Source organism: Pezoporus flaviventris, unplaced genomic scaffold (assembly GCF_033815535.1).
Source record: "Pezoporus flaviventris isolate CSIRO_AGI_PZ_B2104156 unplaced genomic scaffold, CSIRO_AGI_Pfla_v1 ptg000036l, whole genome shotgun sequence".
NCBI classification, from domain to species: domain Eukaryota; kingdom Metazoa; phylum Chordata; class Aves; order Psittaciformes; family Psittacidae; genus Pezoporus; species Pezoporus flaviventris.
Genome location: NW_026892584.1, coordinates 36,589,322 through 36,733,500, shown reverse-complemented (window position 1 = coordinate 36,733,500; position 144,179 = coordinate 36,589,322). Strand labels below are relative to the sequence as shown.

At 38.1% G+C, this 144,179-nt stretch overlaps 2 protein-coding genes across 12 annotated transcripts; both read right to left on the bottom strand.

Moving 5' to 3' along the window:
* Window positions 1-68,707: 68,707 nt before the first annotated feature.
* On the bottom strand, window positions 68,708-112,291 carry PAPOLA (poly(A) polymerase alpha). 7 transcript variants are annotated; one of them, XR_009745183.1, is made up of 23 exons: window positions 111,943-112,289; window positions 100,691-100,861; window positions 99,979-100,045; window positions 98,523-98,604; window positions 97,939-98,048; window positions 95,976-96,029; window positions 93,774-93,885; window positions 93,270-93,359; window positions 93,036-93,174; window positions 91,459-91,531; window positions 89,852-89,972; window positions 88,892-88,976; window positions 84,369-84,422; window positions 83,478-83,597; window positions 81,904-82,013; window positions 79,088-79,209; window positions 77,316-77,458; window positions 76,453-76,553; window positions 74,617-74,837; window positions 74,153-74,218; window positions 73,039-73,113; window positions 72,769-72,870; window positions 68,708-70,874 (listed from the first exon to the last, which is right to left on the bottom strand). XR_009745183.1 is itself a non-coding variant. In XM_061463944.1 (22 exons), exons 1-22 carry the CDS (start codon window positions 111,948-111,950, stop codon window positions 70,779-70,781), a joined length of 2,214 nt encoding a protein of 737 aa, XP_061319928.1. In that variant the 5' UTR covers window positions 111,951-112,291; the 3' UTR covers window positions 68,708-70,778. The 7 variants fall into 7 exon arrangements, 6 of the variants coding, with proteins under 6 accessions (XP_061319928.1, XP_061319926.1, XP_061319925.1 ...); XM_061463944.1 differs by lacking the exon at window positions 72,769-72,870 and having other exon boundaries at window positions 74,153-74,215; window positions 76,453-76,550; window positions 111,943-112,291; XM_061463942.1 differs by lacking the exon at window positions 72,769-72,870 and having other exon boundaries at window positions 74,153-74,215; window positions 111,943-112,290.
* A 1,925-nt stretch (window positions 112,292-114,216) lies between these two features.
* AK7 (adenylate kinase 7) lies at window positions 114,217-143,859 on the bottom strand. 5 transcript variants are annotated; one of them, XM_061463949.1, is made up of 18 exons: window positions 143,667-143,859; window positions 142,942-143,121; window positions 141,725-141,833; window positions 140,664-140,758; window positions 139,611-139,721; window positions 131,794-131,877; window positions 131,107-131,195; window positions 130,531-130,621; window positions 129,076-129,153; window positions 128,232-128,381; window positions 126,844-126,972; window positions 126,392-126,542; window positions 124,735-124,867; window positions 123,643-123,701; window positions 122,658-122,855; window positions 118,516-118,736; window positions 115,482-115,640; window positions 114,217-114,319 (listed from the first exon to the last, which is right to left on the bottom strand). In XM_061463949.1, exons 1-18 carry the CDS (start codon window positions 143,742-143,744, stop codon window positions 114,284-114,286), a joined length of 2,151 nt encoding a protein of 716 aa, XP_061319933.1. In that variant the 5' UTR covers window positions 143,745-143,859; the 3' UTR covers window positions 114,217-114,283. The 5 variants fall into 5 exon arrangements, with proteins under 5 accessions (XP_061319933.1, XP_061319932.1, XP_061319934.1 ...); XM_061463948.1 differs by having other exon boundaries at window positions 123,643-123,708; window positions 124,739-124,867; window positions 143,667-143,813; XM_061463950.1 differs by lacking the exon at window positions 143,667-143,859 and adding an exon at window positions 143,418-143,641 and having other exon boundaries at window positions 123,643-123,708; window positions 124,739-124,867.
* Window positions 143,860-144,179: the final 320 nt, after the last annotated feature.

Here is a 144,179-nt window from a genome sequence, read left to right as displayed (position 1 = left end):
TCTGGGGCTTTAAAAGCACACATGCAGTGATTAAATAGAGCCATGCTGTGAGTGGCTGGCATTGTAAATACGGAATTTATGGCCTTCCTAGCTATGATTTTTCTATCAAGCCTTGAGAATGATAATGGTTACTCATTCTTTCTTTGCATCTTTCAGTCTGAATTTATCTCAATGGCTGAAAAAGGCTGGGGAAAATTAAAAACTGGGACACTGCTAGACAGCCTTTTGGAAGCCCCCAGTTTGGAAAGCAAGGTGTAAAGGCAGTGGGTGGAAACATTTGCTGTGTGAGAGTAGAGCTGGATAAAGCAGCTCAGGATGACAGAGATGGGGATGTGTCTTCTGCCATGAGTGACAATTCTCCTAATAGCAAAAACTGTGGCAGAGCTATAAACAAGAGTGCTACTGATCTGTTTCCTTGCCTTGTCCTTTGTTTAGGCAGATAGAAAAAAAAAATTTTGCAGCTATATTTGATGTTGAATCTGCTTATCTATATAGATCTGTTCAGGCAGGAGCCCTGACAGTCATTAGCAAGAAGAATCCCTTTGGTTCAAAGGGGCAGCAAGTGCTGACTAGCCCAACACCAAGGGCTGTTGAGGTTGACACGTGCCACTCTGCCAAGCATACGGGTGTCCCCTCTGCCTCTGCACCTCCTGGGGAGCTGCAGGCTGATGTCTGCAACAGGCATGGCTCTGTGTCACTGCACGCCATCCTGCTGCAAGCTGGGGGCTTGGAGATCCCCACCAGACCTTTTCATCATCTTTTGCCTGTTTCACTGTGTACAGTGCAACAGTATCCACCCACCATGTGGCACCTTCAGCTTCATCCCAGTATCCTAAATATCTGCCCAAAACTCAGCGCTTGTTAAATTCTCTGCTTTCCCAGCCCTTTCCACTCTACCTTCTCCATCCTTGATGCCCTAAGTCTTCCCTCTTTTCTTGCTTTTGACCATCACCAATTTTGCTCCTATTTCTCTCATATTTGTGTAGGAAAGGGAGGGAAGGGCAGAAAGGAGGAGCTTCCAAATGTTCTTATTGCAAAGGACCCTGCATCAGTGGAAGTTCTGCACTTCTTCAGATGCTGCTCCTGGGAGGTAGAGATGCTGGCCAGGTATGCTCAGCACTACTGCTCTGTCACTCTTACCTGGCCAGGCTCCAGCCACAGTGGGTGTGTGAGAAACTGGAGAAATAGTAGAGCATAGCAAGGCCTCTGAAAACCTATTTTGGCTTCCAGCCCCCAAAACAGTACCATTGGCATTGTCCTCTTATGTCAATGGAATTACAAACAAGGTAAGCATTAACAAATACTGCTTTCAAAACCCTGTAAGGTCCTCGGCACCCACTTGATTACCTTCAGTGGGTGTTTGGGCACCGAAGACTGCAAAACATTGCCCCAGTCATTCATGGCATCTAGTCAGACAAGAAAGAATTCTGAGCTCCTCACTCAAATATTACAGTGATTGATGTTGCAGAAATGGCAGTAAAAACAAAACATCAAAATATGTATTGCATGTACATTCCAATTATTGCTCAGCACTAGATCAATGTAAATGTATTTTTCTCCTATTAAACTTACTGGGACAAATTCGTCCTTTAAATGGAGCTATGATGATTTACACCAGCTGATGTTCTGTCACTTTATGCTTGTCTTATCTTATTTTCAGAACAGCAGGGAAAATTTCACTAGTATAAAAAAAACCCACAGATGCTGTTATTAATTTTCTGTAAGTTTTGGAGGCTAGCAGTTGTGTTTGCTTTTCTTTTGCTCTCTCACTCTTTCTCTCAAGAACAATCAGAATAATAGAAAAATATACAATGTTGTTATGATTACATCTTTTTTCATGGTTTGGTCTAATTTTTTCTGACACTTTTGTTTATATCCTTCTGGAAGAAGGAATTCTTCTTTGAGCAAGAATCCTTAAAAGGAGGAATTATAGCCATACACCTAATGCATCACTGAAGAAAGAGGATTTATTATCCTTCAAGTATCTTTTCACGAAGAATTTATCCCAGCAGGTGGACTCAATCTATGTGGGGTAGGTAAGCGTAAAATTTGATCCACAGATTTTAGAGCTACTGTAAAATAGCCATTTATGTTGGTACCTTTACTAATAAGTGTTTCGATTTATACTGAAAGAGATTAAATTGAAGATCCTCTACTTCTTGATGAATACTTCGGCAAATGAGGGTTCAAACTATTCTGTGTCTGGAAAGGCTTATTTCTGTACACAAAACTGTAATAAAAAATGTTTGTCCTTTTTGTGTTCCCCTTTCTTCTTCCCTCTTCATCTTTCCTTTCCTTCCTCTTAAATTCTCCCCTGCCCTAGTATGAACACACACTATTAGTTTCACATTTTTAAAGATTACTATGAGCAGAAATAGCTTAAATCTTTGTGGTACTGGTCAAGGATAACATTCATACTCTTGACAAAACAATCTCTCAGTCTCATCTACTTCAATTCTAATTGCTGAATTATTAAAACCAGAGAGCCTCTTATGCTCTGTCAGTACCTACCTTGCTGCTGAAATACCACCAGTGATGGTGGAGCTGCTGCTGGCTTTGAGCTTGCACCATGCCTGCCTTGGAATTGCTTGGGAAGGATCATCAATTTCAGATGAGCATGAAGAGACTCCCTTTGCATGTTTGAACTGGTTAGAGGAAAGATGTCTTCCAAACAGCATGTCCACCAAGAAGAGACAGTGCTTGCAAAATATTGAGTGCTCTTCAGCTACCAAAAAAAAACCCAAAACAAAACAGAAATTCATATAAGGAAGTTGAGCTACCAACTTACGTGAGCTCTTAAATAGCCTCCACATTGATTTGAAAGTGCCTGGCAATAAACATGACCACTTGAGGATAGTTACTGACTTTCTCATGTCCAAGCCATACTCAGGTGGGCCCAGAACTGCAGCATCTGGGACTGAGTCAAACTTGTTCTTGTAACCAGAAGAACTGTTCATCACTCTGCTTTTGCACATACACTGGGGTAAAGCACAACCAGAAAGGAAGCCAAAGGACTGAGATGGGTCAATGCCCACATATGCCACATTTGGCTACCTGCTTATAAAGGCCATTTAAAAATCTCAGACTGTACAGCATTTCTGGGCTGCTTTATCTTCATAGTTTGCAACTGATGTAAAACAAGAGACCAAACAGTGTAGTTTGTTTGCCTGATGCCCAACTCCCAGCCCCTTTTGGAGCCATTCATGGTTGCTAGAACAGCAGTGAAAGCAGTGATATCACATTAACTGTGGGCATGGAAATGAGCTTGTGCCATTGTGCTATATGGAAAGAACATTCACACCATCCTGCTGACCTTCTCAAGTGGTCAAAACCAAAGTTACCTTATTCTTATCAAAGCAAATGTTGTGATTGCAGACTATTTTGATCTGATTTTTTATATATTTGTTTGCTTTTGACTAAAAAAATTAATATAAAATAAAACATTTCTGATGCCCTTAGCATAAGAAAACACTTCTTTTTCATTGAACCTATAATTTGAGTCTAATTTGACCTGACAGAGTCAACTGACCATGCAGTTACTTGGCACCTGCTGAATGCCTCTCCATTAAGCCAAATTTACACTAATAAGCAGCAGTCATTAGTATTCACTGTCATTAGATTAAATCAGTTACCTGAGACACCTCCCAGTAAACATAAATCTTGATAAGATGCATTCCAGTTAAGAGCCAAATTATTCTTTCTCATCCCTTTTCCCTGTTCATGTCTTTAAGGCCCAGACACCCACCAGGCACACTGCACGTGTGTCTGTTGAATGCTCACGTGCTACCTCTCTTGTTGTGGATCCCTGGGACAAGGAATATAGCTGTTTGCTTCTGACATATGCTAACTGTGATGGCTTTTTGGCAACTCTATTTGTGCTGTCCTGCATATTGGGGAGCAGACCTCAAGCTTTATTTTTCCCATCCCTGCCATGTGTAGGAGAAAAATGGGATCGGTTGCAGATCAGTTTGATGCCCTCATTTTCCATTTCCTGTGGTTTTAATTTGTTTTTATTTTGTAAGGAGGTATTTTGAGCATATTTATGTTTCAAAAAATTCTGAAATGTACCTTCTTAGACTATTGTAATATTTTATTTTATGCCAGAACTAGAAACACACAATATGATTTATACAGTTCAAAGCTGTGTTATGCTGTATTCTGTCATGACATGAGGCAATTGTTAAAACAGTAACATAATTTATTTTATGGTTTATTAGTTTTAGCTTACTGTAAAAATAATTAAGTCTAACCACTACACAGTACAATTTGAAATACTGTCTTTTCCAGATGAATATGTGCCTTCATTGGATGGCAGTGACATTGCCTGACAATCTGCTTATATTTTGTTTTGAATGTGTCTCCTGTTTGCATTGAAATGAAATGGGTTGGCACTTTCAGCAAGGGAATAAGTTAATGTAAAACTTTTATTTCAACACAAAGTGGTGTTATTTTGATATAGAAAACAAATATTTGACTATGTATTATATACCAGCTGCCTTAAATGATTTAAAAATAAAATAGAGCAAAACATAGTATAAAATAAAGGAACAGAATGTTTCAGCTATCATTAAGTTAATGTATCAGAATTAGCAAGGAATCACCCTATCACAAAGTGACAACGTTTCAATTTTTTTTTTTTTCCCGACAACACTAAGGCCTATGAGAAGAAAAAATAACTGAAAACATTAGTTTAGGTGCAAAGCTTCATCAAAAGTGACACCATGTACTAAAAACCCCTCTAAGTTTTCTGAAACACTTTTTCATCCAATTAAAGATTTCTAGGGACCTCCAAAAAAAGTTTCCCCTGTACCCTGATCTGGATAGCTCACACAGAGATGGAAGGAGGCTTTTTACTCTTTACTGTTATTCTTCCATGTCAGTTCAGACATCTAATGGTACAGATCCACAGCTCTTTTTTTCCTGGGTGGCAGTGTTAGTTTGCCCCATCTTTCACCTTCAGCTACTCAATGAACTGATTTGAGTTGAAAACACTTAATTTTTCACTCAGATACAGCTGAGGAGATGGTTCACTGGGGTGGGAGCAAGCAGCTGGAGTGAAACACACATAAATTGGTCATTCTAGCACAGGAAGGGTTTTGCTTAGTCACAGACACATTATGACAGGCATGTGGGCTCTGTTTCCAGGGGGAATTTTATAGAGTCTTAGAATAGCCTGGGTTGGAAGGGACCTAGAAGTAGCTCTTCCCTTGACTGCTGATGCAGTCACTCCATTCCTATACAAGGCAGGGAAAGAAAGAACTCCAGAGCACTCCAAATTCTTCATCTTTGTGAATATTTGGATTTGCAGAGATTTGGGAGAGTTTTTAATTTTTTGTTCATAGTGTGTCCATAGCTCAGATACGCTATGTTTGAGGAATTCTTTTCCATTTATGCAAAAATTCCATGGGCTGGCCAGAGGTATACTTGTCAGTCATGCACTAAAGAAGTAAACCATTTCTCAGAAACGTTGAACTTAATGATGTGGCATAAGCACTTTTTTGCTCCTGAGAAATCTTTGATGTAAAGATGGAGGCCTTATCACATGCATGATTCTAGAAAGAGTCATCATGTTTTTCCAGGTAATCAAGCAGTTCAAATGACAGACCAAGCCTCTTACCCTGTGACCCAATTAACACACAGTACCACAGTAATCCTACAACTAAATACAGACACCACTTGTAGACACGAGTTTTAATCCTTTTAAATTTAGCAACAAGAACACCTGGCTCTAAGACAGCACATTTCATCAGATCTCTGAGAGCTTTACAAAGGAACTGTATCCATCTCACATAAAGCTTTATGGATGGTGAAACAGAGACACCACGGGGCAAGCTAACCTACCCCAGTTCACCCTCAAGGCCAGCCACAGAGCTGGGAACAACAATTCAAGTCTTCCTGGTGTTAAATTTCCCACCTTCTCAAATAAACCAAATGACCTCATTGTCATTTGTGATGAATAACCCATTTATTGTAAACAATGAATGGAGCATTACAACAACACAAATCTATTATCTTCATCTGTAGTGGATTCTTCTTATGCTGTCATGAAGTGTCCCTAAAAAATAACCTTTTTTAACCCAAATGTGTACCCAGGGTTAAAATTCTTTCTATGCAGATCTTTAATTTTAGATACCATCTCTATTGGCTGTTAGTGAATGCTTAACTTTCACAGAGGGTCAGAAAAGGTCATCACTATAGAAAAGCTTTGTATAAACTGACAATTCTGCCTTCGTCTCTTATTTAAAAGGAATAATATATTGTGTGAAAAAAAAAACAACAACTAAAAAAAAACCCAAAAGTGTTCTATTGCAAAAATGACAAATCTATTTTTATTCCAGCCTGCAGCATACCATAAATTTTTATTTTTTTTAATATGCTGAATGACGTGCACCCATAGAATTATCAGATAATTGACACAGGATGTAATGGGAGTGATAACGATCTTACATCCTCAGTAAAAAAAAATCTTTGTTAAAGCAAAGTTAAGCTCATGCATATATCACAATTAAACTAAAAAAACCACTCCAGTTCTAAAAAGAAAACATTGGCATGCATGGAAATTCTCTGTTAATGCTGAATTCAAATTTTTAAAATATGAAGGTCAGGAAGTTCATTTTTTTACGTTCTGCAATCAATGACAATCCCTTCCTACCTGTCATCAATCTCCACCAGCCATTTAGCTTACCACAGACAAAAACTGTAACATGGCTTTACAAATCTGGGGTATCACAATCATGCATGAACTTGATTCCTAGTAACTGCCTGCTTTTTTTGTGTTATCTGATACTCCTAGAATCCCACCAAGAGGATGTCTTGAAGTCCTGATGGCATGGAAAGCCATTTTATTATCATATCCTCTCCCAACACGTTTGGAGAAAGACTTTCCAACTATCTTTAGCAAAGAAGTGAAAATGCCATTTGTGAATCAAACTCATTTAGGACCCATAGGTGCTGGGTGTCTTCTAGAAAGGGACCCTTCAGGATCCTGAAATGACCTGGAGCCTCTTACTCTCTTCACTTCTTCTATATCTACATGTAGATGTTTCTAGACAGTTTTGGACTCTGAGTCCAAAGGCTTCTGTTAAATTTCCAAATTACCTGCTCAACTATCTGTGCTCACTGTGGCTTTGTTGACTGATATTCTGAAGGGTAAAAGGTGAAGTATTAGTAGCAGCTGCTGTCAATAGAGCAACTATCATATGAACACACTTTTGTGGCCCTCAAGTGATGTGAAGCACGAGAGGATCTGGTCCTGTGATCTGAATAATGATTTGGAGTAAGTAGAAAAAAAATCTTGCAGGATCGGGATTAAGCAATTCCAGGACTTCAGAGTCTTTATATTTGAAGTTTTAATACTCTTTTCTTGTTCAGTGCATTGGTTTTGAAGAGGCTTGAATGATAAGCAAGTTCAGGTTATGAGACATTTTTCTGAGCAGCACTTAGCTGTCTTGGAAGGGGCAGGGACAAAGGCACTAAAAGTCAAACCAAGGAGAGTATTTGGTATAGGGTGTCATCCGCATGAGAGTTACTTGGATAAAAGGAACTTCTGGAATTACATCCAGTCCTATTCTAGTCTCTCAGATTACCCACTCAAAAGTGTTTTGTATGCTGCAGCTGTCTGCTTTCCAGAGTAATCAGACGATTTAGGACATGGTTGCACCAAATCATTTTCTATGTTTTCTGTTTCTGTACTAGAGTGCATGAAATGTGTATAACTTAGAAGAAAATGTGTTGTTCAAAGTTCCCTTTAAAAGAGGGGTGGGGAAGAGAAAAACAAACCTTGTCAGAGCTGAGTTTTTTAAAATGTTTAGATTTAATTGTCAAAGAAAAGAAAAAGGAACTTCTTTTTAAATATTGCCTTTTGTGAAATCTCTAGTTTTCCTTCAAGCTGTGTCAAGTGGTATAATAAAGTTGCCACAGACATGAGAGGTGGTAGCAATTTCCACCAGCTTTTCTTTTCCTTTGTATAGCAGCCCCGTGCGCTGTTAGTTGTGCTCATTCTGTAGCAAAGCTCCTTGCAGTGGGAGGGAAATGGTGGGAGAGCACTTGTGGAACGAGAAAATTAGAATAACAATGGAGTCGTGTTGTGAGGTGCAACCTTCTACCACTGACTCAGCATGTTCGGGTACATGTGGGCGATGGTCTTGGGCTGACCTAGTTGACTCAATCAAAGGATCTGAAATAAAATGATACTACCAACTTTAGAACTTCAAGGGGTATTAAAAGTCTCTACAAAGATCAGCACATTGGGCTAGAAAAAAAAAAAAAGAAGTAAATGTAGAAGCAGGAGTGAAAGAAGGATTTGTGAAATAATCAGGAATGCTGGTTAGTATTTCTAATTTCATAAATGGACATGTTTGTCCTAGATAGAACTGGTTGGAACTCACAATATTAGCATGGCTTAATGTATGAGTTTTTTCACCAAGGAGTAAGTTCTTCAGTTGCCTTAAACTTTAGCAGAAAATATGGGGCAATTGATACCTCTTCTCCAGACTAATTAGCAGCAGAAAAAAGTTATGGGCATCTGGGATGCTGGGTCAGTCAAGAGGGGACAAGGCGTTAACTAAAGACAATGAGATGAGCATATAGGATAGAAAAATCCTCTGATAGCTTGAAAACATGTTGAAGGAAAGCAGCAGGAGGCTAGGGCTTTTGGGGATAGTCTTCATTTTCTGCCTCCCTTAGCATTCTGGCTTTGTCTCTTACAGATCCTATTTCACTCCTCTATGCCTCTTTTTGCTCTTCCTCCATCAAAGTGTTATGTTGGTCTGACCTTAGGAGGAGGCACAGAGAGAGGAGAGGAAGAGAGTTTGTCCTGTTCTCTGAAACCAGACATCCATCCGATCCATCTGTCCACTATAGCCTAGGGAAACCCACAGTTCAATTCACTGCAAGAAACCTAATCTGGGTTAAAAAAAAGATGGAAATAACACTGTCCCAAAATAAGTCTGGGTTAGCATGGTCATGCCTCAAAGTGCTGAAGGGATGGTGCTCACCCACTTTTCCAGGTGTTTATTTGAAGTTGTGGAAAGAGGGAAGAAGGCAGGAAGGGTCAAAGCAGTAGCCACAAGACTTCCATCAACTTTTCCTCCTATGCAGCCATACCTGCGGTAGATAGGAAGGCTGGGGCATAGCTAGAGGCATGCAGATAACTAGGCATTTCAGCTCTGACAAGTGTTGCCACACTGAGACCTGTCATTGAGACCTTCACATGCTTTTGTTAGCAGCCTCCTTCCCTTCCTCACCCCCATGAGCAATTGTCCAGCCAAGTCCTGGGTGAGGACTGAAATTGTGAAGCATTGCATGGGACAATGTTCTCTTGCTAAAACCTCCTGGCTTACCTTGAGAAAATTGTCTGTAGAAGCATGCACCTGACCAGAAGTACACACCTGACTCTCTCCTTATTCAGAAAGGACATGTAATGGAAGATGTGGGCTGTGTGGGAAAGGGGGAAGAAAAGAAAAACATCAATATGACTTTATCAGCATGAGTTTAAAGGGAACAAATTTGGATTAAATGCATAAGGGACTGCAATGGATAGGAGCCTAGCTGAGAGTTGATTCCCTCTCCTGGCCAAGAGACATAACAGAATATGTTTTTGTCAAAGTGTATTCGGTAGAGTATATATGTTTATGTTCGTTGTGACTGTTTGTCAGAAAGAAGCAGGAAAGCATAGGTGTGCAGCTGTTCTCTGACCTTCATACTTGGTTGCACCGGGGCATCTGGCCAGCACTCTTGGAGTGGATGGCAGTGAGATCATGAGAAACTGCATGGCCCCACGATTAAATAATCACAGAGCTGGCTTAAAACCCATCGTTTTTTCTAAGGGTATAAAAGCAGGACCCTCTTGTTGCCAGATCCAAAGCCTCACCCATGGGTGGACACACCGTGTAGGAATTTTCCCAGTTACCTGAAACTCCTGGCATTGGCTGCAAAGGGGCTTCCCAGCTTGAACTGTGAGCCTGGATGATGATTTGGTGGTATTTGGTGATGTATTTGTTCTTGATCTCTGTTCTCTCTATGCTGTAATTTGATGCATTGCTAATTTTCTGCTGTAGTCTATATATATAAGCTCAGATTTGCTTCATTTACTTATTTACTGTATATATAGAGATATATACGCAATTCACTTTAGTGTGCTTGTTTAATAAACTGTGAATATTATGTGTGGTCATTTTGTAGCATACCCAGTGATTCAGTTCTGAGCTTTGGCTTAGACCCTTTAAAGCATAGAGAGGTAAGTTTGTGCTGAGTTAAATTTGTAAGGTTTTTATTGCAGCTACCACAATTAGATGTTTTTTTTCGTTTGGGGTTGGGTATTTTTTAAGGAAGAGAAACATTGTGGAAATTACTTCTAAGAAAGTGCAGATACAATTATCAGCAGATTGCGTGCTTTGATTTGCTCTGAATAAGTTAGGTGCATGAAAAAAAACAAAAAGCAAACATTGTGATTTACAGATTTCTCCACAGTTTGCCGGTTTTATAAGGTTCACTCATGCACAGCAGATTAGATCAGTCTGGAAAAATCACCCCAGAAAGAACATGTTACATCTTTAAACTGTCTCCCTTTCAAGGAACACTGTACAATATACAAGTTGGAACTGAACTAACTGTTCATTCTGAGTATGTCTTGATTAAATGTATCCTTTAGTTCTGTTGATGAGTGACCCAAAAAAGGCCATTTCTTTTTATACTAATTACTGTAAGCTTCCCTTTTTGCAAGTATATTTCAGTCTTGATTTTGCTTCACTGAGATGAATGCTGTGAAGAACTATTTCATATCTACATCTCTAAATTGGGCCATCAGGGCCTAAAGCTATTGTTTTTGTTCTATAAATGTAAAACAACACATTTAAAGCTGACCTAGTATTCTGTAACATTCATATCCTTTCCTCTTCTACTTCCCCATATAAAATTGATTCCTAGTACATACATGTAACTTCAGTCTTTTATACATCTTGGGATCCTTGCAGCCTTTTCCATGGCTCACCTCCCATGCTCACCTAGATTCTTCCCCCCTGTGTTGGGTGGCCAAACAATTGCTTGCATTTTCCAATTTTTCAATGGCTGACTCCTGGACAGACATCCCAGAGACTATGAAAAGGGGCTTCCAGGACTAAATGAACTGGCTTAGCATACGGCTGAGAGCTCAAACCTTGCCAGTTATATCCCCTACAGATTTCAGCAAGCCTTTCAAGTCATCAGTGAGTTCCATTCTCTCTCATCCCACTTTTAATATTGTCATTCTTAGAGATGTCTTTGTTGGCTCTGAATACACATGTGGTCTGATTCTATTAACAGAAACCCCTTGCTACAAGAGAGACACTGGGGTTCTGGAGAGTGTCCAAAGAAGGTCAGCAAAACTAGTGATGGGTCTGGAGCACAAGTCTTATGAGGAGCAGCTGAGGGAACTGGGGTTGTTTAGTCTGGAGAAAAGGAGGCTCAGGGGAGATCTTATCCCTCTCTGCAGCTAGATGAAAGGAGGTTGTAGTGAGGGTGGAGGTCGGTCTCTTCTCTCAAGTAACAAGTGATAGGACAAGAGGAAGTGGCCTCAAGTTGTGCCAGGGAAGTTTTAGATTGGAGAATAGGAAAAATTCCTTCATTCAAAGGATGTCAAGCATTGGAACAGGCTGCCCAATGAAGTGGTTGTATAACCATCCCTGGAGGTATCTAAAAGACATGTAGATTTGGTGCTAAGGGACATATTTTAGTGGTGGACTTGGCACTGTTAGGTTAACGGTTGGACTTGATGATCTTAAAGGTCTTTTCCAACCTAAATGATTCTATGATTCTATTCTATTCTATGATTCTATGATATCCTGATTGTCACTTAAGTGAAAGAAACTGATTAGACATTTTTCTAAGACAAGTCTCATCCTTTGTGCCGGAATGTGAGAGCTGACCTCTGGATGCTAGAAACTTTGCCCACAGGTGACATTCATATTGTATTTGCCCATGAACAGGTTTTCCCTATTTGGAAAAAAATTTTTTATATCTCGGTATTTTCTGCATTTATAAAGTTCTTTTGTTAATGAAAAAGCTTCAGCGGGGGTTCACATACTCTTAAAGTAAACACTCAGTGCAGGTGAGGACCAGAGGTGTACGTTTCTATGAAGCTGCCCTCTTCAGTTTTCACTTTATCAAATAAATTAAAGGTGCTTCATCTATACTTATAAGTACATCATTACTTCTAAGTGCTATATTATTATTATCGAAGTGTTCTTACACTGTGACAGAAAGACCTTGACATGCTGTAAATAACTTTGCCTCTCGCTTTGATACTACATAGACTCCTGCAATTGTGTTTATTGCCTGCAGGCATTATGGATGCCTAATATGAAAGAACTGAAGAGCTCACACTCAGAATGAATGGATATACATTCTCTTTCAATTTAAGCTGATTCTTTACTTCAGGGAATATTTGATACACCATCTTGGGCTTTGGGACTGAAAAGGCTGAAAGGGAAAGGGAAAAAAACACCTGTACACTGACTCTCAGTGCTTATTTTTCTTCACCACCCTTCAGTAAATGAAGGAAAGATAAAGCATTATGGAGATAGCAGTGGCTGAACTTCAACAGCTTCTTGGGTACAGGGTGGATGCTTAATTATCAGCTCACATAAAACCTGATTAGCAATCTTGTACTGAACATTCATATGATTCCTGATAGCTGCTGTCTTGAGCTGGCCACGGAAGCCTGCAAAAAGAACTTGAAATATCACAGTAATTTAGTATTTCAATATCCAGTACCAGACGAAACAACAAATAAACAAAGATCATACCACATAAATGACCCAATAGTGAGTCAAACTGCCAAGATACATTAAAGACCAAATTTTAACCTGTGAATTGCATGTCTATAACTCAATAGCAAGATAAAGTCTGTGACAGCAGAAGACAGAATGCACATAAGCATGAGTATCTGGCTAGGGAACAAAACAAAGAATGGACAAATCCATTCAGAAGGGCTTGAAAATTTTACTTGGCCAAAGACCCTCTTCCTGGCATTGAAATTTTCATCTGTTCACAAACTTGCAGCCAGAGACTTGTCAGAGCCTGTAAGAGCCCTTATTGTATTGCATGTTGTTTGCAAATCACTCAGATATAGAGAGAACAATGACAATATAAACTCCCTAGAAAGAGAGTTTGTGTTATATCCAGCAACAAGAAATATTTTTACAAGACGTATCTACAAGGTGACACAAAATCCTTGCATCTGTTTCTTTCACCAACCTCCATATGTCTTCCTAGTAATGGCTGATTTTCTATAACCATCCCCATGTTTGTAGCTTCCATATAAACCTGGCATTGACAGAGAATAGACTGAAAGTATCAACATTAGATATAAGAGAAATATCTATTCTGGCTTTATATATAAAGCCATCTTCCTTGATACATCAAGAAAAGGCTAGATTTACAACTGGCAATGATTAAAAAAAAACCCCACGTGTATATATATAGTGCATATGAAAGAAATTACAGTGACTTGTAGCTATCAGCTCTAGAATAACTACAGTATAAGCATCATGGGCAAAACCTCCAGGCAATCAGTTTTCTAATGAAGCTTGATACATACACAAAAAGGATTATACAACTTCACTGCTTGTAACTGGAGGCCTGCTGATGACCTGCAGGGTCCCTTCCGGTGCTGTATCTTAATTTGCAATTAGGTTTGTTTCTGCTTAGATAGCAAAGCCAACCCAAGGCTCAAAAAGTTAGCTGGTTCAGATCTGCTTTTCTTTATCAAACAGTGGTTGCAGAATCTTTGTTATTGCTGAGATGTGAGCCAGAAAGAAATCACCTTAGGAAGAAAAAAAAAAAAAAAAAAGACCACTTTGCTTTCACTTCTGTTTTAATTACTGTCTCTGTGAGTAAAATCTATTCTTAGAATGCCTGCTATTGAAATGCATTGATTTATTAGATTATGTATTGGATTGAAATTTAATTAACAGTTTAATCCCTGTGTATCCAGCTTTACATGCTATGCCCATCACAAGGGTATCTTCACACTTTGGTAACTGAATTGCAATCTAGAAACCATCAAAAATGCTGACATTCAACAGGCACTCCAAAAGGTGCCAGCAGTTTACCAGGATGTTTGCCTGAGGAAAACCTGAGTGACATCATTAGAATTTGGTGGCTCTTCTAGTGATTAATGTAGAGAACAAAACTGTATTTTTATGTGAATAGAGGATCATTTGGTTTTGAAAGTAAATATGCCTAAGCTGCGCTGAAAGTAGTCAGAGTTTATGGTTACAACAGATAGAAAAAAAATTATGCTGCTCAGAAGTATATCAATCACACTAAATAAATATCTAAAATGTCACCCTATTCAGAGCCGAAAGTTTAATTCCATATGTTAATGAGGTACAAATCTGTATTCCAAAAGGCTGTAATAACTTCCTCTGTAATGCCCGCTAGGGTTGTGTTTTTTTCAGGGGCTGGAAAGGGGTAGAGTGCAACCCTCTTCATGGCCTTCATAGGTTTATGGAAAATAATTTTAAATTTCAATGGCAATGCACATTATATGATCACCACCACCTAGGCAATGACATTAGTTGCCATAGTAACCTCAGGTTCCATCATTAACAATTTTAAATGTTGACAGTTGGGAAGCATAGCTTGAAACACTGGGAGAAGAGCAGGAAAGAGACAGGCTTGAGAGAAGTGTGTAAAGCGATCAGAGGGCTGAGTGCTTTCTCTTGTGCCAAGACTGGCTGGGGGAACAATGGAGGAAACCGATGGCATGGATATATGAAGTGGCTTTTCTGTTTTCTCCCTGATCATTGAAACAGAGGGGGGAAAAACTGCTCTCCAGCTTTCTTATTCCTCCCTTTTTGTAGTCAGAAAGAAGGGCACCATACCCATTTGAAACTGATTACTGATGATCTCTTTTCACATTTTAGACAAGCTAGAAGTGCATGTGGCTAGCTGGGGAGCCACGTCTGGCTTCTCTGGAAATTGTGGTGTTTCTAGGAACTTGGTTATTCTGAATCTCAGTTTGTTTGCACTGGTGTTGCTCTGCTGATTCTGATTACTTCTGCATTATACTCTCTGTTAACCAGGATATTTACACCACCGCCTTTTGCCACAGCATGAGGTGGCCTTGTAAGTGTTGAGAATACCCAACTTTCATTTATAATATGACAGAACGAATGAGTACTTTCTATTCAGACATATTCCTCTTTGATCCCTTATTCTGTAACCCTTCTTTTCCCAGTGATTTGTGGTGAAAATAGTGGAATGTTGACATGACAGCCAGAGGAGGCTGAATGAAGTGCTCATGTAGCAGTGGTCAGACCCTTATGCCACCCAGTCCCTCCTGGCTTTTTTTGCCTTAAAACTCAGTAGCTGTTGCTAACAGACTGGCTTTGGAAAACAGTGCTAGAACCTGAGTATCTATCCAGGTTAATATTGAAAACCCTGAAGGAAGTCAAGTGTGGCAGGAAAGTTTTCATTCTTTAGTTATTTTACAAATGTGAATGCAATTATAGTTTAATTCTATAAACATGTAAAGGAAAATTTGAGTGCCAAACACAACTTCTGGAGGAAGCATGAACAACTCTCATGGGTTCCCAGGGCATGTCATGCAGAACCTACTTTCATCCTTCCTTTCTTCTTTTTTTGTGCTTCTTCATCTTTCTTTCTATCTATTTTCCAGATATCTGGCTATAGTGCATCCTGGTGAGTAGGAACTTCTTACCTAACCTACCTCTAAAATCTTCTATGTGACAAGGAAGGGACAGCAACAGGTTAAAAATCGTAGGCTCCACAACTGCACTGACTACAATGATATATCTAGTACTCAAAATATATCAATAAGAAGTTTCCTGGTGCACCCCTATCTTCTGTATCAGAGGATGAAGGGCCCTATGTTGAGAACAGCTGGTTTAGGTGCAGATGTCAGACTCTCATGCCCCCTTCCCAGCTCACAGTAGAAGCAAGGCTCCCTAAGTGCATCAGTGTCTGTGTGTCTTCAGGAAGGTTTCAATGCTATTCTAGCCTTGCTCAGAGCTAACTCTAGCCCATTAATTTAGAACTAGTGTTAAGCATGCTTTTGTCTTGGTTTGAGTTAAACAGTGCTCACAATCCTTTTACCAACCCCCATAAAAGATGGACACTTCTGCTAAGGGTTTATGGTGAAAGACAGACCCTCTCCCAAGATACCTGCACAAGTGTTTCCGGTGACCAGCATTACTAATTTCTAGTCCTACACAGCTGAAGTCACACTTTATTTTGATGCTTTAGGAATATAAGATACAAATTTCCACCCATGATTTATCACTAATTTGGGATATAAGAATCTAAATAGGACATTAGACAAGCATATTAGCTCAAAGCCTAGCTGCTATGAAATGGCTATTAGAGAGTAACTTTAAAAATATATTTTACAGCAGTTATGCTCATCTTGTTGAATAATCAATGGCTGCACCTCTGTGTTAAATTTATTAGCATATCTACAAGGTGCAAGTGCATTTTCATTGCAGAAATATATACTGGATGGATATTTTCAAATTAAGAATAATCACACGGTGAGATATATTAAGCAAAATGGAATTGATAGCAGCACTGATGTGTCACATACACTGCTATTGGGTTTTGCATTAGAAAGTATTTTTCTTTGTTGTTGTGTTTTCTTTAAATACACTAAAGTGACTCACAAGCATATGCATTTCTATGAGCCCTAATAGAAGAAAAAATCTCCCCAGTCAGAAGTAATTCTTGACTCTGGAGTGTTTGTAAGTAAACTATAACAACTGAATCAGAAAATCAGGAATTTCATGCTATTTTTTACCAGGCAAACATGTGTTGTGACTAACTCGACATATTCTACCATAGGTTCAAACATGCAAGTTTGCTTTAATGATTAAAGACTTAGATGAAATTGTTCAGATTAAAGGATAAAGAATAAAATAATCCTATCAATTGCTGCTTGTTAATAATGGTTAAATTTTACCATGGAAATGTAATATACAGAATGAATATGTGTTTCTCAGATTCTGCTTCAAAACTCTACCAGTCTGTGGCAGTAAAGTGGCTATGAGAACGGCCGCATCATCGTGTCTTGCAGCCGGCCCAGCAACCCCTTAGGCTACACACAGCATCTCTCTCTGAGATCTCCAAGTCTTTGATGTCCAGGAAATGGATAACACAACTCACATGCCAGGCACTCACATGTCCTAAGACATGGTTCACAACACCCATATCCAAAGACCAGTGTGAAAGTGGTCCTTCAGCCAGACATGCTGAGCCCACTGCACAGGCACATAGTTTATATCACTTCAAGTACCCCATTACAAAGCAGGTCTCTGGACCTAGATTCCATGGATTCACACATTTAGCAGCCTGGCTTTTTTGTCTAAACTGCCTTGGAGGCCAGGCAAGAACACATCCTTTCTGGTCATTTTGGGCAACTAGCCCAGGGAAGAGTCCTAGAAGGACTCCTAGGTACATTTTCACATGAATAGGCAGAAAGGTTCCCAATGGGCTTAGCAAGCAAGGTCTTGATGTGTGTCAGACCTGTGTCTAATATGAGATGCAAGTGGCCATTGAAGTTCTATACATCACTGCTTTCTCTTTTTTCAGCTTTGTGGTAAGTTTTTTTTAGGAAATATGGACTAGACTTCAGGGTTTGCTCCTTGACAACAGCCTCTCTATCTTGCTGTTTGCATCTGACAACAGAAAAGCAGCAACAAATTAGTGGGTTGTGGGGTAGTGGTTTTTTTTTTTTTGGGGGGGGGGAGGTGAAGGATTTATTACAACATGGAATTTAAGGGCTATTCATAAGAGCTCTAAGACACCTGAGGACACATTTCTCAAGGAACAGAGATGCTCAGATGATAGAACCTCATGTACACACATCTAACATGGCTGACATGAATGCTCAGATCATGGACAGTGACAAGTGAGAGTAAGAAGTTATGGTGACCCATGCAATTAGGCTGAAAGCCAGGAAGCACTTGTACAGGAATATCATGTGAAGCTGTGCCCCATCAGTGCTGTGGCAGAGCAGGCTATGGGTATGATGTTATCCTGAAGTCTGAGATGACATTTGGGGTAATGTGAATGATGTAGGAGAATGATGGCCTTCCAGATCTTCTTTGCCAAAGCCAAACTGGTAGTATGGAGGCAAGAGGAAATAATTGAGAGTGGTCTAACAGAGAAGTATAGAGATAGCAGTAGCAACCGAGTCCTCTAAATAGACCCGGTGTTGGGCCCTGACATGGGATCTGGAGAACTGATTCAGCACTCCATTGCAGAGGGTCAGAGAAAAAATGCAGCAGTGGAATAGACACCATTTGACATGTTTGGCTGACCCTCTTAGATACAGACATTCCTGAAACCATCTCAGGCAGTTCCAGGCAGGAGAGCTCTTGTACTTGGCTCATTCTGGGGAAGACAGTTCAGTTCTCACACAATCTTTTTTTTAGTCTGTTAATGAAAGTGCTTTCCTAGGGTGCAAGAAGTATAAGGCAACAGGACATAATAACATGTATTAGCAGTCTCTGATATTAATAAGTACAGATTGTCACATGATATGACAGTGATTAAAGTGGGCATGGGTAGAGGTCTCCCTTTTTTCTGGGAGGCACTGTTCCCCTTTGCAAATAGAAAATAAACACAGCGCTTCCAGAGCATAAATGCCAATAACAGTGAAATTTTGATTAAATAATAGATATGTGTTCAGAAGCACTTTTTATAGTATGTGATTAAGAAAGATAACTAGACATCCTTACAGCTATAATGATAATAATTACCACAACACATAAAGTGTAGAATATGACACTGGAAAGGCCACTATTAACCTTTCCAAGGGTTATTTTTTGGTGCATTTTTGACACTATGGACAGCAGTGTTCAGAGAACTAAATAAAACTATAGCTGTGACAGTTCTTTCCAGCCATTCTCTGGTATGTTAAAGAGGAGTTGCAGAGGGGAGTGAGATATCTTCTATTCAAAACAGATGTTTTTTTACTATCAAACATCTGAGTAGTCTTAGAAAGACTGTTTTGCTAAGATGCCTGCAACTCTTGGTAATTCAGAAAACTGACAACAGTTCAAAATTAAGCTATAAAGAATAGCTCCTTGCCCCAGACCAAAGGCTTTTTTACTCCTAGCAGCAAATTCCATGTCTCTAAAGTGTGATGCCATGTTGTTCAACAGATCATATACTTTATCATTTAATGCCGATCTGCGAATTCTATGTTATGACATCTCTGTTCCTTGCAACTCTAGTAGAGAATAACAGGCCATACATAATTGATCATAAAACCTGAATCACTATTTTAGGTCTTACCAAAATTACTTGGTGTGGAATGGCTGAGTAAACAAGTTGGGGAAGGCAAAAAAGATTGGCTGTGATGGCATCAGGTTTCCCAATGGCAAAAGCAAGAATGGGTAAATTCCAGGAGTCTAAACATGAGGCAATGCAGAATATAAGAACACAGTAAGTAGGTAATATTGGTACAAATCACCTTAAAGATTATCATGACTGAAAAAAGGGAGAGCCAGCTCTGGAGCTTTGTAATCCACCTGTAATAGAGGATGGCCTCTGTAAATCAGCCTAGCTTGCAAACATGCCACTGATGTTGAGTTCTGCTTTTTATATGATAAAAAATTCCCTATTAGTCAGAGTCTTCACAGCTCCAAAAATCATTTTGTATAAAGGCAGGAAGATGCCATTATTTTAAATGATGGCATTGCAATGTAATAGATGGTGTGAAAGAAGGCTGTAAATTCTGGGTCAGTCCTATCTGCAGTGTCCTGCAAATAACAAGTAATCCAGTAGTCCAAGCTGCTCAGGATAGTGGGCTTTAAACACATTAATTAAATCAAATTGAAGTAAGTTCAGCTAAGCCAAGATTTCTTCCACAATTTATTATTGAAAACACAATTAGCTGGAGGCATTTGGAGGAGTTTTGTGAAATCAAAGGCTGCACTGCAACTGAGAGTAAGTTTTCAAGCCGTCAACTCATTAATAGCAGAAAATGGATGTGATGCTGCAAGGCACCAAATCAGAAGTAAAAATATGGAACTTGTTACTGTGACTTCAAGAACAAATTCTAAACGTTAGAATATTTCCAAGCTGCTGTCACCAATGCTCTAACTTCATCTTAAAGTTGAAACTCAGATTCCTTATACCCAAATTGTTGGTCTTTGAGGCAGATTAAGCAGCTAAAGGGAATAGCTATTATGTTCAAATACATTTTGCCAACAGAGTTATCCTGACTTTTCAGGATCCTTTTTCTGACTCTCATTTCTCAATTTCACCATCATTTCCCAAGTTGCTCACTTCCTGCATTGAACTGGATGCATCAGAAATAACTGTTACTGAAATAGGGCATATTAGCCAAACTCAGGCCACAAAAAAGAAACCTGCTGCTCTCATCCATGCTGCCCTGGGAACCATGAACTCTGGCATCACAACTTCTCTGTGGAAGGAGCTGAGACTTCAGTCCGCAATAGCTGCTGAAAGGTCCAAATAACAGAGGCAGCAAAATGTTCTTTAACCAGCAGAGCAGGGCCTGACATTCTCTGCAGGAAAGAGTAGCTGTGTAGGCACAAAAGAAAAGCAGTTTTGCAGTAAATGTCTGTGGGTAGTGAGGATTGAAACCACCATTCCCATGTTAAGTCTGTAAGAAAGAATGACCCAAATATCCAAGGATTCTATAAAATTTTTGTATTAATAGGAAGAAAATTGAAACCGAACTGACCCATTAGTATCTGAACCTCACTGCTCAGAAACATAGCAAGAGTCCAACCCTGCCCACCACAGCATTCATATCAATGTACCTCATGAGTTTCACTAGATGTCAAAAGACATTTGAAGTGAATGCTGTCACAAGTTTGAACCTGGATGTTCAAAACAGTCTTAGGGGTAAAGAACTGTCTTTCTCCTGCTCATATACAGTCCCTATTGATGTGGGCTGTTTGCAAAGTGAAAGTAAAAATTTGCTTTGTCTTCTGTCTGCAGAAAAAGCTGGCTTTTCATTAAATTTTGGTTCACAGATCTGAGTTTTTACAAAAGGAGGACTTAGGATTCTATGATGCAGCTAGAGACATGTAGACAGACTAGACTTCATCCCAAGCTGCCAAATATAAGCCAAAGTCCACACTGACCACATAGTGTGAATGACACACCGTCCAGACTAGTAAGTTCACATGAACATTAGCTGAGAGGAACAGTGTATCTTTCACTTGAGCATGCTGACTTAACAAGAGAGTTATGTATTTTCTGAACCACAGGGTTTTTCATCCATACAGCTGGGAATGTAAAACAAAGCTCAAATGTGTAGACATGGATCCTACTACCTTTAAGGTTATGAACTGTCATCTGTGCTGCTTCCTCTCCTGAATTATATTGAAAGCAGAGGTAACAGAATTAAGGAATTGTGCCTTCCAACCCTCAGATTAATTAAAATTAATTAACCCAAAGGAGAAAATGTTCAGTACTTCATTATTAATTCCTACTGACTTTCATTTTTCTTTGCTTTCAGAATAGATTTTGAAATGCTAAAGTAATTCAAAGAAATCATATGACTGCCTCCAATGTCCTTGCATAGCAAGTACTAGAAATCTCAGGCAGGCCCTGACAAGGCTACATATATTTCCTGATTTTGTTGATGCACTAAGTTCTGTTATTAAACGCCAGCTTAACTCCAGCTCTGGGATCATGGTATTGCAAGTTTGCCAAAGAAATTAGAGTTATGATGTTCTCCAAATTTCTGTGTGTGCTCATTTCTCCTTGTAACATCAAAACTCAGTGGCCAGTTTCAAACAAAATTAACTAATAGACACTGTCAAATATACTAACTTCCAGTGAGTTTTGCAGAAAGAGTTGATGAGATGGAGTACTGAAACTCAGATTAGTGACCTACTACGGAAAAGAATACAAACTGATCTCACCAGCATCATTAGACACAAGCAAATCCAAATCAGTTAGAGATACTTCAAATGTAACTGGTGGAGAATTTGCAGTCAAAGCTTATATCTCATTAGCATGTGACAATCCAAGTTGAAAACACGGGGCCAGGACAGCAGCATTCAACTTCTGCTACTCTCCAAATTGTGTGGCATTTGTCAACCAGATGTTTCTAGGTTTCTTGAATTTATAGGGAATTTTTCAAAAGTATAAATAGTCACCAGAGCTGACTGGCAACTGGTGAGGTTTAACACTTATACAGGACACTTACTACAGTACAGTGCAGGAATCTGGCCACGCTCTGCCTGTAAACCTACACAGCCATACAAAGGAATTGTGTGAATTTTCTGGGTTTCCTTTTTCTTTTCCGCATTTAAGTTAAAGATGCATATGCCACAGACGACAGAAGGAAACCAAAGTAAAAATAGTATCTTGACTTAGCATGAGAACAGGGCTATCTACTACCTTTTAAAAAACTGAAACAAACTGAAAGCATAGAGAAAAAAAAGGAAAAAATAGCACAGGATTTGGCAACCAACTTCTGTGATGAAAAGTTAAGGAATTTGTCTTTGCTTAGAGAGTGGAAGGGAAATGGAAGAGCGGTTTCTAGACATGGGGAGAGATAGTGAAGAGACCATTAATCCATGAAGTCACAAAAAAAAAGAAGTACAATCAAATGATACCTTGCTTTGAGCACAGCATAGTCATACCCTGCACAAATCCCTTTGTGTCATGCTTCACTGACAACTCTGAAAACATTAAAACCAACAAAAACCCAGATGAAACCTCTGTCCCAGGCTTGGTTATCATTAATACGTCTTTGGCCTAGTCCCTTGCTCACTTGCCCAATGGTCACACTCCAGTCCCATATATATGCCAACATGACATAACAGGATACTTTACTCACCAGAGGACATATACTTGCTACTTCCATGTATGTATGGGTTCACCTTGCTGTTTGGATTACACCATGGTGCCATGTGGCTAACATGCTCAATACTCATGTTAGGTGAGATGATCTCATTAAAGCAGCCCCCTTCTACTGCCCAGGGCCTTAGATACTTCTCTGTAATTTATACATGGAATGATGATGAAGCAGGTAAAGATAGCAAAATCTGAAAATATAGAGATGACTATAGATTGGAAGTCATTTGGATGAGTGGATTAGCAAATCATTAAATTAATCCTATTGCAATGCAGGGGAGAAGACTATATTAACCTTTAAAGGTTCCACAGAAACAAGGGTGCTATAGAATGCATCATGGTTGAGGAAAATAATGAATTACACACTTTACCAAACATAAATACGTATCACTTCTTTTTCAAATATACAGTGGTGTTGATGATTATATTCTGTACTTATGAAATGCCCCTCAGCGAATCATCAATGCCTATTTGCAGAGGTGCTTCACAAATGGACACAGCTTTCAGAAAATACAAATTATGTTCAGGAGCCAACTGAAGTAAGCTGAAAACCTGGATATATAGCAAGGATCAGTTATGGAGCTTTTCTGAATTTCACTGCTCATGCACCCATGAGATGTCTGACAAAGCATTTTTTCATATTTGACAAAGAATACATCATATTTCACTGGCACCATAAGCACACAGAAGCTCTTCTGATCTCCAAGAGTAAAACATCTAATATGCAGTTAAGAAATTTCTAAGAGCACATATACAAACCTTAGGCAGCCCCATAAAGAGCAAAGCCAGAGCAATAAAGAGTAAAAATTAGCCTGGAATTATTTTCATGTTCTCACTGGTCTCAATTCTGACCCCCTGGAAGCTGCTAGAAATATTGTCACTACAAGTCTTAAAACATGAGAATACCTCAAGCTGCTCTTGAAATACTACTTCTGATTTCCTGATGTGAACTTCCTGACTTCATGGGCATGAATGGAATTTCTCCATGTGTGTTTAAACTGCTTTTTGAAATTTCTATATCTGAGAAAGACATTTGAAAAACAACACATATACATGTATATGAATGTATAAGTACATATCTCAATTAGTAGTGGGAAAATTCGTTTTTTTATTTAAAAGTTCAACATGGTGATACTTTTCTGTCTTCATCAAATGCTGAAATGCCCACATAAAATATGTCAGCATATGCAGGATGCAGCATTTCTAAGAAATTGTACAGATGTTTTCCCTGGGCAGAAAATGGGATGGAACAGCAGCTTTCCCTATTCATCCATGCCCCTCAGGTCAAATTTCAACCCTTGAAAGTATGTTGTACTGTCAGCATTATTGTGGGAAAGGCAGTTGTAACATTGGGTTTCCATGCTTGGTGGAAACCTTTTGTGTTGTCTAATTGCAAATGTTTAATACTTGCAGATCCGAATAAGCAGATAGGCACTATTATGTCTGAAGCATGTACCTGACATGTAAACGAATGTGGGCAATATTTTGTTGCTAGAAAAATGTTGTGGTTTAACTGCAGCTGTCAACTAAGCACCACACAACCGCTCACTCAGTCCCCCTCCAGCAGGATGAGTGAAGAGAATTGGAAGGATAAAAGTGAGAGAACTTTTGGGTTGAGATAAGAGCAGTTTAATAATTGAAATATAATTATAATAATTTGTATATTTTACAGTAAATTTTATTGAGAAGGAAAATAACAGAGTGAAATAAATCCCAAAAACACAAGTCGGGCAAATGAAAACAGTTGCTCACTACCAACCGACTGGTGCCTCGCCAGTCACCAGTCAGTGGCCTCTCGGCCAGCCTTCCCACTACTTTTGTTGTTGAGCATGGACCATATGGTATGGAATATCCCTTTGGTCAGTTTGGGTCAGTACTGGCTGTGCCCCCTCCTAATTTATTGTGCTCTCCCAGCCTGCTCACTGATGGGTTTGTGTGAGAAACAGAAAAGACCTTGACTCTGTGTAAACACAGTTCATACAGTAAGTAACTGCATGATCAACAGTTTCCAGCACAAACCCAAATCATAGCCCCATGCTAGCTAATATGAAGAAAATTAACCCTAACCCAGCCAAAACCAGCACAAAAAGCAAGCCCAACTTTCACAACTCTTTCTGTGAACTCCAACAAAATTAAAGAAAAAAAAATATATTGTGTAAAAATGAATATGTTTGTGATTGGTGAACTTACCAGTTTTCAGGCCTCCTGCTCAGCAGAAATCACAGCACCTCAAACTGCATAGCTATTCTGACTCCCATAACTTGCTTTCACACCCAACACACTCCTAACAGGACACCTTGAACATGGGTTCAGCAGTGAGATATTGTGATATTAAACAGTATATTGCTAATATACATAGAGGAAATATAACTGTTACTATGTAGAAGAGTATAAACACTCTCCCTTATGTTAATGATTTCTAATAACAGACAGTAAATACTGCCTGGGTTGACTGAGGTAGCTTTCTTACAAAGCTAGAGCTGAAAGCCTTCTGACCTAGGCCACAGTTTTGGAGAAACCCTGTGGTTCATCTGGGTACAGACAGACCTCAAAGGGGCTTGGGTATTTGCTAGGAACAGTCCTGGACACTTGAATACATGAGATTCCAAAACTAACACATCGCATCAAACTGACTTAAAATCCTTGTCTAAGATATTTGTAAGAAAACAACCTCAACAACAACAACAAAACCCTACCCCAAAAAAGTCTTGCAGGGATGACTAAGTTGTATCAGTTCTCCCAGAGGTGTAATGTATACAAATAAAATCAAAATATAAATCATTCCACCCTGTTGTGGGGTTTATGCACAGTTTCTTTTAATAAAATATGCAAATATTTTGCAGTAAATTGATTTCCCAGTTTTAGTTCTCTTATCTCCATATTTATTATTCATGATTCTTCTACTCCCCTACTTGAGAAGATGAAAAAAAAAAAAAAAGGAAAAAAGCTGTGTAGAGTTCACTTGCTTTTAGGAACTAGCTTTATTATTGTTATTATTAGAACAATTTTATACTCCTAGGAGTGAAAGATAAATGTAGATATTACTTCTAATCTCAACCAAAGCTAAGAGGCAATACAATGACACTCTCTTTAATGCAAATCACTGCAATAAACGACTACATAGCCCAAGTGCTCTACTGCATTACAAATTGTAATGAAAGTTTGAATTGCTGAGCAAAATGACTATTGTTTAACCTGTGACCAAGCTGGATGCTATCAGTACTATTGTTAAAGAAGTACACACTATGACTCTACAGGAAATAAACCCAAATATTTTAGATACCTAAAACTGTTGTTAAATACTGTTTCTGGTTTAAAAAAAAAAAAAAAAAAGAGAGAAAGAAAAAAAAGGGGGGGGGGGGGGCAGAAGAAAAAGATCTGATTTTCCTACAGGAAAACAAGCAGCTAAAATTGCTGAACAGTTTTACATTGCATTAGCCAAGTATGCAATTGCTGTTTTCCATCACTATGTTGTTAACAAGTTCTACAGCAGAAAATCAAGATGATTGATCAAACTTTGGTGCACTGTTTTGGATGCTATTGCTGGAGGTCTTAGCTGGAATAAAAGACAGGCAGATGAGGGAGCCACTGAGCATCAGGGCAGCAGAACAGACATAGCTCATCACATGCCAGGAGAAAGTCAAAGACAAATGCAAGAAAATAATTAAATGTTAGGTTTCAGTCCTATATAAAGAAAACCTTATCACACCATAGGTATTTTAAATATAACTTATTACAATCATATGCTTCAAGAAAGATCCATTTTTGGCAGCTTTATACAAATGGAGCTATTTTCAATTTAATTAGGCATAATGGTTTCTTCCCATTAAGAACCTCTGTGGATTATAGGTCTCATTTTTAAAAAACATGCCTCTGATTTAGCAGTCCAATTGCCTTTTGAAGGATTTAAAAGTTTTATTCCTTTATGAATAGAGAGCTAGGCCTGCAAATATTCCAATAGGAATTGTAGTTTGTAACAAACCCTAGAGAAAAAGAAAGATTTTAACAGATATTCTAGGTTTGTTGGACTGGCTCAAGGATTAAACTACATTTTTTTCTGATAGTGCTCTGCCTCACAGGAGTTTAGGTGACTGTAACCACAAATCTTGATCTCTGCAGAAACAACATTTTCATCTAAAAATTCTTCAGAAGAAAAATTCCCAAGAAGACCCTAAGGTGGGCTATCTGCGAGAAGAGGGCTCTTGCAAGGTTTGGCCCAAAGCACTGAAGATCAAATTTTCTCTCAAGTCAAAGAAATAGTATCAGCACAGAATCTGGCCTTAGGTATCAGTGGTGAAAAGAGACTGCATTGCAACTGCATTGGCATTGCAAATCAGATGGGGAAAGAAGGAAAACTTCACAAAAAGACCTTAGATTTCTTTTGTATCATACCATTTCTTCTCTGCCAAGAAACTGATAGGGCTTGTCTCTGCTCTTTCAGCATCAGCCTTCACCTGGAATAAATCTCCTGCTTTAAATGGAATGGCAACATTAAACTAAATTGATGACATAGAAAGTCACCCTCCTATCTCTGGAAAAAAGACTTGCAGGTTTATTCAAGGGTTAGAATAATCCTCTTTGTAGCCTGACAACAAGTTATTTACCGTAGGCAGGTTTTTTGTTGTTTACTTTTTTGACAGGCAAATAAGATGTTTTTACATCAGAGAACCTGACACATTACCAGAAATTATGACTGGCCAGCTGCTTTTCCCCTACAGTCTCACTCAGAGCTCCTAAGGTTTATCTTCTCTGCAGTGGTGCACACCAGGTCCTAAAGCAGAGGTCAGGCATCACGGTGGGTCAGGGAGGAACAGGCTCCAGACTGCAAGTTTCTTACTGCAGTCAGCTATTGCTCACTGCTGCTTGGTTATAACCAGTACAGAACTTTTTTTATTATTATTTTATTAAGATGTAAATGAAATTTAAAAAACTCTGCAAAAGAAAAGTCTGCTTGAAAAAGTTTGTTCATGTTGCAGAGTATTATCTGTAAGTCCTCCAGCTAGGCTAAAAGCCTATCCCACTGCTCCTTGGGATTTCTAGTGAATTAATAATGTCACTGATGAATATTCAAATGTAGGCAGCTATTGTGCCTCCAAGCACATAATTAATTATTCATTACACATTTTTATTCACTGAATTAAAATACACAGTGTGCTCTGGGAAATGAAGTGTAGTTCACTGCAGGGGCATGAAATTCTACACTGCCCCTTTAAGGATTATTACTCTGTATTTATAGTTGCCAGGGCAACATAAATGCTGGGCAATTAGATCATGGGTTGTCCCCGAAGACTGATGGGATAATAAGCAGTAGTCAAGTATTAAGTTGACCCAGTAAATGTCCCACATGAATAAACCTGGGCTAGGACCACAGCTGGCATCTTTCAAATAAAACTTTTACATTAATATAGTTTAAAAGGTGCATTTATCCAGGAATTGAGCATGCATCCACAGTGGGAAGGCTGCAGAAAGGGCTAATACCACTTCCCGGTGGTGATCTGCAGGCTTTGTTCCTCAAGCCGGGCTTTGTGCAAAGTTAGGAGCATATTGAGCCTCTCAAAAGCTCAGAAGAAGCGGGGGGAGCCCCACATTTACCTCCTCAAAGCCAATGTTCTGTGTTGGTGGAAGGGTTTTTTTTCCCCTAATTATTCTGCAAAACTCACCAGCAGGGGAGAAAATCAGTTTTGTTCCAAGCTTTAAAAAAACAAGTATTAAAACTTGCAGAAAAAGATAACTGCTTAACTGGGTGTGCTTTTGCCTTAGAAACAGTTTAACAGAAAAATAGCACCAAGAGAACCGCTGGAAATTATCACTTGTGAAAGAGTTCTGTTACCAAGAGCATTTTTTCTGGAATGAAAAGGACCAGAAAGATTCCCCTAAACTACATTTCCTTTCATTCAGTTTTGTTACAAATATCAAATTCAAATTGTTGCTGGCTACTGGCCATCCCTTTTTTTCCCTAAATTCCATGTAATTTCAGAAACCTATCTTTCTTCTCAAAATTATTTTCAAGTAAAAAAAAAAACAAAAAACAAACTGTGGAGACACACAAACACACATCCCCCATTATTCAATTTTTCCCCATTAATACTTGTTATATTATTATTTATTTAACTTAATGCTCTCCACTATCCCCACTGGTGACACAAGGTGATGGTTTTATTGAGCTTTTAGATCACTAATTTTGCAGAGGAAAATGGGAAACCATAGCTTATCTCTCTCTGCAGACACTTGGCTATGCTAGAGCATGAAATAGTTCTCAGTTAGAGATACAGTAACGCTTTCTATATTTTTGTAATACATGGGAAAAAAATACAATTCCAAGGAAGTATCCCTCAGTGTAAGAAAAAAGACACATTTTATCAGTGAGTGTGTGTGTGCATAGATTTATCCAAATATATAGATACAGATTGCATTGCTCCAGACAGTTGAATGCATTTGCTCATTCATTAAAATTATGGTTTTATATAATGAAATTACTAGCTTTGTAGTGAAAATATTTTAAGGAAGAAAGCAAGTGCTTAGACACAATTTTTCTATGATACTATTATTTGCCAAAATTTCCCTAGCTTTCAACAGATGACACTTTCAAGTATTTGGGTATAATTCTAGCTGGCAAACAGAGAGGTGTACCTTTCTCCAGAAGGAGAAAAGGAGGTGCACCTTCAACTGCTGAGAGGGCAATCATGTCCAGACCACATGGTCAGATGCTGGCAATATGGCTTTGAGAAAATAAGATTTATGTGCTTAGAGGTAAGCACGTGCTTAATTATTTTTATGTGATCCAATGCTGAGAGTTAAACAGCTTATCAGACTAAAGCCTAACTCTGGTTATGGGTACAGGTCACCCTTGTCATGTAGGATGGGGACCAGCATCCTCATGTACTCATGAATTTGTTCAGGAGATGGAGCAGAACCACCCCTTAGCACAGCCATTAAAAAAACCCCTGAGCTGCAATAGTCAAGGACATTCACCCTGTCAGGGCTCTCCTCCACCACACAATGACTCTGTGGGATAGCAAACCCTAGGATATCACCTCTGCTGCTTTTATTAGTTACTGTTGAGTCCTGTGCGTATTTCCCAATGACAAGTCAAGAGGTACATGGGACTGTTTCTAGGTACAAAATATATTCATTTTCATACTTATAAATATAGATGTGGTTATATTTTATATATGTGTATATAGACACTAAAATGGAAAATGTCTAGGGCAAATTAATTCAGTTGCATTTGTGGATTTGAAATATCAGCAAAATATCATTTCTAGCAATTATTTTTAGCTACAGGTAAATGATAGAGGACTGGCCTCATCAGCTTGTATCTATCTATTAATTATAAGGATGCAATAATCTGACAAAAAAACTTGAGATTTCTTTCATGGCATTATGAATCCCAGGAAATCCCCCTTCCTGTATTGATCAATTCTCCACTTGGACTCAAAAAACCTGACAAAAAATCAGCTGCAATGCATACATCTGCAGCATTCTGGCCTGGACTGTTGTTGCAGGAAAATGCAAAATAACAAGCTGATGGGAAATCTCTGTTTTGTTTAATAGTTAGAAAAATTAGGAACTGTCCCAGTCTGCAAGACCTAGCAAGAAAAACAGCATGATCAAATAGAGATGTTGATTTTGCTGGAAGGAGCACACTATCAAAAGTTCAAAGTAGGCTCATGTGGAGATAATCAATCACTATGCTAACAGTAACACTGAAGAGATGGGATTTCTAAGGCTGTAGCTTCAGCCAGTGAAATTACTTCCAGCAATTTCCCAAAGTTACACCTTAGACTTGTGACATGGCAGCTCTCACTCTGAAGTCCCAACAAGTTCAGCCCAAGACTAGTTCCAAGGGTTGGAACTAGGTGATCTTAAGGTCCTTTCCAACCCTAACTATTCTAGGATTCTAAGACAAGGAGCCATTTTCATCAGTATAACTAGGTCTCCTTGAAGAAAAGACAGGACTTGTGATAGCACTGTACTCCTGGACTGCATGCATGGGCACTGAGATCCCTTGGTAACATTCAGCTCAAGACAAGTAAGAGTCTACACAGCATTTGAAGAGACTTACAGTGAACTGGGAGTATCAGAATATTGATGTGTGGGAGAATAATGCTAACTAAAGGCTCACCCATATTGGTAGCTTCCCAGGCAATGTAACAATAAAATCTCATGCTATTATCCAAGATTTAAATTAAGAGAAAGACGCACACAGCCCTTGTGGTGACTTGAGCATGTACCTTACTAGGTCCATGGGAGTGAGACATTTCTTGTTTGGGTTATTTTATTTTTTTTCCTCGGTTTAACCATTACTGAACACCCAAAATAGAAGCCTTGCATTTGTAGGAACAGGAAGACCTCCAGTCTTCTGCAGGAGCTGAAGCAAGCGCCTTTAACAGGTGATTCCTACAGCTCAGACAAAAGAATTATCTTTGCAGGAAAATTCACCGAAAGAAAACATGAATGGTTTTGCTTCCATTAGAAATGTGGAAGTAGTCCCTACAACAGGAAGCTCTGCCACAAGACTACAAAGCACAGTGACAAAGACATTTGGACAACCACCTGTGTTGCTAAAATCTACTTTAAAATTCCTCATACGATTAATTGCACTGTATTCATCCCTCTATAAAAAAGGTGAAAGGTGAAAGTTGGTGGGAGTGCAAAGTGCACAGACTGCATATGAAGGAAATTTTCTGCTGCAGGATCATAAGTCATGGTATCAAGCATCCATGCATCCAGGATTCCACATCTCTTCGGCAAGTAATGGCAATGTGAGGCACCCTGCTTCCTGCACGCAGAGTCTAGCCAAAGAGTTGTTTAAATACATATCAAACTAACTATTTTTCTAGGGTCCATTTCAGTCTTTATTTTTAATTGCTTGGAACCAGAAAAGCCTCCATATTGCAAGCTGTCACTGCCTGGACATGACTGCGGTGACTGTCAGCAGCAGCTACACAGAAGCACTGCTGCCACCTTTATCCAGCCCATTTCTTCAACTTCTCCCATTCATGCCCATTCCTTGACATTCACATTATCTGCATCAGAAAGAAAATCTCCTTTCAAGGCTGATATATGCTGTCTGCTTTCCTCTTCCCCCAGCAATGCACCTGTATTTATGACAGAGTAAATGTTAGTAATCCTAAAAATGTGACAATCTCATTGAGGGAACAAGAAGCCTCCTTTAAGTCCCTGGCTTGGCTGGTGTTTTGTCACTAAGTGTTCGCAGCTGTAGAACACATAGAGCAAAAGCTCCTTAGGATAGCCAGGTTGTCTTTGGTCTCTAGGAAGTGCTGGACACACATGAAGAGGTCTGTATCAGGGCTAAAAGGACAGTAATAACACTATCAAACACAGTATTCCAATTTCTAGCACTCATCTTTTTTCCTAGAAGAGGAAAATTATTTATATATATATATATATATATATTTATATATGTCCTGAAAGTCCAAAGTCCACACTAAGTGGAAGTGTCTGTGTACTGAGGCCTCAGGTCTTAAAATCAACAGAAGTCACTGGATTTTTAGCCACTAACAGCATACAGAAACCAATGGTACATTTACAGTGAAAGTGTTAACACTGTAGACATGCCTACACCATGCTTGTGACTCATGCTTGCTCAGAAGCTCCCCCATCAATGGCACCAGTACCTGATCTAATTAGTTCTCAGTGGCACAGTTCTAATAGAGGGAGAACTTCTGAAAGGTACTGTATTTAAAAATGTGGGTACAGATGCATGCCTGGAGATAGCAGCATCATGTGCCATTGCACAGCATTGACATGACTGAAAAGATTAATCCAAGGTCATGGGGGAAATAAGTGACAAAGCAAGAGTGGCAGACACAGATTTCCTAAGTTCTCATCCTGTGTCTATCCTACCTATTCCTCTGTCCCTCCAAGGAGTTCAAGAGTTTAACCAGACAGGTTAATGTGGGGTTACGCGCATGCAGATTTGCTCCATTGAAGGGATTCTTGACTTAAAAAGAAGGAGGTAACACTGAGAAGATCGTATCCCACAGTCACAGTGTTATATAGGTTAAAGGAAAAGAGCTTTTAGAGAAGCACGTTTGCCTTCTAGGTCACCCACAGTGTAGCAGCAGGGAGGAGAGGATGGAAAGAACAGGAGAAAGACTGAAGTTAAAAAAGAGTAAATTGTGCTCTATTAAAACAGCATTACCAAAAATATCATGAAGGGGTATTGACATCCCAGGCAACCCAGGTCAGTCAACCTAATTCTTATAGTTGATGAGGAGAACTTGATGAAATTTTCTACTGAAGGAGTCTGTTACCTGACTTAACAGATGCAGTTCTGTAGACTCTTATGGCTAAATAGAGACATATGTGTGCATGTATCTTTATACTTATATTAGGAGAACAAGAAAAGACATTTTAAATCATCTGTTTCAAGCTATTCATCTATACCAGGTGCTAGCAAAATTGAAGGAGAGAGAGAAAAAGAATAGGAAAAGGAACTTGTCTCTGCTGCAACTCCCAAGCCTTAATTACAATACACAAATAAGGAGGCAGGCAGACAGGTAGGCAGAAGGGCACAGATAAAAGGGCATGTATGTTCAAAGGAAACATAATTACCTGCTATTCCCTTGCTCTATGGAAAAAAGTTCAGATTTTCAATACTGACAGAAGCTAAAAATTGATCCATAGAAAAATGTTCACTTCACTAGAGGCTGCAAAAGAGCCGCAGCAACAGACGCAGTGGAAAGTTGTTCTGAATTCCTTCAGGCAGGTTGGAAGGCAGGTCTGACTTGAATAACACAAGAGGCCTTTGAGGCATACAGATGCCCTCCTTTCTGAAAAGTTTTTCTTGGAAAGCAAACCTCCTCTCAGCTCATGCTTGGCAGAAAGGATTGGAGTCCAGGCTTGCTGTGCAAATTATTTCATTCCAGTATCAGTGGAGACAGCTCAACAAAAGTTAATAGCCTCTTTCCTTCTCACAGCTTTTTATATCAAACACGAGTAATCATCCAGTCTGTCCCTTCCCTGTTTCAGTTCATCTTAGTCTCTTTCCTGTCCATTCTAGCTAAATTCTCTTCTCCTCTGCCTTCAGACAAACTCAGCCTTGGAAAATTAAATATTTATTCCTTTCCAAGCTCTGTCCCCTTGTAACACATAGGTTTCAGACGCATCTGGAGGTGAATGGATTACAGACTTTCATCTCTACAGCGTAACATTGGTATTAATCCCTCTAACCCTCTCCCCCAAATCTCTCTATGGGGCAAGGAATAGTTCTTCCTCCATGTTTCAACAACAACCAGAAAGATGAAATCATGAGAGAGCCTTTGGTCATATGCATACTTAGCACTCATACTAATACAATTTTGAAAACTCCATTGGCTGGACTGCGGGATCTCAGATCCTCCACTCAGAGGGAGCATGCAGCCGGCAGGGCTCTGCTAGCCCTGCATATGCTCCTGCTGCTCCTCCTCTGCTCCAACTCAGCATCAAACTTCTCCTACTAGTTTTCTATGAACAAGGACAACTTCTATAAGGCAGTATTAAAGGTTCTTCTCTATCGTCATCTTCAGTCATGTCCATATTTTCTTTACAGCAATAATTAAAACAACATATTCACCAGCTGGGTTATTTTTTTCCCTAGATTTAATCAGTTCAGGCTCTGATTTACATATTAAAAGCACTAATTAGCCCCTCAGAGTGTCTGAGCACGGATAGTGCAATAACTGGTCATGTAGTCACTAGAGAACACTCCCTAGTGCTTTTGGTAAGATCTCATGTATACAGCCTCAGTCTCTGGATGGCAGGAATGGCCATGTGTAGAGGGTTGTCTGCTTTGTTTCATAGCATTGAGGGACTGTAGAGCTGGATTGCTTCATTCTTGCATTTTTTCTTTGATGTGTTGTGTTTGATCTGTCTGCTTGTCTGTCAGATTTTCCCCCTCCCCCATTCCCCATTGCGTCACATGCAAGAGCCTGTAAGAGGATGGACTGCCTTTGGCCAATGATGGTGCTGCAAATTCCAGTCCAATCAAAGTCACAATGGCCTTTTCTCTGAGCTTTGATGGAGAATTCAAGTAAACAAGAACTGTGCACTCAAAAAGAAACAAAAATTAATAACCCTCTGAGCCGTTCTTCTGGCTAAGGATATTAGAAGAAATTGTTTCATTTTCTTTGCATGTTTCGAAGTCACCTACAAAATGGCTCTTAGGTCAGGAAGCAATGTTGTGTAGCCCCAGGTGAGAAGCCTGAGTCTGAATCCCAATTGAGATTGTTTCCAAAGTTGCCAGAAGCTGCAAAGCCTCCAGGGTGGGAAGAAAGGGTCTCTGAACCCAACTAACAGGGTTTTGATACTCAGTTTCTTCCTGAAAATGTGTAAAAGCAAGACAAACACCCCTTCCCCATCAACCACTGTGAATACTCCCTAATTCTAGAAGATGGAGAAGGTCCCATTACTCTAGAAAATGTACAGGGCTTTTTACCTCATATGCAATGCTGCCATATGACCATGATGCTTTTTCTGTGGGCAACGGGAGCTGGTGTCACCACACAGCATTAAGCTGCATTGGCTCATGGCACCAGGCTCTGTTTGCTAGCTGGCTAAGGAAAACTAGCCTTAATGTTGTGATTAGCCCCTGAAATGGTTAAGTCTATGACTGAGACTCCTGGACACTAGAGTAATGCAAGTACTCAGCACAGCAGTATTACAAGCCTGGGAAATGTAGCATTTAGGCAGATAAAAACAAGCCTGGGTAGAAGAGAGAAGGAAAAAGTAGTACTTCTTGAAGCTGCTGTCCCAAGTGAAACTTAGCATTGTGGTTTGAAGAATGATTTTTGGTGCAGTTGTTTTTCTTTGCCTAAAGACCCCTAAAGCCTATGAGGAGTTGCAATACCATAGAGGAAAGAGGCAGATGGTATCTACATAAGCACCAGAGGGTTTGACCAATAACAAAGGGGAAATTGTCTTGGCTGTGCCACCATCATTCTTCATAACAACACTATACTTTTCCAAGGGTCCCATTTCAGAATAGGTCTCTTAAAAAGCTTGAATTCCAGTGTTACCAGGAGCCAAAGCTGCAAGAGAGCCCAAGAGATTGTAAAACTATAGTTTCTAACTGTTGATTTCTCTTCAAGTTAAAGAAACCATATAGTAGGATGGAGGACTGGTGACACAACTGTGTAAACCACCCTCTGCTTCCAACAGAGGGCAATACCTCTGACATATTTAAAGATGTTGTGCAAAGGAAATAAGTCAACAAAATATATTTGATTTAAGCTATAGACTCCCACAGGATATCAGAACAGACCCTCTGTCTGCTGAGGGAGCTGTTTGACTAATGCCAGCTCTTGTGAGATGCTCTCCAACCTTTAAATGTGTCGGGAATGCTCAGAAGACATACTATTCTGATTAGTAGCTTTGAAATCATAACTGAAGTTTGACATAAATGCCATCATCCACAGCATGTGTCTCTGATTTCAATTGAAAGTCTCAGTCACAGCTGGCCACATGCCACAAAGAGGAAGGGAATGATTTCCTAGGAACTCCTCCTTCAAGACATGGCACATCTTGTCTTGAATAGATGACAGCTGATGAAGGTTTTCCAAGAAAAACCTGCAGGTTTGCTGTCAAATCTTTGTAGAACAGTATCACAGAGACCTCCAGAGCAGAGAAGACCTTCAGTCCTCAAATAAAGAGCGTGATTTCTTATACAAATTTCCTTTTGGAGAGTGTGTTTCACAAGTTGTTTGTCAATGCCTCTGATAATCCAGGCAGCTAATTTACCCCAAGCTTCCCAATAACTGAAGCCATATGTTTTGCTTTGATACAGATTCTATCAAAATAAAAGATTTGGCAGGAAACATAACTGTAGGCAGTATTTACTGTTCACTAGAGAACAGCAAAAAAGTTAGAGGTTTTAGTACATGTATTCAGTTTGGGATGATCTGCTACAGAAGTAAGTATTGGTGAGCTCCATATAGCTCATGTTATTCCTGGCACAAAACCTCCAGGAAATAAAACACCTTTATGCTTCCCTGATGCACATGCCTTAGAAGCACTTGTTCTCGTGCTTCCTCCTTCCCTTCTTCCTCTTGTGCCTTTATCACCTTTGGCTCCCAAATAAGACAATTTTTTCATTCCTATCCCGCTCAAATAACTTCTCCATTTCTTTCCTGTTCTGTAAACTTTTCTGCTGTCACTACCAATGTCTTCTGTTCTTCCCTCAGATTTCAAGATAGACTATATAGACTTCCTCTTGTTCCTGTATTTCAAGTCTCTGCAATCTCAGTGCCATTTGCAGTATCCAGTCACCTTAGTAAGACTCAGTGGTTTATGCCCAGCCTTTTTTTGCGTCATCATAAAAGCTGAATTTTAGGAGACGATAGACTAACAGCTCAACAGAAAATTATGTTCTATCCCTCAATGCCAATGTATCACGGCAAGCTCTCCTTGCATGCTGGGGCACCAAGTCATCATTCTCAGAGTACTGTTACCTGTAAGCATATTTGGACTGTGCAACTTTGAGAGGGGTAGGGGATGGAGGTTCATTAAAAGCTTCTGTGATATCCAGAACAGAAGAAACAATCATCAAGCTTCGTTTCATAGCCATCCCTTCAGTCTCCCTATAATGGCATTGCAAAATTCAGTTGCCCCCAGTAAAGCCACAAAAATTCTTGCCTTAAAGCCACAAAATAAAGCAAATTCTCAGCTGACTCATGAACTGCATCAATCACACTGCAAAGTGTCTGTCTTGGTAGACCTGGCCTGACTGTGATCAGGTAAGATCAGTTTAGCAGCCTGTGATGTCATCTGTGCTGGGAATATTCATCCCAACAAATCATCCCTATGGTATCACACCCTGCTCTAGATCTCTGTAAATATTTCTCCCTGAAATTTTCTCTTTGCTATATGGATGCAAGTCCATGTGCATCCACAGCTGGGGTAACTAAGACCTTAACTCCCATCACCTGTTTGCATCCTCATCCTGAAGAATGCAAGGCTTTCCTTCAAATGCCTCCTACACTGTTGCACACAATAAGTTGTAATTATCTTAAAATACAGCTCAGGCTTAACCATTACCACTGCTAATTGGTGATTAAGACAAAGCCTTTTTCTGTCGACGAAGGCATCCTTTTCTCCATGCTTTGCAGGCTCATTTCTGCAGTCTGGATTGTGCTCATCAGTGGGCAAGCAGAGCAGCTCATACCAACCAGGCCAAAGTCCACAGTGCCACGTCTTGGTAACAGAAAGGTATTGCTGAAAATAATTGGGCCTGGCAGTACTCAATTGGTTTCCAAAACCAGCCCATTAGTTCCAAGGCTCACTGAGTGTTTGGTTGCTCTGTAAACCAGCCACATGCCTAGCTATTGTGCCCAATTAATCTGGAATGAGTTTGATTTAACAAAGTATATTTGCAACAAGCTGCTTCTGTTAAAAAAAAAAAAAATCCAATTTTTATCCCAGTTACACCTTTTTCCATTTTTTCCCCTTTTTCCCCTTTCTTTCATCAGCTGTATGGCTGCCAGTGCCCACAGGTATTCCTTAGGGATGTGGCAGGAGACAACAGAACAACTGGCTTCTTGACAAGGGAGAGGTGGCCTGCCAACTGCTACCCATTGAATGGAGTGTGTTCTTGGCTCTGGGAGGCAAGCACTGCTGCAATATGCTCTCCCTGGAGAAATCCCTCCTCAGGAATCATGACTACTGGTGAAATGTTCCCAGATCTCACTGCACTTCTGAAGCATAGAAGTTGAATATCAGGGGAACCAGTTAAAAATATGCGTTTAAATTGTGGAAAATAATAATGATGTGCATCCTCCCAACACTATTTCTGCCATTTTTTGAGTTGTTTTTCTCTGCATTGAACCCTCATCACCAGTAACCACACAGACAAGGGAGATCCATGCTTCAGATGAATGTTGTCTTCTGTCTGGGTTTAAGACATACTCTCTTTGGAGGAGTAAAGATTCTTCATTCAAACAAATTTGCAGACATGCAGAAATGTAACCATTTTACTGTTGCTTTGCTGGACATTTCCTTCCCATAAGTTCAGTCTTTAAAACCTATAAACCAATTCTGTTAACATTACAAATTAACACAAACTCATGATGCGCAGCAAGATGCATAATTTATAACTTGAAAAGCAGAATTTATATTGTTAGAGCTGTCTGATTTAGTCTAGTGACCACAGTCACTAGACTGCGTAAGACAGCCTGATGTAACTCCAGGCTCACTTCACTAAAAGCAGAGAAACCAGGCTAGTTACTAACCTAACTTTCTCTAAAAGCAGCTTATGGTTACAATGATCCCTAATAGCCTCCAACATTGGAGAAAACAGAATTTACCTACACGAATGGGGTTGCAGAACGCCTGAACACAAATACTGGGAAGCATTTCTGCATCCCAAGTATGCTATGTTTCAGCAGCAGGGATGCTCAGGTTTTGCTGATAGCCTCTACGACCTTGAGAATAAAATAGAAGAAACTAGATTTAGTTCCTCACTCAGGGGGCCCCTATATTCAGTCTCCATTTTTCCCCAGCCTACTTCACTTTGCACTGTTAGATACAAGAATTGGTCAGAAAATGTGAAAATATCACATTAGTAAGAGCCTACAAGAATTAAATGGCTTAATGTGTTATGGCTCATGGGATGTCAGCAACTTTTTATCAGTATGTGAAATATGTCTTGGCACTAGCTAACTAGTTTGGGAGGAAAGAAGCTGAATTTAAATACAACTGTCCAAGTTCAGCCAGTCCAGCTTCAACTTCTGAGCAGTGTTATCAACCTTTTCCCATTCAATGCTCAAATAATTTCACTAGATTGTCTACTTCCAAATCCTACTTTGCTGACACTGAACAGCCCCCCATTTTCCTTCCTGCAGACAAAGTCTGGAGCAGGGACTTTGTTTCCATCTTTTGGCTTATACCATACTCAAAGGAGACAGGGCACATACAACCTCGGGGCACCAAAAGTCCCGTCTCTCTGCAACATGGGACTGGAGCAGGGTGGGTCTGGCTTTTGCATGATTTCAAGACCGAATTTTCCTTGTGAGGGAGGGAGATGCCAGTGATGGCACAGAGTTATCTTCTTGGAGCATTTTACCCTTTCACAAAGCCCTCCCCAAGCTGTGTGTGATCCAGCCCTCCAGGACAGCTCACATTTCTGACCAGATTGTGCACAAGGTTCCAGCAGCTGCCTGCAAAGTAACTCCAGCAATTAAGTGTTGGTAGTTTTTTTTTTTTTCACTATTTTTTTTAATCTGAAGGATATGGCCCACTGTGCGGGGTATTGCAGCCACCCTCCCTGTCAGGCCGTTTCACAGTAGTATTGTGGCGCCATGGAGAGGAGCTAATTGGATTTGTTGTCACCTCCCGAAGCTGCCAGGAGCTCACGTCTGCTCTGGTTACAGATGAAGACATCACAGTGACAGGCTTAGAGATGGCTCAGCTGGCATCCTAGGGCCACTAATAGAGCCATGTTGATTTAATGTCCGAGTGGAGAGGTGCAGACAAGCTGTTCAAGTTTTTTATTCCAAACAAAGCAGAGATCTGTTATCAGTTGTCTGTGGATCAGTAAATAAACTTCCATGTGGCTCTCACAGCACCTAACCATCTCTACAAAAGAATGACAAAGTATTTTAACATTGAGATGGTACTTTTAAATGAGAGCACTGTCTCTATGGTTTATGTTGCCCTCAGGGAAATCAGCTAATTCCTTCATACATAAATTTTACTTAACTATGTAATTATGGATGAATCCTATTAGTCTTTAAATTGCTCACTAGCTAAAAGGTGTGTGTGTGTGTTTTCTATGTCTTTTTTGTGGAATGTACAGATCATCTGCATTTATGAACATTAAAATCCTATTTGTGGATTTTTTTTGTTTGTTTTTTCTGCTTCTCTTTTAAGTGAAAGCATAGAATTTATTTGAAGATTAGAGCATGGGGGGTTTGCCTTTTCTACATAGTACTATCCACTCAGAGCACGAAACTGGGCTCAGGAAGCATTTCCTTTATCCTTAGTGCTCTCAAAATCTCTGTCAGCACTCACCCTGACCCCTGGCTGTGCTCACGTGGTATCACTCACCTATCCCTTGTGCTCCATGTTAAATGTTCACTCATACAAGCGTGAAGGGAGTGTGAGAGACAGCTCAGACAGGACAGTGTCCTTTCATACCCATTTTCACAGCTCTGAGCCAAGGCTGAAGTACAGCTCTAAGTCATGTTTTCAAGGTCTTGGCACCCAATGCCGCATTAGACTTTCTTTCAGCAGCGTTCAGGTCCCACTTACACGCTTCAGGCTTAGGTTTCTGAGAGCAGTGGGAGTCCTGCTCTTCCCACAGCCATGTTTGCAGCCAGAGTTTTAAAGGAGGTTAGCACCTCCCATCTTAGTACCAAAATGAGACCTTTCACTTGATAACTCAGGATCACTTTGAATAATCCAATCATGCCTAAATCTACAGGCATTTACAAAACAGGTCTGTGGCTGTTAATATCTTTGGTACTTCCACTGGCTCTTTAGGAAACCCCAAATTCTGTCACATCCTGAACCTCTGAAAGGCAAGAGCACAGTCTGGACAGCTTCCACAATGCCATCAAGGAAGAACACTGAGGCTCTGCCAGTTGCCACCACCATCATCTCCAGCCAAGGAAAGCAGTGACTCACCAGTTTGTATGGATAAGAGGGCAATTCAGGCCTACAGGGACCTCAGGAGGGCTCTAGCTCAATCCTGTGCTCAAAGCAAGGTCAGCCTTGAGCCCAGCCCAGGTTGTTCAGACCCAGGTTGGGTCTTGAAAACTTCCAGGGTAGTGCTATGTCTGTTCAACACCAGCATTGAGGAGAGCCCAGTGAGAGAGCAGCCTGATCCCTGAAGAGCTCAGGTAGTCCCAGTGATATGGCCTGGGTTGCACTAGCTGCAGGATGGAGCTGCTCCTCCTTGCCCAGGTTAGGGGTTGTTCCCTTTTCTGTCATCTTGCATGCTTGGTGACCTGGGAAGCCCTATGGAGAAAAAGCAAAGGGAGGGAAGGTGGCACCTATGGAGCAAAGATGCTGATACCAAAATGGCCTTTCTTCAGTCTGTCACTTACTGACACAGGTACCCAAGATCTCATGGTACCTGAACAGGCTGAGAGCATTATTTAGGAATCTGGCTAAAGGGGAACAATATCCTCTCTGCTCTATCAATACTCAATGTAAGCCTGAAGCAAAGCTGAAGACTGCCATTACACAACTAACCTGCAGCAAACCTGTGAACAGAAACAAATCAGGAGAGAAACAAGGACCCCTCCATTAATACCTGACTATAGCATTTCTCACCCATAGACTGCAGGATTTTGTAAATGACACTGTTGTTATCTCTGTTTTCCAGGCAGAATAGAAATATGTTGTGACTTGCTGGGACAAGTGCTTCATCAGCCCAGCAGCAAAGTCAGGAGACTGTGTATTGAAGCACCAGCCTCATGCCCAAACCACTGAAACCCACTTCCTCCTCCTTAAAGAGTTATTTCCTGGCTGTCCTTACCTGAGGTGTGGTCAAGGCCTGTGCGCTCCACACAGCACCTCAAAAAAAGCCTCAAAAAAGCAAACTAAACCAGAAAAATCAGAGACTCAACACGCCCTCTAAGGGCTCTGCTGGGCCTCTGCTGGACCTGGGGCAGCTGACCTTAAAGGGAAGCACACCTGACAGTCCTTCGTCACTCATCACTTTCAACAGCAGTTGTACCCAGCCATGTGTGGCCATCCAGAGGGGCATCAAGATGTGTCTCAACCAGCAAAGCTCCATGTTGACCTTGACTGCCCAGTGGTATGGCCAGGGGTGTAGCACCTGCAATGCTCCACACCCCCAAGGAGGACATCCCAGTCCCTGCTCAGGAGCGGGGCAAGCGGTGGGAGTAGGAGTGTCCACATACCCCCAGTAAGGACGAAAATGAAGCTGTTCAATTTGGAGCTGCTTGGATCACGCTCCACAGAGCCCAGGCAAATTACAGAGCCAGCATGTGGTGGAGGGACTGGGCTCTGAGAAGTAAACACTGGGAAGCTAAATGGTCACCAGAGGAGGGCAAACACCTCCTGGCAGTGAGGATTTGCCTCTTTGTAGAGACAGCTGGGCAATTTCATCTCTGATAGACGTGCAGAGATAATGGAGGGAGAGGCCTATTTGGAAGGCCATTTACAGCTGACCTTACAACATGATTGTCCCCTGCATTTTGTCCTCTGGGGTGTGGATCGAGCCTCCACAGAGTACAGAGAAATCAAAGAAAAGCCTTTGACAAACTGCCTGTGAGCCCAAAACAGAAGCCATTGCGAGAATGGTCCAAGGACACAAGCCACAGTGGATTTTGGCGGCTTCCAAATCAGCTATTGTCCCTTTCTCAGGAGTGCAGATTGGGATTTTCTTAGCTAATGCACAAACAGTTGAGTGATGAGGACAGGACAAGACTGGACTGAATCCTCCTCACCCACTGATGAGCCAGTGAAAAGTCACCCTCTTCTCCAAGCTGCCCTCTCACACCTCCAAGCTGCCTTTCTCTAGTGGCGTTACAGGCATTTTTTTTTTCTTGCCAGGCAGTAGATTTTCTTCCATAACACATCTTCATTTTTCCAGCACAGCAGGAACTGTACTTGGAGCAATGGTCCAAAGAAGGGACACCACTTCTCAACCCTTTTTTCTTACAGGATTTTATAAAGGTAATCCAGTTACCATTATCAGTAATCTCCACTGACAGTTACAGTCTGGAGAACTTGGACAGATTTTCCCTCTCTTCTCTCTAGGCTCCAGTTCTAACTCCTTTTGATAATCTTCCCCAAAGCTGTTAGAACAAATGATTCCAGCTTCATCTACATTCCCTCATATTAAATGAGCTAATTTGTGTGTTGTGGAGTCACTGAATAGATTAAATAAAGCCACCCAGCTGGAGATACTGTGCAGTACTCCAGATTTCTCAGGCCAAACATTTCTGAAAAATAATTCAAAAGGATTTGGACTGAGACCTGGATTAACTGAATTAAAATAATTCTGCCTCCCAAGAGCTGGCTGGGATATTTCCTTTTCTCTTCAATTATAGGAAAAGAGAGCGTTAGAAAACGTAAGAAAAACTGAGTTTAGATATATTACACAGAAGGGCAACAGACAGAGAATAGGTTCTACCTGCTCCTCTCTACTCCTTCTTTGGATTTAGCTAAGAGAACAGTTAACAGCATTAACCTCAGCTGAGTGGGTAGTACACTCAGCAATGCTCAGTAGGTAGCAGACTTCAAATTCCCACATTTCTAAAGGCCAGGAGCAGTGCGAAGAAAAGCACAATCAATCCTGAGGGATGCAGGTCTCCTGTTACACTAGTGTTCTCGCTGCAACCACTTTTTCCAGGGCTGCAGTATACATCCCAGGCTTGTTAGCTGTAGCTTTTTTGGGGGCTGACCCCATACTTCCAGTGTCACCTTACTACTTCACTTGGCTGTGTTCAACCAGTCTTTGCCTTGGCAAAATGACCAGCACAGTCCCTCACTACAGTACACTTTGTTTTCCTTTCGCTTGTTTCCACGAAGCCCCACATATATTAACAGGAGCAGTTAATACATAGATAGTAGCTGTTTGTATGTGTGTTTTGGCACAGACTGTCCTGGCTGTGTCTGGAATTTGGTTTAATGTCATGTAACCACAAGCCAACTTCATCAGTGAGAAGACAGAACATGAGGAACAGTATCTGAACAAAAATAATTGTCTAGTCTCTTTCCTTGAGCTACAGGATAGCGCTTACAAATAATGCTAAGGAAGTTGAACTCAGCTCATTTTCAGCTTCCAATCTTTCATTCTGTTAATAAAGTAGTGAAACAAAAGACCATGTGGCTTTTTTTCTCAGCTACACTGACTATTTCATGCTTTTCTAGAGGAATTTGTTTTAAAGTTTTAAAGTAATTCAATTGGTTCAATCTGGTTCCAGAGCTCTGCTATGTAACGCTGCACTCCTGGCTCTCTCTCTTACCTGGGGCTTTATTTCTTAGGGCTCCCCAGCCTAGATTCTTCTTTCTTACTACCACAAAGGACAGGCATTCTTCACCAAGACTAGAACAAATCTAAAAAGAAGCCACTTCTTTTTCACACAGGTAAGTGGGTTAAGATTTAATGACAGCAATAGACAAGTGTATTTTATGTATTTACTCCTGCAAGTTTACTCTAGAGCCAAAAGCAATAAAGAAGCTGCTTCTCATCAATAAAAGAGTTCACTTTCACTTCTCCAAAATGCTTTTTTTCCTCAGGTTTAGCAATTAATCCTGTATTCACTTGCATAAGGTCCCAGCTGATCCTGTAGCCACTGGCTCATCACTAGCAAGCTGCCTCTCCAGACTAGTCATATCTATCTGTAAATAGACATAGAAGTAGTAACCAAAAGCCTGCTCTAGTGGTCAGCATTCACAGTGTGCAAGAAGCAGGCTAGGGCAGCTGATCCGAATACATCACTAAGCATAAGTCTTGAATCCTGAAGTCTTGAATGACAACAACTAGTAATACAAGAATCATAGAAAAGAAATAGAAGGGTCTAAAAGCAGTGTCAGAGTGCAGCATTGCCTGCCCCATTATATTGTCCAAGTGTAGATTGGTAGGTTTATTTACAAGAACAGATGACATAAAAATTGCACCTTTAGTCAAGGATCCCAAACCATGGTCTGTACACTGATGTTTAATTTTAAATGATTCACCCATCACTGAAATGAGGTTGTTAATGCCATTGAAAATCTGCAACCTTCAAACAAAGCAAATGAATATGATACATATTCATTTCACAGAAGACAAGGAATGGCTTTGCCTGGAGAACAGAAGGCTGCATAGAGACCTCATAGCAGCCTTCCAGTATCTGAAGGGGTCCTATAAGGATGCTGGGGAGGGACTCTTCATTAGGGACTGTAGTGAAAGGACAAGGTGTAATGGGTTAAAACTTAAACAGGGGAAGTTTAGATCGGATATAAGGAGGAAATTCTTTACTGCAGGGGTGGTGAGGCACTGGAATAGGTTGCCCAGGGAAGCTGTGAATGCTCCATCCCCAGCGGTGTTCAAGGCCTGGTTGGGCAGAGCCTTGGGTGACATGGTTTAGTGTGAGGTGTCCCTGCCCATGGGATGATCTTAAGGTCCTTTCCAACCCTGACTATTCTATAATTCTATGAATACTACATGCAGTTAGGGAAGCAGGAGAAATTGGTGGCTAGCAGGAGGACACAGCAAATGCTTCCATTCTTACAAGAATACCAGAAGATGTCAGTGTTGAAGACACTGGCTATGCCTCTCACAGAAGCCAGCCAGAGTCCCTTCTGTGATGGGGGAGAATTAGCAGCTTATGGGTGGGAAGAATGCCCTGGTTAAGCACCAAAACCAGCACATATTTTCCCTGGGGGCCTCCTGCCTGGCTACAGGGATGTGACCAAGTCACAACCTGAAGCAGTGACACAGCACCAGCCAATTCCAGCTCAGATTTCCTGTACTGCAAATGCTTTGGCCTGGCATTCTTGATTATACTCTTTATATCATGCAGGAAACATGCATACATTCTTCATATTTGGAAGTACTAATTCTATAATGAGTCATCAAATAGCTTATGGGCAAAATGAAAATGTTCAGAGTCAGCTAACAAGAAAGTGTAAAAAAAAAAAAAAAAAATACCCCAACCCTATGCTATTCTTACTGTTACTTATTTTTAGAAACCACTTTTGAGCAAAGTTCATTCATTACATTTCATAGTCAAGACCTCTATGCCAGCATTCACACTCTCGCCTCCAAATCAAAAGGTCCTAGATTCATCTTGCATCAGATATCAGCTCACACCCCGCACTGACACTGCAAAGAAATATTAGAGAAGTGCTGCTAACCTTCACAGGGACAATCTGAGGACATCCTAAACTTCCTCCAAGCATCAGAAATACTGACTTTCCATCTGCAGAAAGGGACACTTAACTCCAAGTCCTGGTGTTCTGAGATCACAACGTACAGCATCTCCAGCTAAATTGATTTTTTCTTTCCTCATTGCTTAGTGAAAAAGAACGAAGCTGGGAAAGGCAAAGATAAGCCTGGTTTTCCCTCCCTGTTGACCAGGTGCGCACACAGAGACCAGTGAGTGAAGCCCAGCTACCGGTGCGGCTGAGCAGCACCTGAGGCCGATCATCTCTCAAGATTTGCGATAGCCAGCACAGACTTGCCCTAGGCCCTAGTGCATCCCACTCAGCCTGTGCTCTGCTGGGAGTAGCAGGACAGGTATTCACATGCCTCTGGCTCCATACAGATGTGCCTGCACAGACCTCGGCACACCTCATTCTCTCTCCACACTGGTGAAGCTTGCAGACACTTGAACGATATTGCAATTAAACTTTTTCCCTGTCAGAAAGGTGAAGTTCAGCTCGCTGCCTCACAACCTGTCCTCCACCCAATTATCCTGAACCCCCAGAACAGGTAGCTAACATCCGCTAATGCAAGTGAAGTTGAGTTGATAGGGATGCCCTAAGGAACTGCTCATCAGCCCTGGCCAGTCCGAGATGCTGTTAGTGACATGCAGGCCTCAACTCAAAATACTTTTACCTGATACATGCTCTAAGTTTCCGCTCAGACATGACTATAGCAGTGTTTTTTTCAGGAATGTCAGTGCCCTGAACCTTCTGGTGGTTATTTTGCAGACAGTGTTCTCTTAAACTTCTACTAATACGTGTGTGTGCATATTTGCATATATATCTAATATGTCCACTTTGTCCCAGTGTTAAACAGAGAAACTTTTGAAACACAGTTCTAATGACATGGCTGTATGAAACACAAAAAGCAGACCCTGAATTCATATGCTAACATTTGTAACTACAGACATTTAGAAGCAACAACCTGCCCACCCAGTACCATACTGGATTTTTATCTCAGTAAAGACTCCCAGTAACCTCATTTACCTTGACTTTTCTTTTACTATGTCTCTCAACCTTCCTTAGAATCCACATGTGACCTTGCATCACGAGTGCTATTCAGATGAACCCATTTACCTCTGTGATATTGCAGTGTCTACAGCAATCACTAGAAACATTTAAGTTGTTGCAAAACCAAAAAGGAATCCAATGCAAAAGCTGTCTTGTGCCTTTATTCTTCACTGGGTTTCCCCTAGCTCAAGAAAGTGAGTTTTCTTTCTGTAGTACATATATTCCTGGCAAAGCTCTGTTTTCTGTGCTTTACTGAACTCCTGAGCACAGATGTCCCATTTGTGTTTCATTAGTACATCAGTCTCTCTGAGGCTTTCGACCTCTACACTAGGCAATAATTACCTGGCGCAGACCCATTCCCTTGCCAGCTGGCCTGGGAACTGCTCTGCTCAGACCAGGGCTCTCTCTGCTGTCAGCCCTTTCCAGTCAACTGGACAGCTCAATCAGCAGAAAATATCAAATATGGCTGTTGTTTAAACTCCACCAGCATTATTTCTGCTTGATCTGACAATGCCTCTCCAAAGAAAGATTATGCTTCCCAAGGTCTAGACACAAGGCAGAAGAGTAAGATATCTGACAGGGTTTGTTGAGTTTAGAAGCTCCTTTGCAAGCTGTTTGGTCTGATTGTGTTCTTCCCTTACTGCAAGTAGTGTTGTAGGTACCTCCATCTCAGGCCCAATGACCATTTAGTGATTTGTACAAAGTGGAACAGCTCTAAGGAGAGTGAGAGAGGATGGCTGAGAATGACTGTAGTCCTGGGCTGAGGGCACTTGCCTTGGATGTAACTAGGCAGTGTGTCTCAGATTGTTCCGAACTTGTGTCCCCTCCCACATGTGCAAGCAGGGTGTCAGGCATGATTTTGCTTTTACAGATTTCAAGAGCAGTTCAGATTTGGCTTAATGCAGAAATCAAAATCTTGGAGTTACGCCTGAGCAATCCTTGCCTGCTGCACCAGAAACCACACACTGCAGTAAAGGTGCCCCTGTGCCCAAACCAGAGCATCTCGGCTTTCCTGCCATGTTTATAGCACTGCAGCCCTTGGTTTAGGTGTTCTGCTGTCTGTACTGAGGGAATTTGTAGGAGTTAAGGTTGAGGATAATTCTTTTATGTCATCATGCTTTCTGAAATAAGGTAGTGTAGATCAGAGACAGCAACAGATGAAAAGATAGGCTAGGTGACACAGAGTCCCAGGCAAATCTGCATTCCCGAGATATCTTTTCAGCATGTTTTAGAGAATAAGTGACTGAGCAGTATCTAAAGACAGAATATGAACCATGAATGAAAAGGGGAAAAGACAAACACACACAAAAAAAAACAGTGGTGTTGACAGCTCAAAGAGTACAGTCAGGCACATCTCCAGTTCAGCTGAAGAAATAACAAGGCATGGTACTTCTTACCTTCCATGGCAGCAGCTCTGAAAGAAGAGTTTGTGGATGAGCTGAGGGGCCTTGTTTCACTCAGCAGATCCACTCCAATCCATAGAGATGAGGGAAGGTTTTGTGGACTCAAAGATAACTGCTGAAAGAAGGCAAAAAATGTAGCTCATGATGATAGTCCAACAGGAGAGAGGTACTGGAAATCAGTTGGTTATGTGACTGAGTACAGACCTTCTGCTCAGGGTACAGTTTTCAGTGGGTAATGCAGCAGACTTTAAAAGAGATTTTGTTTCAAATAAAGGAGCAGGAACTATCATCATCTTGCTCAGAGTCCACTGTGGACTCTGATTTTTAGTATTAAAAGAAGATAGGGGCATTCTAAAGCAAAAGGTGAATCCTTTATTTACAGGAACATATGGTCATTATGTGTCTATTCTCAAAAGCAGAAAGGTAGAAATAAGCCAGAGGAACAAGAAGGTAGAGTGAGTGATGGATAATGTGATCTAGTGGGCCTAATTGAAAAATGGTAGATTTATAATTGAAATACTGATATTGATGAGTTCAATCTCTACAGGATAAGAACAACAATAATATTTAGCAATGATGCAGCACTTTTCATCTTTAGAGCTCATTAACTAATTAATCTTTACAACACCCCTGAGAGGCAGGTAAGGATTATTATTATTAGCCCATAAAAAAGATAAATTCATGATAGAAGAAGAGGAAGTTGGAATTAAGTGTCAGAACAGACTTTGTAATAGGGAGGAGGGTGGAAAATAACTTCCTTGTTCAGTCACAGCAAGGGGCAATTCCATTACCAGAGGAAGATGGCGTGGCAAAGGAAATATTCATACAGGAGGTCCATTCTTTTCCCACACTAGAGTAAAAGTCACAAGGTGAGATGGGAACTCAGTCAGTGGAGTAAAATTCATAAGAGGAAAACAAGGTGAGTCAAAAGGCAGCAGAATGAGTTAATGCAAGCTAAGAATGGCAAAGGGCAATAAGATGCTGAAACCTAATGCCAAAGCAGTGTTTTTTTAAGCTAGAACAGAACAGAATTGGACTGTATTTGAGTAGAGAAATAATAATATGACTGTATTTGTAGATGGTGAAGAATTAGAAAAGGCCTTGTTGATAAAGCTAGTGATAAAACACAGGAATTTGGCTATGCTGAATGGTAGACTGGCAGCAGGCTCAAATCACAGAAATGCCACATATTAATATGAGATAAATCTTGACATTTAATTCTCTTATTCTCTCCTTTTATGTGCAAGAGAAAACAGAAATATTGAAGGGAAAAAAATAGGAAGCAGGCATAACGGTAATCTTCCAAAGAAGGTAGGAGCTCATGTGGATCAAACTATTCGAGAGTTGTCATGACTTTGGTGTCTTGCACTGAAGGCCTTGCATTTTACAAGTCAGAGAGTGCACAGATTCAGTTGGAAATAACAAAACTGCAATGCACAGAAATTTTGTCTGAGATCAGTCTAATTTTGGCAGTTTAAGAAAAAAAATTGTTTGGCGAATTTGAAGAGATTGCCCATATTATTCTCTGTACTTCCTGCAAGTAAATGAGAGTTGCAAGTTTAACATGACTTTTAACTTTATGTGTAATTACAACATTATTGGATGCCTGCAAATTAACATGCATATTTTTTTAAAACACAGAGATTCTCAAACTTACAAGAGAGTGGTTAAAAAAAAAAAAACAAACCCAAAATAAAATGTTTTTTTTTTTCTTTCACAGAGAATATTTTCTGTGCATTTCATTGACATATACAAATTATTTCTCACCACTCTTCTTCCTGCACATGGGGCTGACCTGAGAATTTGGAAGAAAGCAAACTTTTCGCCGGGGTAGATCTGACAGCAAAAGGCCTGGTTTGGACCAAGGGCACATATAGCCTTCCAGCAACCGGCTGGCAAAGGCAAGCCCAACGTTTTTTTTCCTTTAGATCTTAGAATTTAGCTCTTGCACTCCTGTAGCTTTCCTGTCTTTTGTAAGGAAAAGTGAGAGACACTGTTCTGTTTTGAAATGGCACGTGAGGAACTCTCCTTCCTGCATCCCTGTACGTGAGAAGAGCCACAGCTAGGGCCTACATTTAGAGGCTTGCGTGAAAGCTGGAGTTTTTGTCACCTTAAATATGGGCTACCAAGATGCACACAGTGTTTTTTCTAATCCACATATTCTCATGGCCTTATCAGAGATGCTACAAACTTTGAGACATGCCTTAGGCAGCAATACCACAACTTCACACTGAGCCTGGTTGTCCAGGGTGAGAAGCAGCACTCCTGCCCTGGAAATGTGCTGTTTAAAAGTTTCATGAAGCACTTGCACTGTCTGGGACAGAGTTCTGCCCTTGTTTCTCTGCAAAAAGAAAAAAATAAGAACTTTTGTATTGTTCCTTGTAAGAGCTGAACTCAGGAAATTAATCCATCTTGAGAAGCACTTTGGCACCCTCACTGCTGGGCCGATCCCAGAACTGTGCATAGTTGCCTTTTTGGTCACATGCTGTACTGTGACACCTACATAGCATCTGGAACGGGTTACTGATACAGAAAATAGCCATGCAGAATATGTAAATTCCACAAACCAAATTTTTAAAGGGCAGGAAAGAGGCAAAATACACTATCTTATGTGCATTACGTATTGCCTTCAGTGGGGTATGGTTTGTTTCTTCCTATATCAAGGACAGGAAAAAAAAACCTTTCTGCCTTATTCTAGAATTACCGTTCTTCTCACTCATTATGAGAATGACTTTTGATTTAATAAGCTGTTTCCCCTCTGCAAAGAAATCACTCTCCTAAAGAAGAAGGAGTGGGGGGAGGCATTTTCTGTCCTTTTTATTGACTGAGCCACATGTGGGAAGATCTGAATAATCTTTGGGATGAAAAAAAAAGAAAAAAAAAAAAAAAGAGGACATGAATTTCAGAGCATGTGCTATTGTGTTATTCAATATGACTGATAGGAAAGGAAAAGGTTGAAGTTCAAGGCAAGTATGGATGTGTAATTTCTCTCTGCACAGTCACAAATAAAATGAGTCTCAGCTCTACAGGATTAAATTAATTAAAGATGAATCTTGTGCTTTATGCTAGTTTGATAGAACTAAGTTTGTAGTGGTTGTATCATGAACATAAGTGGATATCTCTAGTGGCTAGCTACTATTTTCTTTATACTCATGAGTGTTTTCTATGGCACACAAATGCTAACCGGTTTTATCACACAGTCATTATCATATCTTCTTCCCTTTCTCTGTACTACTCAGGTGTTGCTGCTACAGAATGATTTCATATCAATTAGGAATTCCATTTCCTTCAAGGGGCTACTGAAGGAGTAACTATCTGTAATGCAGACTGTTAAACTTCAGCTGCTCTGTGTCTTCACAAGATCAGTTTCTACAAAATCCATGTCCAAAATTGCAAGAATTACTTACAGAGTTTTCATACTAAAACCAACCAAACAACAACAACAACAACAAAAAAAAAAACAGAAGAAAAAACACACAAAAAAAAAAAACCACAAAAAAAAAAAAAAAAAGAAAAAGAGAGGGGAAAAAAGAAATTAAAAAAAAGAAAATAAAAGAAAATAAATATACACTCTACTCTGTGTGTCTGGAAAATTCAGTTCCTACGACACACAATATATATTGCAAGAAAAACCTTCTAAAGGTGACTTTAAAGATAAAAAGGAAAGTTGTAAATACATCAAATTTTTCATCCACTGTAAAAGTCAAACAATAGCAAACAAGTACTGGGAAGTTTCCGTGGTGCTGTTGAAAGCAAAACGATTTCATTCAGGTGACAGCTTCTTATCTAAGGGACAGTGATAAGAAACACAACCAAAACAAACACCTTTCAGTTATTTTTTTTTAGGGGGGTGGGGAGAGACCTCTAGTTTCTGTGTAATTTTATGGAAGAAAAGATTATTTTTTTTCTCTCACATACTGGAAATAACGGATTTGAGAACAGGAGTTCCAGTTGTACTTTCACACCGTTTTGTAAGTAACATTAAGGGGATCTGGCATTTGGAAGGTTAATTTTCTTATCAAAACTATACAAAATCCTAATTTTGCAGAGTAGCAATTTGGAAAAAAAAATCAGCAATGGGAAAATGTTGGTTATGCAGCACTAGACATTCAGTACTCAGGGGATCAATTATAAAAACACTCATTCAGCTATTTCTATTCAAATGAACACCTGAAGAGGAGGTCTCAATGGTTTTAAAAGTGTGTGGATATTAGTGGATAAATGTTAGTCCAATAAAAGAGATCATCATCTGCTATTTGTGTGCATTTAAGTTGACACTAAAAAGATCTTTGTGGAATATTGCTGCTTCTTTTTCTTTTTGTGTGTGTGCATCTTTTATCTCTTATTCCCTTAACACTTTGTGAACTGAAGAAAATAGACCAAATGAGCTGTTCTTTAAGATTAAAGGGGCAGCATTTAGTCGAACACACCTGAATGTGGAAGGAGTCTATTTTCTTCACACTTATGAATATGTAATGATGTGCTTGGAGGCACAGTCACGAACCCCTAATAAGAATTCACGAGTCTGTGTTTGAAAACAGGCATTTGCATTTGCCCTCTGGTCACAGTACATGGGTCATTCTTATTCAAAAATTTATTTGCTTTATTTTTCTATTCCCCCTCCCTTTCCTTCCCACCTCAAAATATTTTCTCATTTCTAGGTTTTGTTTTGAGAAAAATTAAAAAGGGAGGGCTAAATCCCTCCAGAACCTTCAGGATTCAATTAGAGTGAGATTATTCAGGGATATATACATTTATTTGTGCAAGTGAAAAATTCCATTGTCTGATTTGAGGAAAGAGTATTTTTCAGTCTCACAAACGCATTTGCTTTACCAAAAGCATTTGGCAGGATTTGAGAAGAAACAAAAAAATTCTACAGAGGTGCATAAAATAGCATTTTAAAAAGTGAAAATCAGGAATGAAGTGGTAGAAATAAAGTGATCTAGATTAGGGGTATACTTATAAGATTGAATAAACACTTAGGAATTGGTACCACCAAGAACAAAACAACAAAGCATCATAAACGTTAATACAGGGAGCTAATCAGTGTCATGTACCAGACTACCAGCTTTGAAGGCAGGGTATCCAGGTGGGGAGGAACAGGCTGTGGAGATTGCTACTTAATGAGAACATTGCATTTCTCTTTAAATTTCTTGTTTAAAAAGCTGTTCGGGAGCCACTCCAAAATACCTTCAGAATTGTGTTTTTTGTTCACTGTCTAAACAGAATGTTGTACTTTCAAATCAGGTGCAGGGGAAGATTGTGCTAAGATTTTTTAAATCCCCTTTTTTCAGTTCTTGCTCATTCTTTCATTTTCTCTAAAAAAGAGCAAGGGGGGGGGCGGGAAGGAGAGAAAAAGGTGAAAAAGAGAGTAAGTAAATTTGCAGCACTTTACTCGTTATCTGAATAACAATCCTGGAAGAATCAGTCCTGTCTACTGGGTTAAAAAAACAAAACAAACAAACAAAACAAAAAAACCACAACAAAATCAGAGACTGTTTAAAACAACCAAAATAAAACCAACCAAAAAAAAACCCAACCTACAAATAAATCCAAACAAATCCATTTGCAGAGAATGGAAGGAATTACTGAGCTACTGCAAGTTGCTGTAAACAATTTCAGGTGCCCGTTATCAAATCCCCATATTACTGCTTATACATTCTACAGCTATATTAAAGATTTCATCATTACTTTGCTGAGGCTCATTGGAACTTAAACACCCATCCTAAAGCATGGGAGGATTGCAGAATCTTCAGACTAAAACTTGTAAGTCTTATTCCTCGAGATGTTTGAGTTTATTGTAAAGATGCTGCGATAGCTCTTGGTGGGGTGTAAACATGCACAGATACACACCTAGCATATAGATACACCATCATGACCTGTACAAGCACACGTGTACACGCAGGCACACTCATACGGAGCTCGAATTGAGTACAGTTTGCTACACGTTTTCTAGATTTTACGTTACTATCACAAGTGTGACTTTGGTAAGGAAAAAAAGTCTATTGTGACAGCAGTAGTCGAAGAGCACACCGTTATTTTAGATCTAACAGTGACACCTGCAGTGAGCACTGCGCACTAACACGCAAACAACTCGTTTAGAAAAATGTGTCCGTATTTTTGAATCATACATATCTCCTGCTTAATTATCCTCGGGTACCTCAAATTTGCCTCTCCCATTGGCAGCACAATCAGCTTCTACACCAGCGTGAATCAGCTTTTCCTCTTACAAAGCAAACAGCCTGCCATAAAGTATAAAAATAGCCCAGAAAAGCTTCCTTGAGCTGCTCGGTGGGAATAGAGCTGCCCATGCATATACATACACACAGATCTCTCCTCCACAAGCAGGCATTTCAGAAGAACCACCTGCATGTCTGAAAGGCTCATCTCCACATTTCAAAGATTTAATCACTTTTCTGTTAATTGCAATATAAAGCATTACATTTGGTATGAAAAAAAAGATAACTCGAGGTTTTGATGAATCCCCTCCGTTTTCACTGCTCTCTCCTTGTTCTTGGTTACCAGCTGGTGAGTGTCAGTAATGTGGTCACTCTGTTCTCCTTCTCCCTCAGACAGTCCAGGAGTTTTCACTGTTTCTCCATTATATAAAGCACTTTGAGTTTTGGGTTGGGGGCTTTTTTTAACAAAACCGATGTTGTGCTTTGATTACTGCTCTGAAGGTAACTTTTAGAGGCCCGACTCTCCAATTCAGTCAAATAAGATGTGAAAGCCTACATACCATTTTTCTTTTTCACTATTATCCTAACTTACTGTTTATTCTAGCTTCCTCCTATATACTGGGAAACAAGCTCCTTGTTCTCTTTTAGAAGCAGAAACTGCAACTAAACCATAAATCTTACTTTGCTCTAAGATGATATTTTTATCACCAATTCTCTTAATTCACTTCAACTACAACAGTTTCTAACCAAGATAGGTACTCGTGTTTCATGTAAGTACACTATGAATCCAGATATCATTTACAGCTCTTGGAGCTACTCCTTTTGTCATGTGGACATATAGAATCTCACACATAAACGTGTTCACAGAACAAAAAGATTTCTTTAAAACTTTTGTCAATATTCTGCTGATTGCTATTTCAGTAGTGGATAGGCTCTGCTTAATGGTGCAGATACAAGCAGCATTCCCTAATCCCTAAATGAACTTCTTATCTCTAAATAGATACAGGATAAGTCATCTAAACTCAATTTGGCAACTATGCTATTAAATCTACCAGAACCAAACAGTGAACGGATGTGAAAGCCAAGCACCTGCTAGCAAAACCCAAAGAATCCTACTAAAACAAAACATGGCTAACCATAGATCAAAATAAATTACATATAGTTTTATACAGATTCATTTCTATTATCAGTGCATCTTGAACCCCCATATTGTCATTTCACAAGTGTACACAAGCAGCCTTAAACTCCTCTGGTTTTGTTGGCACCACCCTATGTCAGTCCTAATTCACTGCAGAGAAATGAGTTGTCATCAGATCAGACTTTCTGATTGCATATGAATGCAGCTGGATCCATTATGGGATTTAAGAGAAGTGCACAAAAAAAAAAAAAAAGAAGGTGGTATCATCTGCTGGCTGGATTACAGACCCTGAAAACTCAGCTGACGGCACAGAGGAGGTTCCTGCTGCATCACCAGCTCTCTCTGTGACCCTGGGATGCAGCTGGATACAGCACCCGAATATCTTCATATATGGAATAAGAGCATTTTCACCTTCATTCGCAGCCAGACTCGCAGGCCTGGCCCATCACCTCCTCATCAATGAACCCTCCCATTCCTGGACAATGCAGAGGAGAAGGCAGGGGATGTTTTGGGCAAATGGGAACATACTCTTCAGCTGTCCCTGGCACAGGTCCCTCCCTGCCAGAGGCTCAGCAGCAGGTCACTGCCTTCCCATTCACCTCCCAGGACTGGGGCCGCCTTTCAGGTGAATCCTCAGAGCCACATGCAAGTTAAAGCAGTCCTCACACTGTGGTTCCCACAGCATGGGCTGGGCAGCGGAGACCCAAATTTACTATACAAATAACCTCTTCCAACTTAATTTATAGGCAAACACCCTCTACCTAACAGGCCAAGGGACAAAATTTCCTTCCCTATAGTCTTCCCTTCACCTCTTTTTATTTGCATTGGAGCAGGGTAACACAGGACTACAGCAAGGAGAAGCCAGTTATAGTTTTCTTTGGAAAAAAAGTGCTGAAACCTGGTGCAAGGAATAGGTTGTAGCATCTCACAACCACACAGTACCTGTAACTACTGGGAAACAAACATCATCTGCACTGCAGCCACAAAATGCATTTTGCAGTTAATAATTACCTGACAAAAAAATCCCAAACACTGGACACATCTCTTATTTCCACGCAAGTGTTTCTTAAAATAGTTGACTATCTGCAAAGGCATAAAAGCAAGAAAGTATACAGGGATCAAGAAGGGACAACTTACACTCAGGCCCACAAAAAAGGTGACTCCTGATGTTACCTGCCTGGTGAATGTTGCCTGCTATGGTGGATAACTCCAGCATAGTCCAGAAGGTTCTCTTCCACTCCCTTTCTCCTCCCTTCAGCATGAAGATCCCCCAGTACTAGTTGTATACCAGAGACCCTAAAAAAACACTTTTTCAACCACTAGGTTGAAAAAAAAAGTAGCATTAAAGAACTTTTAGGTTTGTAGAGGTTGATTTAAAATATAACAAAATCCCAAGCAAAATTGTTGACTACCTTCTCAGAAAGAGTTGCATGTGTATCCCAGTTCAAAGAGGAGGGCTCCAGTATGAGACCAGAGAAAAGGATGAAAAGTTGCCACAGAGGTGCATTTTCAAGATGCATTTTGTGGCATCTCGTTATGCATTCCTCACATTGTGCTCCTGTTATTGTCTTATTAACTTGGGAGAAGTGTGAGAAAATAGAAAAGAAAAAGGAAAGGGAAAGAGGAGAGGAAAAAGGAAAAGGAAAAAAAAATAAGAGAAAAAGGAAAAGATTAAAAAAAAAGGAAAATATAATTTTAGAAGAAAAGGCTATGCATATGCAAACTTGATTCAAATGCTTTCAGATTGCACCATAGAAAAGCTGTGGCCTAGTTTTTGAAATACATATTTCACTTTATTTTGCACACAGCTGGGTTTATATTGGCACTCACACTAATATGCAAAATGCGGTATCTTATATTCATGAATGACTCTTTATAAAATGCCAGGAGGGCACCTGCTTTCTTTTCTTTAAGTCTATACCATGACAAAGAAGCAGCCTGTATTAATGGCCAACTTCCAGCTCTGACCACAGCCTGGAGGGATTTTGCCAGCTGTAACACAGGTTTGGAAGTAAACAACATGCCCTGGTCAAAAGGAGTTTCTTACACTCCACAGAAAGAGGCTGCTAATAAGATGCAACATACTGAAGGAAGGAGTGCACATCAATAGTGTGTACGGAGCTTTTACAGCAGTGTATGTGCTCCCAGCACATTGCACACATCCTGGTCCTATCCACTACATAAATTGTATCCATCATCCAGTCCTTGTAGCATTGCTGTAGTCACGCTAGCCAAATGTCTTCCTGTTCCTGGGGGTTCTCAGAGCTCAGGCTCAGTGACCGCCAGGGCACTAGGCAATCTAATTAAAGGCAACCTAGCCAGTTTTATGTGGTGAGATATCTTAATAAAGAAATTAATTAAATAAAATAATGATAGCTTTGTATCTCAGTGGTTTAAAAGGTAGGCTGTTGAAATGACTCATCTTAAAAAGCTGCTTTGTCTATCATGCAAATCTGACAGGATCTCTGTGTGTTGAACTTCAGATCATGCTGCAAAACATGATCTCTCAAGATTGCCCGAAAAAAAAAATCAGGATAACATACATGAAACAGCTTGATAGAAAAATACTTTAATTCAGAGTTGATTAAACATACTTAAGAAAAAAAATGAGATATGGGCAAGAATCATTAGATGAATTTCATAGTGCACATACTTAGAACTTCAAATGTGAATTTCTGAAGTTGGACTGATGTTATATTCATTATGGGGCCATGTTAAAAAAAAATAATAAATTGCAATCTTCCTACATTAAATTTATTTACCTTTTCTACACTCTGCAAGATTGTTCATGCAATGTGCTTTCTGGTGCTGATTTGGATTAATTCTTTCTCCTGACTAAACAAGGGCACCACAATCATCTTGCTGTGCACCTCTGAGGTAAGCAAAGTACTGCAAGGTCAAATCAGCCTGAGTCTGATCAGGATATTATTGAGCTGATAGCTTTCCATCATTACTGTGCTGCATTTCATGTACCATTTGATTGCCAGATGAGAAATGGCTGTATTTCACTGGGTATCAACCTACATATTTTGTCAAATGGGGAAAGAAACTGAAAAGTAATGAACATGATATAGACAGAACAAGCATGTATATAACATTACATCAAATCTCCTAACCAAACCTTCAAGAAATATATGAAGATAGAACTGTATTTGTGTTCAGTTCTTCAAAAAGTAATAATCCTTATTCCATTTCCCAGCTCCAGACTTAAACTATGTCCTTATTCCTGCATCAGGCATAGGACAAACCAAAACACAGCAGAATTAAGTGGAAAACACAGTAGTTAAACTGAGCTTCGTTCAGTCTTTTACTTTTGTCCTCCAGCTCTCTGCAGCAGCCTACAAAATGCTTGCCACTTTCATTAAGTATCAGAATGATTAGAGATGTTTATTCCTGAACCAATATACTGCATATAAATATGTCTTCCTACAGAAGTTAGCTCAAAACTTCTTGAAGATCTCACTCTGAAAAATGCAGTTTGCACTGCAAGAAGTGAGTTTAGCAACACAGCATCTGCAACAGTCTGCTCAGAAACACAGCATGATAGGAGAGATTGTTAACTAGGTGTTAGCCTAACAAAGGTATTTGATGTAGAATGCAAGACCTTGTCTATAATGAAGTTATCACTGAATTAACTAGCAGCATTAACTATTTTAACAGTAGCAAGAAGAATCAACACCAGAAGCAATGAGTTTGACACTGTCACACCCTCAAAGGACTCCAACCCAAACTATTCTATGAGTCTATGACTCCAAAATATTTCAAGCACTAAAAGTATTATGAGAAAAAATGTCCAACCAACGTCCTGCATAAAGGTGATGCTCTCACAGGATGCATTTTGAACACGCACTTTATATACTCAAACAGCAAGACAGGTTTCCCCATTTTTTAACCTAGCAGCAAAGGAGGTATGCGTCTTCTGTATGCAGATTACAAGGTAAATCCAGTACAGTTCTGATGAGAAACAAAATCCTATCAAAATACTAAGCTTAAGACCCTCTGAGATCTATCTCCATTTTTCTTTATTTCCTCATTCCTATTTCATATTGCTGGCTAATCCCATTCCCGATATAGAATATTTGTAAAGTATTGGATAGCCTCTTCTTAGATGCCAATAAGTAAATCATGTGGTTTATGTGTCTTGAGACATGAGGTAAAATCAGGGAATATTAAATATTAAATAAACAGAACTACAGTAGTAACAATTCAGAGTTGTAGAAAAGCTCTGGTCGTTGTCAGAAACAAACTGCAATCATTTGCTGTATCCATCTTTCCCAGTGTGAGTTTGGTTGCTACCTGCATTTATCTGTGAGAATCTGACTTAAACCTAGTGATCAGAGGGGCATCAGGCAGCTAGTTTTCTATTTCTTAGCTCCACTGCTGAATTACTAGGTGACCTTGGGCAAGACAACTACTCTGTATCTTCATTTACCTATCTAAACTGCACCTATTGTAGCTCACAGGGGCATCAAGAGGCTTAATTAATGTTTGTAAAAAGCTTTGAGATTGTCAGATGAAGGGTGCTTATGCAAGTCCAAAATATTATAGTCAATGAGGAAAAAAAATGGATAGGTGCCAAGAGAGTCAATCGGACAAACGGCTTCCCCTATCCACATTTCAGTTTCTATTTTATCAGAGGAAATACACGTAGCTGTTTAAATAAAGTCTCATGTATGTTCCATTGTGTACAGAACCAGTCGCCACAGTTTGTAGATCTGAAAACAGAAAGCTGTAGACGAACTCTTGGGAAGATGCATATTATGCTTTGATTCCCACACAAAAGAAGTCCTTTTTCCAGAGAGGTTCTACACTCTATAGAATAATTCCCAATGGCAATTGGCAGCACTTACATGAAGCTTGATTTAACATTTTTATACACTGTAGGTTTTTGGTAAGTGGACAGTGGGAAGCATCTTTCCTTGATTGTTTTACAAGGAAGAGCTTGAACTTAATATCTGCAGGAACATAACCAGTGTTAATAAGAAAATCCCCTCTCCTCAAGGATCCCAATGCTATAGCATTCAGGTCACTGCTATTAACTTCTTCCTTAAAGAATTAGTAATAACTTCAAGATCCCAAGTAAACTCTATTCCTTGGCTGATGAGAACCCCACCAGAAGACAGTTTTCATAATTGTCCTTCAAACCTGGTGACAAGCAGGCTTGCTTACAAAAGTGATCTAAGATACCGCAACACTATCCTGCGTCAGGCAGGACCAGGCCAACTGGAGGTGGGTCTGCTTGATACCATGGCATATCACTTTCTCACCCACCCCAAAGCCTAGCATGCTTTTTGTATTCATGGTTTTTAATTGCAACCTATGTCCCAGAAACAAAGGTTTTAAGTGGCCTTGTGTAGGAAGGGAAAGTGCTGTATTGAGCTGTCCAGCAAATATATATGTAAAGCAGCAGACACGAGGCCAAGCTTTAGATACTTTGAGGGGCCTTTGACAGAGACAGGCTCAAATAACAAAAGGTAAGAGATGTGGATAGCAATCAAAGCATGATTAGCAAGTGTCCAGTGCAGCAGACATTAATGTAACACCCAGTCAGGTTTAGTTTTTGCTGCCTCCACATAGAATAAAGTAGGAGGTGTTATTTCAAAATACCAGTACTTAGAAGAGTGCTGGAAGTAAACAACAAAAAAAATGGAAGATGTTGAGATCTGAGGGGAAATGGGATCACCATGGAGGACATCCTATTCACCATTATAGGACTGCAGACACTTGTTTTTGAATCAAGTCAGCCAGCCTAGAAGTAGCTGTCGAAGTGAGTTATGGGGGTCCATGTTAGTTCCAGCTTTTATTCCAGTGTAGCACAGGCTGACGCACAAAAGGTGCTAAAACTTTAGCTTCCATTATTTGCTTAGACTAACTTCTCTGTGAACCAAGGTAGTGTTTCCGTGCAGTACTATGTGTGCTGGAGTAGCAATGCACAGTGTTCTGCTGCTTTGTAAAACCAATGTGCCATACTTTCAGACATACTACAATGCAAAGGAACAGAAAAATAGTAAATGAAAAAATACTCTACCACTTCTATGGAAAATACACTTCAAAATTAAGTTTTCCTTTTAAAAAAACAGAACCCCTTTACACCTGACTATTGTGAACTGCCTAAATGCAAACTATGAACACCCATACAATAATGCCTCCCCCAATTTTCAGAGAAGCTTCCATATGAAAGCAATTAGAGCCTGGACAACTAGAAAAATTCCTAAGTTGTAAATAAAAAAAGAGATTCCAGTCTTCCAGTAAAGCCCTTGCCACCTTCACTGGTTTTGTTTACAGGGTGAGATAGACCACAAATATACATCACTAGTTTCTACTGTCAGAAGCTGGAAAGTTGAAGGGCCAGAATTTAATTTCAGATATGTTAGGCTTAATATGCATTGTACCAAAATAACAGTGAGCTACAAAGCTTGCAGACCATACATAAGCAAACGGAAAGATGACAGGATTAAATAACTGACAATCAGAATAGCAAACAGGTATATGGGTTTAGATCCCTAAAACCTCTCTGTATTATTCCTGTGGAAAAACCATGATATGCAGGTCTGTGCTTTTTTTTTTTTCTTTTCCTAAAGGAAAACTAGAATGCAATATGAGTCCAAACAAAAACAAAATTAAGTTGCCCAATTTTTTTGTTTTCCTGTACTGCAAGACTGTTCTAAAAGCATGTACAGGAACCTTTCCTCTTTCATGTAATGCCCTTAGAACTAATTTACAGCAGGATATAAAGATGATGTATCTGATACAAAACAGAGATTGGAAAACTAGAGTAAGAGTTTCAAGTGGTGTGTGATTCATGCTTACAGTACTATCCAATGGAGTAATTTTAAAGCATCTTCTATATGAAAATTCCAAGACATTGTCAACAGTCATTATTTATGAAATGTCTGATAATCGCTAATCTCATTTCATATACAAGAAGGTTGAAGCAAAGAGCCAATAGCCCTGTCAAGGTCACGTAAACACAGAAGTCAGGATTACAATTCAGGTTTGGCTTTCCTGTTTAGTCAGTTTTCCTAACAAACTGCTTCACATTATAGTTGGAGCTTGTTTCTTTGCTTATACATTATATATTATTTCTCCTCATATAACCACATAAAAGCATCTTTGAAATAACATGTCTATGACCCCTCTCATTTTGAGGCAACTAAAACACTAGAATTATTTTATAACAGGAAACATCCTATGGCACCAAAATGAGCTGTTACAGCTGAAGGCAGCACTGCTGACATATGATGCTGGTGGAATGTACAGGAATGGATGACTCAGTGCCACAATACTTAGAAAAATTTTGTCTGTTGTCAGGTAAGGCTGCATCCAGTTTGATGCATAACAGTGAGTGCTGAAAAGAGTCATTTGAGGTAATCTAAAAATTTAACATCCTAGAACATTAAGTAATAATAGGCAGTAAAGATATCCCCTATTCTAAACAAAACTAGAAGTGTACTTCCAGAGCAAATGTTCAGATTATCCTTTAAAAACTAATGGGCTAGACAGGAAAAATCACAGGTCACGATGATCGTGACAACTCAAAGTGTGACTCCCATGCGTTTTTTAAAACGCAGCCTACAGTAAAGCAAATATATTCTTTAAGCTAAAAACAAACAAAAAATCCTAATGGTACTAGATCAAACCTGCCATTCTGACTTTATCTGTGGAGACAGAACATCTGGTGTGCTTCTGGCTACACAGGTCCTGTTCAGAGCAACACTACTGAGACTATGAACCAATTCCTACACCTTCAAACCAAACATAAATGCAAGAATTAGTTAGCTTATAATCCTACATAAAAAAAAAAAACAGAAAAAACAAGCTGCTTAGGTTACTATAATCACAGCCAATCAAGTCACAGACTTGAGAGTCTCTGGAACTAAACTTACATCTTCATAAGAGAAACTTCATATTTTATTTTTTTAAGTAGCCTCAATCAAGATGCAAAATCTAAAAGTTGAGAAGAAATTACTTGCATCTGTATCAGCTACCAGAAAAACATTACTACATCAGTTCAATATTTTCTTTATTCACAACAGCTACTACAATACAAGACTTCATCCGTATCCAGGTCAAAGGCTCATAGAGCAGAAGCATTTTTCTTAGTGTGGTGGTGGTTCTGTAAAAGAATGAATACATATGTAAAGAATAAATTTATTAATTCACTGGTAAACTACTACATATTTCAATCCATAAAAAAACACAACAACAACAAAAAAAAACCACACCTCCCCACCCCCACCCCCCAAAACAAAAAAAAACAAAACCACCACGATGTCCTGAAGGAAATAAGCCTGGAAAAAGTCTATGCTAGCATTTGTACAGTTTGTCCACAAAAAAATGATCCACCACTACTTAAAACGCAATCAGACTAAAAGGATTGCTCCTCCTCCCATAAACACATTCAAAAGCAACACATTGAAGCATGGGCTATTGAAACTGCTTTTTAAGTCACTGTTCTTTATTAGGGTTGAGAGGAACTTTTTTATCTCACAACCTACTTGGAGTAGATGCTACAAGAGAAATAACAAGCACTCCTAGATGAGATACAGCATTTAGTGGTCAGAGCGATCATTACTGTACAGAAAATTCACACACTGTTCTGGATGAAGATAAGAAACAGTAGGAATAATCACTAATAATTCTAATATACTGCATGAACAGATGGCCTGAACTATCAAATGTTTTATCAGTCTTACTGTTTTTTACACTGTGATGGACAAAAATGATACATTATAAACTGTGGCTGAGACAATGAGTGTTTCCATCCATCATTTTAGGCTTCTCTTATTCCAACCATGTGACGGAGTTGAATAAAGTTTATGACATCTTGGCAGGGAAGATTCATACAGAAGCTAATATCTAGATTGATTATACAAATACTGCATTTATTCCCCATAAAAGCAAAAAAAAAATGTTAATTTTAAGAAGGGATCTCTATTTCACTTCACTGAACTAGACCACAACAAAATATTTTAGAAGTCCTAGCAGATTATTCATTAAAAAAACCCACAGATCTACATTAACCTTCAGATTGCTGCTGAAACTGCATTTGTTCTCAAGAGGCTGTAAAGTTATTGAAAAGCTGTACGCTGATCCCAAATAAAGGAAATTTCACTTTAAGAAAGCAAGCTAAAAAATCTGATAGAAATACTTCATGTAAGCCACAGACTCCTCTCCCCCCACTCTGAGCAGGCTTGGCACAGCATCCAGGCATGGCCAGCTCTCTGCTGGGGGCAACGTTCTTGGCTGTGAAGGCAAAGCATGCCCTCTGTCACTCATGGCGAGCAGTCCTGTCCAACTGTCTCTTTTCAACAACTTTATCATCAATCTCTTTATTAACAGCTCCACTGCAGACTGAGAACACAAACAAGGACAGTGCGCATGCCAGATTTCTGGAAGGCACACAGCATCAGACACCAGACAGGGCAAGGTTTCAGGAAAGCTGGAGCAGAAGCTGTAGTGCAAAACTCTTACCTGCCATCTTAGGAACTATCATGTTTATTATGTTTACTTAGAATCAAGCTTCCGCTTTTTTCAGCTTTAATAACTGTACCTGCTTTAGGTTAGCCGATACTGTAATGGAAGGGAACAGCACAGAAATAACCTTAGATGAAGAGTTTGAATTGATGTGTAGATTTTAAGCATGTAAAATATCTCCTTAAGTAGCAGTATTGAGAATATTTACTTCTAAAAATACAAACATAAAATGCATGCATAAAGTAAATGTGCTAGCTCACAAATAAGAGACAAAAAGACATTTGGAGTTGTAAGTCCTCCAGTACCTGTGTGGGCCACAGCTATTATGGGGCAGTTTAAATGCATTGGCTACTTTCTTAAATAAATAAATGCAGCTTTCCTTACACAAGAAGTTGGGAGTTTTTATCATTTTACATCAACAGTAATTTTCCTCTTTATCCTTTCCTATTACATGCCTGGATTCTGGCTCTTACTGTAAGACAGTAATTTACAGCAAAAAACAAGCTTGATAATATCTGCATATACCATTAAATGATTTTCTTTCAACAATTAGTATGCTGTTAAATTTGACTTTCTCCTAAATTCAGTATCTTTGGTGGTGATGAGGTAAAAATTTAAGGAAGTGTATAGGACATCATCATTATTAGTTTATTTTAAACATTCCACTGGAATAGAGGTCATAAAAATACTGAGGTAATTGAAGGGGGGAAAAAATGACATGCTGCATTACGAACTGGGATCTGCTTAATTCATTAGGTGTGAGAGGAAGGGGAAAAAAAAAGTTACCTGAATATAGCACTCTAAAATTTAATCAGAACAATACAAATACGCTTAAGCTTAATTAAAAAAAAATAAATATCCAAAGTTTAAATATCCAAAAGGCAGATGGGACATCCAGCAGTAGTTTATTGTATTACCTTTTTCATGACAAAAGATGGCCTCTGAAGTTTCATACCGAAGTTCACGTTCTTTTGGTGATGATAGCAGCAGATTTTTGATGTCTGTAGATACTTCAAATTATTAGCCTGAACTCATCGAGCTGCATCTGCCTCTATCAACAAATCCCAAGATGGTTTGCTCCTTTTGAACAGATCCTTCTACTAAGATTACTGAAGTAACCCAAAAATGATTTAGTACTGATGTTTTTCCAATACAAACATTAGATCTTTAAAAAAAGTGAACCTACCAAATACTCAGCTATGTCTATACAGACATTCATGGATGTACTATCCTAAGGCCTGCATGATTTTAAGTCACAAAATCTCTGGTAGTATCATTCAGCCACAACAATGCCAAAGAGAAATAAAGCACAGCAAAGCTAGCTGACTGGTGTGTTTAGGAAGTCACATAAATAACGCCAGGATTACTTCAACATAAGAAATGCTTTTTGTATAAATACACACAACTTCCAAAGACTACATATTATGAGAAAATATGTATTTTGCCTTGCATTTAAGTACAGATTCTGGCTCAGTAATACCTATACTGAACTATTTTTGGTTATTCTAGAAGCTGAAGAACTCAATTTTAACTTTTATTGTCAATTAAAATCAGTTCTCTTATTAAGGTACATTTACTATCAATTGTTATTTATTACTACACAGTTACTATATATTTAAAAGATTTTGCAGTTAAAAAAAAAAAATGGCACACACAACACACTACCTACAGCAAGAAGGAAGGACAAGTTTAGCTAGAACTCATCAACTCAAATGTGATTCCAATCAGTATGTCTAAAGCCATCTGTTAGAACCATGGCTTATTAATGTTAATTATTTTGGCTACAACAGCAATTTTCAGCTTCTTCTTTGCAGATCCTTATGAGTCCATGAACTTACTTCTGGAGGTTCATGACAGGTAACTCAGAAAAACAAGCCTACTGAAGCCTACCACCAGTAGATCCAGAAACATTGAACAGAAATTTGTATATCTACTAGCAGATTTTTATTGGTCGGAGAAAACAAAAGAGGAATTAAAGCCATAAATAACATCAACTGTGATGAAAGGGAGATGGGGTGGGCAAGATATAAAGATGATGAATCTGTTCTAAACAAGACAAGCAATTGCATGCTGTGAAAAATATATACATCACAAAGGTTTATTGTTTTAGGGCAGGGTAATATGAACACCAAAACTATCAGTGGTTTTAACAATTAAATTTTAGTCAAAAGGAAGGTATTTAAAGTTACTCACATGAAGCATTTGGAGAATTGGGCTCATGCTGATACAAAGATCAATCAAGTGATGCACAGCTACTTCTAATTTTTACTTTTATTTCAGAGCAATCTTAAACTATTTGACAAGAAGAGAAATAGTGCCATCTGCTGACATAAGAAAGAGTCACAAGAAAAGCAAGTGTAAGATGCCAAAACTGTTACAGCCGTGTTTTTGAGAAATGAGCTTCAAGCTTTTTAAATATATAGTACTTCACACTTTTGATACCAAACTATTTTTTTCAGCTTTTAAACATACAAGATTTTTGAGAGGGACTCCTAATCAGCATACAAGGAATGGATGCTCTTAAAATTGGGTATTTTTTGGGCATTAAACTCTGTTCACAACAAGCCACTACACAATCCACAACCTTTCCCTTTTATAGACTGGAACTCAACATTCTGCTGAGCGTTACTTCCACTACCTATAACATCACACTTCTTTAGAGAAGATTTATTTATGTACTCTTTTATGCCACACGGTGTTTTTGTCTTAGCAGAAAACTTAAGAGCTAAATATGAATTGAGAGTGCATTCAGAAAAATCACACAACTATGGGATTGTGCTGTTTTTTATTGTGTTTTCAATGGAGAAATACATCATCTGTTTACAAAATAGCTCTTGAAAAATACAAGGAGTACAGATACTATAAAACAAAGCAAACTCCAGTCATGAGACACTACGTACATCATGCGAAAGCAACAGTCTGATCTCCAGGTTATGAAAACTAGAATTAAAAAGTCACTATACAGAAAGGTTCCAAGTTTCCAGCTTGGCAAAACTTGGGTGCAGTTACATGAAACGTTTAATAAAATGAAAAAGATTTTCTGATGTGTAAACAAAACGACAAGACTAAATTTGTGCCTGGCAATTTCGATCTAAACTCCATAGCTACACAAAATACACAGACACCTTGTACACTTCAACTGTTAATATAACCTTCTTTGGGGGTGGACGACAGCAGGCTGCACAGGGCAAGGAAAAGAGAAATATTGTATACTAGACATCTTAGACAAATGGCAAAAAAAAACCTTCAGTTACTGCACAGCCTAAGTAAAAGATAAGCTACACTCTGACTCTGGAGAATTAATTTAGAAGGATAAGGGGAAGAGTGTAAGTAATTCAATTTTAACATGAAAGATGCACGTGTAAGAGGATGGAGCACAAAGAGAGAAGGAAGTTCATAAAACATGCTAATCAAAGTATGGGAAGTATGATTTGACATCCCACATTCCAGACTTAAGTAACAGTAAAATGAAGTTTGTTATCTACATCTGGTATTACTGTTGGTATCCCTCATGTTCCTTTGCCATGAGAGATTTAGTTCTTTCAAAAAGAAAAAGTTGTTACTTTATTGATAGGACTACAATAACAAAAAAACAGGAGTCTAGAGCTTACTAGATGTCAAGTGCTTACTAGAAATATGATTTTTAAAAATTCAGCATTGTTCAGTATGTAAAACTATTTTTGATGAGCCACCTAAAAATAAAAAGGTTAAAATTCTTCGGGAAAAATCTTTTTGCCTTTATTTAAAATTTGAAGCTTTTTAATGCATACAGGACTTTCATGGAGTGTAGAAAAATCACCTTATATTTAGTGATTCAAAGGCCATCAAGACGGGTGTTGTATTTCACAGGCACACAATATTTACTTAAACACTTTAGTCATGAGACAAAATTCTGAATTTGTGCCTACAGGCCAAAAGGTATTACGACAAGGTAAGGAGCAAGAGGGAATCCAAATGAATACATGGCTTGTTTTTTTTTGTGTAAATAACCACTGTCATACATGGTGCATACAAGCTGGAGAGGAAAGAAAAAAAGACATGAACAAAAAAACCCCACCCACCATTAAACGCAAAAGCTTTTCCCAAGAAATAAAGGGATCAAAAAAAGGTAATAAAGAGTTTGATTAGCTCAAAGGAAAGTTTATTTGCTGTTTCACTGCTGATCTGTATGCACCTTAAAACAATCCTATAAATAAAAAGTAGACCACATCTTAATCATGTCCCAGTCCCACCAATACCAAAACTTCCCAATTACTCCCTCAACTTATGTCTTATAACCTCAACATTTGACATTTCATTCTAAAGGCTTACTGCTGCTTGATGGCAGTTGAACTAGATATACTACACACTTGTTTTCAATGCATAGTATATTGTAGAACATCATCCAATTTGCACTACTGAAGATATTCTTCAATAAAATGAAAGTGTATCAGAGCTAAGATCTAAAATTAGTCATATTCCAATAAAAAAAACTACATAAAAGTGCATTTAAGGGATTCTTATGCCAGTTTTATCTCAATTTTGAAACAATGCATCAAACAAATTCAATCAGAATGTCAAATATGGCTACAAATAGTGTTCATGTTTTTAAAGGCAGTAATCCTTCGAAATACTTAATGCAACTGTTGCTAACACATTAATTGTACTCCTGGCTTCACATACTAACCTGGACTTCCAATCAAGTGGTGATTTTAGCCCAGAAAGGGAAGTGCACAAAATATACCTAAATCCATTTGCAATTATGTTCTAGTCTTGCACTCTCCATTCTCCTTTTTTAATAGGATTAGAAGACAACAGGTTGAGTTGGCAGATATTGTTTATGGACCCCTGAGGTTGTTTTTACCGATTCAATCTCAATTTTATTGAATTCTTGATAACAGGAATAGGATTTGCAGGGAGAGCAGGGATATCTGAAAGGTCTGTACTGGGTGTTTTCTGAAAAGAAAAGAAATGAAGCATTTTAACTTTGTCAGTATCAAAAGAAAAATACTGTAGTAACTGGCATTAACTTTGAAAAACAAGATCTTTAGAAGAGCTTTTTAAAAATATACCAGGATGAGAATCATTACCAATTATAAACACAGAAGCAGATATTTCCTTTGCCTACATAGTCATTACGGAAAATCTGTACCAGTCTTTTCCATAACATGCATTTCTTTTTTCGACAACTGCAAGAAATTAGGAAGTGCAGATATGTCTGAGCCTACTAATAACCTGTATTATAACAAAAAGTAATATCCACAGAATTAGGGTGCTTGGCAGGTGACACCTAGTGTCTGATCTACATGTTTAGCATTTAAAAATTCCTTTGAACAATTCAGTGTTAAGCTTCAGCCCTTTGTAGGTCAAGGATGAAAAACTGTCTCCAGTGCAAAGTGCGCGTCTTCATACATTCCATTTCAGACTGTGCGGAAGCTCTTACAGCCAAATTTCCTACTTTTCTTATCCGTTTAAATTTACATAGAAAAGGTATGATGAATAGTGCTATACGGCTGGGTTAAGAATTCCACCTTGAAAATACTCTGAACACCTAAAAGACTTAAATCCCATTCAGCAAAATTACATCTACAGCCAAATAAAGGAAAAAATAGCAAAGGAACACACCCAATATTCAGTGTGATTCATTGATTTCTCACGTGCTTCTTTATTGCTGGCTGGTGGGTTTGTTTTGTTGTGGGGTTTTTTTTTCTTTGGGGGGGTGGGGGTGGAGATGTGGTGGGTAGAAGTGGGGGTAAACTTTGAAGTATTTCTCTTCCACTGTGGCAGATCAGTTGCCATTCCAATAACCCAGTTATTATGCATTATTTCCCATAATGATTTATCATAAAAGGTTATCTTATAAACACTGAAAATTAGTATGAGGTACATTTGATAAATGGGGGAAAACTGCATTAAAATGACTGCTCTTAATTGTTGTTTTAACAAGTTAACACTAACTGATATGGCAGCAATGCAACCAGGACTTGGGGCAGAACAGCTCTGACCACTTGCCTCCCTCTTGCCCCCAGTAGCCCACTCTGGTTGGTGCTGATCTGTGGTTTACCATGTCTCTATTTTCTGCCACATGACCAGGGCTTCAACCAAACCCAACAATGCTATTCAAAAATGAGAAGAGGCCCACCATTCTTTTGCAGCTCTTTTGCAGATTACTTTTGCTAAAGTAGTAACTACACAATAAATAAAAACTACAAAGCTTCCTATAATCATCCCTCAACAAAGGGTAAGACAAACTCTGTGTACTAACTGATCTAAAAATATCCCTGAAACAGCTTAGTTGGACCATGGAACATCTAGAATTTTTGCCAATTTGGTACTTTTATTCAGTATTGCTCATATAGTTCAAAAAGTCCACTAACAAATGCCACAAATACTATTGCAATGTATCCTATTTTCAATCAAAACATTTACTAGACATCATTTAATAATTCTGCATAAAATGCTTTGCAATAGCATAACTTTAACCAGTAGAGCACTAAGAAGCTTAAAAATGCTAGTAAAGACAAAGATGTGTTCTCTAAAAGTTGTTACAATATTAGGAACAAGAATTTAAGTGAATGCCACACAGACGTCGTAATTTGATCTCTATTTTTCCAATGCTCCTTACACTTACAATACCTGCAGTGAAGAAACACAGGTGGCTAAGGAATTACAAAATTACAATAAATTTTCTCTCTCATACTGAATTTCAGAGCCTAAAGTTACATTTCAAACATTTTCAACCTCTACAGGGATATCTTTGACCAGCAACTGTTTAAAGTATTTTGTTTCCCTGTTAGAAAGGATTATTCTGCGATGTGCAAAGCACAAAGGAATAAACTGAGGCCCTTACTTTGAAGGCACAATTCAGAAGAGCGAATCCAGCTTCAGTCAGTTTGTATGGCAAGCCATACATGTTTAGCTACAATGCACATTCATTAAGATCAATGACCATCTAAAACACAAAAATTGTGACAGTAACAATAACCAGCTTTCCACACGATGGAATTAATTAAAAATCATACATTTAGTTTTAACATCTGGACTAATTATTAATTTCAATATTTTCACCACAGGTTACTGCACACACATACAGAGAGGTGTTATTTTTAAAAAACAGTACCTGAGGAGCTTGCAGAGAAGTTGTCTGAAGAGTTTCTGTTTGAGAATTAACATTCACTTCTGTCTCAAGTTGCTCCTAAAAAACAAGAAGTATCAACATATTATATTAAAGAAGTTGATTCCTCCATTTCTTCCCTGAATATTAAGCACATAAGATTTAGAGGAGTCTGACAGTAAAAAGCTAACAGGATTACCTATGTCTCTTATAATGATCTGTTATCCAGAGGATCTATTTTCAATATTAGAGTTACAAGCTTATATGCATTTCAGCCTTCACCCATCTTGAGTTTGAAAAAGATTTCAAGGTGACTACATAATAAGATACAATTCCTCATATGAGGGTGTGAAGACTATAAACCAAAGCACTTAAACATTTTAATAGATATTTTAATTTCTTGAGCATTTCCAGAGCATTCCAAAGGCAACAAAATATGCCCTATAAAAACCGTGTATGCCCAAGTGGATAGTTGCTATCATAAAGCTAAAGACAGACTTTCACCCTTTCTATTCACCAATAAGCAGAAATTGCCTGCTAAATTACAAGATACTGGAGTGAATCTCTGCAAGTCCTGAGAAGTTATGCTGTAACTTCATATAGTAATTTCACTATCAGAAGAAATATACTTGCAATCATTTGTTGTTGGCTTGTGGTTTTTTTTTTAATCTAAAAAGTGAAAAAGTTTGCACCTGGCATTGGGATTCTCAGCCCAACATGCAAAAAATCCCAATAGACAACTGTTCTTAAACTAAGTAACTTATTGTGTTTGGGATGCAGGCAAAGCAAGGTATACAGACACAGCCCTTATCCGATTTAAGAATTTTAAATACAAATATAATCATTAATTTTTTTGCTATGCATGATGCTGTGTGAATGACCAGCAAAGAAATCTCTCTCCTATGCAAACATAAACTCAGATTCAGCTTAAACTGCAGCAAGTAACATACTGCAATTCATTAATGCTGACACAGTGAAAAAACAGCATATCATTTTGGTATCTTCACTGGAGAGTCTATAATATATCTGCAAACAATCATTCCTACAGGAAAGCACAGTAAGCTTCACAAGGAAGAGTCACAATTAATATACAAAAGTTGTATGGGTTAGGCACAGATACCTTAATGTCCATTTTTTCATTTTCATTGAAATCTATACAGCTAGTATCTTCGCTTATTTCATCCTGCTGAAATGCAAACAAACCCAGAAAATATTAAAAATCATAAAAACATATTTTAAAATAATCAACAAGGTCACAAAGTGTTTTTCAAGACAAAATTAGCTGTAAGACTTAACACGCTCATATTCTAACAACAAGTAGCTTTTAAGACAAGAACTTAAAATCTGAGCATTTGTGCTAATCCAGTACATCATGTGATGAATATCAGCATGGTGAAAAACCACTAACACATAAACAAGCTGCATACATAAAGCAGCAATGCAGTCACAGTAGGAAATATACATCCCATTTAACAAAATAATTATAACTGGGAATATTATAATCAACACTGTGCAGCTGATGTGAATATATGAATGTAAAGTTTTGGGCACTGCTATGGTATGATCTCAAAAAATCTCAAATACCTCTTCAATTTTTATTTTCTTAGGAGACTCTTCCTTATGGGGAGATGATGTCCTTTTCACTGCTGTGACAGGGCTAGGCATTTTTGTTGCAACATTTCCTGAAGTTCTTGGTGATGGATTTAATAGACACGCTGAGGAAGCAATTCTAGAGATGGTAGGCTTTGGTGGTGGAGAAATGGCTGGTTGCGTGGCAGTTTGAGGAATGCTTTCATTTGAAGTACCTATAGATAAATAATTTTAAAAGCTTCAGCAAGATGAGTTGATACAACCATTTTAGGTCAATCATCACTGGTATTCTTGGTCTCTACTCAAAATCACTGGTATCAAGTACGCACCAAAGAAGCGGTACAGTTAGTTGTATAAGCACCATATTTGGAACAGCAGGTGTGCATCCACAGAGTTTAGTCTCAAGTTAGTTCTGAGATAACGTGCGTACCAGATACAGGGTATCAGTGACATGCTGCTTGGTCTCATTAACCCTGCTTAACAGCAGGGTATATTAGCTCAGACAGAACTCTGTGCTAAGACAGCTTGTATTATTCTTGGTACCCAAAAGAAGTTTTACTGTTTCTGTACTTGGCCATATATATATATATATATGTATATATATGCATTGACAAGGAGTGCCTTAAATCAAATTCAAGAGCAATCTGGTACTCCTTTTGTCACTTAAACATGAAGTTTATCATTTCTCATGCCTGGAGTACACAATGACAGACTAAGTCACAGAACAGTAGACAGAAATCTGACATTCCATGCATCCTTTTGAAAAAGGCTGCATATGACAAAGCTCTAGCTCACCAATTGCCTACCTCAAACCGATGAGCACACACAGGGAGATGCTCAAGTAAGAGAAACATGACACTTAGGACATTTTTCACTAGTAACTATCAGGTGGCTGCTTCAACTAAAACACAAGAATGAGCAACTTCTGATATGCTTCCAAATCCAAAAATGTCACACCGTTTAAGCTCCATTTAGTGCTCATAGACAAACTTACTCACTTTGATTTTTATTGTAAGTCACAGGTGCATCAGTGAACCGTCTCACATGTCAGAATGAAGTAAGAGAAATCTCATCTTGAAAGGCAAACCAGTTGGTCACCTTTCCCATCTATTTCTGACTTGTTCCTTGTATACAGCTAATGTTTATCAAAAAAGAGGAGCAGCTGACTCTAAGTGAACAATTTCATCAGATGCCTTTGCTCTTTCACTAAAAAATACTTTAAAAAGAAAAAATATTACTGAATGAAGTGTACCTTTTCTTGTAGAAAATACAGATAAAGCCTGCACACAGAATGAGACATAGCTGAAAAGACATCAATAAGCAGCATGTGTTCTGCTTACATCCGAGTCGTTTTCACTCCTAGACTAAATTTCCATGAAGGACAAGGAGCAGGAACATGGGAGCACAGATGACAAACAGTACAGAACCCCATCTTGGGTTTAACTATAAAATGGATTAAAAATAAAAATTGCTCTTCCAGCTTTAAATAATTTTTCCTCATTTGACGAGCTGAACTACAGACCTGCCTCAGGACATCAGAAAACTACTGCTATTGTGAATAGCAAATAAAAATCCTTAAGAACAAAAGAACAAACAAACATCACAAAATATTCCGCTGTGATTTCCAGAGTCCTAAAGAAATTAGTTAAATCTGTATGCAAAGAGAACATGTTACAGCATGCGTTAAGTAAAGAACCCAAACTGGAAGAAAAAAGCCTTTAAGTGTTATCAAAAAAAAGCCAAAAAAACCAAACAACAAAACAAAACCAAGAAACACAAAACAAAAAAAACCAGTATCAACAGACCAGCATATTAAGCCATTTCCCTTACCCCCTGAGCTTTCACTGGAATTTATTTGTGGCACAGTGACTTCAGAAGCCTGTATGTTGGTCACAGATGCTGCTGTTACAGCTGGCGCAGGACTGGTTCTGCTAAAAAGAGAAAAATGACGAGATGCTAAGCATTACATAAAGTTACGGTGCTATATGATCGGCCAGTAACCACAGCTGATAAGATTTTACCTACGTTACAGGCCAGAACTTGAAATACAGTGTCACAGTAGGAAGACAGAAATGAGCACTGGCAATCTACTATCAAACTTGAGTAAAGGAAGCTATTTCAACTATTTAACCTGAATCACTTCAGAGACAGCTTTTTAGACCAGTAAGAAGCTGAATTAAAAAAAAAAAAAAAAGCAACAAATAAGGCTTTTCCTGCTAACTACCACTTACAGCCTCCTACTGCAGTGCCCCAAGTTTTTATATTATCTTGTTCTAAGCATATTTACCCAACTTTATTCCTCAACTGAAGTCCAATACCATAACACCTAACTCCAAATTCAGTCCTGCTCTAGTGCTCAAACTGGACATAGGAGTGTCTACAAGCTCCAATTTGGACCATTCACACCTTGATAATCATCTCACGTATGATTATTGGCGAGGCACTGGAATAGGTTGCCCAGGGAGGTTGTGAATGCTCCATCCCTGGCAGTGTTCAAGGCCAGGTTGGACGAGGCCTTGGGTGATATGATTTAGCCTAAGGTGTCCCTGCCCACGGCAGGGGGGTTGGAACTAGATGATCTTAAGGTCCTTTCCAACCCTAACGATTCTATGATTCTATATGCAATATTTGCTGTTTCTCACACAATTACTTCAGAAACAGAAAGTAGGAAGAAGCCTGAAAGTCTTCATTACCCCTGAGAGCTTCCAGAACTGTTCAATGGACTCGTCTTCATAGCACTAGTAGGTGAAGGCACAGACGTGCTGTTATCACTGTCCATAGACAAGTCTAGGCTGCTGTCATTCAGAGTTGTCAACCTGATCCCTTCTGTTGAATGCTGCAATCCACAAGACAACAGAAAATCATTAGTCCTATTAAGGGCTTAAATATCAGCAAAGATTCAAATGATGCAATATTTCCACAATGCAAAATATTAGCTGTTACATTTGTGAAGAAAAAACAAACAAAAGATGATTTAACAGCGATGAGCTTCCACCATAAACTAAGTTTGTATGCATGCCTTAAATGCAGTTACATTTTAAGGAAAAAAAAACACAAAAAACTAGTGTCAAAACCTGGTGTCAAAATAGGAGCAGTTAAAACCACAAAAAAGTGGACAAATTTAAAATCCTTTTATGTGTAAATACTACCCCATCCTGTCACTACAAGCATTTACATTTTCACATTCACAATTCAAGTGTAGATTTGTCTGAACCAATGATGTTCAAAAGCACAAGATGAACTAATCTATTTAGTGATTGTATTTTCAGCTTTATTTCAAGTTTCTCTGGCTTATAGATACTGCTTTCATTAACATCAAAGTAATATTGATGCACACCAAAACCACAATTAATACAAAGAATTGAGAGACTGATTTGAACTTATAGTTAGCAAAGAAGAACCCTCCTCTGACACAGCACTACTTGAAAGAGATCTATTAACTACTTAATACATTTCAGAGAACAATGTAAATATTATAGTTTTACACTTGGTTTCAATATTGGATTTCCCATTCTTTAAAAAAGCAATTAATTTAAAACAGCTACAGTAATAAAGCACATTACTCAGATATACCTAAAACAGAGTATATTCTAACAGTGGCTAGCTATTCACAAAACCAAGTAAACCTGTACTGTTCTTGGATTAAGCTAAACAGACACAAAGAAGTGGGGATTTAGAAACACAGACTAAATTATTAAATTCAATGTTCCAACCCCTTCCTCCTGCCTCCACTGAAAGTAAATCACAGCCAACACAATAGCTTAATTAAAAAATTTGCTACCATTCTCATATATATCCACACAGGTAAACTATATACTGAGGGAGAAAATAAACTTGGCTAGACAATGGGCAACTTTCTGGTGTCAAAACTGTCATTTAAATCTTTTAAAAGAGCATACAACACCAAAAGCTGCCGAGTTGCAGGTTGAAGAATGCTTTCCTCCAAATTATCCTCAAAGTATTCAACATCAGTTACAGCAACTGACTACCATGTTAAATGGAAAAAGGCAGCAACAAATTCAACGCTCTACACTGCTATTTGGTTACTTGCAATTTTACATTTAGGAAACTTATAGGATAATCTAATAACAAGAGAAAAGGGATAGAGATAGCAATTGCTTGACTGACTGTTCCATTACTATTGTTACAGATGCTTCCTTTACATGACCTCCATGTTAAAATAGCAAGAACGCTTTAAAACTTTATTATTACACCATTTCGTTTAGGAAGGCCAACAAAATAAAATATTTCAGCCGGATCTGAAGACATTGTTGATGTTCTGGGAAATCTGGTATCACATTTAGTGCATCTAGTAAAACTGCTACAGTCAAATGAGATCACACTGCTTATACAGATAAGACTAAGCTTTCAAAATGTGTTTTTAGTTCTTTGATTAATAAGTCTAAGAAGCTGAGAAATCGTTTCCCAACGGAGTTTTTATTGTTCAAATATTTGTCAAGTTTACCTTTTTCTTTTTCTGAAGCACGTGATTAGGTAGCAGTTGGTGAAGTTGCTTACGTTTCACATGCCTTGCAGCAATCTTCATATCCATCTCAAACATCTTGCTGTTTATTGCTTGCCTATAAACTACACAATTAGAATAACATTAAGACATGTTGAAGCATTTTGCAACGTCCACTTACTTGCCCAGGCAGAAAAAAATTGCATTTCATAACACCACCTTCAAGAACAAGCACAGCGTTTCCTTATTCTGGATGCAGAAAGTGAACTGCCTACTACACCACCACTGATGGTGCAAACACTAAAATGTTACTTTGGAAACAGGTGACCTGCTTTTCTATAAAAGCATCTTGCAAGCAGAGAGTTCTCTAAACTATACTGTTAACAAATTTTAACAGTAACAGCTCTGAAATGACTTCTTCATTTCATCTCAAAGGAACAAAAGACAGAAATAAGATATCCCTTATGAGAATTACATTATTTACATAAAAATACTTTCGTCAGAGTAGACTGAATTTTCATTTATGTAGCTCCTAGAGCAAACTGTTCCAAATTGAGGAGCTGAATACTGACCCGCCAACAAATATACTACAAATCATTCTGGCAATTCAGATACCACACTACATTTTTGCTGTTGTAGTCTTGGGGGGCTGGTGGTGGTAGTGTCTGTTTTTGTTTTTTTGCTTGCCCTATTTATTTTTTAGGTCTACTATAATGTTCTAAAATGTTCTTTGCCTCAGAACATGTACTTCTAGTGAGTCCACATAGAGCTAATAAAAGAACTAACACTGCAACCCAACATCTAAGGGGGGCTATAGGGATGCTGGGGAGGGACTATTCGTTAGGGACTGTAGTGACAGTCTTAAGATGATCTTAAGGTCCTTTCCAACCCTAACTATTCTATGATCTTGTGTTCCAGTAAAGCCAGGTGAAAGAGGTTAAAATGAAAAAAAAAATGTTCTTTCACATCAATTTTCTAGATGACATTAAACAAAGCCATAGCAAGTGTATGAATACAAAAAAACTTTCTGTAGATCTTCACCTTTTAAGTTCTGTTATTTCCCTTATTCACTGTCTATTCTACCAATATTAAGGAATCTCATTAAGGAATTGATTAGGCTGTATGTAATTAAAATTTGATTAAGAGTCAGACACACAAATAGCTCAATGAATTCTGCATATTAAAGAGCCCACTACACTAATTTTTGGCATTGAAGCTCATAAAGCCTCTGTGTGAAGATTATACAGGTTACAGTTAAGGCAGGGGCACACACAGGAAAGCCAGACATGGTTAAAGCATTCCATATTCCTAACATTAGGTCTTACCAAAGTTTCAATACAAGGAAAACCTAGCCCACTCTTCATGGCTTTCTTCCTCTCCCTGCTCTAAAAAGTAGCCTATTCCATAATTTCATTCGTGAAAATGCTCTGGTAGTTCTGATAAAAATCTTAGGATCTATTCCAAAAGACAGGGCAAGCATGTTTTCAGGATGGATTAAAAACATTGAAAACAGACCCACATTAATTTGAGATGACAAAGAAACCCATAACACACAAACAGAAATTGTTTGTTTGATACTTTTTACAATATTTACAAATTGAATGGAAAACTATACACTGCAGTCTATAATGTTTTTGATGAAATACTACTTAAAATTGCATGTAGCCAAGTTTCAGACCTGCATGTAATGCAAGTAGATCAGACTCATTAAGTGCAACATTGAGTATTTTCATACCAAAAATTTGACAAGTACACTACTGAAGTATCGTTTATAAAACACAAAAAGACACTCTAATTCATAGATCCCTTCACTCTTTCAAAGCAGCAGCCAAGCTATTATACCTTTTCTAAATTCTGAAAAATTACAATGATGTGTCAATAGTTTCACCTTCACCACTTGAAAGGAATATTCCACCTCTCAATAAAAATCCCCTTGCCCCCACTGTAGCTTTATATGACTAAAAATAACTTCAGTACCTTGGCATAATTTACTTATAAATATACATATTTATTAATATTCACTCATACACCCACACTGTGTATGTGTGTGTGTACGTACAGTTTCCTCACTTCCAGACTGAGTTGTGGAAATTCGGAGACCAGGGCTGCATTAGGTAACACCTGAACCTACTCCTGTAACTGTAAAAATGTAATACTTGAGCCTTAAGCATAGTTTGTTAAAGGAAAAAAATCTTGGCCCTAGACTCTGGAGATGCACACCTTTTCAGCTGTGACCCATTCTTTGCTTACATATTTCTTATGCATGTGCTACAATATTTTCATGAATCAAAAAATAAACATCAGAAAAAACTCAAAAAGATTTCTTGCACTGGGTGTTGGACATGAAAGTAAAAGTTACTGAACCAACTAGCTAGTATGAAATGCTATGGAATAAAAGGCATTTTGTTCTGAAGTCTACTAGTTACTTGGCTATAATCCACCGATAAATTCAGTCTCATCATGCAAAAAAATATTTAAATTATATATGTTTTAAACATGAGGTTATGCTAGGTAGCTAGCATGTAACCAATCTGCCTGTTTAACAAAGATCACAATATATAACAACGTTTTTAGTGAGATCTGAAAGATGCATGCATCATTTTCACCAGTTTTAATGAAAAAAATGAAAATTATTACTTTGTCTAGCAGCATTAAAACTCATTAAAACTGTATTTCATTAAATAACCTCAACTCCTTAGCTGAATCTCTCTTCTCTATGCCTAGACAGAGCTCTGCTACTGAAACAGGCTACATTATGAACAAAGACAATAGCTTCAATGATTTTATCAATACCAGAACATGTAGAAAGCAAAACTTACCTGTGTCTGTAAAAGACTGAATGTCATAGGTAAGGTCAACACTTAAATTCTCAGAATTCTCTGTTTTCTTAAACACCAACCCAATCACCCACATTGTACGGTATTCTTCTCTGGAAGATATTATACAAAACAATCATATAATACTGGCAGAAGAATAATCTAAACTACTAAGACAGACAACAGTTGTACATTTTTTAGCTCTACTAGCAATGGGGAGCTAGCCATAGAAAGGCAAAACCCGAAGCTGACAATGACATTCCCCTTTCATTTGGGAAAAGTCATGAAAAAATGACACATTTATCTCCAGCAAACTTAATGAACGAATATCATCAGTAATTACTTCATTCAACTGTGCTTCTGTACAGACTCTCTCATTAGGAATTTTAACTAGACATTGCAGCTGTAAAGGAGCAATTTGAAAGGAGAAAAGAGATTTTCAGTACTTGATCCTGAAAATAGTTAGAATTTATTCCCTAACTAACCAAGTCCTGTTTCGGCACCTAAACTTTTCTTTAACTCTCCAATTTCTTAACCATGACTAGACAAAGTGCAGTTTTGGGGCAAGAAAAGCCTCCCTTTGACAGCACACCTTCACTTAACATACATGGAAGATGATTACAGTTTATTACAGAATATAGCATAACAGTTCTGTAACAGCTAAAGACATTCGATGTTTTAATTCAAATGTCTTTTCCCATAGGACTATTTCAGGAGAACATTGTCTTCCAATCAACAGGCAGCTTTAGCTGTATTCACCCACTAACATGGTGCTGAAAAAGTATTGCCTGCTTTTGTCCAATTTTACTTAGAACACATATGTAATTTATGTATGTAACTTAAAAAAAAAAACAAACCAAAAAACAACCCAGTAGCACCATACTGTCACTTGAAGCAGATGATGTCTGAGAAAGGCCAGCAAACAAGGCTTTTCACACACTCCTGGTGAAGACAAAAATTTTCTCCACGTTCTCACAAAAATGATTCCTTACAATTATAATGCTACCTAGAAATAAATTTTATTAAAAAGAGGTTTTAACCAACTATAGTTGTTTTGGGTGGGGTGACAAAGCACGGAAATAGTTGAAAATATATGCCAAACAATTTGAAGCACTTGGTATCCTCACCACTGTTCACACATCCAAATTCTAACATCAGCCATTACCAAGTTTCAGTGATATGCACCTTAACTGCTAACAATATTAAATGTACTTAGTTACTTAAGATTTCGGTTCCGCGTCTGATGTTCTTCCTGATTCTCAGTGCTGCCTCCTAACTAAAACTGTCTTATTATCTGATGCTAGCTGCTCAAACAGCAGCTAAGCAGCTAAGTAACAGCAGATTCTTGGCAAGAAAATATGCAATTTAATACAATTTTCTGCTTAGAAACATTCTTATACAGAATAGAGTATCTAATTTTACAAGTAGTATGTAAGAGCTCAAAATTATATGCCTTTAGATGATGTAACTGAAAATTAATCCATTTAAGATTCTATAAAAATGCTAGTGTGTTTATTAATGAATTGGCTTTTAATTACGTTAGTTCCTCACCGTTACATTAAAAAAGTTTTGCTTACTTGTCAGGATTCTCCTTCGGTGCTGGGAATGACTGTGGATTCACATGAGCCAACGTAATGAATTCATTCTTCTCCAGATTTCCAACTAGAATACGAATTTTTGATTCCACCAAGCCCACCCTGCATGAATGTCATTTATTAGCAAGTTCTCATTAATATGAAATAGAAGTATCTAATATCATGTATCAGGACAAAATCCTCAACATCCTCCCTATACTAATAGTTGAGTCTGCAAATTAATTAGTGCACTACAGATGACAGACTAATTCAGACCAACAAACCAAGCGAACATGTTCTGAAAACTAACACCAGAGAAGCTTAAGAGTGCCTGAAGATCTCATTATGGCCAGATTTTACAAATCAAATTAAATAGCAAGACGTTCCACATCAAGTAAAAGGCAGCAAGAAACTCCAACGTATTTCTCCAACATTCTTTTGGCTTTAGATGATGAATTTTCAGGTTGAAGAAATCCTCAACACGTGACAATCTTAAAACTTTTATAACAAAAGAGGGCAGAAACAAGGGAATGTTTTTTTTTTTTGAGAAAAGGTATTTCAAGAGATAGAAAACATACTCCTCGCACTGCTTATTAAAAATGTGCATAAGGCTTAAGAAAACAAGATTTTCCAGTGCACCTGACTGTGCTGTAAAGAAGTAAAATGCAAGCAACAGCTTTCACTCCTTGGTTCTTCACTTTTACTGTTTTTCAGAAACATGCTGTCTTCATCCATTTAATTCTGAAATGCCACTTTGTTCCACTAAAAAGATATTAGAATGACTAGATCTCCCTTACATCCAGGGTTGACAGGGTTTTGGTTTTGTTTGGAGGTTTTTTTTGTGTTGGGTTGTTGTTTTTTTTTTTCTTTTTCAATAGCAAGCATTATACTCACCATTCTAGACGCTGTTTTTCTGTCGGTGCACTTGCTAGAAGTACAATATAATGCCTTTGGAGATAAAGACAATATGCTATTCTATTTATACTTCTAAAATAAGACATCAAACCTTAACATTAAAACTTTGTAGCAAATTGTACACTGCAAACTACAGATTATTAGCTTAAGTATATATACTCATCAATATAATTATGCATTTTTATGTCCCCCAAGCATGTGACTAATGGACTTCCCAAAAAACATTTCAGATTTTAGGGAATTGCATTTTTACTTTAATTAATACCAGTAACCTTAATAAAAGCCTAGGAACGTAGCACTAGTTGGAAAACAGTACAGATATTTCAATATGACATGATATCAGGGATTTAAATGACGAGAGATTCCTTGCAAGTGAAAACAACTGTTCACAGCCATCTATACATATGCTAGCTTAGTCTCATATCTGTTTAGAAGAACAGTTAACAAAAAAAAATGCATTTCTTCAAAGTAAAAAAAAAAATGACACTAACAAGTGTGGTTTAAAAAGCCAGTATCTGCAGCTTAGAACTGTCTGAAGACACTTAATCTGAAACTTCATGAGGAATGTTTCCTCTGATGATAATTCTTAAGCTCTCAATTATATTCCAGGACAATCAGTGTATACACACTAAGTAAATTTCAAATAAACAGAAAACAGAACAAGAATGGTGGTGTAAACAAAGCAGCCTAAAGAGGGTGGAATGGAAGATGATTACTTTTAACTTGAGTTCATAATGAGGGAGGTGAGTGAACCTTACATGGTTACAGCCAGGTTTTTCAGAAGTTTAGCAGAAAAATCTATTTTAACATCCAAAGTCATCCAACTTGGCATTACTCCATAATGATATGGTATATTTAGGTATCTTCAGATCAGGATTTAAAGAACATAAGTAATATAATGGATTTGACCCTAGTATATATACCTCATGGAAAAGAACACAAGGTCAACGATGGTGAAAAACTATTGTGCGAAAAGTCCTATGAAGCTATAGGCCTTCAAATTGTAATGGCAAATAAAAATCAACAGATCAAATTAGTAAGCACATAATTACGTATTTAAGTGGCAAGAGGAAAAAAACCTTCTAAATGCTACAGTCCTTTGAAATCAGTCAGAGGATGTCAATGACACTAAAGGACTGAAAAAGATTTGGAGAAACTTTTTTCCCCTTTCTGCATAGATTAATTTTTCTGATAAAACAGAATTTTAACCCATTCCGAGTCAGTTTTATCTAATTTTTTTTTCCATTTTGGCATTAATAAATAGTAAGGGTCCTTTATTCAAATTCCATATGGGAAGCTCCTAACTTCTGGTATCTATTTTCCCTAATGAGCACTAGATATGCAACTATCATTCATAAGATTCCTAGATCATACATACCACACAAGCTTGCAGAATGTTTAATTTAGTAGGAAAGCCAACTTAAGCTTTTTGTTGTTTTTAAACATGTATGAACTGAAAAAAAACAAGTATCTGAAAAAATAATTTCCAGTTACTTATTAAAAGCAGCTCTTTGAAACAAATTTCTGAAGAATTAAAAAACAAAAAAAAACCCACAAAACCAACTTGGCTATGTCTTAAAACCTCAGCTAAGTGGTTAGTACCTAGGAAAAAAAAAAACTTAAGGCTTTTTTATTAAAATATAATGATTAGCTATTTTTGCTCAGGTAGTGCTAGCTGAAAAAGAAGGAACAGGAGAAGATGCAATTTCTTCCCCCATACCCAACTGTTAAAACGGTGCTAAGAGGGAAATCCACTACTGGCAGTTTCACCAAAAGTTAAATAGCACAAGCTATTAAAAACCAAGATGTACTTAGTTTTAGAGTCAAAGTTCTCACTGCTAAATTTTAATAACAAGATTATCAGTTCTTCATTCATAATTTTATCACACAGAATATTTCTAATCCAAAAGTATCCATTACTTCAGGATAAAGGAAAAAAAAACCAAACAAAAAAAACCTGAAGTTAAGCTTCTACCTCTCAGTGGTGATTTTTAGATTGAGAATATTGTTTTGAAGTATGTGGGTTTAGTCTTTTTGTTGTTATGTGGTTTTGGTTTGGGGTGCTTGATTGTTTGGTGAAACAACTGCTATTTCTCTCCTATTGTCTCCCTATCAGTATTGTTTTTATAAAAACAACCTTATGTAGATATTACGGAACTGTCTTACAGCATTAACACCCATACCTACAAAAAAATGAAGGATTTTTAAGTCATGCTACCTTCTGAAAAAAAGTGGGAACACCTGAACATGTTCATTTCAATTCTTATTAAGCTGTCCAGGATTTACACTTTAAATTATCCAGTCCTTTTAGACAGAGTCCTATCAAGGGAAGTGTTCAAAGCACCTTTTTAAAAGGTATGTTTACATTCTACTTATTTAGCAGGGTATCCCTACAACAGAAAAAATATGCCAGAGCTCATTAAATGAGTGTTATTTCTCTCGCTACTGTACTTCCCTCTTTGCTTTATGCTGTAATAATTTAATTCTTAAGTATCACTTCATCCTGATGTTATACCTATTTGAAATTATTTTTGTAATTTCACTCCAAAACACCATATCCAACCAAGTGTATGTCCTTTGTTGTTGTTTCCCCCCCCCTCAAAATTTAAAAAAGAATGCATGAAGGGCAGATAACACATGTAACTACCTAAATTCCAAATAATTGACATTTTGTATAAACAGGAAAAATACACACATAAAACCAGATGTCCCCATTTTCTTAATTTCTAATCTGCTCCTGCCATGCAGGTATGCAGCAGTCTCCTTAGTCACAAAGTTTATTTTAAACACTGCTAACAAGTCAAAAATGTTTATGATCAAGATAGATGTTTAGCAACCAACCGTCATCAAGAGTGCTACGGATTACTAGAGCAATCAGAGAAGTGTTTTTAAAACTGTGTCTCAGAGCAAGGACCAGACCTTGTCTTACCTGACAGAGCACTACATGCTACTTCGAATTTCAGCAGGGACAACTCAAGGCAACTACAACTTAGACAGGAGGAAAGTGTGAAGGAGGGAGGAAAAAAAAAAAAACCACCATCTAGCTTTCAGATGGAGATCTGAGCAATAGAGCCATATTTATTGCATATGGATGACTGTATATAAAGAATATGTAAGAGCTTAGTAACCAAAACTTTTAGTTAACCAGAAAATCTTGGTTAATTTAAACAGCTCCATATGATCATTCCACAATTTAAAAAATAAAAATAAGCAAAGACATTCTGTGCAAAGCATACAAACCCTGAACACTTAATGTTAGCAACAGAAAATTTTATTGCTAAAAAATGATAAAATGGCTAAAGCCAGTACACAAAAATATATTTAAATTAAGATTATTTCAAGTGACAATGTTTCCCATTTTTCCTAGTTTTGAAAGAAACAGAAAACTTACTAGGGAACTTACTAACTCTTGAGCAGAAGCTGATTTGTCTGCAGCCCATCTTAACTTGAAAAAAATAATGTAACTTTACTGTGCTTTTATAAGTGTTTTGAAGCTTACATCTCCAAGGTACAACATAAAAGCCATCCAAATATTTTAAAGCCTTTATCATGCAAAAGGTATAGAAACAAAACACAGACACATTATGAAGGTCATCAGTCTCTTTTAATGGGGGAACTGTATATTTCAATCTTGTTTAAATTAGTACATAACCAACCAACCACCCAACACACAAACAAGTGTAAAAGATATCTGATTTTGATTCAACAAGAATGGGTCTCCAATTTCAACTGAGGGCAAAGAAGATGTAGTCCATATTTTAATAATCCGCATTTATTATAAAAATACAACTTTCAGCAAGTCCATATACATTTAACAACCTTCTGCCCCACAAGCATATTACTAGAAACCCTAAAAATTGAGGTGTAAACTTCAATATTTCCTTTAGAGACATTACAAAATTAGAGAAACTAGGTGTGAAAGAGTATTAATAAAGACCCAAAAGCCTTAAGCTTTAATGAAAAAAGTTCAGTGAAACCTAGTACATCTGGCAGTTAGTCAACACAATTGTAAAAATATCTTTTATTATCAGAATGAACTGTTGACTATGTTAACAGAAGAAAACAGTTTCAAGCATGTACTCATCTTAAATATTGACTTTCAGAATTAGTTCTTTAAATATCTTGTTTCCTGAGAGGCTGAATTTTAGAATGCTTACTGACACCACTAATGAACATTTCTGTTAGTCAAACCAGCTGATATATCTTCAATTTTACTGGTAGCATACAGATTGTATACTTAACTGGTGACATTTTAAGTATCTGGTCAGGGACTAACAGTTTCTGAAATACATGCTAAAGACAAAAAGAAAAAAGATCTGAGGAAATTATTAATTTTCTAAGAGAAAGGATAACAGTGCATTCACTCCCCCTCTGTATAGAAAAATCCTAACACTTTTTGGAACTCTAATGTATGTATAATTTAAGATCCTGTGCTACAGAGCATCGTAAGATACTTTAACTGATAAAACTTAAAATATTCTCCCATGCCATAAAATACATACTTGTACTTTTGAAAGAAGTTTGGAGCTTCAAAAAGTTTGGACCACTCTGCCTTACTCAGCAAAATTTCATCTGTGATAGCAAGACCTAAATTATAAAAAAAAATAAATTTAAACTTTGTTTTTAAATACAGTTTAGTATCCAGAGTAAAAACAGCTTATTAACTTAGCAAAAAGTTACTAAAATTATTTTACCCCCTTAAAATTCAAAGGAATTTATCAAGTTTTATATTGCAGTCATACCTTAAGTGGTCATTATTTATATAAATCATATTATTAAGAACCTCAAAATGTGATTAGAAATGTATGGTAGTTGATCAGACTGAAAACTTAATGCATTTTTGCTCTGCAGTGTAACACTGCTCAGTTCAATCTTCCGTGTATGCCACAGTAAGTACTCAATTCAAAGATAAGAGATCTTTTTCCTTACAGTACTTGAATCATCTCTTCTAAAAGGCAAAGACACAGTAAGACAATAAGCTACTGCTCTTTCCGAGATAGCTACTGGTGCTGATGCTCTCTTCATCAAGTCTACTTCCTGCTTTGATAACATTGTCCCTTATTTACTGCAATTTTCCAAGCATATTACTAGGAAAAATCTACAGGACTCATCTCTAAGAAAGTATATGCCTTATATTAGACCCCAAAATGGCCATGACTGGATTACTACACTTACCTTCACTGGGACATGCCACAGTCTAAAGCCACTAAAATAAACCAGGCATTCTAATTAATTACTCTCAGTTTCTAAGAGTGAAGGACAGGTTTGCAGAAATCTTCACTGAATTTGGAACTTCAAGCCACAGAAGTTTAACAGGCCAAGTTCTACCTCTCTCAAAGACAGTCTCACACCAAGACACTATTGAACATCCTCCCACCTCCATCCTGACAACCCATACCCACAATGGAACTGTTTTAAAGCCATTTGAAAACATTTATATAGAGACATAAGATAATACTTACCTTGTTTAAATTCCTCAACCATGACCATCCGTGTGGAAACGGACACATTGTAGGTAGAGTTCTGCTGTGGATATGCTGGTGTAATTATAGGCATAAGATGGTACCTATCACTGGGGTTTACCTATACATAATAACAGCCAATCAGTTTTCTTCAAGCATACACATGAGTTAACAAATTTGGATTTCTCCTTTTACTACAACTGCATCTTAAATTCTAAGAGACTTTAGTTTGCAGACCAGGTTAAATTTACCAACAGTTCAGAAAAAGTTTAGAAAACAAAAACAATGTTTTCAAAGGTCATCATTCTGAAACACAGTGATGTGGGGAGGGCTGTAACCTGTCGGCACATCAAGATCAACTTGCTGGCATTTCAAAGTACAGAAATGCCAACTGAACAGAACAATTTCTCTCCTTAACAGAAATTAGCTTGGGAGCACATCAAAACAAGGATACCTTATCACCACATGAACACCTTCGGAAGAACAACTATCTTCAGACCTTGCAAAAAAATATCTTATACTTTATTTCTGTAATGCTACTGAAAACAAAGAGCTAACTTAAGACAAGAAGCTCTAGGCAACCTGACAGAAGCATCACTTGCATTAGCATATCTTTTATTAAACAGCACACAGAGGAAAAAAAAAAGTGACAAAATACACACATGCAAAGTACATTTTAAATAGCATTACGGTAGCATTCTTATAGATAGTAAATTAAAGATAAAATGCTGACGTTAACTTACCCCACTTTTCTTATTAGCTACTAAAACAGAAACAGTTCCCATCACACTGACCTCAAACCCCCATTGCAAGAATAACAGCAAGACTTGAGAACACTTTACCTGTCTCACATTATTTAAATGTGGACTTTTGTCAACCAGAAAAAAAAATCTGAAGTACAACAGGGCATAAACTTCAAACTTTGGTGCTTACTTTATTCACCAAAAAAAGATTAGTTGAACAGCAACCATTCTAAAATTCACAAAACAGCATCAAACACATCCACACTAAGCCCTACTGAAACCTCAGAACATGAGCTGTGCTGCAAGCTGTTTCACTGAATGCCTGAATGACATTAACAGCCGCTGCCCTTAATGCAAGTGCTACAAATACGGAGATCAAATATTATAAATAATACACAAAGCAACTTGAAGTCTTCAAGTTATGATCTTCTTTGATTCAAGATGAAAAGACATTAATACAACTGCATGGAACTGAACATATCTAGCTGTGACTGCACTGAAGTGAATTCAATAGACTTCTAAAAGTAACAGGTTTTCAGTTAGAAGCAAACCATTTCAAGATAAGCAGTTTTAAAAAAATTAATTGCTTTAAGGCGCGTATCTAATTAGGCCAAGTATTTATTAAGATCACTTATTGCAAAAGTTGGGAGTAAAAAAGTACATTGTTCAGCAAGTGTGCTTCCAGTGGTCGTTTAGAAAGATAAGCTTTGTTCCACATTCAGGAGAACTACAGGTTAATTATAAGGAAGACATAACACCAAAATATTACATTTAATAAACCCAAAATGAAGTTCACCTAGGACTCTTTAAGCAACTGAATTTATCGCACAGTGTGACTTATACGGGAAAAAATAATACACTAACCCTTGGGTCCCATACAGGCAAATTAAGATTGCATTCTTCTGGCTGTTTCAATAGCACTGGATTTGGCCATTCCCTGTTCAAAAAGATTGTAGCACTGAATAAGACTATTGGATACAACCATGTTCAACAAACAATACTTTTGAACGCGATCCTTCTGCTCTCAAGGTAAAGCATCATTTCTGTAAGACTAAGCTGGTCTAACTGGAGTTATTTACATAAGCCGTATTACTGAACTACAATACATCTGTAATTAGCTTTTCCAGGCCATTAGAACAATTAATTTTTTTGTAGTCTTTGGAGTTTCGTAACTACTGCTTTAGGGAACTAAAACTCCTCTAATTTCTTCTTGAAATACACCTAGCAAAGAGAAATTCCACTATGAAGATGGACACTGGGTCCATCTTCAACCTAGCCGTTTCATGGACAAACTACAGAAGAAACAGCCAGCATGGTTACAGCATTACAAGCATCATTACAAGGTGTATGTATTTAAAAAAAAAAACAACTAAAAAATCCAATCAAGTAAAAAAGAATCCATGCCGAATGAAACACTAAAAAGAGGCAACACTTCTGTTCTTCAAGTCATCTCTACTCCCATAAATTATCTTCTTATAAAGAAGTAGAAGTCAGTTAATCTCTTGGTATTTGTACATTAATGCTCCTATGCTATGCACATATAAAACAGAATAGCAGTATAAAGAACACAGTGAACAAAGTTTGCAACCAGTTTTCCACTTTGTGTGGCAAGATACTACTAAACACTGGGGACCCCAAAAAGGATATAAAGCCTATGGATTCAAGAAACTATGGAAATTACCTTCATGTTAAGAAGGAAACACACTATACTTGAAGTAAAGCAACAACTTCATACAGCGATCCTTAAAACATGTCAATGTCTCATGAAGACTGTAGGTAGAGACATGACCTTTCAAAAAAACCCCAGTATTCATTTGTAATCTGCAAAGTGCACTCTCATCCTATTAATTCTAAATTTACTTGGAATGTTACCATTGTTCCCATCAGAGTTATTCCAGTAATCTTTCTGAGGTAACTAGCTCAGGAGTATGAAGCCATATGTAACTGCAAAACACCTACCTCTCCGCCCTGGCAAAATAAAAAAAAATACAACCCACACTTTTGCCACTGGTTCTCCAAAACTGCGTTTAATCTACATGCCTAAACCAGATACTGACACACCTCCTCTCTTCCATTATCCCAGTACCTGAATATTAAAAGACTTCAAATTTGGGGGTGTCTGCTCTTATTCTGCACTATGTAAGTATTTCTTCTAAAGAGTAATGTTGAGTTACAAAAACCTAGGAAAATTTTTATCAAAAACTGGGTGGATACTTTAAGAACACAGTATGTTGGATGACTTGTTGAAAAAGCTAACAATTTTCTGTCAGTAAGAACAAAGCTTATAACTACATCTTAATCTGGTAACACCTGAAAATGATACCATAAAAACAGGACTAAAATTTAGTGTCTACAATCAATTTTATTTTAGTTTAATCTAAATATAAGAAAATAAACAAACAAACAAAAACCCAAACAACAAACCAAAACAAAAAACATACCATTTAGAAAATACCAAGAAAAATTTATGTACAAGAGTTGATGCTATTGCATTTGGATAAAGCTGGCAAGTTCTTGCTACTAGCATAGCCCAGGAAACACCGCCAAGGAAACCTAGTATATTGGAATAGATGTTGTGGCCTGTGGATTGAAAACGAAAGAGACAAAAGAAGAAAGGTATCAGTAATTACAAGAGTTAAAAGAAACTTTACAATTTTTTGAATAAAACTGCTTACGTTTTGCCCACAGTTTGATAGCTCTCAGTGTTAACCTGAAGTTGTCAATGTTTGGTACTAGATGCAGAATTTCATCGGTTACCCGGCAACCTGCCAAAAGAAAGAATCCAAGCAATCTGATGATGTTTATGCATACTAAAATAAAAAACCCAAGCAAAAAAAAAGGAAAAAAAACCACATGCAAAATAAATAAATAAATAAATCCTCAACGCTTACGTATCTTTATTTATAGAAATGTTGATCCAAACCAGAGTCTTGCAAATCCCATTAATGTCTACACAGCACCACTTACCACCCAAATTAAAGAAAAACATTTTATAAAGATCTGGCCAATAAGAAACTTTCTTTCCAAAGTTAAATAACACTGGCTATGACTTCATTTCCAGGTATGGAGTTGCTACATTTTCAGACAAGTCCACAACTGAATTACTGTACCAAACAATCCAGGATACGTATTAAAAGATAAGATGAGAAATTCATATGCAAGACTGTATATATACATACCATTAAGACTTCGTATGCATCTAATGTCTAAATTTTTAAGTAGGCTATCGTCTCGTAGGTCTAAGTCCTCGGGAATAGTTTGCAGTGCTAACCTCGCAAATAAAATATCAATCTTGGAAAGAAAAAAAAAACAGATAAGAAATTAGAAAACTGTTCTTCTGTAGAATTAATTCTTTAACCTATTTTTATCAAGTAGTACTACTTCCCAATGTAAAACAAGTTCAAAATTAACTTCAGATTAAAGCTGTATTATCTCTAGAAGGTCTAGGACCTCTGAAGATTCAAAGTTCTTGAAAGTAAAAGCATTTTTGCAAATAAATAAACAGCTTGACCTGTGTCTTTCTGTGTGTGTAAGTAATTTTTCTACAGGAAGAAAAAATAAAAAAAAAGCAAGAAGTTTCTTGTTTATTTTAAGCAAGAACATAAAATGCGTATATAAAAACTAGTATTGCCAGAAACATTTGAAGTTTAACTGACAGGATCACCACAGAACTAAACTTCTTTCCCTCAGTTCTAAGGTTTTTCTTCACAGATACCTTTTGTCTGGATTAGGAAAAGGAAAAAGAAATTAAAATGTTCCAATATTGACATTCTGGGCATAAACACAACCATCAGAAACTGTGACCTAACAACACTTGTGCATATATAAAAAGAGTGCTTGTGAGTTAGCATTCAAGGCTAGAGAACTCTCATTTGCTGTCAGCAACATGGGATAAGCCTCAGTCATACCCCTAATCAGAATCCATCACAAATTGCTATTTTGAAGCAAGATACTACTACTCTTATAGCAGACAACCCTTTTTATTAGCCTATTTATGCTTGTATTTTGAATTTTATTTCTAAAACAAGGAGAGACAACAGTGACCTAAATGCGGCTTAAAAAAAAAACAAAAAAAAACAAAACCCCCAAACCAACCACACCAAGCCCCCCCCCCCCAAACCAACCAACCAAAAATGCTAGCCAGACGATGCCTACAGAAAGTCAGAGGATGCCTATGGAAAGTTTCAGTATTTAAAATTAATACCCAAGCTACGCAAACAGAAAACAGATTCTCCAGAAAAATGTTCCCAATACCCAATTGCATTGGAAAGTAATAAAATTGCTGACACAGATGAGTCACTGGCTACCTTACTGCACAGTATCACATTGCACATCTCTCTCATTTGGAGAAAATGCATCTCTTTGCCTAAGCATCAACTGACACATCGGTGAAAGCGCAAGTAAGTAAAGCTGGATAGATGAGGGCAGAGGAGGTGGTTCATCTTCCCAAGATTCAAAAATTGCCAGTACCCCAACTAATGACCATTATAAGTGCAAGGCAGAGTTTTAACTAAAATTGACACAGAAGTGCCCAGTCCTGTATACAATACTACAGCTCTTGAAGTCACATCATGTGTCAGACAGTTAATATGGAATTTTCCCCCCACTGTAAAGTACACTTCTTATACCACCCCCAGTTGCTGCTTGACATAATCCAGCTACAAGTCTGATGAACTGTGTGTATGGACAGTTTATATGTTTTTGTCTTGTCACCAAGATAACAGGTTAACTATAAACCAAGCTGCGAAAGATGAACAGAATGTCTTTTGAAAGCAATATTCTTGTATTCTCAGCAACTTTACCCAAAATAGTAAAAATCAAGTTAAACAAGTTGATCACTCCAAGACAGCTGATCCATAAGGCTACAGACCCCAAAACAACTGTTTTGGTCACATGTTTACAGACGTCTGAAGAGATCAGGACTAAGGGGATATACCCTGTCTGCCTTCAGTCATACATTTTTGAAAGAGATAAAAAAACACACTTCCTATAGTAAAGACACTGAAGCAAATCTGAATTTAAGGTTCTGACAGCTAATTATTAGCAGCCAAAAAAATTACTAAAGCTACATTATTAACAGAATTTCTATTAAGTCTTAATAATGCCAATACTAGTATTCTGCAGATCAGTAAACTAATCAGTACTAGCAAGTAGCAGTGCCTAAAAGAACAGGCAGATATCCTATACAAAGATCTAAGTACATAAAGAAAGACTTGTTTTAGTCTTAAAGCCACACTTTAAGTTACACAACCGAGTACTACTGTCATAAACTTAGGAGAGTCATTTTAACAGCACTCATTAATGAATACTACACGAATTACAGATATCTTGAAAACTTCATTTTAACCATGCTCTACCAAAACAAAATAAAAGATCTTTACCTCTATTCCATCAAAACAAAGTTTAATAACTGGGACAAAAGCTTCTTCAACAGCCTGGAGGGGAAAAAGTTGTATTTTATTTTCAAGTACAGAGAACACTTACAAGCAGGTCTAAACAACCACACTGACATGCTAATCATACAGATGCTTTTTTGTTTTCAGGTTGATTTTTGTCAGTAATGCCTCCTCCACCACTTATGCAGTAAGCCCTGATCTGCTACATCCTACAGCTGTCTCGATGTTAATTATAAACTCATACCCACTAGCTCTAATGATGTTACTTGAAGGTCCAACTCTCTTCTCACTACATGTAGGACATGATCAAATGTTTTACTCCTCACATGATCTCCAAGGCCAACCTAGGGAGAAGTCTTACACCAAGAGGCCTCTCCCTTCTATGTTTTTTCCAGTCAGTATCTTATGAGAAGTGACAAGGAGACAACTGTGTAACTACATAGTCTAACATCATCTAAACCAGTCGCAAGTCACCAGTCTTCAGAGCTTGAGCATCTTTTATAAATGTTGTCATTAATGAGGTACTTTGACAAACTGTACCCATGATGAAATAATGGAAATCGATGCCTACTCTGACACAACCTTCCTGAACTGAGCATCCAAACTAAATGCAGATCTGCAGAGCACCACTTTAATAAAAGCAAAGAACACTGCATAATACCTCCTAATAAGTGATTTAGGAACTGCAGGGACTTAACGTGGTTTTAAGAGTTAACAAGAGGAGTCAACACTACCCTCAGCACCTAACCTTAGTTAAGGTTACCTTAAGGTTACTGGATGTTAGGATGGATCCTAAGCAAAATATAATATTCACAGGTCTCCGAGTCATTCACTAGAGCAATCATTAAGAAAGCCTAAGTTACGTAAAGGTATACAAACTTCATTCATTCTAGCTTGAATGATTTAAAGTGTTATGACACCCTGACCTAAAAGGTTATCTGTATCATTGCAGGGCTACACTGAAGAGTAGATCGACCTTGCTGCTAAATCAGCTTAAGTCACAGTTTACAGCAAAGTTAATCAGAAATCTGCAAATCAAAATCCTCTTAATTGTGGATTGTGTATTTAAGATTATTAGAAGTGCTCAGATAATAAAGCATTCAAAACAATTGTTTCAATAATAGTATTGCCACCAGGTGTTTCTACTTCCCTGTTAGCTACCAACTACAGGATGAAAAGGGTGGAAGAATACCGCAGAGACTGTTACATTTATTCTATGGAAGCATGAATAAACCAAAGTTTCAGACTTACCAGCAGCTCCCTTTATTAAAAAAACAAAACAACCAAACTGCAGCAGAGAAAATTAAATTTTCTCAAAGCAACATTAAGATTAAAGTTCCTACCAGTTGACCTAGGGAGGCTTGTCATTTATGTATAATAGAAAAAAAAATACTGTATACCAGTTGTGTCTTACATTCCTACAAGAAAAATCATCTTACCATACTGAAAGTCTTACAAAGCATCTAATAATTGGACACACTAAAAATGTAACTTCCCATTTCAAATGCATAGCTGACAGACAATACAGTGTCTCGATAACATGAACCACTGTCATTGTCCATACAAAGCATGAAATTACACAAACATCAGCATAACTGGATACTTCAAAACTTCAATAAGACACTTTTGGTCCTGATCCTTTCCAAGCTAAAACATCTGCATTTGTCTACAGCTAAAGAGCAAGCAGAAATTTTGCAGTTCTAGCACACACCCTAGGACATCATTCTGCCATGCAGATTTCTTAAAATTACTATCTCTATTAAGTGGAAACAGAAAAAACAGAAGAATCTCTATTTCAATTATGGTGGTAGGCTTTGCTGCAGGTTAACTAAAAATCCACTGCAAGCCTTTAACAGTAAAGTTCAATGTAGTTATTTAATGCATCATCTTTCACTAACTTTTCAGCAGCATCATGAGTTCAGTTAGCTACATCGGATACTTCACATACCCTCAGATCTTTTACTTCTTCTTGTTGTTTCAGTTTTTCATAAAATGATGTGAAAAAGTCACTTCTTTCAACATGCCTTGGTGCAACACAGAGGGCATCAATATCAGCACCTGAAATTGTTTATTAGCACAAGTTATTCACACTTCACGGTTCCAGCATTAGCCAGACTCTTTTCTTTTTAAAGCCAGGCAAAAATAATTTCTCTTCCTGTAGAACAGCTTTTCTTCAGGAATACTAGGTCAAATCACATACAAAAGTTCACGGCCATGGAGCATACTGAATACATACATACATTCTTGCAGCTGTTGAAGATTTGTAGTAATTTTTAAAGAGCAAACCATGAGACTCCAAGTCTACTACTTGAGCTTTAAATACTTTCCAACTTTATTATCTCTTTCCCAACCCATCACAAAAACATAACAGAGAAACATATTTCTTTTATTTATAATAAGTAAAAATGGCTGACAAATTTAAAAACCTACCACCACCTCAAAATACAGAAAGTCCTGTTACTTAAGGGTGGTGGCATTTACAGCTATGTCATTAGCTCAAACACGAGTTTTTATTATAAAAGTAGATGTTACCTTTTGTATGAACCCCTAATCTATAGGATCCAAATGTAAAAATTTTTCCTCCAACATTTTCTATTACAGATTGTGGAAGATTCTAAATGGAGCAAACAAAATTGGTTATTTTACCTTAACAAGTTTTAACAAACAACAATTTATTTTCAAACAAAAGGAAAAAATATTCCACAAACTTATGTTGTTTTAATGTATAATGATTACTGAATTAATAATCTTTGCATTTACAGAAAAGATGGAAGTTATATTTACCACTTGGCAACTATCTGTAATATTTCAACTACATTACACATTACTGCCTCAAACTTGGTAACTGTTCAGCAGTCCTACACTTCCAAGTGCAACAGCTTTAAAATATTAAGGACTTTGAACACATTTTGCTTAACACACAGACTTTTTAAGACTGACTTAGAAATTTATGATTAAGTGCAACTTAGAGGGAAAAACATATTACCAATTTCAATATCAGTGTTTATTAAATTACTTGCAGACACCCATACTACAATCTCTATATAAAAGTTTGTGACTGGGAGAGGTACTTATTTCATGTTGAAATTGTTCAGGTACATCTACTAAAGTTCCTAAATTTGCAGCTTAAAAAAAAACTCTTAAATCCACAGTACTGTGGGCAAAGACAGTTACCCCTTCATAACAGGATGCAATGTTACAATCTGAAGCTCTACGCTAATGGTTACACAACAAAACATATTAAAAAAATAATTATTTCGCAATGTATATTTAACTGAAGTAGTTTCCTGTCTTATACCAGTTAAGATACTCGCACTATTCTGCTTTCAAGAATTGCCCCCACCCATAATCTTGTCCATATATAAATTTCCATTTCATAAGTGTACAGAAGAAATACAATCCTGAATATATTTAAAGCATAATAGGTTAAAAAATATGGGTTTACCCCTAAAGGCATCACCTCCGTCTTTACAACTTTTGCAAGTCTGTAATAATTCAAAAAAAGGCATGTGTGGAGGAATAGAGCCTAGCAAAACCACTACTATCATTGTTAGAGTCTACAAAAGTAACATTACAGGACTAACACTAAAGACTGCAGATCATAAATCTGCAAGAAGTCCATTTTATGATATAGCACTGCTTCACAAAGCCAAACAATTTAAGCATGTAATTAACATAATTTATACATATTTGTTTTGACAAAAAGTTAAGCTGCATTTCTATCCAGGGAGATGAGGGAACAACTGAAAATTATTATTACAACTACAACTTTTTTTTTTCAGTTTCTTTCTTTGACAACATTCTACTTTGAAGGTGAACACTGCCTGGAAACTAAAGCAGCTACACACAGGTGTTACTTATTTTTCCATTTTTATTAAACTAGATGCTCAAATCTAAAATTCATCTCATTTAGAGCGGGAACATATTTTGGAATTTTCTTCCTACAGCAGTCATAGTATGAGCAGGTTCCATGTAAATACATCCATACCTTGCTTTCACTGATTTCCCGTATCCATTCCTTTACCAGGTTATTTAATTTTCCCAAAATTAGAATCCTGTTGATAAAACAGCAGAATCACAGGTCATGAACTTAGACAAAACTAAGTCTCAAAAAAAATTTTTGAGATGCTGATCATCATTACACACAGTCATTCAACTACAGGAACGCCACAGAACTAATTACAGATATTGCTTTATATATATACACACACTCTCAAAGTCAGTCTTACGACATTTCCACTGGCTTTTCCCCATTAAAGACCTTCAAGTGATTTAAACTCAGAAAAAATGCAATCATGCAAGGCCTACACACATTTTACATGCATTTTGCTCACTTCCAAAATAAAAGCTTCATTCATAAAACACATGCACCTAAAAAGAGTCAGACACAGTACTGACAGGAAAAAAAAAAAACTCTAGAAAGCTTAATAAGGAATAAAAGTAGATAAGTCACTACAACAAAACTGTTATGAAGGGAAGAAAAAAAAAATGCAAATCAGCCTCCAAAATTTAAAGGCCATTTTCATTCATTTTCCTGTTCTCAGGTATTCCTTTTAAGATAAGAAAAAAATTAAGCTTAATATTCTACTAGGCTTTTAAAAAAGCATTTGAAAGAACATAAACATGTTTGAGTAGTTGAGGTTCAACTACATGAACCCCAAGACAGGAGAAAACCACCGATAAAGTAAGCATTTACTCACCTGCGCTGCAATTCTTCTTCCTCTTCAAATACACCATAAGGTTTTAAGGTTTCAATTAATTTCTGGGTAAGTATGCAGTCAAACTCCTTGGGGGCAGCTAAACTGATAGGTGAGGTAATGCCATAATGCTTCTGTAGTTGCTGTGTTTGTGATCCCTGGGTTGTAACGGGACTAATAAAGGCAATTAGATAAAGTTACTGACAGAAACCAAACAAAACAAAATCATTTTAAAATTACTTTTTCTCAGCAAAACAGACAAGAGACACATACTAGGAAAATAGAAAGTTAAGCCTATTGTTAGTTTTTACATCACAGATCAATCTGTATTAAATCTGTGGTATTATGGACAACAAAAAAATTACCTTTCTCTAACTCCAAATATTGATTGCAGGGGTACAAGTTGCTATGAAGCACGATTTTTTACATCAGCTGCCTTCACACACTCAGAACACTCACACATGTAAGATGTTCTAACATATTTTGAGTCCATTAGCAACATACAGTTAGCTTTAAGCTGACTTCTCTGATGGCTAGCATAACTGTGTGCGTAGATGAATGGCATCAGCTCAATTTATCTTGGGAATATTATATACAACATTGGCCTTGCTTCATGAGGTAGGTGTGGGAAGATTATTAGGTTTGTGCTAGACTTTGCCTAGCTCAAGTACCAAGGATGTAAGCAATACTCTCTCCACATCACTCATATCTCATTAACATGATGCTTAGCTTCATATAAGTATTTCACTAAATAAGTATGTAAGCCTCAAGTAAAACTAACCCACCACAACGGGTTAAAACTGCAAGGACTTAGTTCACTAGTAAACAGTTGTCCTGGGTTCAGCAGCAGCAGTCATTTTTTCTCCTTCTTAGTACCTGGGGCAGTGCTGTGTTTCTGATTTTCAGCCTGGGAACTGCGCTGATAACACCGATGTTGTTCGTTGCTGCTCAGTAATGTTTACTCTGACCAAGGACTTTCTGAGTCTCATGCACTGCCAGGGAGAAGGGGAAGCCAGGAGGAAGCAGAAACAGGACTGACCCAAACTGACCAAAGAGGTATTCCATACCACAGCATGTCATGCCCACTATATAAACTGGGGGCAGTTACCCAGAAGGGTTAGATCACTGCTCGGTTGGGCTGGGTATCAGTTGGCAGGTGGTGAGCGGTTGTATTCTCTTCCCTTGTTATTTCCCTTATTAGCAGTAGTGGTTTTGTGTTATACCTTAGTTACTGGACTATCCTTATCTCAACCTGTGGCAGTTTCTTTCGATTCTCCTCCCCATACCTCCAGGAGCCGGGGGGAGGAAGACGAGGAAGCAAGAGAGCAGCTGCATAGCTGACCGAGTTTAAACCATGACAACAGTGAAATCAAAAGTCCTCATAGCATCCTTGCCTTGCATTTTTCAAGCAAACCAGACAGATATGGAGGCAAACCTCAAGCAAAAGGATGATACTCAAGTCAGTTCCCCACATTTCAACATCACAAGAGAGACCACCATGCAAAAGAACTTCAGAAGAAACACAAAAGCAAAGTTACCATCATATTGTGAGAACTAGGTGAGCTTTCTGGATGAAAAACAGTCATGCAGTTTTTCATAATGGGCATACATTTGCAGTGTTCATGTTTTAAAACAGCCTTTTTTTGAGAAAAATTTGAGCTGTATGGGTAATAATTCTACAGGTTTCAAAACTAAACTTGGGCCTGTGTAAACATACAAATGGCTGGATTCAGTGATTACTGCATGCTATTCCCATACAGTTAAAACTTTTTTAACTGACAGTAGCAACAGCAGGCAGCCATTTAAAAAAAATCTTAAACATTCAGTATTGTAGAATAAATTATATATTTTAACATTTAAGACAGCCACATTTTAAGAATATCTAGTCTTGTTCATTATATACTTCACAGGTTTAAAAATAAGAATACTCTACTTAAACCTGTATTTCAAAAGCTCTAAAAGTTACTTTCAGTATTAAATGTTTTACATTGATATATAGGTAACCTTTCCTCTAAATAATAAATATTACTCCTCCTTTGATTTTGCAAATGACAAATCATGGTAGTTAAGCATACTAAAAAGCTGCTTTTCTGAAACCAACTTGTTATTTAAATTAATCAACCTTCCAGAGATCAAATAAAAACATTATGATCTCTCACCAAAACACAGATTTCAGGAAACACAGGTATTACATCAACAGCTATTTAAAAGTCTTACCAACAATTAAAGCAAGTATTACCTGAAAGTTAAGGCAATGCTTGTGTACAACTGTCTATCTGCAATATTTACTATGTAAGATTACTCCCCCTCGAAGACATTGTGTTTTAATACCAAATGCATAATATATTCAATTCATTTTTAATTAACATTTTTTCTGATCAATGATTCATTCCACTACAGCAAAAGCTTTACCATCAATATGATCTCCCTCAACTTCCATAAAGTCTAAAGAAAAGAGAATTCCACACATCAAAAAGTCAAGCTAACAGCTTATATGAAAGTCCCCTTCTTTGCAAGCTTAACATTCCCCTGTACACTGCTGTATTATCAGTCCTTCATATTTATGGATTTTACATGCTATTTCTATCTTATGAAACAAGAAAATTTTCAGGCTAACCAGATATTGCATGTGGAAAAACTACAGTGCAATTTCACTTTCACTTCCATAATCTGCTGTCATTATCTCCTCATGATTTCACTCTTTATTTCCAGCATCTTAAAATCGGCAGGAATCAACAAAACTTAATTCTCCACAAGTTAAACCCATTTTAAAATTATTCTAAGCACTATAATACATTTGAAATCAAGAATTTAATCCCAATGAAGTTTCCCACAAAGCAGGTTCCGCACATTTGTCCCTTTGCCTTTTAGCAAAAAAAAGGGAAAATGACTAAAAAACTGTACATTTAAAAAATATGTATGTCAACCCCCACGTAATCATGTCTGGGAATGTTATTTGGTATTGCTTCCTCTGCTAAAGGGTTTTAATCACCTAGTAAAGAATTTGGTAACAGCTGAACAAATCATACAGACCTTAGGACTTGTATGAATGAAAACATTTTTAAAAACTGTCCAGGTGAATTATACAGAACAGTAATTCAAATTAAGTCCAAAGAAAGCCACTAAAACGTTTTCTGTTTTTCAAAGAAAAATAGTACTAGAATATCAACACAAATAGTAACTACAGCCACTTAGTTGCTACTAAATAAGAAGTCAGAAAAAAAAAAGTCTCATACATAAACATCCTTTGGGTAGTATGAGTATTTTTACTTACACCACAACATAATTAAATTTTAACTGCAATTTCTCCCCTTTTTATCAGCTGTTATCTTGGGAAAAAGATAGATCTGCTCTTTAAGATTCTGCAATTTATTTTTACAGATCTTCAAAGCAGTAATACAAAGCAATCAATAGTTCAGTTGTGTAAAAATTTCCTGATGGCCCGATGCAATTTTTACCCGTCTGTAACTAGAAACTGTATCCAATTCAACAGCTATTAGACATCATTGGGAGGGGTGGCAAAACACAGGCTGGCAGATACTGCTGCTAAGTATTAAAAAATAAAAGATTCAATGTTAACTCAGACCCAGATTCCGCAAAGCAGACTCCTGAAGTCAATAACACGGACAGAGCCCTCCCCCCACTTGTGAAAGCCATGCTTCACCAATCTGAGAACTACCAACTGAAAAATAATCCTTTGCCTTGCCCCAGAATTATAACACTTAAAACCTAACCAAACATTAGATCGCTTCCCTAACCTGGTTTACAGCATAATCCTGGTAGTGCAATGAACAGGTCTGTTGTCACAGACACTGACATGGTTTAAACCATGTTTTATCTCCAACCCCTACACAGCCATCAGAACATGGTCACAGGGCACAAAATAAGCTTTGAAACTGTTCACTAAAACGTCATCTTTACACAACCAATTAAATCAATCAATAATACATTTTGGGGAGCTGTTTCACAAAAACAGTTTTTACACTTACTGCTCTTATATTTAAATATTTTATAATAATAAAATAACAAGGTTTCCAACAGCACAGGACCTTCCCACACAAATGTTTCACCTGTGTTTGAAGGTTGAGAAATTAACACTTTCACTGGGATGGTACCTAACAATTCTCAGCATAGCTGCTCCTAATAGATTTACCATGCCAGAAGATACAACAAAGCTCACAATGAAGATACAATGAAGCAATGAATATAGTGATCATCCCCCCCCATACTCACTGTCCCTGGAAGTATTCAAAAACTGTGTAGATGAGGCTTCTAATGACATGATCTACTGATGGACTTGGCAGTCCTTCAGTAAAGGCTGGACTTGATCTTAAAGGTCCTTTCCAACCTAGCTGTTTCTATGATTTTAACACATATTAATATTGAACTATTATTAGTATTAAATTGAAGCTCAGTTGTTTACACCTGCTTAAGTTAAGGCTAGTCTAAGGTAGCACATCAAAAAGAGATCAGAACACTGCTTTTATAAAATGACAGGAAAAAAAAAATTGTATTTGCCAAAAAAGTCTGCATCCTTAACTTAGTTCAACAAACTAACTAGAGCTAGGTAACTCATTCATTCATTTAAGTGACAGCAAGTCATGAAAGTTACTATAAACAAGTAAAGGTAGATCCTCTCCCCACCCTCTAATTTCCACAAACCCAAGAAACTTTGGTAGCTGCTTTTTAAATGAATAAATTATCACTTAAAAAGAAACTTTAACTGCTCATTTTTCCAACTTTAATGTTGTATTTATATGTTACATTTTAGCCAGAAAATGCTAACGATCAACACTCAGACTTATCTTTTACTTTTTCCTAAAGTCACAAAGATGACACTCTACTTCAGTATCTTTCCTCTTGGAAAGATACGAACATTCTAGTTTTTACCTGTGACTGTCATGATACAGCACTTTTGGAATCCCTTAAACTAATAAATTCATCCAAAGAGAAAGGACAGGTAAATATAAATGCTAACCTCCTACCTGAGAGGATTAGGGAAGTTAAGGCTTTAGGGGGAGAGGGTGGAAGGGGAAAGCAGCCAGTAGTCAAGACCTTGCTGGTATGTCAGATCTGCTAGTCATTGATGTTAAGCATTGCCAAAAATCAAAAAGTACTAAACACAACAGAAAATCCCACCCAGCTACTCAATCTTTACAATAGCAGAGGCAGATTTGACAAACCTTGTCAATGTCAGACACAATTCAAAGCATGTTTAGGGATTGCTTTGAAAGAGACAAACCTTTTCAACATCATAAAGAAATTTAAGATACAGTTTGGGGCTTTTTTTTGTTTGTTTCCAGTCAACCACATACACACATGAAAATCTTGCTCCCTCTCTGCTATGAATATGAGCGACCTGCTAATAGCACAAACATCAAATATAACTTGCAGAAAATGATGCAGAGTTAAATTTAACATGCAATTGTTGTAGCTCTCGTTTGACCTAAATTTTTTTAGGAGCATATGCTGAGTTTAGACCATCTGCAAATTGGGCAACAGCTACAGTCATTTTATTCTACTGTTACAATCCAATACTTCATATTCAAGTATGAATTAATCTCATGTCAGATAAACCTACATGCATTTTTTTCCCCCCGTAGAAAAACACAAAGTTCTAGTCTGCACTAAGCTGACAGCAGTACAGCCAAATGACCTTTTTTCTCCAGAACCTAAAGTTTTGGTAGGCTGCATATTCTTATATTGTTATCAATAAAAAGAACAGACCCTAGTAATACTGCCATTGCTAAAACCATTTCACAGCACTGTGTGGAAGTGGAAGCAAAGGAAAACAAACTGAAAATAAACCCAAACAAAACACAAAACCTAAAGCTTCTAAGAGGCTTTACAGTTTCCAAAGTGCACAACTTTAAACTCCTTTAAATGGAAATGACTACACATTACTCAAAGGTAGAGGGGGGAAGACTGTGAATTAAATGTAACACTTTCCAATCCATGTTTTAACATCAGGTTACACACTGAACACACAACCACATAAACAGAGAAAGAGCAAATACAGGTACATAACTAAGAGTTACATAGAATTTAAGTACTGTACTGTTGTTTTCTTTTATAACACTGAAAACTTTGTCTGGCTCAGAAGAAACAAGAATCCCATCACAAACTTCTTTTTCAGGTATACTTTGTATTTTATCCTCTCCCTTCCCCCACTTAAAATCCCCTCTTTCTAAGTGCTTTTTCCTCCCAGTATTCTACCTCAGTTCTACTAGTAATATTTATATGGTGTTATTTAAGTGTTTATGCTTCTTACCACAAATAAAATACAGCTGAAATCACCACTACATCATGTAAACATCATACTCCTGAAATTTAGTATGCTTCACAGAAAACAAAATAAACAGAAATCTTAAAAACAGATGCCATAATATTTAACAAATTGTAACAGTATGAATCCCCCATAACTTTTAAACTCATCTCTAACCCACACTGACATAAATCTTAACCACCCAAGATCTAATGTGGGCCAAGTGCAAGCAAAAACCCCTTCCGACTTTCAGCCATCAAGCCTTTGCTACAAGTCATATAAACCCTTTCATATGTCACCATCCTCAGCTGAGGATTAAGTTTGCCCAGGCAGACATGCACAGTAAGGCCAGCACTGGTGAAGCAAGGAAAATCATGAACTGTTAAACATCTTAGAACAGTGTCAACAACCCCACATAACCTTAACTTTAAACTTGAGTCAGGACCTTCAGCTCATTCAGTCTTGCCTCCAGATACCAAAACAAAGGACACAGCTTCAGGAATCTCAGTGACTACCCTCTCCTCTCCATTTGCCTCTACTCATTACCCCAGTAAAATTCAGTCTTTCTTATTTACTGATGTAAGATACACCCAAGTCAGATTCCTAAACACTGGTCATCACACCATCTGGTCAGTTGAAGCTAAATTCACAAAGCTCAAGCTCCACCGAGTCAGGTTTCAGATGAAGTGTTTTGAGGGGTTTTGTTTGTTTGGTGTTCTAAAGACTCCTCCAGCAGGGCTACTTCAAGCCAGAAACTTTAATCTGAAATTGACAACAATATCACTCCACACAAAACTTCAGGTATCTAGGCCAGAAATCTTAATGAAGTCTGTGCAAATCTGTTACTGGGGAACTTTACATTTTAGGTGGCTAAAATAATCCATCTGTCCTTCTTGAAAGTTTTAGTCTCCAGCAAAAAATAAATTGCTAGATACTGCATTTGCACCATGAAGTAAGTTTTCAACTCTCAGTATGAGATTTGAACATGGGTATTGGAGAAAGGAGAGGCAATGTACCTATGGAAAGAGAGACTCACCTGGTAGAAGAACAAATATTCATACACATTCTGCTAACCTTTGACTCAAGCCTGAATTCTCACAGACTGAGTTCTCTGGCTCTTCCATTTATACAGAACAGTGAAGGCAGCATGTCCAAACACATACCCATCCACAAGATTCTTACTAAACAGTTTCAGAAGTCTCTCAAGTTTAAAGAAAATGAATTTCTACTGAATTCTACAGGCAGCACTTAGGCCAAAAATGAGGTTTATTATTATTATGGAAAATAGAAAAAAAACCTCCAGAGGTCACAATTTAAGAAATTCAGTAAGGTTGAATCAAAAGATAGAAGTATCAAATGAAGAGCTAGGAATCCCATAAAGCATTTCACTGCAAGAGATTAACTTGTCTCAGCAGTGAAATCTGCTCAGCCCAAAATAACCAGGTTTCTAAGTTCTGTGGGCTACCTCCATGTTAAAAGATATAAATGCAGTCTTTTTGGAGTGACATTAGAAGACTGGGAACTATTGCAAACCCACATATACTTGCTATCCAGTTCCTCTGTACCATGTCTAACAAATAACTTCTCGTATTGATTTTTGTATTTCTTCTTGATTAATAAAGCTATCTCTTCAAGGGAATTCTGAGGGTGGCCCTGTGCTTTGCAGAGTTGGAAATAATTCCCACCATAACAGTCTATAAAAACCTGAGAAACACTCCTCATCAGTGCAAGCCATTTTAAATATAGCATTGTACTTTTGGCATACAAGTTAACAGTCGCTAATTAGAAGTCAAGAAAACAATGACATCGCATATGCCTAAAGCGATGCTCAATGAAAGAAAATACATGGAGACTTACTTCAGAAGTGAGAATAGGCTTGACTGCATACAGTAAAGACTGAAAAAAACTACATTCCAGCACTCTAATACGAAAGTTACCAACAATAGTTAAGTTTGACACTTGAGTGTTTGGATATATGACTCAATGCACTTTTCCACTTCTGGTTAATAATAATAAAAATCAATAAAGACTTTTGTAATGATTTCAGCAGACATGGAAGTTCAGCAAAGAAGCTCTAAGTGCAATAGTACTGGTAACTTAACCAGGAACAGATTCATGGTGCCATTTCTCTATTGAGAGGGTCAGAAAGGCCAAGGTTGCATCAATCCACAAAAACATGGCTGCTGCTTCACTGAGTTATTAGCCTTTCTGTGTAAGCCCAGCCCTAACTGAAACTTAGTGAGCTTCATTTCTTTGTACTATCTCATGTTTCAGATAATGCATAGGAACATTCTGTACCAAACAGTTCACTAAAACGTACCTATCTTTATAATAGGGGAAATATTCACCTTTGTTGCTAACCAGTTTTTGGAACTGAAAGTTTGAGAGTCTTCCCTTATGCAGCTGCTATCCCTTCACACAAGAGATTAATGAGAATGGTAACAAAAAGTCACATAAGTTCCTAGTATAAATTTACATTGGAGTTTTTTTAAACATTAAAAGGCTTTTGCAAATGCTGGCTATCGGCATCAGCAGATCCCAAGTTTGCTTCCCAACTACTGAAGTGCCTTGTACATAAAATTTGCTTGGCTCTACAGTTTTGCACCATATTGCTAAGAGAAATATGCACATGTACACACAGCGCAGTAACAACAACACTGTACACCTCTTGAGAACTTTAACATTTTTACAGCAAAGTGATGACAATCTCTGTATGGGAGATCAGCTCTGACTAGCCTGTCAACTGTAAACACCTCCCTAAAAAAAAAAAAAACAAAAAACAAAACCACAAAGTTTAAAGGATTTCCTGAAAGGTCAGGACAAAAACATGTATTTTGTTTGTCATCTTGAAAGTTTTGCAGTGACACAGATGTTCTACTCACTCAGATTATCATCCAAATGTATGAAAATATCAGCTGGAAAGAATTATGCAAAAAAGAGACACTCTAAGCTTGCTCCCCCCCTTTTTTTTTCTTTTAAACTTAAGTCAGAGGTATCACGTCATAAACTCCAGAATTAACATTACCAGCATTGCAACTTATCAGCATTACAATGCTGATTTTGAAGCCCTGACTGAATAATACAAAGTCAATCATTCCAAATGACAGAACTAATGCAGAATCTGAGAAAGCTTTGCTTTTCTTCACTCAAATAAATGTCCTGTTCTAGGGAGGTTGCCAAGTAATGTTTATACTGAATACAGCAATACATTAGTGTAAATTTAACTATGCAATGTTATTTAAAAGTTTCTAGCTGAAGTATCATAAACACCTACTTTAAGAAAAGTGACCGAGTCAATCCAAATTTGTCAAAGTTTAAAATCACTACTATTACAACTCATAGGAGCCCAAACTTTAAGATGATGTTATTAAGCATTCAGAATTTATGCAGTCACAACAAAATAAACTAAGAATGAAAGCAGGCAGAGTAAATACCCTCCCACTTTCCTGAGGCCAAAAAGCCCAGCCAACTTCAAAGCTGGTTTCTGGTAGTTTTTCACTGCCATAATGAACATGTGCAAAACTTATCTATAAAAACATTGTAGCTTCATTATACAAGCATCAAAAGCTACTTGGCACAACCATTTTCTTTTCTGCATGTATCCACTGTGTTTTGCCTGCCATAAACTCTCTCATAACTTAAATAAGTTCCCCTCATGTTATGTAACCCACGACTAATTTCCCAGTATTTCAGACTGAATAAAACAAGTACAACAGGCAAGTATGGTTATTCTTCACGCAAAGTGAAGAATTCACATTTAAAACAATAGTAAATAAACCCCATTAATAACAATGAAATAATAATGAATAATCCTAAATAACCCAAAATACTTCACATTTCTCCTTCAATGAAAAAAAACAAACAAATATAACGCAACACACAAACAAAACCCCACAACAAAAAAAAAAAACGAACCTAGCATATAAACATGCCTTATTCTTAAAACCCACCTGACTACCTACCCATCGCTGGTCCCCTCGAATTATACAGTATGATAAAATACTAACATTACAGACTACAGAACTGAGGAGCAGGAAGTTGTTTCGCTCAACCCGGGACCGAGAAAACGCCGGTAAGGAAAAAAAGTAAGAAAAAAAGAAAACCCGGCGGGGGGGCTGGAGGGGCGGTAAGAGGCAGGAGGAAGGGTGAAGGAAACTAACTAAGAAACTGGGATGAAATGAAATTCTCTCCCACTTCGTTACTCACTACCAGCAGGGTTACGGTCCGAAGCTCAAGGCATACTTTTTCAGCGAGAAAGTCCCCCGGCTCCCGGAATGGCGGGGAGGGGGGCTGGCAAGGTGCTGCCGTCCACTATGGCTACCGCCGGTCGGGGGCGCTGCCCCCACAACCGGCACCGAGGTCCCCGCGGCGTCCTGGCACCGGAGCCACCGAGGACCAGGGGGGTTGCAAGGACAGCGAGCTCAGCTCGGGTCGCCTGTGTTCGAACGGACGCCTGTATCTCCCCTGCCCCCGGAACGAAGCAAAATTGCTCGCGTGGCCACCGAGGGAGAGGCTTTGTCAGGACTCCGGAGAGAATAAAGCCTCATCTTTCGCAACCGGAGCAAGAAAAAGATAAACATGCGGCATTTCGTATGACCTGACTCCACAGCGGTCCGAAGGGCCCCACACCAGCCACCCGCCCCGTGGCTACTCAGCTCCTCATGCCTGCCACTATAAGATCACGAAGGAGCGGACAACAACGTAAAAGCCACATCAGCATCTCCTTCGGGACTCATAACGATAGCGAAGGACACGACAAAAAAGCCCGCAGGTCCTGGCAGTCTGGGTGGAGAGCAGCGGATCCACAACCCCGCACACTGCGGCACCGGAAGAGCCCAGGGCCGGAGACGGACAGGCAAGAGGGGGAAGGGCAAGAGGGAGCAAAAAGGGCCCGAGAGGGCAGGGAGCACGGGAAACTACGAGGAAAGCATTGAGTAAAGGCCGTCAAACCACAGGCCTTTTGAGACACTCCGACAGCTTTCTAACTTACAACGGCATCGTCTCTCCAGCCCCTCCTCCTCCTCCTCCTCCGTCGCCGCCGCCACCACCACCACCACCACCGCGTCGTCCCCTTCTCCCTCCTCCTCTTCTTCGTTCTCCCCCACCACTGCCGCCTCCGGGCCAGTCACTCGTCCCGCTGGGAAACGGGAATAGTGACCATGATACGCGCCGGGATCAGGCCTCGGAGACAGAAAGCCGTTCGGTAGGCCCAACCGCCGCCGCTTCACTTTCCTCTTCCCCTCCGGCCTTCTAACATGGCGCCCAGACGCTACCACAGCAACATCCTAGACCGGGGGGAGCCTGACGTAGCGGCACGGCCACCCCCCGTATATCGCGCACACCAGCTTCCCGCGCATGCTCATGCTGCCGCGAAGCCGAAGGGCATCCTGGGAGTTGTAGTTCTGGTGAGGGTTGAGCTTCAGTTTGAAAACAAAGCGCCAACGGCCGCCGGGCGGCGCGTGCGCGGTCAAGTGGTGTTTGTGTCCCTCGCTGCCAGGTGCGCGCGGGGCCATGCATGGTGCTATTGAGGGTACTCCGGCTGGGGACGGGGAATGTGGCTCACGGGCGCAGCTTCGCGGGGCTGTGGTCGGTGCAAGTGTTGGTGTGCTTGGGCATCGGGGGGCACAGCAACGGGAGGAGCGGACTGTAATCGCCTCGGGAACTGAGGCGGCGAGACGGCCCGCGCGTTGCACCTACAACTTGGGCTTGGGGTCGCCGCGCTTGGTGTATGCGGGAAGGCGCTGGGGAGCGGGGCGGCCGGCGCTGCCCTCCGTTGGGGAAGAACCCCACGGAAGGCACGGCGGAGTCCGTAATCAGCTCATTTCGGCCGAGCGCAACTCGCTTTAGTCTGCGCTCTGTGTCCCTGAAAAGCGGAGAGGTTCGGTTCAAAGCGGGAGCTGTGCGCGTCTCGTTATCATCGGGCTTGCTTTCGGCTTCATGCCCCACACAAAACAACGAGATCCTTCTCTAGGTTTTTTTTTTTTGGCTGTTGTCGTTTTGGTGGTTTGTTTTTTGTTTTTTTTTAAGCTCTGCTAGGGTTACGTAAATGTCAGAAAGTATTAAAAAACGCCACTCTTTACATACTATCTCAAAACTTTATTCTTAGAGAAGTAAATGTATTACTGCGACTCTATACAAGCAAACCCAAATCTTTGGTGTGTTTTTTTTTTTTTTAGTGTTCTATTTTCATCTTTACTCTCAAAAATTGGATACCCAAACTAAATTTCTCCAAAGTTACTGATTAGCTAATGTTTGACTGCCTCATGATAAATGGTAATTGAGCTGACAGCATAAAAGAAATTCGGATCCCAAAGAAATCTATCTCTTTAGAGTTGAAGGTGATGGTTCTGAACTCTGTTCTTGGCTATTGTCACTGACCTGACTGTGTGACTCTGAAAACAAATGGAAAAAGCCTTTCTCTGTAAAAATATTAATATTTTGAATAAGAATGTTGGGCATTAATGCATCTAAAATGCTAATGCTTAAAGTAATACATGAGTTGAAAATGTTTCTGTATTGTCATTCTTTCGGTTTTTCCTCTCCCCCCCCCCCAACAGTCCTTGCTTTCTATTTTGACAAAAACCTGTATTTGTTTTGCACCAAATATGCTGCCAGTTTCAGTTGTGTCTGCAGAGATATTAACAGTTTCTGTGAGAGGTATGTGAAGTCAGCAAAAAATGGGATGCCAGCCACATGCTGTAAAGTCTAGATTCTTCAAGAATCTATAAAAAAACATGTCTCAAATATTGAATGACAAGAAGATTGAAATGAGAACGACACCCATTTTTGATACCAAAGAAAACCCCAGGGTTTATAACCTACCTGTGCTTGGAAGCTGCTTACTGCAGTGCATGACTTTTTGTCTCTTGGTAGTTGGTAAGGGAAATAGGAAAGCTTGTTGTTTCTATTCATTACCGTTTTCAGTGAAAATGCCTTTTTTCCCTTTTTTCTGAGAAAAGGTTTTCTCAGTCTAGCTGCCTGCATTCACTATGGATCAGGGTAATATATTGCTTAAATAGACTGTGTAACTGAAAAAATCAAGGAAGAAATTTTTTGAGAGAACAGATTATTACGGTTCTCAGTTTCAAATAGACAAGCAATGCAGAAGTGTATATCTATTAATATGTGCAGTAAATGGTACTTTTATAGAACAAGTATTAATAACACAATGCGACTTAGTAATAAAGTATGAGAAATAAAATTGGAGATTACATAATAAACCTAACCAAAAGGAATTTCAGAAACTAAGTATTTTTACATAAAATGCATTACGAATGTTCTCTTTTCTATTTCACAATTTCTGCATCTGACAGGAGTGAACATTCATCTCATTAAATATCAGGGCTGTTCTTGAGGAGATATTCTGCCTAGAAACAGAAGAGTTTCCAAGTTATTTTCAAGTCTCCAATTCTAAAATTCATGCAACATAACAAAAATATAGTGGTTAACATGACTACACAACACTGCAGAAAGTATTAAATGGCTCTAAAATGTAATTTCTGTCAGACATGTGCAAGAAACTTCACACCCCACAAATACTATCCACCTCCTTGTCCCTCTTGGTAGCAGTCACCCCATCTCTATTGTGAGCAAGAGAAGGAAGTGAGCCCTTTATGACAGTATTTGTCACTCCATGGAGAATCCAAGAGAGTACCCAAGGGCCTGATTTCTGGACACTGGAAAGTAGATGATACTTGATCTTGAAAAGTTACGCATTTGGTAAGGTAGATCTCATGCTCCTAGAGCTACAGGTAGTTGGTACTCATCAGTAAGCAAAAACATGAAAACAACTGAACATTTCTTATTGCCTAAAGTGGCACACAGCATTTCATTTTAAGCTTTTGCTTGGTTAATAAAACATTTCATCAAAACAGTGAGAGCTTGTTAGTAACTTTGTTAAGATGTGCAGGAAGAACAACGGTACAGCAATAACTTTGCAACATCTGAATTCTTGTCTGAATGCAATTCTGACCCACCCTGCTTTCTGGTGAGACCTGAACTAGGTAACCTCTTGAGGTCCTTTGCAACTGGAATTGTTCAGTAGATGTCTTCTAGGATTTACTCATTAATTTATCTGTGTATTGTAAAGGGAACTACCAAAGCGCATTAATTTATTATTACAGTAATGTGTTCTGTTGTGCCTAGAGGGGTGTGTCCTTTTTAGAGGGTGGATAGAGGGTAATATCCTGCTTTCTGGTCTCTATGTCACAGCAGAACTGGCAAGTCCCTAGGAGATGTAGAGTACACATGCCAAAGAGATTGTGGTAGTGATTCTTGTCCTATCACTGTTCAGCAAAGCTGGATTGTGTCCTTACTTGATACACAGTATCAACTGATCCCATAAAGAATAGTTGCTGTTTTTTCAATTTTCACAGTAATTACTGCTCACCAGAACTGCAGATTCAAACCCTTAATTAATTTTTATCAGGACTGTGGGGAAAAAGATTTTCAGTCCTTATGTTAACAGAGATTCTTTGGGTCTCTATGAATATTCAAATATGTTTAAGAAATACAATGTAATCTTCTTACCAGAAAATCAACTGGATCATCTGGCCTGATCCTACAGCATTCATTTACCCCTTGCATAAGCATTGGCATGACATTCCTCATTAAATAGTTTCGTAGTGGAACAGACTGGGCCTCCAATAACTCTTGTTCTTGTCTTTTCACTTCCTCCAGATGTTTATTCTTCAAATAATGAACAAAATAATAAAGAATAAGGTTTATATCATCTTAAAAACAGCACTTGACTAAGTAATAATGGTTGGCTAGAGATAAAAATAGTGTTAGAGACTGTGATAGAACTTTAAAATGTACTACTTGGCAGGATAATCTATGAACTGTTTATTAAATTTAGAGCACATGGCACACTAAGGACAAAGAATTAAACAAAATGAAAACTGAAATAATCTCCTTAGTAAAATTATTTTAGTTTTCTCTCTGAAACACTTAAAAGGAGCTTTATTCTGAAGTCTCCCTGTGGTCCTGTTTCTGTAAGGTATTTGGCAAAATCGTTGGAATACACTATACTATTACAAATGCAGAGCATTTATTTAGGGTTCTTTGAACAGAAGGGGGAGGAGAATATTTTTGCTCAGAAGAGAGCCCTGACTAAATAACTGTAAATTTTTCTGGGTGTTTTGTTTGCTTGTTTTGGTTTTAGTTTCTTTGCTTTGTTTTGGTTTTATTTCATTTATGTTGTTTTTTTTGGTTGTTTTTTTTTTGGGGGGGGGGGAGAGTTATATAGACCAAAATTGCAGTGAATTACATCTGTTCACATCAGCTAAATTTATTCCTAAATTCAGGTTTAGTCAAATACAATGACTACACTCAAAAAGCAGGAGGGGTGGGGCAATGAAACTGCTGGGAGATTTTCTTTCTTCCATTTAATAGCACTTGATAGCATGCATACTCGCAGTAGTTGTGTCCAGAAGATTACTCAAAACCATTTTTATTGTCCACTCTTCACTCATTTTATTCATCAGTAGCTTGAGTCATCTGTACATACACAAGCAAATGATACTTTGAAGTTTTATACTCAAGGCATAGCACAAAAGCAATGTTCAGTTAAAACTGATATACCAATGTCTGGAAAAGATATTTACCTTATTCAGTCAATCCAGGAGTGCTACTGAATAAATCCTGCAAGTGATCTTTGGCCACTACTCAGAGACAGCAGCTAATCTACAGTCTATCATAGGGCAAATGAAAAGTTGCTTAGATTTCCTGAGCATCTGCCTGTTTAAAAGGATAAACCTAAGCATACATTTAAATACCTACTTTAGCTTTGAATAAACATCTAACATCTTTTGAAAGTTAGATGGCTTTGGATTGAACATATCTAAAAATGTGTTAACTGCCCTTACTACTATTTTCGACAAGTTCACAGAGAGTACAAAATGCTTTTAATGTTGAATGAACTGTAAATAAGGGTAGAGGTAACAAAGAAAACTTATTTACAAGCCAACATCAGAGCAAAGTAAACACTTCTTTAAAAGTGAGAAATTTTAGGTCATTATTTCCCTATAGGTGTGCATGGGCATTCAAACATAAGAAAAGGATTTCCCTGTGGAATGATCAGTTTGTTTTTAAATAGCTCTAAAAGATGACAACAGAAGGACTACCTTTCTGGTGAAACAATCTGATTTGAGGTGTGAACAAGAACATTCTTAGAGTATGCATTTTACATTATTTACCTAAAATGTCCTTAGGTGTGGCAAAGTAAATAAGGACACAGCATCATGTGAAAATCCTGTGAGGTCAAATAGCCTAAATACCAAGTACTTAGTAAAGTATTAGCAAACAAAAAGCATTCTTCAGACTGTATCAGGTAGTCCGCCTGAACTGATGACTCAACTCTCAAAGGTGTTTCTGTCCCAGGACCAGAAACCTTTCTGCATTGCAGTGGAATACTGATCAGTGTTGAGTGAAAAATATAGTTTGGAAGGCATGATAATTAAGACTTGGACAGCTGCTTAGACATGAGGTGAGCAGATGCAATCCTAGAAGACTGGCTATGGAAAATCACTATTGATTACAGTAGATATTTTTAAATGGTAAAATAAAAGAGCTACAGCACAGCAAGAAGGTATTGTTAGCCAGGGAACGAAGAACTCAACTACATGAAGCAGATAAGCAGGCACATCTTTATTCCAACTCTGGGTGCTAGGTGGAATTTCCACAAATCGAGCACACCCCATGCTGATTTCATCGTTACATTTATACACAAAAATTACAAGGTAGTACACTCCCAGTTACAATTATTGGTTAGTGATTCGCATATAATTATAATATTTGCTGTGCCATTCTCTTCTGTCACTATGCTTGCACAGAGGAAGGGTCTTCCCCTGGGCAAGGGTCTTCTTGATCTGTGGGTGTGTTTTTTTAGTATTATAGTGAAGGCAGTTCACTTCAGAACACCTTAAAATTAAGTTTTGTTGCCAAGTTGGCCGGCTAGGTTTCTACCTTGCCAGGTTGTCAAATAACTCATCCTATGTACAATAGACTCTGGGTGCTCTGGTTATGGTCTACAGAATAAGGACTAAGGCTAACATGATCCAGAGAATAGGGAGTTCAAGCAACACAGCATCGGATTTCAAGCAGCACAGCAACCCATACATCATTGGTTAATAAATGCTAACATAATGTTAACGTCAAGCCTAACTTCTTACTAACTTCTACTTAACAAGTAGGTTAATACTCGCCTCAATACAACTTTTAAGATTTCCACTTCCTTAATCTTTTGAGCAGGATAATCTTTTGGGGTAGGTGGTCTATGAGTTGGTGGTTATGATCTCTCCCTGCCAGAATTACCTTTCCCACAGTTTCGTCTGTTTTTGGCAACTCTAAACAGTACTTCACAGGCTGTTGCCCAGACAAACTATTGTTCACTTTTATGGTCACCATCTGAGGCAGAGATAGATTGCTACCAATAGTTAGAATTTGAACAAGTCCACCAAGCAATTTAGCTAACTTAATGTTAACCTTTAAGTTCTGACATCACTGGAAGCAATCTAATACACATAAATAATAATGGTTTCCCCCAAAATATGTATTAACCTACCCACTCTTCCCAGTTTGCCATCCTTTCAGCCCTTTCCTCAGCTTCTTTACGCTCTTGTTCAGCTTTTTCTTGAGCTTCTTTGACAAGGCGTTCCTCTGCTGCTTGGCGTTCTAATTCCTCCTTTTCTTCATCTGTCAAACCATAATTGCAAGGTTCCCCGATTTCTTTGATGATCTCTTTTACAATAAACCTGTTTTCAGGGTCTTCAAGTTTGGCTACATCTTTTAAATTATACAAGAGAATTTGTCAAGGATTTTGTAAGTTATCAATGGACACTAGTAAATAACTGCAAGACCTAAAAATATATAGTGTTCATGCTGTTTAAATTTTCAGGTATAAGATGTTTCTTATAGATGTCATTTTTTTGCTATACATAATTAAGTTTTTAATTTAAGTTTTCTACATCTGATTTTCTTTACTAGTTTCAACTAAAATAGTTTGTCTTTTCAATACAAAGTAAGGTAGAAATAGTTTAAAGTAATTTTTACAACTATTGTGTTTATCAGTTGCACCTTGGCTAAATTTTGAAACTTGAAAATGAGGTCATTCAGTAATCAGAGATGTTTCTGTCACCAATCTTAGATCAACTTATCCAGGTGCATAAAACCACCAGCTCTTGACCTCATCTCCCCCTCAGGTTACACAATAGGTTGTTAAGATTTGGCAACAAACTCCAAAGTTTTCACTCATATGGATTTACAAATACAGATACCTATCTCAAGCTGAGCTTTTGCTGTGTTACAGCTACAAAACAAACCTGTAACTTCATGTAGGAGCATAGACCTGCTCTTTCATTTTATTCCTCCTGCCTTTTAATTGCTGGAGGCTACTTGCATATTAAACTTGAAAAAAAAGGAAAAACCCCAAACAAACAGAAAAATGGGGGTGTTTCCGGGGCTTTCTGGGCTCTGTATGCATTCAGTGTGGAGAGGTATGTGGCAGAAATGGTATAGAAATGTACATGGAAAAGAGGGCATTTCAGGTATCCAGAGAAAACAGAAATAAAGGTCTGATTCAGTGCTAAGGGACTGGAGATCCAAAGGCTCAGAAATGGGTAAGGAGAGCAAGCAGAGAAAGGGGCAAAACCAGAACAGCTAGAAACCAGAATTTAGATGAGAATCTATTTAGTCCCTACTCCACAGTCCTCTGCTTTATGAAGTTATTTTGAAAGCTGTTGGCAAAGCATGCTTCCACTTTCTTTCTAACCATCAATTCAGACAGAAGACAGCTGTCCAATACTAACACCATTATTCCAAGAGTTTAAGTGTTTGTGATTTGGACCTGAAGTCCAAACTCTGCTAAAAGATTGAGGAGAAGGCTAACATAATTCAACATGGTAAAATTTCTTTTACAGCTTCTTCTTTTAAAAATTCACTAATAAAATTGAATTATGGAATCATTGAATGGTTAGGGTTGGAAATGGCTTTAAGATCACCTAGTTGCACCCCCCTGCCATGGGCAGGGACACTTCACACTAGACCGTGTTGCCCAAGGCTCTGTCCAGCCTGGTCTTGAACACTGCCAGAGATGGAGCGTTCACAACCTCCTTGGGCAGCCTGCTCCAGTGCCTCACCACTTTAACAGTAAAGAACTTCCTTCTTATAGGTAACCTGAAATTCCTCTATTTAAGTTTGAACTCATTGCCCCTTGTACTGTGACTACAGTCCTGGGTGAAAGAGTCCCCCTTAGCACCCTTGTGGGCCCCCTTCAGATACTGGAAGGCTGCAATGAGGTCTCCATGCAGCCTTCTCTTCTCCAGGCTGAACAGCCCAAACTTTCTCAGCCTGTCTTCATACAGGAGGTGCTTGAGCACCCTTATCATCCTCATGGCCCTCCTCTGGACTTTCTCCAAGAGCTCCATGTCCTTTTTATGTTGAGGATGCCAGAACTGCACATAGTACTCTAAGTACTGTCTCAAGAGAGCAGAAGGGCAGGATCACCTCTTTCCTGAAGTATTCTAAATTGAACGAATAATACATTTTCTATGTCAAGCAGTCTATTGTTTCTGCAATTTTAGCTTCATCTGGATATACAAATTGGAGAGCAAACCACTTTTCTAGTCATTTATAGTACTGCTAAGAATGCTATCAGCATTGGATTTGAGGTCTCAAGGACTACATTTTTTCCTTACATGGCCAAGCAAGGTTACAATGAAAATATTACAGCAATCTTAATTAACTACATGTAGCCTCAGAAATATATATATGCATACATATACATACACAAAAAATTAGTTTTGATGCTAATTGAGAGGAAAGGTCACTAATAAAGGAGTTCAGAAATTAAGGTCTTCAAAGGAAATTGCTGTTAAAAGTTTAACGTGTTTTTTGTAGGTGATCTAATATGCCTGTATCACTATCCCCAGATGAGAAAAACATGACACAGGATAACTGACTTGGAGACTTTATGGAGTGAGTCACTGTAGCAAAGTAGGATTTCCAGAATCTTGAAGCGCACTCCTTTGTACTAATCATATTTCAGACTCAGGAAAAATAATAGTCATAAAAGTAATTCATAAAGCCATACATTACGATTTTCTAAAATTAAGGTAGAAGAAAATTTTGACTATTTTTAGTCAATATTTAAAAAAACAGGCAAAATTTCTGAAACCATTTCCTACCAAGTTCCTTCAAAATATGACTGAGAAAGCAGGTGGCTTTCTGCTTAAATTTGATTGTACTTAATTTTATGGATCTGATAAACCAACTGGAACATCAGCTAGAATGGAGGGGTATTGGCAGAGCTGAAGGTTCCTCACTGAAGTTATCTTTGTAATCTGTTGTTACCATTTTACAACAGAAAGCTATATGCTTGCATCTTCAGAGAGTAGAAATTGGTGATATGAATATAGGTAAAGAGAGAGTTCCTGAGATAAGCAGGACCTAAAGACAATGCTTCTTTGAAGATGAGAATTAACACCATAAATGTGTTCATGAATTCACATTCATGAATGTGAAAATCATCTGGAAGTCACTGAACAGCACAGTTTCTATACCTCAGTAATTAAAATTAAATTAAAAAAACTAAAATTAGTAGGCCAGTGTTCCTTATTTGGAATAGAGTTTAAGGGCAATCTTTGGTGTAATTCTTAGCAGAAAACACTGCAACATTCTATCATAGAGTATACACTTTATAGTCCCCACCAAAATAAAAGACAGTCTTCGACAGTGCTACTGCTTGCGTATCCAGAAGTGTGTGAGATAGGAATATGACCAATTGATGGCATCAGGCCTTAATATTTACTATTTCTTACATTTACTTTGTTTGGTAGAGTTACCTCAATTCTAAAATGATTATACTAACACATTACTTTTTTGCACCTCTGCACTTCCTAATATGTATGGTATTATTCTCAAGATAATTTCCATTACTGACATTAAATAAGAAAACTTAGGAAATCAGTTATGGCTGAGGTTATTCAACAATTAACTTGTCATAAGTCATCTCAGATGGACATTCCAAATATCAGCAGATTGATTTTAGATGTGGGGTCTTCCCTTTTTTTCTTTCGTTGCTTCCCTTTTTTTCTTTCCTTGTTTCCCTTTTCCTCTCCCACTCAAAAAAAACCCTACCACCACAATTTTCCTTAAGAATGCTGTCATCCTGATCTTGCTGGTTTTGAACAACCAATTAGTAGTCTCCTCAACATTTCCCAGAGATCACAATTTTCTAGATAGTTCGTAGAGAAGACAAATTCTCTCACACACAGGTATAGCGCAAAACAGATTCAGTCCTAGCCTTCTACCTTTAATTTCCAATCATTTTCTTTCGTGCTTCATTATTTACAGATTAACCATATATTGTCATGACATCTGAGGATAAGTCTAAAGAAAAAATACAAGCAACAATAATACTGAAAGTCCATAAGTCTATTACTCCAGTGTGAAAGGATGCCAGATCCTAAATCAGAAAATTATTTTGAAAATCATTTAGCCTACAAAAATCAACAATTAAACCTCTTTTTTAAAAAAAAAAAAAACCAAACCAAAACAAGTTAACTGTACGAAAACAATCTAGAATCCGTATGAGTATTACAGATATTTTTGCAGGTATATAATTAAATATATATGTACACTGAAATGAAAATATTATTTATATATGCACAGTTGCATACTTAATCTACTAATTTTATTATTCCATACCTATAAACCGAGGATGTATTTCAATTTCATCAAAATAGTTGAGAACAGTCTTATCATCTGTGTTTAACTCTCTGAAAACATTCAAAGCTTGCAGGAACCGGTCCGGGGTATAATGAGTTCCAGCAACAGTGCTCTCTGGCAGATTTATTATTCTGTTTATAAGGAATTCATCAGATGCAGTCAATGAAATAACGAATTCTGTGAAGAAGAACACATTATCAGTGCCCATAGTTTTTATTGTCTTTCATCTTTCTTACGTATTTTAATATTAAACGTTAAAACATAATCCAACATAAATTAATGTGACTTGTTTATCTTTATAGAGACTTTAATTATCAAATGCTTATATTCCACTTTTCCAGTTAGAGCAATCTAACAATACTAAGAGACACATCTGTAAAGAAGCTACATACTCTAGTTTCATCAAATTGTTTCTTAGCCCTATCAGCAAGACTAATCCTCCGGTAAGCAGCACAAAAACCTGAAGAACAGCAATGCAGTGTTCTCCACATTTTCTGAGAAAGCTCTCATACAACCAACACATGCAATAAGAATAGGAGGGGAAAAAAAAAGATAATATTATGAATGCAGCAAGTAACACTGGAAAATTTAACAACTCACTTGTCTGTCAAGTCACCAAAAGTTGTCACTCTGTATTTTTAATCTCACAATTAATATTTTTTTTATTTTTAATCTCACAAATAATAACTGTTACCAGCCAACAGTTGACGGCATTTTCGCAGAAAAAAAAAACAAAACCAAACACCAACAAACCAACCAAAAAGAATAAAATATCCACAAACTGAACCCAAACCTTCCTTCTGGTTAATTGTTCACTTTCAAATAAAGGGCAGCAGCATTACATGAATTAGATATTTATTCTGTGTTAAATATGAACAGATGGAGTGTATTTTAGACTCCTTGCTGGTGGCAGCAGCATTTGAAAACTCCTCAATTTATTTAAAAAGAAATCTATCAAACTTACCAGGTGTGATTAATGTATCATATTTAGATATTTTGATTTTTGCTCCTTGTTCATCTTCACTTTCCACTAAAACAAAAGTAAGAAATGATTGACATTTTAATTTGAAGCAACACTATCATTATATTTCCTAAAAATGTGCCCAGTACATACACAGGTTTGTCCATATTCAAATAATACTAATTGTTGGAAACCAATCTGTCCTGGAAACCATACAGAGGATTCAGTATGTAATTCGTGCTGCAAGCCACCACAGAATTCTACCCTGGGACACTGATAGTTGTTTGCCTATACAGCGGAAGTATGCACATGCATGTATAATTTTAAAATGTGTCCAACTTTAACACTGATGTCCTGACCCTGGCCTCTCCCCCTTGCAAAGTACATCATTCTGACACAAATGGAGACAAGGCACAGAACAGTGAGTAGAAATATTTCACAGTATTATGGTTAAAATGGTTTCTGCCACTGAGTGGCTGCTCTTCTGAATACTCAGTAAACTGCCTTGATGAGCATGATGATTTACAGCCCAACAGAATAAACTGAATGAGACTGTTTTCTGTTTTCCTTCAAATCTCACAATGTAATTTACACATGGAGATAATTCTTGGTCCTAATGCATGGACAGTGGTTGCTCACAATTAGAAATGTATGTTGCGGAGCTCCTCTGAAGTCATATCTACTGTAGCTGATCTAACACAGCCACTCTAACCTGGCTGATAAAACATATATTGCTGCCCTGGCTGCATCCGCTCATTAAGCAGCCCTTTAAATATTATGAAGAAATTCTGCCTCAGAGTTTGCTTGAGTAGAACGAATGTTTTTGCAGAAGAAGAATGTATCATCACATCTGTGCATTTACTTAGCACTTTACCAGGAAAGTATGAAAACTATGTTGTGCTTAATTTAAATAAGGTGATTTATAATCTTTCTTAAATTTTAAGCATCATATGAAAACAGTTTTGTTTTGTGTCCTGTGTTGCAGTCACTGCAGTGCTGATGCACTTCAACTAATATGGCACTGAGAACAATAATGATGACAATATAAGCAGCAATAAAAAAGGTAGCAATACAAAAAAAAAAAAGTAGCAGTACTTACAATTAAAAAGGTCATTTGCCTGTTCATAGGTTTCTGGGAACCCATCTAAAACATATCCCTGATTCCTACAAGGCATTGATTTGAGCTTGTCCTTCATAAATTTAGTAATATACTCATCATCTAGTTGACCTAAGACACAAAGTAGGTTAATAGGTACCTAGTTTATAGCAAAGAGATATCTGAAATTATTTTACTAACATTTTATTTATTGGAGAAACTTCTATTTAGACCCCCCCCAAAAAAAGTAATTTGAGTTACTGTTTGTATATTACATGTTGTCAGCGATCTATGGGATATAAAAGTGTAGCTACAAAATAAAATTACATTTCTGTTTACAAGGTTATAAATATTAAAACTTTTAAGATACTAAACATGACAATAGCATTTTTGGTTTTGTTGTCGGGTTTTTTCTTCTTTGTCTATTTGCTTTTAAAATAATACCATCAGATTTTAATGGAAGCAGCAAAAAAAACATATAGGAAAAAAAACCCATGAGACAAAAAAAAATAATTTTCTGTTTACAATTAATAGCAAGACTTAAAGATAGTCCTGCAAAACAGGCATGAAATAGGTTTTGCAGGTTTCATTTTCAGATTAATAGATGAGATATGAACTGGTCAATTAACTTGGCTTACATTGTTGCACAAATATGTGGGAGTAAAAAGTTTGGGGTTTTTCTTGCTGATTTTTTCTCCTTTTGCAACCATTGATTCCACTTTTCTACTTTGTTTTGCTTTGGCTTTTAAAAGTCTTAAATATTTATAAACCCTTGTGATCATAACAGTATGTTATTATTTTAAAAGGCATTATTACTTTTAACAACAAATCAAGACATGCAGAGCTGATGCTGCCATGGATCTCATTATTGAAGCTTCTGGGTGTGTTACAAATTCATTGTTTTAGAGCTACACAGGATCCAAATGAGGTAAACCTTCAGTAGTAGAATGCGTTTTTAAGGGGTATCACTTTATAACACATGGAAAATGTTAAGCACTAAGTCCAAACCTACATGATTTTATTCATATATATAGATGAGAATTAGTACTTTCTAGTAATGGCAATTTTTTTAGACCTTTTTCAATCTGCAGGCTTTAAAATTGTTTACAGGATTCACTAAATACTAATTACACTGTAGAGATGGCCAAAATGAGGTATAAGGTACTCAAAACCCACCACAAGCTTGTATGACAGTGCGCTAATTATTTTTCTTACTAGAATACTTATTTGCAAATTTGATAAAGATATTATTCACCAACTTTTATATAAATTATGTTCCTTGTTCCAAGAAGAAAACATGTTATTAATATGCAGCCAAGAATTTTATGCGAGTGTATCATTGTTACTTATATATCAAGTTATAGGCTCAAAATAATTATATAAAACTTATAAAAAAGTAGAAAGATAGAAGTTCTACAATTAAAAAAACACAGTGTTTTAAAAACATATCCCTTTTAATATACAATTTACATAGTGTAATTATAATGTATTTGATTTTTAAATAGTGTACAGATACGTACAAATGGACAGGGCATGATTCTTGCTTATAATAGGAAGTAAAAGTTCTACAGCACAAGTTTATTTCCTGATTGATTTTCCATTGGATAAGGTTGCACTAGCTACCTAAATCCCATCTTAGTACTTTGTGCTTCCTACCTGCATTCTGCTCCATGTTTTCTTCTACTGTATCTAATAACTCCTGTGCGTCTTCTACATTTTCACCCTGCTCCCCTTCCTCACCATCATCTCCCTCTCCCACCTCTCCCACATTGTCAGTGTCTAGGTCTTTAGGAGCCACAATTTCTTCCTGACAAAAAGACAATAAGAATAGGCTCAGAAATTCCATACGCAAATTTGTTTTATACAAAGATGTAGTAAAAGAAGAAAAAAAAAATTAATAATTCATTTTATGTAAGCTCCTGGACAGTGAGAAACTGAACAACCTTCAGTCTCCAGAAAGAGCATAATGCCCTCTCCAGAGGTGATCAGAATGTCAAAATATATTTCCATTCTAAAATAATGGAATTAAAACTAATCTTTAAATTATGCCATACAATTTGAAATCACAGAAATTGAAATACTAGTAATACTAGAAAACACCAACACACCAGATTTGCTATTGCTTCAGAAATCACATCTTTTGATTTTATGTGATGTAGCTTGTAGTGTTTGCAGAGTTCTTCAGCAATGGTAGATTTGCCAACCCCAGGAGGACCATGAATGAAAATTTTGAGAGACTGGAAAAAAAGGATAAAGATATAACATCATTCAAACAATAGGGATGTTTTTATGTAAAAGAACAATCTCTTTTTTACTATAACTAATGGGAAATAACAATTATAACTAAACCAGAAAATACATTTTAGTTTTAATAATTTGCATATTTCTCCCTGAGTATCTCCTGCATCATCCACAGGCTTTGAGGAACACAATTAATTTAAATGTATGATGTTACCATTGGAGAAAAAGTATGCTTCTATTTAGTAGACTCACAGACTGTTTTGTGGTGGCACTATTAGTGTTTGTATAATCAAAAGAGATGAAACACAACCCTATAAACAGGACCCAGTGAATTCTGGAATGAGGTGGCAGACAGACTACTATACACATGCCCTAGCTGTGTTTCCCAGCTGAGGTGGAGTTGCTGTCATTACAATGGTTATTTTTACCTCAGAAATTTCAGATCCACTTGTATGTGTGTATTTTGTACTGATTCTTTTTTTTAATTAGATGCATATGTAGTCAGATGGAGCAGTTTAACCCAGCCACTGACCTGATATTCCTTCCAGAGGTAAACAAGCACTTTCAATTAATAACATCGAGCAATTGTAGTAGTATTTTGTTTTACACCTCCTGAAATTCTGTTCAAAGTTTGAACACGATTTATACACGCTGAATGGCTTGATCATATCAATAAATATGTGCAGGTATGACAGCCTTTTTCTGGACCTTTCGATAACCTTCCCTATACATTTCAATATGGAAATTCTAAATGTTAAGCTAATACAGGAAACAGCAAAGTTGCTCAGAACATTATGCAACAGAGCAGGATAAAATGCACTGCAGTTGAATATCCTGGCTCACTAAATATAATGGACACAAAATACTCACCTAACTACTGACTATTATAAAAAAGTCTAAATAAAAGATACAGTTATTGTGCTCTTGGAGAAAAATATACCAGGGATGCCATATATTGCATGCAGAAATTGGTTTCACAGCAGCATCTCCTCCATCAGGAAGCTTATTTGCATTTACAGGGTTTCAGTTTTAGGCATAAAAGAAAGAAAAGGATTATTGTTTTAATGAATATTACTTCTTTTTTAACTAGTTCATTAAATTTCCAGGTTTTATGTTCACTAAGCTGTATCAGTCTTCTATGTATTTTTGCTTAAAGAAGTTAAAGTTTGTGTTTATATAACCATTTTATATAGACATTTCTGTTGAAGAAAAAAAAGAAAGATGCACTTTGAAATAGCATACACCAAACCATTACCAGTAATCCTCGGCTTTGCTTGTATTCCTTGACAATTTGCTCAATGTTCTCCACCAGTCCCTCCTGAGCAACCCACTTAATGTTGAAAGACTCTTTCACAAGCCCAGATTCCATTCTCAGGTTGACAAGCAACATATCCAAATGCATTTGCTGAGGGAGCAAAGCTACATTTATTTACAGGCTTAATCTATGCCTGTTAAAAAGAACACAGCTTAAACTAAAGACCAGGATGGAGGGGTGATAATGGAAAGAATTAAAGCATAAGAAAAAAAGTTTTGTGCACAAAGCAAAACAGGCATTCTAAGCTTTTTAAAAATATGAATATTTTCCATATATATTGGTATTTAAATATTCTCATGAACTATTAAAACATGAAACATTAAACAACCATTCTGTACAATGCAAAGATTTCATATAATTGCAGGCAATAACCTCTTTCATAAATTTACTAAGTACCATCTTCAAACTACCCAGGTTCTAATTTGTTTATTTCTCCTATGAACAGTTTATTCCAGGTAACTAGATAATTACAAGATAATTTATGTATGCTGTGTTCATTAACCTTAGTGGCACCTCAATATTAACTTTTTTTTTTTTTTGTTATTTTTATCATTTTGTGTAGGTTTGTTAGAATGCTCTAGTATGCTCGGCGCTTTTCTAAATCAGGCTGTAAATCCTCAAAATAATCTCTTCTATGATGGTTAAGATATTAGTTAAACTCACTTTATATATTTTTAGGCATGTTTTAGAGTTTATTTTTTCTGGTGAAACAAAAAAATAACCTGTATTTCATGTTATTATACTTATTCTTTCCTTAAGTAATAAAAAGAAGGAAAGTACTGACTGTTAAGCCTTTGCTCAGGAGCGCATCTTCTGTTGGAATCTTCTCAGTTCTTCCTGTTCCAACATTTTTACTGATACACTATCAGGAAAAGAAAAATATAGTTATCAAATAAAATTCTTAGAAAAAAATTGAACGGTATTTCTGTGTATAAAATGTGCTTTAAATTTTATGTTACACTAATACCTGAAAAATCAGTATACTGATTTGAAATAGATCAAAGAACAGTATATTAACTTCAATGTAGGTTTAAACAGCTTTGTTTTGCTATACACCACTTCCTTTTTAGTACTTGCAACTAAACAAAACAAAACAAACAACAAAAACCCACAACCCAAAACTGCAGTCGAAAAGATTCCATAAAATTGTAAAAATTGATATAGAGCAACAGATCAAATCTACATATATGCCAGCATTCTGTCTCAAATGATGTCAATTAGCAGACATTAGTGAACAAAAGTAAGAATCATAGATTCATAGGATGGTTAGGGTTGTAATGGACCTTAAGATCATCTAGTTCCAACCCCCCTGCAGTCAGCAGAGACGCCTCACCCTAGACCATGTCACCAAGCCTCTGTCAAACTTGGCCTTTGAACACTGCCAGGGATGGAGCATTTACCACTTTTTTTGGGAAAAGCAGATAGGATGCTCCTTCCAGATACTCTTCTAATCTTCAACTATTTTCAGCTCAGAGACTTCCTAAACTATAAATAGCTACTGTGTATTTAAGTAACTTCTCCAGGTATTTCTGTCCCGTGTACCTTGGCTGGTTCAGCTTCCTGCCAAGGTAGCTCTCTGCAGGTCTCTCTCTACTGGGTATTTCCTGTCTCGACAAGAGCTGTCCATTGACTCCTGCCCTCTATTTCCCATTTGTAAACAATGACATATCCATGAAAGCACCCAACTGCTTTTCTTAGGGTGCCTAGCTGCTTCTCAACAGCTTTTGGTGAAAGACTACTTTGAAAGTCTCTGGGAAGACTGCATCAGCTTGTTCACCCTGATCCATATTTGCTATCCACATTAAAGAACTTCAGGAGGTTTCCAAAGTATTTCAAAGTACTTTTTGGAAAGTATTTCTTGGAAAGTATTTTACAAAATTCACACAGACTGCTCCCAAATAGATCGTATGTATCTGGGTGTTCTTTCATTTATTATAATAAAAAAAGCCTGAAGACTTTCAGTATCTAATTACAGTACTGTGAATCCTGTAACTTTCTTATGTAAAATTTCTACTTAGGTTAACAATAATACTGCAAGAGTTAATTGTGCAAATTCAAGTCCAAATAATGTATTTTGTTCAAAGGACAGAAGTCTCAGAGGATTTAAAAATATTTTTTATGTCATTACACAAGATAATTCAGGAAGACCTAGGAACCACTACTTTAGTAAAATGTATGTTTTTTAAAACCTTGAAGATATCCGGGAAAAAAAAAAAAAAGGAAGAATCAAATCTCTTACCTTTACTAATTCTTGCAGAGTGTGCATAGATCCATCTACTGCAAGGATATAATGAGACTTGGGCCTGTGGTCTGCTACATTTTGTAACACTCTGAAACATAGCAAACGCAGTCAGGGCCAGTAGTTGGAGAAGCATACTGGGATTTTGTTGTTGAATGCTTTTCAAAAAGAGTACAAAGAATTTGTAGAATCTTGCAGAACTTTTCAGAGCATGTATTTTCCTTAATAAAGAAGCACAGCTAGATATTTTATATGGAATTTGGAAAGAAGTTTAAAGGATAAAAAACAACATCTGTAGAAGATACTACCTTAGCCTGTTGTAGAGCCCAGATCCATTTCTGTGCTAGTTAATTGGTATCACACTCTGAATGGACTACTGCTAGTTATTTCTTAAAATCTTAGTACTAGTGCAACAGTCAGATAAGGTTTCCATAACTCTATGCCTAGTAGCAGAATGCTCTTAAACCCACTGCATAAAAGCAACAGTACTCTCTAGTAGATTTGGATTTGTCATCTAGCTGTGTATTAGTTATCGTCCAGGGGATTTTTTTTAATTTTTTTTTTTTTTTTACTTACGCTGCTAAATCAAGAATATGAATGGTTGGAATAAAATTGTTTCCATCCCCAAAAATGGGTATTGCAGGCGTCTCACTAAGCCAGCCTCTCTGAAAATACAAATAGAGAGCAATGTGTGGAGAAAGAGGTTACTTTTAACTACAGGTAGAAAAAGGAGCATTTATTTACTAGGCAAATCTGTATATTCAGGATTTGAAGTTCAGTTTCTTGAATTATTAATGGAACTGCAGTAGGGAAAGAATTCTTGAGAAATACAGACTGGAAGCCTACTAAAAACAATTTTTTTTTAATAGAATATAAAATATTTTCTTTAATTCAAATATTCCTTGATCTTGACACATTTTATTTTGTATCCCAAATAAAAGAAATACTTGGAAAAAAAGATAATAAAATGTTGAGAAGAAAGAAATTTTTCCTGATTCCATTAATATGAGAGATACATTCTCACTGTAAAGTACATATGGAGATACTATTAAAAAACTATAGAAAAAAACTAAGAAACTATAATATAGACCCAAAAAAGTGGAAAACACTTCCACTGTAGATAAAACACTTCAAGTGGATCAAATCATCAGTTTTGTTTACAAAAGTATTAAGCTTATGATACCAAAGCTACTAAAACGAATTAATCCAGTGTGGTTTTTCCCTAGAAATTAAATGAACCTTCAAAAATAGCAGGATGTCTACCTTAAAAAAGTAGTGCAAGACTCCTTCCCCAGCTCCATATTGATGTCCCGAGGCAACAATGTAAGTTGAAAATTTACGTTTGTTCTGTGAAGTAAAATCAACGAGAAAGTTTTAATAAAAAATATGGTGCTGCAAATGGGATACTGGCTTACACAGAAACAAGAGTACTTATGTAATGAGAATACAGAGTGTGTAAATTTTATCACTTAAAATTTGTAGCTAAGTCAACTGTTGCATATCCTGTAGTTTTGTAAGTCATATTGCTAAGGTTTCTGTCAAAAAACAAGCATTGCCCAATCAGAATTGATCTATGTTTGAACTGAAATTCTAAAAAAATATTGTGCTAAAATAACTGAAAATAAATCAATGAAGTGAACAGGATAACTCATGCTTCTGCTTCCTGTTTCCAAGAAAAATAATTCTGAAATTCATTGAAGCTATTTTTCTAATTGCATTATATTGGCCTTTGCCTAAAGATGTGGGAAATGCTGGAATGATGATTTTACAATCGTTTTACTTTCATTTCGATATACAATTAAAAAAAAAAAACCTCAAAACCTCAAATCCATGAACTAAGTGTTTTCTAGCCACACACCATGATCAACCCACACATTTTTTGCTGACCATTGTTACATAATGTAATTAATTTGCCTGTCCTGCCTGTTTACATATAATGTTACTGCTTGGATCAGTGTTAAGGATGGTTATACGGGGGGGGGGGGGGGAATTAAAATCGTCTTAAGGACTAGTCACTTTGAAATTTTAAAGGTGAAACAAAATTATTAAATAATTCTCATGTTGTGAAGGTCCTAAACATTGTGTATCTACATAACTATGTAAAAAAATCCATATTTACCAGCAGAGGGAATAAATGCCCAGATTTGAGACCTTTTTTTTTGGTGAAAAAAAAAAAAAAAGCATGATTTATTATCATTTTATACTGGTTCAGAAACATAAAACTAAGAACAGTGTCAGTCAATCTTTATGTAAGAATCATATAAAGGGAAGACAAGTTAAAACATCAGTATATGGTATCTGCCTGTGTGCTTTTATCTCCCTACTCAAAAATAAAACTGCAATAAAAACTATCTTAACTCAGTTGTTAACCTCTTAACAGGTTGTTACCAAAACATTACAGATTGCATAAGAACTCCCACACTTAGTTTGCTTGGGTAGTACCATGACACAGTTTGTGCCCAAAGAGCAGTAGCTCCCACGATTGCTCTGGGCAGACTGCAAACATGCCCCGGAGAATTTCCATCTCCCAGCAGGAAAGTCTGCCTCTTATGAAAGCACAGGAAGTACTATTCCTCATCTCCCTTAAGAAGAACGTGACACAAAGGATTTTATTCTACTTATCTTGCAGGAGCTTCTGCAGTAGCCAATTGTGGAGACAAACCACAGTTTGGCACTGAGTGCTATACTTCACTGAAATACAAAGCTCTGAAACAGGTTCAGTTCTTCTAAAAGTATTTATTTAGGGTCACAAGTCACACATGAGAAGGTACTCCTTAAGATGACTTGGATATACGGAATTTAAAAAAATAAGCCAATTACTAGGCAAGGTCCAGTTACATGCATCATGTTTAGTCATGAGTTCAAGTTCCTGTGTAATATTCATTAAAGCCACCAGATGTCACATTCTAGCTATTATAATCTGTTCTAGGCTTTGAAGAGGGAAATAGGTGTACATTAATGGGTACAGGAACTGTAGTTGCACTGAGAACAGAGCTGGGAGATGAAGAGCTCTTCTGTCTGTGGTAGGCAGATGTTTCTCCAAGGATTCTGAATTTTGCATGATCCCAGTCAGTGAGTTCAGAGAAAAGCTACATAGCCTGAACGCTCTGCCACAAAGGTAAAGAATTGCTAGTGGTAAAAAGCAAAAACTTCTAGCTCATAATTCTTGCTGAATTTTGAGCAAAATCTGTGGGAGATACACTAACTCAGAGGGTGAAACCTTGCTTTAAGCAACAACAGCCTTTGAATGGCACTCTGAACAGATACCAGGGCTAAGAAATTCTTCTAGCAAGAACAGCAAGATCTTCTCCACATGGCTAAGAAGGCTGCTGAACTCTGTTGAGCTCTTTGCAGGGACACTGTCATTTATTTAACACATGGCACATTCCTCAGGTGCTACTGAACTTAAAAATGTGTAAGAATCATCATCCAAAAGTCACCAGCCATCACAGAATCCTAAGGGTTGGAAGGGACCTCAAAAGATCATCTAGTCCAACCCCCTGCAAGAGCAGGGTAACCTAGAGTACATCACACAGGAACTTGTCCAGGCGGGCCTTGAATATCTCCAACGTAGGAGACTCCACAACCCCCCTGGGCAACCTGTTCCAGTGATCTGTCACTCTCACAGTAAAGAAATTTTTCCTGATGTTCACATAGAACCTCCTATGCTCCAGTTTACACCCATTGCCCCTTGTCCTATCACTGGACATCACTGCAAAAAAACCTAGCTCCATCATCCTGACACTCACCCTTTACATATTTGTAAACATTGATGAGGTCACCCCTCAGTCTCCTCTTCTCCAAGCTAAAGAGTCCCAGCTCCCTCAGCCTCTCCTCATAGGAGAGATGTTCCATTCCCTTAATCATCTTTGTAGCTCTGCGCTGGACTCTTTCAAGCAATTCCCTGTCCTTCTTGAACTGTGGGGCCCAGAACTGGACACAATAAACCAGATGCAGCCTCACCAAGGCAGAGTAGAGGGGGAGGGGAACCTCTCTTGACCTACTAACCACACCCTTTCTAATGCACCCTAGGATGCCATTGGCCTTCTTGGCCACAAGGGCACATTGTTGGCTCGTGGTCATCCTCCTATCCACCAGGACCCCCAGGTCCCTTTCCCCTTCACTACTGTCCAGGAGGTCAGCCCCCAACCTGTACTGGTACATGGGGTTGTTCTTCCCCAGATGCAAGACTCTACACTGCCCTTGTTGAATTTCATCAAGTTCCTCTCCTCCCAACTCTCCAACCTGTCCAGGTCTCACTGAATGGCAACACTCTGGTGTGTCAGCCACTCCTCCCAGTTTAGTATCATCAGTGAACTTGCTGAGGGTACATTCAGTTCCCTCATCCAGGTCGTTGATGAAAATATTAAACAGCACTGGTCCCAGCACCGACCCCTGAGGGACTCCGCTAGTCACAGACCTCCAGCTAGATTCTGCCCCATTGACCACAACTCTCTGCCTTCTTCCTTCAACCAGTTCTTGATCCACCTCACTACCTGATCGTCAAGCCCACACTTCCTTAGCTTATCTATGAGGATGCTGTGGGAGACAGTATCAAATGCCTTACTGAAATCAAGAAAAACCACATCTACCGCTCTAACCATCATCCATCCACCTAGTTACTTGCTCATAGAAGGCTATAATGTTGGTCAAACATGACTTCCCCTTGGTAAAGCCATGTTGGCTGCTCTTAATGACCCCCTCATCCTTGATATGTCTAGAGATGGTGTCAAGAATAAGTTGTTCCATCACCTTTCCAGGGATAGAGGTAAGGCTGACTGGTCTATAATTACCTGGGTCCTCCTTCTTGCCCTTCTTATAGACTGGCATGACATTTGCCATCCTCCAGTCCTCAGGCACCTCACCTGTTTCCCACAACTTACCAAAGATGATGGAGGGTGGCTCAGCAATGACATCCGCCAGCTCCCTCAGCACCCGCGGGTGTATTCCATCCGGACCCATTGATTTATAGATGTCCAGATTACTTAACTGATCCCTAACCTAATCCTTATCTACCAAAGCAAACTCCTCCTTTATCCTGACTCCTTCCGGGGCTATAGGAATCTGGGTCTCCCGGGGAGAGTCTGCAGGAGTAAAGACAGAGGCAAAGAAGGCATTCAGCACCTCTGCCTTCTTTATATCCTCTGTCTCCAGGGCACCTACCTCATTCAGCAGTGGGCCTATACTGCTTCTTGTGTTAGTTTTATTCGCTATGTATTTGAAGAAGCCCTTTCTATTGTCCTTGACCCGACTTGCCAGATTAAGTTCCAAGGAGGCCTTAGCTATCCTAATTGCTTCCCTACATCCTCTAACAGCTGTCCTATATTCCTCCCAAGTGGCCAGCCCCTCCTTCCGTAATCCATAGATTCTCTTTTTCCATATAAGTTTGCCCAGCAGTTCCTTGTTTAACCATGCTGGTCTCCTGGCTCCCCTACTTGACTTCCTACTCATTGGGACACTCTGATCCTGAGCTTTGAAGAAGTGGTCCTTGAATGCTGACCAACTATCTTGAGCCCCTTTACCACCTAGTAACCTTTGCCATGATACTTCCCTTAGCAATTGATTGAAGAGGCCAAAGTTTGCCCTTCGGAAATCCAGAAATGTGGCCTTGCTAGGTATTCTATTCCTCCCACACAAGATCCTAAACTCCACCATTTCAAGGTCACTGCAGCCCAGGCTGCCATTGACCATCACTACTTCAACCAGACCCTCCCTGTTGGTGAGTACCAGATCCAGCAGTGCTCCTTTCCTAGTTGGTTTGTCCACCATTTGCATTAAGAAGTTATCATCAGTGCACTGGAGGAACCGCCTAGACTGTGAATGACTGGCTGTTTAAGTCTTCCAGCAAATATCAGGGTAGTTAAAATCCCCCATAAGGACCAAGGCATGTAGTCATGAGGCTGCTTTCAATTGCCTGTAGAAAGCCTCATCAAATCCTTCGTCCTGATCAGGAAGTCTATAATAGACCCCCACAGCTGTGCCACCCGTACCAGCCTGTCCCTTAATTCGTACCCACAGACTTTCCACTTGGTCCTCATCTGTCCCTGGACAGAACTCAATACATTCTAGTCGCTCTTTCACATAAAGAGCAACTCCACCACCTCGCTTTGCTGATCTATCTTTCCTAAAAAGGACATAGCCATCCATAACCACATTCCAGTCATGTGAGCTGTCCCACCATGTCTCTGTAATTGCCACCAGGTCATAACCTTTAGACCGCACACAGACTTCTAACTCCTCCTGTTTATTCCCCATGCTGCGTGCATTGGTGTACAGGCATTTCAGGGAGCGAGCTGAGTATGCTAGTGGCACCCTTGGAAGATGGGAGGCCTTCTGGTCTTCATTCATACTAGAACATTGCCCCACTAGTTCAAACCCAGCTTCAACCCCCTTGCACTTCGAATCAAACCTAGAGCTCTGTGAGTGAGCTCTACTAACTCTTGCCCAGGTACCTTTTTACCCTGCAGGACAGGGTTTAAACAACTACCTTTTCCCTCAAATGAAACAATAGATTGAGAGTTCTCCCTAGTCTGCCATTCTTCAAGCCCTAGCATGTTTCTCTTGGGCTTGTCCCCAATAGGCCCAGTTATCTCCCCTTCTCCCTTCCTACCTAGTTTAAAGCCCTGTCAATGAGCCCTGCTAACTCCTGCCCCAGAAACCTTCTCCCCCTCTGGGACTGATGCATCCCACCTGCCACCAGCAAACCAGGTGTCTCATATAGCAGCCTATGATTGAAAAACCCAAACCCCGCCTTTGGCACCAGTCCCATAGCCATACATTAATCTGCAGTCTCTTCCTATTTATCTCTTCACCTTTGCTTGTAACAGGTATGGAGGCAAACACCACTTGCGCTCCAGACCCTCTAACCAGCTGTCCCAAGCCCCTGAAGTCTCTCTTCATTGCCCTTGCCCTGCTTGTAATAATTTCATCGCTGCCAACCTGAAAAAACAGCAGCGGATAGTAGTCAGAGGGCTGCACCAGATCAGAGAGTTTCCTTTTAACATCTCTAATCCGAGCCCCAGGTAGGCAGCAGACTTCCCTGTGGGATGGATCAGGTCGACAAATGGGCCCTTCTGTTCCCCTCAGAAGGGAGTCACCCACTACAATTACTCTTATTTTCTTCTTCATTAAGGAAGTTCTAAGGCATGGGGGTGAGTGACAAGCCCTAGGTGACTCACTAGATAGATCTACCCCTCCATCTCCATTTACCTGGCCCTGTAGTTCCAAGACCTCATACCTGTTACTCAAGGGCAACTGGGAGGATGGAAGGGATTGTGAGGGTTTTTGCTTACCTCTCTGAGGAGGGACCTCCCTCCATACTTCCTTGCCCCTTAAGTTTACTCCTTCTATCTGATGGTAGGAGGGAAGGGGATCTATCACTTGTTCAACCACTTCTCTCTGCCCTTGCCTTAGGGTGTGGCTCCACCAATCAATTTCACTTTCACACTCTCTGAAACCTCTCAACCTTTCCATGTCCTCCCTCAGTTCAACCACCTGCTTTAGCAGGTCATCTACTTGCTGACACCGCATACAAGCGGTGTCACTGGCTCTCTCTGATACAACTGCCAGTCACAGGAAGCTAATGTTGATCTACTAGGAAGAATACATGCTTTAGAGCCCTCCTCTTCCAAAATGCTGACAGAAACCAAACAGAGGCAATGATACCCATTGATGCTGTCCCTAGAGTTCTGGAGAAAAAGGGCTCTTTTGAAAGGCTGACAAGAGGTATGTAGTAAAAATATTCAAATTGTTGTATATTGTTCCAGTGTCTTCTCAATAGACATTCCAGCCTGGCAAACATTTAGAAGCTAATTACTTTAATAACTTTGTTACTAGTGACTCAGTGCTTTGGACTTATCATAAAATCTGAGTCAGTGGTTCATCTGGGTGTTACTGGTGGCAGAAGTTGTTGAGAGGTTTGGTGGAGGCTGTTTATAATCTTCATGTTTTTAATACTACAAGTATGAAGGTTATTCTGTAGGCTTAAAACTTCAAGTTAGCACAGTAAAACTATTTACCAAATTTTACTGACATTCTGTACGACATTCTGTACTATTAAATCCATGTTAGAATAAAATACAATTTCTAGTGCTATTTTCTCAGCAGGGCATAAGATGAGAAGTGCGTAATCAAACCCGACCAAAGGGGTTTTTGCCCTTCTATAAGTAGCCTGCTAAATTTCTACAATGGATACTAAATTGTATTTATTTTGGGAGATTGCTACCCCACAAAGAGAATGACCAAATGGCACCTTCATCATACAAAGCATTTCATTGTCTTCCAGTTTTCTTTCATAACCTCCACAATACTCCATTGCTAATAGCAACAGCGTCACTTTTCCCGAGTTGTGAACCACAGTCTGAGATATGTATTTAATAATAGCTCTTAAATACAAAGAGAGGCATGGTCTGTTCTCTGGCAGGATGAAGAGTCTAATCTGGTTGAAACAAATGAAGCTAAAGGAAGTGATTTTAGAACACATAAGAAGTAATAACACGTATTCTAGATACTCCAAATCAGCTCTATAGCCATGAATTTAAAGTGAATTATAGGGTGGAATAAAAGTCAATAAGCCTTCTGATCCAAGAGCACAAACTATCCAAGAACATGCTAGGTGTGGCCAGAACATCTTCCAAGTATTCAGATGAAACATAATATTAACATAACTTGCTCATATTTAAGATGCTGCTTTCCTTTAAAACTACACTAATATCCCTTCCCTCTACATTCTTTCATCCTCAAGTCTTTCCCCAAATAGGCCTCAGCTTTCTCTCTGGTACAACCAATGAGACAATATGTTTTTTAAATGAAATTAGCATGATTTACTTATTACCTAAAGAATAAAGACAGAATTTGGGATTTGTATTATGCAGACACTTATGTTTCAAATGACATTATAGTATTCTCTGCACTTGGTATTTTATTAATAATTGATGTTACCGATATTGATGATATCCATATCCATATAAAAGAATAAAACACTCTTAAATATTCAAATTGTTGATAATTTCCTTTACTAAGCTAATGCTCACTGTAAGAAGACCAATCAATCAATTTTTATAAAAACAATTTTTACATACAGTTTTCCCAAGTTTGAGAATGAGTTTTTCAGCATTTATATGATCTGTAAAGTTCGGATGAGCTTTTCTCCTGCGATAATCTTCATCAGTAAAAGCAATCGCAGGATCTTCCTGCAAAGGAAAAAATGTAGCTGCTACACATGTTGTAGGACAATATTTAAAGGGCTAAATGATTAAAATAAGTTCTTCAAAATAGTTTTAAAATCTGTTTTAACTTGGGTTTAATTTAAATTATTAAAATTTCTGATTCTGATATTTGAGGTTCAACATTTTGAAAGCTTCAATAGTTCAATTTTCACAGTAAGATTTTAAACTACTTTTTATATTTTAAGAAACGTGAATTTTAATTATATATACAGCATTACAGAAGCTTGAAAAACTATTTCTGTAACAGTGAATTTGAGAACTGCAACAGCATACTACAAAGCATACCCCATGGCTCCTGATGATACTTACCATATATAAAGATGTATCTATTTATCTCTCCATACACTAATTTAAATACGTATTTCATCAAATATGTAGTAAATATGGGATTTTTTCATGACTGAAAGACACAGCATGTTGTGGTTAACATAGCTTTAATGTCTTGTCTGAGCAGTTCCTAATGCCTGCCTATATCATCGTAGCCTTCTTAGAGTCATAGAATAGTGAGGGTTAGAAAGGACCTTAAGATCATCTAGTTCCAACCCCCCTGCCACGGGCAGGGACACCTCACACTAAACTATGTTGCCCAAGGCTCTGTCCAACCTGGCCTTGAACACTGCCAGGGATGGAGCATTCACAGCTTCCCTGGACAACTCATTCCAGTGCCTTACCAGCGACAAAATAAATTTACCAATTTAAATTGTCCAACAGAATAAATTTAACAATTTCAGCAGTAAGTTCAGGGCAAAAGGATCATGAGAAAAAACACACTTGCTGACACTAGCTTCATTTGCTATTGTTGAAGTACATAATAAAATATTTTGTTTAATGTAATTTAATGAATATTTTCTATTCAATGGAAATATTCAGTTAAAAATAAATAATTCACATTTTCATATTACTCACGGGGTCAGGGGGTTTGCTTTTTGCCCAGCTCATTATTGTTGAAATGAGGATGAATAACTTCTGTGTTGCAAAATGCTCTATTTCCATATGTAGGGCTGTTAAATGAAAGAAAAGTTTTTAATTTATTTTGAACTGTATTTCTCGAACTGTATTTTTGCTTTTACATAAAGGTCCTGTATAGACATTTATACCATAATGTTCAATGGGTTATGTATTTTTAAGCAAATACTCTTTATTTGGGTTGGTATAAAATAATCAGTAAATAAAAAAATTGAAAAATAATGGTAATAAAGAATCAAATTACTGTAAATAAACATAACCTACAAAGAGCTATATATTGAGTGTGGGGTTATGGGAAGAAATGAACTATTAATGTTTATTGACTACTAAGGTACTGAAAGAAAATAAAAGTGTGGGTTTTGTCATGACTGAAATATAAAAACTACAGAATTAAACTTCCTTATTTTAATTTAAAGCAAAATAATTAAATGTGAGTTATGTAACTTACGATGATATCCAAGTCTTTATGCTACAAACAGGAAAGCATCATTTAGCTTAACTATCATATAAAGAACAATACTGTGCTGTTGCCATAGAAAGATTCTAGATAATCATTAGAAATTGGATCTAACAATCAGGAGAAAGACTCAGAAAGACCATTAGCAGTACTTTTTATTGGACTTCTAAGTAAAAATATTTTTTAAATAATTACATAAAATATTGAAACATTATTTGAATATTACAGGAGCAAATATTCTACCCATCTCCCAGTGTAAATAGATAAGATGATGGTTGATAGTTATTTAGGGAAATAACTGCCTACACAGATACGTTATTTGCTGGAGCATTCCATGACAGCTTTTCTACCTTATGAATGCTAGTGTGAATTCCATGGCTCCTTGCTAACTAACAGAACAATTCCTGTGGCATTTCTTCATCAAGGAACCCAGTTTCATATTACAGTAAACTCTAAATCTCAAAGAATTTCATTATACATTTATGGTAAATTTTGATGGCTGTATAGCAACAAGCTTTCTGTTATAGTTGATAGCTATACTAACCAGAAGCAGCCCATATCGCTTCCTCTATTTGGTTTGCATCCTCAGTGATATTATACAAAACAATCTCACACTCAAGCAAGTGACTTAAGAACTCTTCTCGAGAAGACACCTGGAGAAAAAGATTGTTATTATCTGTCATTAAGTAAAAGAAAAAAAGGAGAAAAAAAAATCCAAAATTTCCTTCTTTCTGTTCAGGTTTAATTTACTGGTAGAATGTATTTTTCTAAAAGTAGGATGTTAGAATAATTCATAACACGTGTATCAAATTTTACAAATAAAGTGATGAAATGTAAATCAAATGCTGAAACTTCTAATTTACAGTACACATTAATATAGTTCAAGATGATGTACAATTTTTACTGATATTTCAGGATTCATATTTTCAGTGCAATTGTGAGTATCAAAAAAATAATCTTTATAGTCATTCTAAACAAAGTGGCAGAATGGAGAAGACAAAAAAAAAAGAAGTCCATTTACTTGCAAAATTGCATCCTGTTGTTTTTGTTGTATTCCTTGCATCACTTGGGCAAGTCCAACAAACACTTTGGGCAAGAGTAATGATTAAGATTAAATTCCACCAGCCATAAATTAATGATTGAACAGCTCAGCTGTATAGAGGTTTACACTAATATTTTTTAAATCTTTGAAGAGATTCTGGATGTTCAATTTGAGACAGAGGCAACTTTAGTTTCAGAAAACTAAATCAAGCAATAAGCAATTACATTCTTAAAAGCAAGTCTCTTACAGTTAACTAAACTCTGGACATATCTTCATAAAAAGATCCAAGTATTCAGAACAATTAGCTGCTAGTGAAAGCTGATTTCAGTGAAGAATTAAGAAGGGGGACACTAACTTTGATTCCAGCACCACTACCTTTAAAATGGTGATAAAAGACACAGAAGAGACAAGAGACACTTGAGGTGTGTGTTCTGAAGGAAAAAAGAAAGCAGATCTGCAGATCATGAAGATAGATGATGTCCTGTCCATAACTATATTTTCTAAAAAGTCTACTTTGAGTCTGAGTTCCCTCCTTCTACAATTTGCTGTATCAGACCTATCAGAGAAGACAACAGCATGGAGGAAGCAGAAGAAACAAAATACATGTGTACAGCTGCCAGCAGCAACAAAATACCAGTTTATTAATGCAGGCCATTTTACATGACCTATTTCATGTCAATATTTCTATTGTCTAAAGCAATCTGAAGTAAAACACTTACCGAATACCTTTCCTCTGCAAAACTTGGTTTAGTACTCTCTGGTTTAGAAAGGGTACCCACTATTCGGTAGACTCCCTCCTTTGGCCTATTAGAAACTTCAGCAGCCGAATTATCTTCCTCTTCCTCCTCCTCCTCTTCTATGCTTTCAAGTGATGCCCCAACAACACATGTGGATAAATACTGCAATTATACAAGACACACACTTGTATGCAAATATATATTGAACCCTACACAGCTTCTCATGATCTTGGGAAGGTCCCAACTACCTCTGATCCTGTTGTAAGTAACACACCTTTCCACTGAACAGGAAAACATTAGGGACTCCTCAACCCCATATGTAATGACTTACATCCTACACCTCAAAGTCAAAGGAGTCCCTGGGTGTCTCTTCACAGCCTGACTCTTCTCAGGCTGGTGTTATCTCAGAGATCTGTTCTCTCTCCACAGCGATCAGCTGTTGCCTGAGGTCTCCCGACCTGCATTATCCACACCTCCTGCCCCTAACTTTCATTTTTCTCCTCCTTTTAATCCCTTCTTGCCCCCAGTTCATTTCCTTAGCAGCTATTTTAGGTGATCCCAGCCACCTTGGAGGCCAACCAGAGATTCCTGCTGCGCTACCAGCCGAGGGACAGGCGGGAGCTCCCCGTGAAGGGCTGGGGCAGGCAGGAGGGCGGTGGCGTCTCAGGCAGCGACCGCTGTGGGAGAAACCGCCCCTCCGCGGTCACCTCGCCGATGCTGCGGCCGCAGTAAGAGTCGAGATGGTTGAGGAAGACCCGCCGGCCCTGCGCCGACTCCTCCGACATCGCCACAAACTGTGCCGGCGACGCGGACCGTTGCTGCGCGACCAGCGGCGGCTGCGCAGTGTGAGCAGTGGCGGTACCGGGCACTGCGGCCTGCCCTGCGGCCGGCGAGGGGCGCTGCCGCCTGCCCTGCGGGCAGGGGCCGGAGCCAGCGCGGGTCAGGAACTAGGGGCATGGGCGCGCTCCCCTTTTTTTTCCTAAATTTGTCCTGCAAACAGCGATAGCGGTAGTCAATAAATTAGAGACTTTTTTCCCCAGTTTCTCGACGCCGAACAGAACAAAATGTACCTTTCAGGTAGGAGGCAGGCTGTGAGGCTTTGTTGGTAATTCATAGATTAACAGCTACATTAGACCAATCAGGACTCATTCAGGGGTTCGGATAATGAAAACAACCGAGAGCCAAAAAGAGACCTATTTAAATTCTCCATTGCCAGGGCT

Coding starts and splice junctions, on each gene's coding strand:
- PAPOLA (XM_061463941.1), bottom strand. Junction 98,049..98,522: donor ATTAGGGGTTCATACAAAAG/GTAACATCTACT, acceptor AAACAATTTCAG/GTGCTGATATTGATGCCCTC. Junction 83,598..84,368: donor GAAAAACAGCGTCTAGAATG/GTGAGTATAATG, acceptor ACATTCATGCAG/GGTGGGCTTGGTGGAATCAA.
- AK7 (XM_061463948.1), bottom strand. CDS start 143,744: ATGTCGGAGGAGTCGGCGCAGGGCCGGCGGGTCTTCCTCAACCATCTC. Junction 139,722..140,663: donor AAAGCAAACCCCCTGACCCC/GTGAGTAATATG, acceptor TTTCCTTTGCAG/GAAGATCCTGCGATTGCTTT. Junction 115,641..118,515: donor TGGCAAACTGGGAAGAGTGG/GTAGGTTAATAC, acceptor CATTATTTGAAG/AATAAACATCTGGAGGAAGT.